This window comes from Centroberyx gerrardi, chromosome 13 (genome assembly GCF_048128805.1).
Source record: "Centroberyx gerrardi isolate f3 chromosome 13, fCenGer3.hap1.cur.20231027, whole genome shotgun sequence".
Classification (NCBI taxonomy): Eukaryota; Metazoa; Chordata; class Actinopteri; order Beryciformes; family Berycidae; genus Centroberyx; species Centroberyx gerrardi.
The window spans coordinates 11,106,250-11,246,851 of NC_136009.1; the positions used below are offsets into that span (position 1 = coordinate 11,106,250).

A 140,602-nucleotide genomic window follows, 5' to 3' on the forward strand; every position below is an offset into this window, starting at 1 on the left:
ATTAGCCATAAATGAGTTTGCACTTCCATGAAAGTGGGCATGGCCAGACTGCTTAATGCAGCTCTCCTATCAGTCAGGGTGTTTTTGTGTCCTGTAAAGCTGTCGGATACAAAGTTTCTGTGATGGAAGGCTCATTCTTCCATGAACATTTGGCTCTACGTGTTAAAGCGTTGCACCATAAGATCACCATCTATGACTAAGCATGGATGACAAACACAATGGAAAAAGGGACGTTTTATCAAATCTGCTACTGTTTCCATATGAACGTGGGGAAATAAAACTGAAAAATGAATACTGACTTTTTTTTCCCTCCAATGTCTATTACTGTTTAAAGTCACTCTAGGATCTAAACTCAAGTGTTTTTAAGGGTTGTACATATATATATATATATATATATATGTGTGTGTAGTTATTGAAGTCAGCATCTATAAAGGAAATCATCTAGTGGTTGCCTTCCCAGCCTTAGTGTTAACTTTATTTTAAACACGTTAAACAGTTGGCAGTTGTGAACTGCTCCTATTGTATAATTATTTCCTACTATACAAGATTTTTTAGTGTAGAGCAGTAGCTTCCACCTACAATACAAATGCAGTATAGCTGTTCCCTACTATACAACAATTTACGAATCCATAAAACTCCTGAACACTGCTTGGTTGCTTTCAACCTAAACAGCCAGCAGGGGGCAGCCTGACACGCTATTTGAGAAATGGGAAAGTCCTGTTCAGATGGTTCATGGCCTTGTCCATCCATCCAACCCCCCACCCCTCCCCATAGCTTTTTGCTATGTTCCCTACAGAGCCATAGGTTGATCTACTGGCTCTTACAGACAGTTAACCATCCATGGGTCATGCTGCTAATCTCCACCACCTCCGCCCAGCCAGTTTAATTATATCTGTGAAGGAAAAGGAATGAGGGTCTGTGAATAACTTGGGATAAGAGAGCAACCTGAATCCTTACTTTGGAACACTGCCATATAGCCCATATACCTTACCTACACCTGCAGTGCTGCACTGCTCCACTGCACAGGACGTCCTGTTAATGCACTCTGCATGAGCTGCATGAGCAGTGATTCAGCCAAGGTTTAGTTAAGTCATCGCTTAACCCATCATTGTATTTTATCAAAGAAAAGGAAGAAAGAAAAATAATGAACACTTCTGTCTCAATATATAATTCATTCTTTATTTCTGTATCTTTTATTTTCATTTTCATATACTCTGCAGTTACAAAGACATGTTGCTAACATATTGCTAACATTCCTGAGCATGTTTTAGCTTGAGGCCTGGTGTATTTACAGTCTTAGAGCTATAACAATAGACAATGAGCTTACAAAAAACAGTACCTGACATGCATACACATGACAAAATGGCAATGAACTGAATGGGGAAAAAGTACTATGCATCGTAAGAGCAATTTCATGCTGTCAAACTTATATGCGTTAACACTTAGTCTGGGAAGGAAGCCACTGGAAAAATCTCAGTGTAAGGCACGGTGAATACACTGCGTATGTACAAGTGCACTATAATACATAAGATTAGATAAGGTAAGATCAAATAAGATGAAACTCTAATGATCCCTGTGGGGAAATTGGGTCGTTGCAGCAGCAAAATGGTAATAGGACAAAGCAAAGAAAAAATAGAATATAAATAGGAATATAGCGAGTGGGGGTTACTAAACATAACCAACAATTCCAATGTGTCAAGAACATATTAAGTAGAAATGTATCAATGAAAAGTATGAAAATATATGAGTTACAGCATAATGTGTGTGCAAAATAACAGCAGTAGAACGTACTGAGACAAAGAAAAAAATGAAAATATGTACATAACATAAAATAATGAATGAAAATATGTACATACAACAATACGTACCAAAACTATGCAATGACAAAATAACAAGCCCTTGCTTATTGACAGTCAGTGAAGCCCACTGCACTAAAGATAAAGAAACTTTACATTTGTGTAAATACAATCATACTCTGCCAGCAGATGGCAATCTGTAAATATATATTATCTTATTCACAAAAACAACCTAACTGAAAATGTTACCGCATTACTAGGCAAGTCCATACCGATATCTCAAACAGGATCGTAACAGTGTCTCTCAATCTGAATGAGAAAGACCGTCCTTCAATGCTGACATTCTGTTAAGTAAATGCAAAATACAGCTCAAATTCACATTCAAAATGTACATTCTATTGTTAGACATTCACAAGGAAAGCATAAACTTCTACAATCTTTGAAATACCAAAGAGCTTATATAAAATATTGTGCATCATTTACAAATGCATAAATGACAAATATATATGATATTTATATGTTTCTGTGTTTGTATTTAGAAAAAATAAAAATCTTTTGACAACATGGTGGCAGATGCAAAAGGAAAAAACAAACAAACAAATGATAAACAACTGGATAGTACCGGGCTCAGCAGGACTTGGCCAGGCCAACGATCAGGTTGGTGGCAGTCCTGCGATACTGAGCCTTGGTGTTGGTGACGGCGCCGTGCTTCTGTCGCAGGTGAAGCCTCAGCTGACTCTTGTGTCTGAAGTGGAGGTCACATTTTTCACACTGAGGAGAAAGAGAAAAACATATTTCCATTAGAATCACTTTTTAAATAGTCAGTTTTCAAAGTAGCTGAGCAGGATTTCAGTTTCCTGGGGCTTTGACCATAGCTGTACAATCGGTGCCAAACTGGGTCATGGTGTTCCTGTTCAGCTCTAAGGGCAGAGTGCAACTCTCAGGGTTAGGGGGTCTGATTCCTACCCATGCTAAAAATGCATTTACACTCATGTTACTGACACAGACATAGCTTATAGCTTTCCAGGATTACCGCTCTTGGCCACAGGGCTTATAACTATTGATAGCCAGTTGAATCACAGGGAGGACGGGATTACTCTCCATTTGACCAGCAGGCACACTGGGTCAGGAGAGGAGACTGAGTAGGGAGCTTACATGATACGGCTTCTCTCCGGTATGAATACGCATGTGGCTCTTGAGTGTCTGAAGATGGCGGAAGTGTGTTCCACAGATCTCACAGGGGTATGGCTTTTCCCCGGTGTGAATTAGCACATGGGCACGAAGATGGGCCACCTGGGAGAAAATCAGAAACAAGAGGCACTTGAGCTACTTAATGTCCCGCCATAATCACCATGACGCATTAACCAGAACCAGCTATGCTAATGAGGTCATTAATTAAGCTAATTAATGCATTGATTAGCAAATATGTCTCTGCCAACACACTTGTCTTCACATAACATGGGTGGTATCAATATGAACTCTATTAAAGAGTTATGGAAGTTTCAAGAAAATCACTTTTTCCTCAATGATATGCAAATGTATGCAGCAAGATACTCCAGAAATGAATGAGATCATCTACTCTATAGGGGGAACCTGTGGTGTAAGTATGAAGTTTGGCTGTTTTGTTCTGACTGTATCAGTGTCTAAACTTCTACGCCTCTCACCTGGACAAATCGGGAACCGCAGGTCTCACACTTGTACGGCTTCTCTCCTGAGTGGATGCGGGTGTGGGTCTTAAGGTTGGCTGGTCGGTTGAACTGAGCACCGCAAATGTTGCAGTGGTACGGCTTCGCTCCTGCAATTTTACATGAACAGGGTCAGGGTGTGCAATGAGACACTGACGTCCATAAAGCCTAATGTGAAGATACAATGGACAGTCTATCAGATGTTGTTAATCTCACCGGTGTGAACTGTCTTGTGGCTGGCCAGGTTGCCTTTGTAGCGGAAGGCGGCCTGGCAGCAGTCACACTTGTATGGCTTGTCGCTGTGGACCTGGAGCATATGGTCTTTCAGGGAATCTTCCTCTGTGAATTTGGAGTCGCACCCATTGCAGAAGTAGGTGTTGTTTTCTGTAGAAGGAAGCGAAAGAGTTTCAATCAATGTGCGCATACAATTGTGCATCCAGTATGCCTCTGTGGGATTTTTTCCTGCTAAAATAAACCTGCTGAATTACTGGCAGTGTAGTACATATAGACTAATACTATAACTTTGTTGATTATCGTCTCCAGGAGGACGCTCACCACAGCTGGAGGTGGAGTACTCTGAGTGTAGTTTGGTAGTCTCCTCTCCGCTGTATGAACCAGGAGAGAGGGAACTCATCTCCAGGCACTGAGGGCTGTCACAGCCACAGGAGGAGCATCTGAGGTGGCTACATAAAGGAAGAAGACCACAGAGTTAATGTGAAGTTATGGACATTTTAATAAGAAAGATCTCTTTCATTAAAGCAGAACAGATATCCAAGCTGTATTTTACTGTTAATTCTGTCAGTGTCATGGAGTTTCACCTGCTGCTGGTGTGGTGAGCGATCTGAGACATGGGCATTTCTTCTCTATGCTCGTCCGGCTCACTGTGTCCACCTGACCCGTCGGCCTTGCAGGGGCTTGATGTAGGGGACGGGGCTCCAGCTTCGGCACTGCCTCCCTGAGCCTCCTTGTCACTCTCATCAGAAGTCTGGTTCATAACAATGAACTTGTACTTCTTCCAGTTGCGGGCCTTGGCTTCCTCGGAGCAGCCAGAGGGCTGTTTGAGGCTCAGGCTGGCGTTTCTGCTGCTGCTGGACTCGGTGGGGGAGTTGGGCTGGCAGTCAGACCTGAGCGGGCTCTGGGGGCTACAGATGACGCCTTTACCGAAGCCTGGGGACGAACCCAGGCAGCTGGTTTGCGGGTGCTGAACGGTCTCCTCCTCCATGGGGGAGCCAGGCCCTTGAAGGCTCCCGTGGGCCCCTGTTTGGCAGGCGGAGCTAGGCAGAGGTCGGATGATCGTGGTGGGGAAGTTGGGGTGGGATGGCACGGGGTGGTGGATGATGGCGGTGGACTCGGTGCGAGCCAGGTTGGTGCCGGGTACCTGAGTGCAGAGTTTCTGAGATAAAGCACCTCCTCGGGGAAGGGCGCCGACCTTATGGGCGTCATCCAGCTTCCCAACAGGGATGTGGAGGTGTCCGTAGACGTGATAGGAGCCTGAGGTGTTGATGCCGCTGAAAACACTGGGGAGATAAGCCCTGCACTCCTGGAGAGGGGATGAGGTCGACGTGTGGTTAGGTCTAAAGTTTGTCTCTTTTTCATCAACGGGCCTCACAGCAGAAATGTCCTCAGACAGATGCACCGAGTTGTTCTGTACCTCTTCAATCTGCATATTCAGAGACTGATGCCTGGAGAAACACATCCAAGGAAAAATTATAAATTCCAATTCAGATCGCGTTCATATTTATGTAGATAGCAGTGAATTCATTATCACGTTTTCTTTGCTCCCCTACCTGGACTTGATGAACCTGTGGCAGGTGTCGACCACATGTTCCATCTGGAGGTAGAGGGCTGCGTTCATGGTGGCCAGGACCAGACTATCCTTAAGGTTCAGACGGGAGGTGTACATGAAGTCCAGCAGGATGGACAAACCCTTGGCGTCCACTTTGGGGTCCAAGCTGATGGCACTAAGGTTTGCATTCTCAGGGTCCATGAAAATGGAGTAAAAGAAGCCACTATAAGCAAGAAAGAGAGGGGAGTGTTGTGTTACACATCTATACAGATGAAAAGCATCCCAATTTATTTGGGAGAGGCATGAAATTAGGTTATACAATCCCTTTAGTTAATCCAATTTAGTTCGAACCAACTCTTCACAGGAAGGTGTGTCAGGTGCGTCAATTCACTAAACCCTAAGATAAGGCAATGTCCCTTTATTTAATAACACTTGTCACCAAAACTTCCAAACCGGCTTCTATCAACTAAATTTCTAGGGACAATTCCTGATGAGTGGTGCCATTATTTTGTCAATTTGTGATGAATTCAATGCAACAAACACTGCAGGTTTTGGAGCGTACCTGCAGGCCACCAGGATTGTCTTGTGAGCGCGGAAACGCTGTCCGTCCACCTGGATGGTGACATCGGTCAGGATGTCCCTGCTGCGGAGGCGGTTGAAGTTGAGCAGGACGTCGCCTGCGTGGCGTGTGAACTGTATGCAGCCATCTGCAGTTGTGGCCATGCTGTCACAATCTGAGCGAGAGCAAACATATGAAAGAGTTTGTTCACACCATATCCACGGCTCAAAAACAGACCCATCCCTACATGAAGGGCCACACAGAGGCACTCATACATAAGGCTACAGTGATGGAGTGGTAAATAAATAGGTGGGTACACCATGACCTCCAGCTGGCCACCATCATGAGGCAAAAAAAACAACAACTAAATAAACAACCAAAAACAACTAAATAAATAATTTATATATCTGTTTGATATTACTTAATATGATGTATACTATGAATTTACATCATGAAGACATATGTCAGCCTGAAAAGATGGGTAAATTGTGTTTTACAGTTTAGGTGAGTTCACCCTCCACTACATCCTGACTACAAATGATTACTGGAACACTGGAGAAATCACATTGCACAAGCCACAAAACTAAAAAAAGACACTGCTGCGTTACTTTTTGATTTTGTCACTTTCGGATCATTCCAGTTTCTCATATAGCTACACATGCCTTCAGGGCTTACAATCAAAATTGGCTTTTAACCTGGCAAGTGTGTGTGTGAGTGTGTTTCATCAACAGGCGGCGCCATTAAACCACTGAACCAATTCAGTCAAGTTTGACTTATTATGAGGCCTTAACGACGAGATAATTACATATAATTAATATTATTAACATAACAAGTTATTATTAAAAACACTGATATGCTCTCTGAGTGAAAACAGGAGACAGCATAGGCTATATTATGTAGTCTTATAACGTTTAGTCTACATCTGTAGGCGGCAACAACTCAGACAGGAGACATTAAATTACAAATTATACACAAGCACATGGAAAACCCACATTGCTGACATCTGAAATTCGGTGCCAGGTGTGAACTAACATTTTATTATCATTCCGCTTGGTTATGGTTTACACTGACTACACTCGACCAAACTAACACTGTTGAGTCCTGTCGGTTGTAAACGTGTTTGGCAAAGCACATTCCGTCCTGGCTGCACAGATTAGGTTGCCAGCACACTAAGAGGTTTCCTGTTCCCCGATATAAGTAGAACACATCTTATTTACCCCGTTCACATTTACTAGCCCGTCAAGTTATTTATAAACCTGAAATATTAAACTACGAGGTGGCTTTCGTAAGATGTGATTTCAAAGGGTTTTTTGATGCTGCTTAACTTTCTATGCCATTTAACAGGCCGACACAAGTCCGTCCAAGTTTAGAATTAGCATTAGCTACCACGGCTGGGTGCAACGCCGTGGGTTTTACTTTTTAAAATAAAGTATTAGGGGATTAAATCGTTTAAAATATATCGGCTATGCGTTGGTAAAGGTTAGTGAGGTGAAATGATTATTACAGCCAGGCGAGAAAACGAAATGCGCAGGGCGAAAAGAAAAGCAAGATGTGACTAGACAGGCTGGTCCTGTTGCGCGGCTTTGCACGGCACTGATAGCAGGCAGAACTTGACCAATAGTTCAGTAAATATTATTCAGTACATAGATTAAACACTGAGCTAGCAAACCCGTAGCATAGGTCAGGTTCACGTCACTAAAATCGTGGTAAATATCCACTCAGTTATTAGTCTAACAGCAGCAGGAATATTCTACTTAAAAAAAAATACTAAACACGAGTAAGAAAATTAAATCCGACTATTCAAACAGAGTAAACCGCTCTTCCAAGCCACAGACAGTCAAACACAGTGCAGCTGTCAAAACCAACACCTAGGCTAGACAACAGTGAAATCTAAGAATTCACATGTAACGTTACTATATAAAAGGAATCACAAAATAGTATTATAAAATAGTATTTAATAATCCAGCCTCGGAGCAGCCGAGGTGGCCACATGCGCGTCCGTACAACTTCGCAAGACTTCTGACATAATGCTTACTGAGAAATAGCAGAAAGAAAAAAAAAAGTCACCTTGTAAAAGTTTCCTCGAAACTCTGTGCATCACCAGTTCTGAGAATCCAGTTCTAAGAAACACAGCAGCTTAATTCTCGGAATTTCAGCAGCGGGCCGTACCATTTCACCCACGGCGGGGGGGAGCAGCCCCTGTCTGCCCCGGTTCATGTCTGTGTCGTAAATATGGAATATGGCTTAACATGTCGGCACTTAAGAAGCACTAGCATCTAAACAACATTTTAGGTTTGATATAAACTCTGTGAGGGATTTTAACTATTCATTTGATGTCTCTGGCGGGGCCTGATCCCCCTGTTTGGGTAGATGCGTCCAAATACAAGGTCACCTGACCGAGTTATATATACCATGGAGAATTTCAGCGTGTTTTCGGGGTAAACCTGTCTACTTCCATGGGTGCTGCGGAGAAACGAGAAATAAGTCATGTTAATCCTGCAGTCATACCGGAATTTCTCCGACGGAAATTCACTAATTTCAGATCTGTTCCTTCTGCATCGTTTTGCGGCGGCTGCATGCGTTGGACTATACTTTTGATTAGGCGTGTGTACACTAGAGTGAATTTTGTTTTGCTCGTGTTTTTATGTTGCTCGGTCTCTCAGATGACACTTCATCAGATGCAGATATATATTGTTTATGCTCTAGTCAGCAACCACGCTTCATCAGCCTTTCTCATTATGTAGGGTCCATCCGAAGAAACGCATAGTTAGGAGCAAAATACATGTATATAGAGATAACTCGCCGGCGTCTCCTTTGGTATCAATATTGCTGTTTTCTAGACTATTCTTTAATATCTGTTTAGTTCATTGCATTGTCTTTGTTGGCTATATTGCATTATCTTGAGTATAGGATGCTTTGTATAAGCGTGCCATGGCAGTTTTATATTTAATAGGCGTTTTAGGGAAACTTAATTTCTGCTAATTGCCACCACGTCATGTGTTAATTTAATAGAGCAGGCCTATACACACTTGATTGTAAATTGGATGCAGCTGGTCTGTTACTGGAAATGAGAGCTGTGCATGGCACGAGGTCTGACGTGACTGCTATCAAGAAATCAACCTTTTTCTACTTTTTTGAAATAAGTTTTATTAAAGAAAACATTACAGTTTGTGTGGCTGTGTCAGACATCACTAAGACCATCCTAAACTCTAAGGCTAGTTGCTCTCTCTCCTCACTGGTCAATGATAGCACATCCTGATCCTCAGTTCCTCACCTCAGGCTTTCTACCTCTCAACCACTTCCGGTCCTCACATCACAGTGCTGTAGTCATGACAAGTCTACAATAACATGTGGTGGCCTGTTCACATCATATAGGCCTGTGTGTAACCTGTCTAGCTCCCCAGTTAGTTAGAAAAGCATCTGGGAATATGCTGATCAGGGTTTTCAACATGGTGTTGCATTACATAACATTACTATTATGCTCTCATAACTTTATGCAATTCCTTCTTGGAAAGAAAACCTCAATTTATTACCTCCAAGGGCAAGCAAAGAGGTGAATACTCCCAGTGAAATCATCTGTTTTGGGATGTGGTTCAGTAGTGGTGAGTGAGCAGTTCTACACAGTAACTCACTCTATCCCAGTAAAAACAGAAAGATGCAACACTTCAGTACTGTGGTAAAACAAATCAGCTCTATTTTGGATAGAATTACCTCCCAGCAGCATCACTTTTCACTTTCTCCAGTGAGCTACATTGAGCCATAGACGCATGAGGCCTTCTGTCCAGTTGAACAGGTACGACTCCTCACTGGGGAGAAATAGTATGAAACACTGGACTATTTGTGATTTTATCGAGGGCCACAGCAGCCTGTACAGCAGCTGCTATGAACCTTATGTTAGTGGCAGAAATGAGACTTTTTCACTGATGTGTTTGTTGTTTCCACTTGTGTATAAACTCTCTTATCCACAGTATCTAATCCACATTCTCCACAGTACTCCTGTGTACACTTGGCCGTATTTTGCAGGCTGCTCATATCAGCACTGCACACACATTAGTTTTTTACCATTAAGCCTGATGATTTCCCTTCCAGTAAATCTGAATGAAAATTTGAATCTTGCAAGTGACGTCATCTGGGTGGGGACATGGCTATAAAATAGCACATTATACTACGTAGGCCACATTGTAATGTACTTTAGCAACATTATACACATCCATTACAGTGAAAAATTACATTCATATTATCATTAATTATTAAATGGATAATTTGATTGTGATAATGTTGTAGGGTGCCAATATTATGTTATTAATAATTCACCACTCCCTGTCTCATCCACATCCAAAATAGTGCAGAATAAGTATTTGGAAAAACTGCAATAAACAGCAAAGAAGTTTCCCATCATTATCTCTGTATGCGGAGAAGATAAACTCATTAGATCTTTACACATGAAAACATCAACAGCTGCAGTCCAGCTCGACAGGTTTAAACTACAGCCGTTCAGGTGGCTATGGCAACCAAGAGGTCTATTTCTAGTTCATTATGTTTTCACTCTAGATGTTTTTCCCCCGTGGTTATCTTTAGTGGCTCAAGTTTCTGTGGTTTGTTCATCTTCACATCCTTTTGAAACAAGAGGTGCTTTCTGGTCCAAATGATGAGAAGAGGCATGAACTCATTCAGTCGGTTAATAATAGAGACTTGCCAGAAATTAAAGTTGTGATGTACCAGTTTAGTTATTTATTTACCTCATTCATCACAGACACAGGCTGATTTGATGGAGATTTGATCAGTCTGCCTTTTCCTCTCTGATATCAGCGTAGCATCTTAAACCTCACATACTGACAACAGGTTTGCTGCAGTGCATTAGCAGAAAAGCTACAGCAGATCTGAAACAAGCCAACTGCTGTGGCAGACTTCTGCACCTTCAACTGTCTAAAGAAACTATTTGCAGAAACATGCTGCTTCTTGCTCATTTTGCAGAAATTATTATGATTGTACATGTCTGTTCGGTGTGTCGACTTGCAAGGAAAGGTCTGATGATGCCACACCACAAACAGAGACAAATACAAACGCTCCACCTTCTAAAAGCTGCAAATTTATTTTTTCCTGCTGTTGGTCACAGAGACAAACCCAAGTTTTAAACTGGGTTTAGTCTAGTGTTTTGAACTTCAAAATTTAGTTTACTTCAAAGTGTCTGAAAGCACGAGGACACTCAATAAGAAAACTAAATTTCTTTGTTCGTGATTGTGTATGCCTTTTTTGTTTTGTTCCACCGTAAATCAAACAGACCCCCTGGCTCGTTTTCGGCGCAGCCTATTTCCAGATTGCATGTCATGGAAACAACGCTCCATGTGATTTCACCAGTAAACCATGAAACGAATTTGCTGCCGTTCCTCTTGTGCTCGGTTGTTTAAAGAGCGTGTGCTATGTGTTAACAAGCAATATTCCCCACCCCCACTCATGAACTCCCCTGACCCAGGCCCAGACACAGACGGATATCAACGTGCCTGTCCCAAAACATGACCCAGGCACATGGTTGCCTGACAGGGATCAAAGGTCATGTTAGTAAAATACGACTCTGGAAAAACGCTAGCTCAGTCTTCACGGACAGCATGAGAAAGAAAAGCGTTCATTTCAGTCGAGCCAGTAGCATGCACTTGAAGTTGAGGGATAAAAATCTTGCAAGATCTTGCAAGAATATATTGTTCCTGTATTCTTCACAGCAGCTCTAGAACAGAAAGGCCAAAAACATGAACCATGCTTTTTTTTAATGAACAAAAGGTGTAAAAATATTCTGGTGTGCTTGAAAATAACGGACTTATTAATCATCTATAGCACAAAGGTCAGTGTCATTTTTCAACAGCTGTTGTTGAGTTAGACATTGAACTCACGCCATGAAACGCTCAATATAGTAAGTAGATAGATGCTGTGAGCTATACATAGTGAACTTCAAGCTGCTTTCATGCTGCCTAAAGGGACATAAGTATACAATTAAACTGCAAGTGGTATGAAAACCATGTGTACTTAATTTTGAAACCCATCGATCCTGTCCTCAGATGACCTTCATACACACTGTAGCCTATACTGTGGTGTCTGACTGCCTATCACCGCTGTCAGGAGAAAACCCTGTGTGTCCAGAATGTCAACTTTTCAGAAATGAAGAAAAACAACCTAGTTTTGGCTTGATCACAATGCATTTTTGACTTTATCCTGTGGATTTTCCTTTGGTTTCATAAGCCCAAGAGGTCAGAGAAGTTTCTCAACCCTCTGAAGAGCATATAATCCTTCAGCTGAAGTGAAAACATGAAAATCACCAAAATTGGAGGTTTTCACAGGACAACAGTGCTATGCTGCCCTAGGTTCAGGCATAGAATAGGGGTCTCTGTTCGTAACCAAAACGGAGGTTATTTTGCATTAAACGTGAGTGTTTCAACATGAAATACAACATAAGACAACTTAAAATGAAAGCAATTTGTTTTTACAAAACAAACACACAATAAGTAACAGGAGATGGCACCGACTCAAAGGCCGCAATCCATCTTCTTTTTATCAATTTGCACTCACCAACTTGGATTTCAAACCACCGTGTTGCTGCTTGTCACCAGGCACAATGTTGGACAGCAAACCTTAAAACTAAAGACAACCAGGTTCAAAAGGGATCTTTTGGTAAATAACCAGACAGCATCAGTTCAGGGCAGGCAGCGTTCTTGCATGCATATTTTAGGATATTGAAACGTCTGGAAATTTTATTTCCATGTCCCATGATGTGGTATGTAGTTCAGGTTAAGTTTCATATCAGCCCATCAAGTTTCCCCTCACAGAGGACTTGTGATATTAATCTATGTAGTTCTGTTACAGGCTGTTAAGAGGAAGTGTTTTGTATTCCTCCTTTTTTTATTGACATTGTATTGGTTATATTTTCATACTTTTAAATCGGCACACCTCTCCTTTTCCTCCTTGTTGTTGATACAGGTGCACAGAGAATTTGAGCTTTGTAAGGAATTCACAGTGTGTTGCTGTTCCCTCCTGGATCGTCCAAAAACAAAAAGAATCACAGGTATGAATTCACGAGAGCAAATGTGAATTCATACCTGTGAAGCAAGTCCATCAACAATTTCTTCTGTACAGATCCAATGAATGGCCTCTGTACATTGAGTGCCTGAGAGTACGAGTGCTGAAGCAGAGAGGCCAGTCAACAGCAAGCTTCAATATCAACCAAAATCTGAATCAATATATTTGAATGATGCATCTAATCACAGAGGATCTGTGTACAACTGGCCTTTTGGTCTTCAACGAATTAAAACAATTTCTGTCTTCAGGTCATTCAAGTGCAGCAACTGGCCTCATGTCCTCATGGAATGGCCTTGAATAAAATGCTTAAAGGGGAAACATGAATGGTTGCTTTGTTGTCTATTCAGCCTCTGCCTTAAGGCCTTTGGGATCATGTGTTCGCATGAAATGCAGCTTCTTAGAAGCTGTGTGTGTGTTTGTGTCATTTGTGTGCGGGCATGCGTGCTTGAGTGTGTTACTTATGCCATGTAAGAATCAAAGTAATGCCTGGTGACGTTTTAAAGGCTACAGATAAGAAGAATAGTGTCATAGGGACCGTGACGTGGCCAAGTGCATGCGACCTGGTGTGATGTCACTGCTTTTTTCATACGTGTTCCACAGTGCACAGCCTCCAAAATTCAACCTCCACTCGAGCCTGTTAGGAAAAAGAAGAAGAAGTGGCACAAACCCTGGGTGCACCATGAGATGAGCTGGAAATACAAAATGAGGTCAAACAAAGGCACAAATGTTGAGAACCAAAATGCTCCTGTGCTATCTCTTGCAGGTGATATGATGCAAACTCCCTCAGCAGAGGTCATGTTCCAAATTCTGGCTCCCTGTGCAAACTGTGTCTGTGCTAAGTATCTGATGAATGCAGCGTATTGATAAAGGATATTATTGCCAATCTAAAGCACGTGACGTCAGCTGCAGATGTTTGTTTGCTCTGTGGAAAATGTGATTAAGAGAGATTAAACCTTGGTAAGACCATATAAGGCCAAATCAGGGCACATCGGCGCTGTCAAGTGAAACAAAGCCATAAACATGCGATGAGCCCACACTGAAACCTCCCATGAGACTCTGTGTTTCTCAGTTAACATAGGTGTCCTGAAATGACACCAGCGGAGAGGAGGAAAATATCCATCCTTGATCTGTTCTCCATCTGTCATGTTAAGTAATACTACAGCAATAGTACATTACACTGTACAACTACTTACTTTTAAGATTTACTCTGTTTCAACTCTTCATAGTACTCTTAATAGAGTGGGGAATGTCTTGCTGTTCTTGCTTTTCACAGCTGATGCAGAAAAATCCTCTGTGTTAGTTCCAGATCTACAGTGAGTGCAGCTTTGGACACGGTTCATTCTCTCCTACTCACGCATGTCAAACACTGGGTCCGCATCTCTGCTGCTGCTCTGGACTCGCTTTCATCCTGTCTGAGGGATTGAAGTTTGTCTGTTACTACTGAAAAAGTTAGCTATGGTGTCCCCCAGGGCTCCATTCTGGGTGCAATCCTATTTTCCATGTATATGCTATATAATCCGCAAATGCCGATGACACCCAGCTGCGCCTGTCTGTAAAGCCAGGGCCATCTTACAAGACTGTTTTCTGGATATTCAAAGCTGAATGTCTCTTACTATATTACAGTCTAATACAGCGAAGTCTGAAGATGTTATTATTGGGCCCACTGCAGTTAGTGCTCAAATACAAAACCACCTTGGCCCGCTGTCTACTTATATATCTTCATACTGTAGGAATGTTGGAGTCATTTTCGATGAGCCTGGACAAGGTTAATACAGTTGTGCTGTCCCGTTTCCGGCCTCACTGATCCGTCAGAATACTGACTGAATTTTTGACAGATAGTCTTCTGTCTTCTGTAACATTAGCCAGGTCCCTGACTTGCTAATCTGTTAAAAGTAATACAGTAGAAGTAAAATTTCTGTCTGTCAAAATCTGACGGAGACGGATGCGTCATCAGCCCTGACAACGGACAGTGTGGCCGTCCCCTGAGGGTGACGGAGCGTTCTCCATCAGGGCGTCTCTGGACCGACCTGCCTGACCGGATCAGGCTGGCCAACAGTGTCCTCCTTAAATACACTTTCAAAAACATTCGTTTCTAGGCTTGCTTTTACTTGATTGATGGTCTGTATTGTGTTTTTATTCTTTTTTCAACTATTCTGTACATTTGTCCTATTTTTTGTCTTTATTGTTTACAATTTTATTCATTGCTTACATGTTTTATTATTTCATCTTGTAAAGCACTTTGTAACTCTGTTTTGTTGTGTGCTGTATGAATAAAGCTTATTGTATTGACCGCTGAAAAGCTCAGACATTCATCAGCACTCTATTCATAGTTTTGAAAGGAATTAAATTACTTGAAAGCACAAAGTGAGTTTGTTGTGAGAATTGAGCATACCTTGACAAAATGGAATGTGAGGCAATAAACAGGGGAAATCAATGAGAAGACATGTTGCAGCCGTCTACCTCTCAGTACACGTTATCTGTGGAAAACTACCAGGGAACATCAGGGACATTTTAATGCCATGATGGTTTCTCCTGTTGTTTTACACTTGTTACCTTGGCAAAACGACCAGGGAAGCCTCAGGGGGAGGTGCGAAGGAGGAAGGGCAGGAGAGGGGGGGCGAGGCCGGGTGAGGGCGAGGAATGTAGCCGATGCGATCCGGAGAGCCTCTCCGATGATTTAGTTCATGCAATTTACGATCGAGTCCACACAGACCAGCTGCGAAAGTCTGGGTGGGGAAAATGAATGAGTAATGCTCTCTCTCCTACCTTAACAACTACCAGCAAAGTGTCCTTGAGCAAGGGCAGCAGGAGAAGGCTGTGGTCGCACTGGGCAGCTCCCAGGAGCCGGTGTGGAACAGCATGTGAAGCAGTGTTGAAGTTGAGTGTAGAAAAGGAGCATGTGTGCTGTGCAAATCCTCTGTAAATAAAGGACTAGGTCATCCTGGATTCATGGAATACTGTATATTTATTTGTAGTTATTATATTTCCAATTTCTTGCACAAATCATCTTCAAATATGTGTGTGTGTGTGTGTGTGTGTGTGTGTGTGTGTGCACGCGCTCCATACACACCCCTGCACCATCCTTTATTGCTGCATAGCAACAGGGAACTAACTTCACTTAATGATTTTTTCTTCTTTTTTTTTCTTTTTCTTTTTTTTCAATTTTCAGTTTGGAAATGAGTTTCTCTCCTCACTGTCGTCACTCTCCCATTCTTCTGTTTCCTGCTGTTGTCCTCCTGGGCATGGAGAGAACCTTTATTGTTGTCTTCTTCCCAGAGATAAAAAAAAAACTCCATACAAAGTAAACTGGGCGGTTGTGTGAATGTCACTGAAATATAAACAGTGGGTTGGGATGATGGGGGAAGGTAGCCTGCTGTTCTTTGTGCATGCTTACTCAACATTTTGTGAACAATGAAGAAGGAGCGCTGATGTGGGACTACAGAAGGACATGATTGAAAGAAAAAGATTTTTCGCGGTTTGAAATGTCGCTGAACCGGATGAAAATACAACTGATCAGATCATAGGGAGACTCCATGAAACATCCCCCTTGAATTATTTCAGTGTTGTAAAATAACGCTATCGAACCTTTTCTAACCCCTTTGTGTTCCTCTGTTGTACGGCATCACCTCCTCACACTGAGTGCTAAAGCTGCGTACCATGTGACAGAGCTGATCCCATGAACCCAATGCATGGCCTTGTGTGTAGTTTATCCAGATTTTCAAGGAAGTATCAGTTCACGTAAACGAATCCACGTCATGTAAACATCGTTTGTCTGAGGGTCCTGGGTTGCCACATAGGGGTTCAGGCAGCCAGATAAACAAGTTGTGGCTCCTACTTGGACTTATCTCTGTCACTTGTTCTGCATAATGTATATACGTTTATTAGATCAATGCTCTCATTATGGATGTGCATGTTTGGTGTGATGAAGTTTAGGGTAAAATTGCATTAGTGTTTGTAACATGTATTACAGGGACATCTAATTTAGCCCTACTGCAATTCAATTTTTTTTTCTAATCGCGTTCTGTTTTCTATTCGTTTTAAGCGAATGGAAAGAGTAGTTAACACAGAGCAAAACATTAGCGTAATAAGGGTTAAAAGGATAACAAACATCAAATTGATAACTTGTGCATTTCACCAGGTGAACAGCCATTATGACTTTTGACAACAATTAATGTGAATGAGCGCACCTTGCCTGTGTCCCTATGCCTCTTTAAAAGGCCCCATCTGTGACTGTAGTAAAGCGCCCTCTGTTGAAACATGTTGCTGCGCTGCTTGCTTTGTTTATGTAGTGATTTATTGGATATAAGACATTTCTTCACCCTTTTCATTGTTGGAGATTTTGATACAAGGGCTGTCTGTACGTGACCGCTGAACATGATTTTTCCATGTCGAGTTTGAGGCTGCCAAAGGTTTGTTTGTATTTGTAACATTTGTAGACACTGCAGAAACACCTGTATTTTGAGTTACAATGGGTTCAGATGTCTCCAGAAAAAAAAAAAAAAAGAAAAAAAAATCTTTCCATCTACAAGTCAAATTCCTCAATAACAAAAGTGAATATGCCCAACTGGCCAGACACACTGGTGATTGTCCCTTTAAGTTTAGGAGATTAGTCTCATAGAAAGTAGGCAGCTAATACTATAAGTCATTGTCTAGATGCCAGCCTGCAGTTACTGATGGAGTTGTCACATGACCGACACACTAATTAGCAGCTAATCTGGATGCGATGTGAGAATCAGATAAGTCACTGACCTATAAAGTAGGCAGAGGATCATCTAGTCCCGTTCTGGTGAGGTAGTGAAATATGGCCTCTCCGATCAGCAGATCTGAGCAGAGTTGGCTACAGGAGGATGCTACTAAAGATGCCAGAGGGCCGCATACCAAAGATGAGGGAGAGTGGGGATACAGAGCTGTGTAGACAAGTACATTTTTCACATGGAGGTTACACAACAAATACTTCAACAGCTATTTATAGCTTTTATCGTCAGTCAAAGTTCAGACCAGCATTAGGTAACTAGGTAAACTAACTTGCTGTTTTAGCTATCGGTAACTTTTCTCTTTTCGTCCAATAAAGCACATTCATATCACAAGTCAATGTGATGCATTTTTTCAGTTGTACAAAATCAAGGTGTTGCACAGTTCAAGTATATGAGACCATAGTGTGTGCAGTTCTAGAAGAAATAGTAAAGATGAGTTTACATCATTTGAGCTACATATTAAGCATAGCAATCGTTTCCCCCAGTGCCTCCTCTGCTTGATTTCTGACATTTCCACCTCTACTCTTTAGTCTGGCTGACAACGTCCCCCTGTAAGCACGATCGCTGACAGAGTGCCTCGTCTTCCACAGCAAACACTGTCAGGTTCAACAGCCTCCTGGCAACCAGAGGAAAGCATTCCATGCATGTTCATGCCAGAGATCCTCTCTTGACCTTAACCGAGGCTTTGTGTTTGGAGCAGCACCGAGTCCACAGAGTAAATCATATAACTCGCTGCATAGTAGCAATGTTCAGGCCATGCAGAGAGGAGGTGTGATTGGATGTAGCCAGGAGATCAGCCTTACGTCAGCCTGGCAGTATGTTCACGCTTCACAGGCATATTGTTAGGATTGTCTCTTAGTTACCCCAGTTGGTAGCTATCACTGTCTTAAGCGTGGGTTCAGATGTGATTCATTGTGCCCAGCTGTTGCTATTGTGACAAGATGAAATGACTTCTTTTCTAAAGGATGAATCCCTTAAAAAAAAAAAAACATTCACATGAGGCTTTAGTGCAGGCGAAGAAGCCCAGAGAAGTCCCCAGGGTTCGGTTGTGGGTTTCCAGATTCCATACATAGTGTTTATTCCTCTCAGCTTTCAGGGCAAACGTCGGAGGGAAGAGCTGGGGAGTCAACAGATGAGGTGGTGCATTATCCTCTCACTAAAGCACGCGAGGAATACGAGCGCTGTTTGGGTTTCAACCTTTTTGGTCTCTCCAACAACTTGTGATTTATAGCTCTGTGAATTACATGTTCTCAAAGGGGAAAAAATCTGCCCTTGAAAACAGGTGAGGGAACAAATAGAATGCAAGGCGTGCTCTACGCTGGAACGGTTTGAAAACTAGGTTAATGTGTAACCTGTGTTAACGTCAGGCAGATGGGCATTTTAAAGTTTTAACTGGCGCTGAGAAAATATGCCCCCCCCCCCCCCCCCCCCTTCCCCTCGTCTGAGTTGGAGCGCTGGATGTCTGCCTCCTCTGCAGCGCTCTGTGAGACTCACGTGGCTTGGTTTTGTCTGACACTTAATATATGTGTGCTGTTAGTTCGGGGAATGCTGGTGTGAAGTGGAAAAAAGGGAGTGTCACTCACGGAGCAGATGTTATGCTTTTAATCGTCCGTATTACACTGAAGCCGTGTTTTGGTACTGAGACTCTGAAGACCATTGTGCTCTCGTTTCTCTGCTTTTTTTGTGGAAACTGATTGTGTTAGAACAAATTGAGTAATGTTAATTAGAGACATACTGTAGATATTGATAAGAAATCAGATCACTATTACCACATGGGGGATGCAATTGAGTTTGCTATCTTTTGAATAACACTGAACTCCTTACCTACATTTTTGTCTTCCTTGTTTACACAAGCACCTTGATTTAATATTTGAACTTGGAGCAAATAAAATTGTATCTACTTACAGTTTGTTGAATATTTGTTTATTTGTTGTACATGTGTCTATTTACATTTTGTTAAACCTATATGAAGGCACATTAGATTTTACATTAGGTTTTTTGCTTTGTTTTGGTAATAAGACTCAATATTTTACACAATGTTAACAATGTGTATCACAAAAATACACTCTTTGCCATTCATTTCAGCTGGCTAACAGAGATCAATGATAAATAAAGGGAGTTTGTAACAATAAGGATAAAGTGATTTATAAAAAAAGATTATGATAATATGAAAAACTATCTAAATGCAGACCATTCGAACTGAATTTTGACTATCAATCAGACAATCTTGAAAACGGAGCAGTCTTTTAGTCAGTTAGTTTGTTGCCGTGTGAGTTTGTTGAGCTGATTGTTTCTGAGAGGATAAATAAAATATTTTCATGCTAAACATGACTTGTTTTCAGAGGAAAACAAAGCTGGATCCATGAATTCCCTAGAAATTTGAAAAAAAAGTGAAGCCAGCCTAATGACATAGCAGTTTGGGGAACTGGATCCAGGCAACCAGAAACCTCAATTAAGTGAAAACAAACCACAAAAATGTAAATTGCGCAGCATGCAGGCTTCGGTCCAATGATGCAGTAGAGGAGGCATGGCCCATTAAGTTATTGTGTAGTCTAACATTAAATTAACTGCATATACGTTCTAAAAGTAATATCTTTAAGGAATGGAATTAGAAACCAATTAAAAACCAAATTTATTCCATGTCAAATGAACTATTATTTTAAGGGCGAGTTAAAAATATATTAAGTTGAACTGACTTTTTAGATTAATGTAATTTCTGGAAGATGGAATAACTTAAAACATGAGGATGAGTTGTGAGGTCAAAGCCTCTGAGGTCTTGGCTGACTTTGAGTTCAACACAACTCTTTCAGTTGGAGGTTTACAGGCCAGAGGTTTGAGAGGTGAAAGAAAATTGATGTTTCCTTGTGGAAAATCTATTTGAAAAATCACTAGTGCGTGACCACTCAATACAATGAACAGACAGTAAATCTAATTTGACTTTAGTAAGTTCTTTATTACATTTCTCTATTCTTTATTCTGTGGCCACTGAGGATATTGATTTGGACATTTCACATAGTGTACCAGAAAAATCAATTAAAAAACACAAAACTCTTTTGCACTGAACTCTTTTTAAAGATGTCATCCCTGCGTAAAACACTTAGTCTAATTGGTGGAGCCGTCCGCAGCATGATTTGAGTTATAAGTTTGAAATTATGCCAGAGTGTGCTGTACCTGAGTGGTGACTCCGGGATTAACTGGTAGTTTTAATCCACCATTTGAAAAGTTTGACTCCTACTCATACAAAATGATTAGCAGTAAAAAAAAAAAAAATGTCATGCAAATGACTTGAACTTGTACTTTTAAAAGGATAGCAGGTAAATGAAGTTCTTGATTGACAAAATGATACCACTTTTATAGACTGGATCATATTTTCATAGATATTATTGAGATATTGAATAATAAACTCCTGTTCTTTTGTTTCCAAAATGGAAATATGCAGCATTTTGGAATAGAACTCTTTATATCTGCATAACATTGATCTTGCTGTTACTCATGCACTGAAAAACAAAATTGATCAAGTTTGCTACACAGAGCTTTGTGAACGTAAGCCCCACTAAATCAGCTAAACGGCAATTAGTGAAAGTGGCATTTGACAACTTACTGTAGCATTATTTACATGAAGAGTTGGAATAAATCTCTCACACATGCTGAACAGACAGCTAGGATCCAAAATCAAGTTCCGAATATCAGTTTAACTGAACTCTACACAAACGAGTAATGGATGTTGCCAAGTAAATAATGATGATTTGAGAATGCGCCAACAGAGGTTTGATTTTTATATGGTTGCATCAATGCAGCTGTTGTCTGGCAGTCAGTTAGCTTGACCTTGGGGTCTTTATCTTTTAACCTTTTGTTCTGTTCACTCTGTCCAGAGTGGCTCCTGCTTTGCCAAGCACACAGACACATAAACCAAACATTGTGTCTTTTTTAAGGCTCATCAAAACATTGCTTTGTCTGTCAAGGGACTGGTAGGAGCCATAGCTGCCAGTTCCACTTTTTTGTGGTCATCAGGATCCAAAAGTGTTCAGGCTGTTTATTTCACTGTAGCCAAGCTTCTTGTGTATCCACTGAGAGGCGCACAGGCAGCCATGTTTCTATAAGATTTGCTCTCTGTTTGCCCCTGTCAACTATGGCTCACATTCCCACCACTCAAGGTCAGGCTATACACTGAAGTGGTAGAGCCAGTTTGAAATGTGACTTGAAATATGAAGCCATGTGTGCCGTGCACCACAGTTTGTTTCTGAGTTTAGGAATTGGTTGGTGGATTTTCTGTCTTATTAGTCTGTTTCAGTTGCAGGGATGCCCACAATATTAAATATTTATGTCATGTTTCCAATTTTGCGCAGCCTTGGAGAAAATGATTTATGTTGATGTACATAAATGATTTCAAAAACAACTGACATATTATTTTGTAATCATAGCTTTACTTTGCTGAATGTGAAAGAAAGAAAGAAAGAAAGAAAGAAAGAAAGAAAGAAAGAAAGAAAGAAAGAAAGAAAGAAAGAGGCTCTTTGTGCAAACCAATCATGTGAGTGCAGACTCGTCACTAGAGTACCTTTCACAAAAAGGTCAAAGGATAGAATTCCAGGTCATCTCTTTGGTTTCACAAGACCCACGGAGGCAGAACTACAAGGGAAACCCGAGCTAGAGGTAAACAACAGTTTCACAAGGCGGCGCTGGGGAGGTGTGAAAGGGGCGGCGCTGTGCGTGAGACAAATCACCAGGGCTTGTTTGGCTAGCGGCCAGGTGGCAAGAGGGCTTCTGCCTCGGCCTTGTATTTGACACCTGCAGGTGACGGGTTTCCAGGACTACTGTGTGACCGCTGTCTGGATCGGTTTGCTGCGAGGTGCTGCGGCACGGACGAGGGACAGAAGGGAGGAAACATAATAACATTGCATGTCTGCTACAGAGAGGGAGAGGCCGCTGGCTGTAATCCACACTGTTCACTACTGTATCCTGCCGGTTATCAAAGAACCAAAGAAACGAGTGGAAAGCCGATGCTCTTACACTTACTAAACGCATTCCTGTCATCCTTTGTGTCCTAACTGTAGAAACTCCTGTGAACTTTAGTGACGCACATCCAGGACACATCCAAGCTTTATGCTGTGACGGCAAGGCTGATTTGTCCAATCTATTGTAAGGATAAAGTGACCTATCCTTACAATAGACAGACCTGAATCCAACCATCCAAACTTCTGTGTACATGTATACATGAACACAACAATGTTCATCATTCTTAAAGACTTTACTTCCTTGATTTGATGCATTTCCTATTGAAACAGGATGTTGGGGCGGGACATAATGCAGTGAGGGATCATTCAAAAGTCTAAACCAATGGAATATGAGTCAGGGAGAGAAAAGCTGTTTTATTGGATGGGAGGGGTGCGGAGGGGCAGGATTGTTAAAAAATCTGATGGTTTTATTGGTTAGAAATTAATATTTTTACACCTACTAGTGCAGCATGAGGTCACCATGAAAGATACTCTATTTTCTAGGACGTAAAAGTAATGGGTGTTCATGTCATGGGGACTTGGGAATGTGCTCACGCACATTTCCACAAACATTTCGGTATTCATCATCGGATGCACCTGAGGATACGCACAGATCAAGGGCCTGCGCATGTTTCATGAACCTCATGTTGTTTGTTCATCGCCACTTTTCTCAAGAACAAATGTAAATGTACGAAAAAATGTATGAATGAGGCCCGATGGCTTGTTTTCCTTGGAGGGTCCAGTCGTGCTCCATGTCTGACTTATGAGGGTTGATGATCCTCATCCAGGGCACAGGGTTCACACACGGTTCACAGTCTGCCACAGGAGATCTGGGTGGATTGAGAGATCACATTCCTCCGCCAGTAAGAAAACCATAACGTACAGCTCTGCTCAGACCTGCTTTGTTTGGCCAGTGTCCAATGGGATGGGAATATACTTTAATTAAATTTGTAGATGTATACATTGTGAAGCTCCTCTCTGGGCTATGTTTCGGTGAGAATATATTATACAACACAATTATGCAATATTGTTAGTTATTATGTACGATGCACTACTATGGACAGAAGAGAGAGAGAGAGACAGAGAGAGAGAGAGAGAAAGAGAGAGAGACGCTCAGAAAAGTAAACTTTTACTAGACCTCCATGAAGAGTCTGCAACAGGCCAACACTCAACACAAACTGCTCCTGTTGTCCTGTTATTATATGTATTGGAGCATATATATAGATAGTTTTATGAGATGTCACAAAAGCTACTGCTATTATATTTCAATGGGAAATTATTGATAGCATCTAATGTTTTTATGAAACAAAAAAACACCTTTTTTCTATATAGAAACATGAAGAGACTGGTGTGAATGTAATAAACATTCGGATCCAGTCATGAGAGAAAATATCAGGCAACAAAATAATTTTTCTCACAAGAGAGATAGGCTCACTTATTTACTATCACTGATTCAGGTGTGAGATTGAGAAGCAACAACAAGCCCTGACCATGTCTCATTATATTGACTGGCACATTTCAGTACACATGTCCACCATGAAAGTAAATATGAAGCAGACGATTGAAGATTCACCTGTGACATTACAGTTGAATATTCATTATCTGGACTATAGAGACAACATCTGCCTGTCCAGTTGTGTTGATGTGCCTCGATTTATTCAGTGGTTATCCTCGAATGTAAACTGTCCAATGTAATTCGGTAAATGTAAGGAAATGTGATACTTAGCAGATTATGTGAAGGGATCACAGCACAGCAGCATTGTGCTGCTGGCAACGATTCCCTTGGGAACACACGGCTCATTGTGCAACTGGGTATAGCCTGTTGTGCAACACTTACACACCCTTAATCCTGACAATTTCCAGTCACTTTTCATTACCAACCACCAGGGACACAGCCCCTTCAGCTGCACCCCGAGATCACAAGAACCACAGAAGATGCTATTTGCTATGAGATCACATTAAATGAATTAGTGCTGCCTACATTCCAAATCCTGTTCATTGCTGCAGAGCCAGTTATGATGTTTTCTTATAACAGCATGGACAGATTGGATTAAGATACTGTATATGGATGCTTACTTAAGATGCATGTAAAACACAAGTCAGGAGGTTGGACACTGGAGTTTACACATGAGCATGAAGAAGTAAGCGTTAAGGTTGAGCTGAAGTGAGTGCATATCGACTGAGGGAATGTAGCTGAATAAACATGAATACTTTTGACCAAATATAATGAGGCGATTCCCCAGCCTTTTATCAGTTACATTATGCTGTAAGTGTGTAATAACAATGGCAAATGTAACCGTGTGGCACCACAGTCCAATTCAAACTGTATCATTTGCACACACTTAACTGCCTTTATTTCTCAAAACAAACCACTTAACCGACTTGCTGCTGCCCTGCCAGTGGAAAAACTGAATGTATTCTCAGGGCTTTCTGCAAAACTGCTATTTCAAAATAAAAAGGAAACTCACTGTTTTGCTGCTCCAAACATGTATTTTATTAATGTAGCTGATGACAAAATAACATTTCAACCAAACATGATCTTTTTCAGCTCAGTCCCATGTGCCTTCATGCAAAAAATAATTATTACTTTGAGTTTGCTTTTGTCCTGTGAGGAGATTTTGGATGTTGGACCTCTCCTTTCCAAGCCCCACTACTTCTGTAAAAGGGTTTTGGGGTTTTTAGGGTTCTTCAGATCGTAACCAGAGGAGATCTCCAGAGTATTCCTTGAAGAAAGAGTTCATGAACTCTGACACTACCTCTAACAATGAATCTTTTAGAGATGTTTTTCCAGTAAGGAGCCTTAAGCTGCTTATTGACTCCCTTTTGATCAACCCATGATGGACTCCTAGTCTAAGTCTCACTCACACCATCACCTCCCAACAGGCTCACAGACAGTATTTTCTCAATCACCCCTCAAAGTGAACCACTGGCTTTGTGCCCCAAGATGCTCGCGGGTATCGAAAAGTACCATCCCTGATTAGTTTTTCATGCTGTGCGTCTGGTCCGATGAAAGTAAACTGGACAATTCAGCCTTAATGTGATATCTCCACTGGCTCTGCGAAGCCAGCGTGACAGGCCGCCAGCACAGCAGCAGCCACTTTGATTTTTCCGTAGAAGGATGAATCACTCTCGAACGAACACTTAGTGACCCATGGCTTATTGGCCAAGATTAGCCCTGGCAACAGGAGCTCTCTGGGGTACGCGATCGATGCTGAGGGCCCAGCCTAAATACCCTCCTGCTGTTCACCTGAGCTTTCTCCCCTGGCCCTCCTATCCATGTCTCAGCAGGGAGGAGGCAACCAGAAACCAACACAACTTGGGAGGGTCAGGCCGGCTCACAAAGGCTACAGAAGACAAAACATGCTCATAATCCAGAAATGGGAGCTGGACATTTTATTCCTTACAGACAGACAGCGTGTACATCAACTCCCTCCAGGCGTATTGTATTAATTTCGAAGCAATTGGCTACAGACGCATGAACGCATCCGTATAGGAAATTTCAGAGAGCATACTGTGAAAGAGCAGGGAGACGTGTGCGTGTGTTGGAGTGGGTCAAATCAAACGGCCAAACGGCGAAGTATTACCGATGGCTTCCTGTTGTCGTGTTCCTATTCTTTACTGTTTGTCCTCTGAGCGCTGTTCTGCACACGTTGCCTGTAAATTGAATCAGTTGGGAACACTGTGTACACACTGTGCCCAACATGAACCTAGCTGCCTTGAGCTTCCTGTGACTGCTCCACAACTAATTGCAATTGATGTTTTTTCGTCCCTAGCTGTTTTCAGTACCCGCAGCCTTGAGGGTCCGTGACTGGATCCTCCATTCAGCCTTAGTTGCATGGCCATGGAGAATGATTGACTTCAACACTTTATTATGGCACATAATGTATTCACATAAGCATTACTGCAAACTTTGTTCCATTTTCTCATCAACCTGTGCATCAAGTGTCCTTTATTTGAACACCAGTCACATAGTGAGTATGGCAGTGCCCCAGTTTTGTGTTTTTTTACTGGATTTTTTTTTACCTTTCCCATAACAATCTGTGCACAGTTCTGCGTGTCCTGAAGGGAACCAGAGGGCAGGAACAGCCATCAGCTGGCACAGGTTTAATGTCTTTCTCAATGGCCCTTTGATACAATGGACAAATCTTATCACAGGAGCAAACCTGCAGCGTTCCGGTCAAGGGCCAGTTAAGTAATCGTATCACCGATAATAACTGTCACCCCCAACTTGTTGTCTACAGAGTCTCTTCAATAATGGTATCATTTTGGACCAGTTTTCTTTTGCAGAGTCGTATACATGCATACACACTGTTACAAGAAATAATTTTAAAATTCTACAAGTGGTGGCAACCAAACAGCTGAGAAGCGTATCCCAGAAATCTCAGAGTGGATGTTAACGCCACTGAACCAACTGAATTCTGCATAGCATTATTAAAAAATCTGTGTATCTTTTCTGTATTGGTGCCTTGCTGCTGGCCAAATAGTAGCAGTAGCATTAGGGGAGTGGGCAGTCCCTCCTTCATAGTTGTATAAATTAAACTGAGTTGTTTTAGTTGCCTAACCTCAGCCCTAAACTTAATGTAAGTTGTTTTACTTGCTTATCCTTAACAGAAGTTGTTTTAGTTGCCTGATTTTATTTGATTTTGGCCCAACTGAATTAGGCTATGATTTGGTGCATAACTTTTTGTCGGATATGTGTGACGGTTGTTGTGGGAACAAGTTACACCTCACTGTCCATTGGACCCACATGACCCTCAGCTGGCAAGTGCACTGCTCATGCACATCACACACCTACAGTGGGTGTCAACAAAAACAGTTTGTTCATGGCACACAGCCATCGTGGAAGTATTTCATATCGTGCCTATTGGGCCACTAAACTGCAGTTTGGCTCCACTCCACTACACTAATCTGAGCCACATTCAAACATACAGATGTTCTACTTTGCTTGTTTGCTAGACCAAGGCAGAGGCCAAACAGACAGTAGGGAAAACTAGCAACAACATTCTTTTTTTCCAGATCCCATTATCAACAAGGAATGAACACAGTGACACAGTTTCAGATACTCTCTTCTGGAAGAGCAACACCAGTTCTTTACATGAGCACAAGTACAAACTCCCTGATAGAATACTACTTTGGTATTTGACATCAAATCTATCAAAAGTAAAATTGCATACTTAACATAATGTCCACATATTTATCATATTTATCATATGTCCAATGCTTATAATCTCACTAGAGTGCTGACTTTGATTGCTTTTGCTTAATGGCAGCTGGCTCAAAATGCAGAATTATTTATGAACTGATCAAATGTTTGGTATGCAAATCTATATTGATTAAAATAACTAGTTTCTGCAGTGGTTCCATAAATGTGCTTAAGGGAAAATAATATATAGATTTTTTTAAATATAGAGGAGAATACAATTTTAACCGCCAAATCTAAGCCTACAGTACTAAAGTAAAACACTGAGCTACTTTCCATCCTTTGCCATGATGCCACACATGTCCAGCAGAAGACCAGAGAGATTAATGAAATTCAGATGACTGCACTGAAACACCAGAGATCTGATTGTGGGACTGTTTTGGAGGACTGCAACAGATCTTGAATGCTTTTTCTAAACTCCCAATTGCAAACACTAACATTTGTATCAGTCCTTTTGGATATTTCAGAAAGTTTCATGCATCCTGAGGAGTGAACCCCTTTGCAGACACCGGCTCTCGACATGGGTGCACAACCTTCGAGAAGCTTTTTCATGTCACTTTATTATGCCAGTGCACAACAAGCAGTGATAATCAAAATATATCAGAAATAAATTTTTATCCATGACTGTGAAGAGCAACCATGAGAGTAGTGAAGTCAGTGTACATTTGTAACGGAGGACTTCAATTATTTCTGGCTTTCCATGTCTCATGATCAGAACCATGTGTCTGCCACGTGGAGAGTTTGCTGTATTTGATTAAGGCTGAAGGGGAAACATTTCCATGGCTCTTTGAGGACGAAAGGTGGTGAGATTTGGAGATTAGATGCGTTAAATGGCAGAAAGTAATGCTCTTTATTATGGTGCTCATGAAATAAGTTGCCTTTGAATGCAAAGTTGTCTGTGTCTGTTATGCTATTTTGTGACAATGATAATAATAACGAGAAAATGACAATTAAAAGTAAGTAGAACAGAAAAATAGAATAGAATAGATAGATAGATAGATAGATAGATAGATAGATAAACAATTAATTTATTAACTAGAATACTTAACTAATTTCAATCAATCTGTTTAAGTAAACAATCCTCTGGCAGGATTGATTCATCTAATTGATTTATCTGATTCATTAATTCATCTAACAAACAAATTAATTGATTGATTAATTATATAAAAATAAAATAAATGCAAAGGGGGTAAAATCAGTGGTATGGTGTTTAGCAGTTCAGAGAAAACGTTTTTCTGCAGTGAAAGGTTTGTAAGGCCTGTTTTTACCTTGGAAGTATTATATTATTATTATGAGTATTACCTTGTTGTCAGTGAGCGGCTCGGTGTCAGCGGTGCCCTCAGGTGGTCAGGTGGTGCAGCCACACATGAAGCCTGCTCCCACATGGTGTGGAGCTCAGGGCGGTCCTGGCTGCAGGTTTGTGGGGTAAGGGTTAGTCCAACATATCAGGTTGCCAAAACACTGGGTTGATATTGGCCTTTTATTAAGAGTTAGATAACGGCCTGGTCAGTGTCGTCTGATAGGATGGAGGTTCCTCCCTGATCCCAGTTACATAAGAACAGCCTGTAAAACCTGCAATGAAAGTTTTTTTATTTTTTATTTATTCATTTAATTGTTCCGTAATGATTTTTTTTTTTTGTTTGTTTGTTTTGTTTAAAGGCCTAATGTATCCCAGAATTCCCTCTAACATTGAATGTGTGGTGGGTCTCCCTTACTTTCCCCAATGGGATCAAAAAAGTACTATCTTATCTTATCTTAAGGAGCTGCTGACCAACCTAAAACTATTTCATGAATATGGTTTTCAGTGGATGATTTTACAGTCAAATGATGGTCTAAATGCTGTTTCAGAGGATTTTCCTCTCTGCCAAGACTAAAATTCTGGGAGAAAAACACTGAATATTTGTGATTTCTTTGTCATTTTTTGAGCATGAAAATGGTATCTTCACAAAATATTAGCTATCAGCAGCTTTAATAAAAAAAAAAAGTATTGTTATGAGCCTTCAAAAACCTGTATTGATCAAACTCCAATACGTTTCTTGAGGCAGGGTGGGGCCCGACTGTGGCGCACTAGACAGTCGGGAAAAGGGTTTTGAATTCAACCCTGGAGGAGACAGGGAGCCGGACACACTCTCATCCGGATCCTGGCAGCGCTGTGCTGGACATTTTGGATCTTCTGGAGACTCCTGCAAGGGATCAGGGATCCTTATGAAAAGCAAATTACAGACCAGTATTGAGGAGATAAAAGCACGGATCATCTTCTCTGTCACAGTTAGAGCGAGACGGAGCTTTGAAATGTTCTTGAGGTAGAAGGAGAAGGAAGCTGTGCAGAGTGTTTTATGTGCTGATTAAAAGTCAGGTGAGGGTCGATTCTGATGCCCATGATGGTGACTGAGTAGGAGAGGGGGGTGGTTTGAGCGGCAAAGGGAAGGTTATGGGCAAGTGTTGGATCCTGATGTGGGGTGCCAACCAGGATGGCCTCGGTTTTGTTGCTGTTGAGCTGAAGAAACTTGTGTGAAGATTATAGAGAATGCACACTCACTCTAGTTGCATAGAAATGTATTCATTGCCCTGTCAGTCCTGCTTTTCAAGCGGTGCAGCGGATGGAGACATTACCCACCCTGCTGGGTTCATTCCTGACAGGTATGGAGCTGGTAAAGCGCCAGACTCACATGTTCCCATGGAGACCCTCGTCTAGTTTGCTCTTGCGTACAGAAGCGATCCAGGTGTTGGAGGAGGTCAGTGAAGTCTGAATAACTGCTAATGATCTTTAAGATGCAGTGAAGATACTTTGGGAATTGATTACGCCTTCACCCACATGACACACACACACACATACACATGAATATACAAAAGCACACACAGCCACAAGTGCATATACACACACACACACACACACACACACACACATCATGGATTCAGACCTACTATCAATCAAGCTGCGTGAAAAATCACTAAATGAGGTCGATGTCATTAGTTAAGCTTCAAGGTCCTGAGGATCACCCAGAGTTCACTTTCAGAGACCTAATTTAAAACCAATGACTGTGTGTATGTGTGTATCTAAGTGTGCATGTGAACATGTGCCTAGATGTGAGTCTTTTCTTACCGTTTGTGTGCATGTATGCGTGTGAAGTGCCCAGTGCAAGGAGAAAGATGGGCCGATCGGGACATTAAATGCATAGGAAAATCATTCCTAGTATTGAAGTCTAAAGAGCTCTGTGGGTTTTTTTTTTGTTGTTTTTTTGTCATTGTTTTTCACCAGTTTCACCAGAAAGTTCATCACTCATGCTTCTCTCAACAAGCCCCCACAGAGGAGCTCATATGAAGCAGACAATATCCCTCCTCGACAATTAATAATCCAATCGAGCATCCCGTTTTTTATCAATCCACTAGTGTGACCCCTGAGGTGTAGACTGATTGATTACATGAATATAGAAGCACAGGATCAGTGTGATATCATATTCTGTACACACAGCATTCCTAAACTTAGGGGGAAGTCCAAAAGTCCAAAAGAACTGCTGAAAGATTGCAGGTTTGATCTCCATTGTTGGTGAGAGGGTTAGGGTTAGGTAACTATAATGATATATACAGTATGTTGCTCAAGCATTCACACTGCAATGATATCTGTGAGCAAACGATGTGTATTTGACTCAGAGAAAAAGGAAGAGCAGTCCTTGTGGTGTATTTATAGGTCAGAGAGGCAGGACCAGGTCCCAAGATAACAGGTGAAGACAGAATGGTCCTTCTGTCTTCACCTGTTAAGTTTGAAGGTCTAAGTTCACATCCCCTAATTGGCTAACCAGTTTTTCAGCAGGGATTCTCAGCGTCTTTGTTGGCCTGGCTTGACCTCTGCTCATCATGGCCGCAACCTCAGTCACCTTTAAAAGTGATGGGCACCGGGGGAACTTGTTCCGCCCTACTTGTTCCATTATTTTACTTCTTCCTCGTTTGAGTTCCTCAGCTATTACCATAGATAGGAAACAGTGTGAGTGGCTCCGTATGTCGCTGAGTGTGATCTACCGAATGCTGGATCAAATTTGTGTTGTAGAGGTCCCAGACTGGCACTGCAGCCCTCTAAACTATGGGGGTTATTCCTTCTGTCACCTCCTGGAGCCCAGAGTGGATTAACAGATCAAGTTAATCTGATCTGGGAGCCGCAGCTTCCTCAGGAGGATCGCTGCCCAGACTGAGCCTAGGCCTGGACGCTGACGGTGTTTAAAGACAGGTGGGAGGGCAGCTCAGAGGGTACAGCAAAGCCTTTGCTCCATATCAATATCTATAGCAATATTTTAACATTAGAGCCAACATTCAAACGAGATTACACCCATCAAGGCCCTCTGAAAGTGGATGAAAGGAGCTGGATTGTGGTAATGTTCAATAAAAGCTTTTTTCAACTAAATCTTTGTTCAGTCCGTCAATCTACAGTGACTGTGCATGAGAAATTAAAGGTACATTTGCCATGTTACAAATGATCATGTCTATAAAAATGAATCTTACATTATAAAGTGTATAGAAATGATAGTGTTACATTGTATTATTTGGTACCTAATAAAGTAGCTGCATAACTGTCTTCTAGAGGAATACTTGCAGTGATATACGTGACAAAGCAATCTATGATCCATATCAGTCAGCTATACAGAAGTCAATTCAGGCCTGGAGATAAAATAATGATGGAAAACGATTATGAAAATGCAGTGCAATTAAAGCAATTAAAACAACTACTTAAAATAACTGGGTAAGCTGAGTAGGCAGAATTCATTCTCTCTGTCTCTTCAAACCTGGTAATGCAAATCACATTAAACAACTGATGCCAATAGATATCAGATGTCAGACAACAAATTATACTGAAGTGCTTCGCCTCATTGTTTCAGTGCAGGACTGTATAATGCAGGGGGCGACAGACAATACTGGAGAACGGAGACTATTTTGACATCAATATAGCGCTCAGGTTGACACCGCTCCGTCTGTACAGGCAGCTGCACTGTACTGATTACATCAGTTAGAGCCTGGATCAGCTCCAGATCCAATACTTGGGCTAAAGTGGGGGGAAGCCCTTGAGTTAAGTGCTGCTCTGTCGATGTATTTCATCAGTCTAAATGCCTGAGGCTGTCTAGCCTTTAAATAAAGATCATTAAAAAATGTCATACTGTTAAAGCATTGGGAAAGTGGTTTTATTGCCACATATCTCATACTTTTTATGTATTATTCAGTGAAATGCAAACACAATACAAAAAGAGAAGTCGTGTTTATTGTAGTGTGGTGCTGAAGATAAACTTCCAATCAGGCCTGTGCTGCATACAGTAACCATTCAAACAGTGACTTATGAGTAGGGAGATTTTGACACTTTGCACAGTCAGATGATAGTCCTTATCGACTGAGACAGTTCTTACAGCCTTCCAAGGATGATGTGTTGAAAAGGCCAAAGGTCAGATGGATTGTTGTACGTGCTGCAGGTCACAGCTGTTTATTGTTGATGGATTTTAATTCATTTTAGCTCATTAGCCTATTCCCCCTGGAGTCCTTATGACATTTACATTGTATTTACATTTTAGATGCTCTGACGCTCTGATGCTCTCATCCAGAGTGACTTGCAATGAGTGCATTTCCAATGAGTTCATTTCCTAGATCATCAGCATTTCAAGAAACCACTGGTAACTTCTTACCACTGGTTTCTTGAAATGCTGATGATCTAGAAAAGATCATCAGCAAGATCAGCTGATGATCTAGAAAAGATCATCAGCAAGGTTCAGAGCCGTAATACTGTGACAATAGATGTAAAAAAAAAAAATCCTATAATGACGATGTAAAAGAGAAGTGGGAAGAAAAGACATACGAGAAATATGAGCTAAAAACAGACGCAGAAAGGAAATGATGTTACACTTCAATGTTAGAGGATATTTTATTACATTAGAACGGATAGAGGAAGAGGATAAGGGTGGATGGGGGGGGGATTCGGGTGGAGAGGCAGTAACAGTAGGTAATATTTCTTTACTGGTATTACAATTTATCCAATTCATGAGAAAGTTTTAAACATTACATTTCTATAGGCAGGCGTTCCATTAAATATATATCTTACTGGTGTTCTTGTCAAAATCCTACAGTTGCAGTTGAGGAGTGTTAGATGTGGTGCAGGAGAGTGTGATCCAAGACAAACCTTGATGTCTGTTGTCCTCTAGTGGCTGTACATCTAACACTTCCCTTGACTTTTCATGCATTTTCTTGTGCTACAAAACCTTTTCAAAATACATTTATTTTGGATTTTGGACTGAAATCTATGCCAAATACTTTACTCTGTCAACATGTAAGGGAAATTCCAGAAATGTATGTTAAGGTATAAAAATCAAAGAATACAAAGATCTAGTTTGTTAAAGTATTTATCTCCTGGCCTCACTTGGATTAATTTGCCTCACTAGCAAAAAGTTTGCACTTCATCTTTAGGTTGGAGTTGGGCATTTTAAATTGATTTTCTTTTCCAAATTGTCCTAATTTTACTCTTTTTGATTGCAGATCTTACGTAAGTACCTCAGTACATCTTGTTGGTATTTTTGGTATGTGGTATTCTCTGTTTCAGCAGTATGGAATACATGTGTCACTTCCATGTCATATGAGTCCAGTTCCTGGAGTGAAGAAAAAAATAAACGATCATCCCCCCCTTTACCCTATGACATCACACAGCCTGCACTCTCATTGCACTTTCTCTTCTCTAATTTTGCTGTAGAAGTCAATCAAGAACGTGGACTTGAAGAACCCCACTGGAAAGGGCACGCTCTGTACTTTTATTTACAGAAGTACAGGATCTTGATTAACTTACTTATTTTGCACATCATATATTTATGCAGTCTTTTTTAAGATGTTTTTCTTCATCTACTCATATTGATCGTTTTCTCATACTGCACATATTTCTTTCATACTGCAAATATTCAGTTTTTGTCTCAGTAACTTCTATTTCTATTACTGTTTCTATTTTATACAATATGCTGAAAGGTTATGAATTTTAATATAACAATTTGCTCTATTCTTCTTTATATTCCATTTTCTTTGCTGTATCTTATTATTATTATTTTCTGTTGCAACAGTCCAGTTTCTCCACAAGGATCATTAAAGTTCCATCTTATCTCATCTTACATAAGAATATCACAAGACCATTTTGTTACAGCTGTTGACCTCTACACTCCTTACTATTGGTTGCTTGTAATGTTGGAATTCAGGAGTTTAATCTTATTGTACTGTTACACTAATTGTAAGTCAGTCTGGATGAGAGAATCAGACAATAAAATGTAAATGTTAGAATGCTTTGTAGTAAAATTTAAGAAAGAACTGGATAAATGCATTTTGAAATCTTTTACTACCACAAAAAATCTCAAAAATGCCAGAGGGGTGGATACTTTCTAACATTAAAAAAAAAAAAAAGTAGCTTCTGCTGCTCTGTCTCCACCATGTGGTATGAAAGGTTTCTATGGGATGTCTGCAATAGAGCCAATGCAATAGACTGAATAAATACAATTCTGGAGTAAGTACATATTTTCCACATTATTTTACTGTGTATCAAATTACATCTCATCTCATGGAATTATCATTTAGCATTAATCAATAGCATTTTTACTTACTGTAAGACATTCAACAGTAGGCTACATATAATCCTAGCATACTAGCACTATAACATGGTAGCTGATCTGTGTCTTTTTCAGAGCCCTTCTTGTTTGAGCAGCAGACTCAACGTTCACCACAGGATGGCGCTCTCTGCTACAGAATCCTGCACAGTGTGTATTGAACTGGCACATGGAAACAACTGTTTACTTCTCACTACAATAGATGCAAAACATCCTGTCTTTAGGCTGGAGACTGTTTGAACAGCAAAGGACACAGTTATGGAAGCATTGGAGCAATCTTTCATTTAGTTATTGATGTCTCTTTTTTTTTATTTTGTACGGCATTCTGATCACACAAAACTCCCTATTGTGTAGTGAACAAAGCAGTTCTTTGGGATGATAGGAGGTACAGTAGGCGCTGGTTTTGGCTGAGACTGATGACTACACTCCTCTACTCCTGCCTGTTGTAAGCAGGCGTGCTGGGACAGGCATGGTGGTCTGAGGTATGCCTATCTGGCTCGAGCCACTCCCCAAACTCTTCTCTCTCTTTGGATCAGTTTTCCTTCCCTGTGGCTACACATTCTCCTCCTCCTGCCTGTTTACTGGAGAATGCTCTCAACTAGTTAGGAACAGTTACAGCTAGATTCTGAACGGTGAAAGATGTCTTTGGTTTATGTCTTTGCATCATTATTTTAAGTTACACCTTTCATGTTTTCCAACAATCAGGCATGAGGTCAATCAGGTTTTATTAACTGAAAATTTGATTTTTCTCACTGTATTTTTGAGAAATCATCATTTTCTAAAGTCTAAAAATGCTCATACTCAGTTTTAAGTTTCTAAAGCCCTGAGTTGTCTTCACTGGGCAAAGTCAAAGTGGTTTCCTTTTCAAGAAATTTTTAATGGAGATGGTATGGAGCTTTATTCCTTCATATAGCAAGCTAGACAATCAAATCCTGTTTGTTGTAACTTTGTCTGCTATTGAAAAAAGTAGCATGATCTGTACTCCTTTGTGTCGGTCAGTGCTGCCAATCTCATACAATCTGTACTGATACATCATACAGTATCTTATCCAGAGAAAAACTATATTTTACCACTTGTTTGTATCAGCAGAGACTATTAGATGAGTCAATCCCCCTTCGATGTCTTCTATCCTTATCTAACCCTCTGAATCCTGATTTAAAAGTGTCAGGCTGATCGAGCTCCACAGCTTACAGCCTAACCTGCTTCTACACTATTTCACTATGTATTACACATCTAACAGAGTCAAGCAGCTCCAAACCTGTGTCACAATACCATCACATGAACATAATGAGAATTTTATTTATACATGGTGAGATGAAACAATGGTGGCAACACTTCAAACAAAGCAAAGTAACAAAAAGGAAATGGTATCGACTGTAGTAGATTCACACGTCTAAACTTTTTGAAGCTGCTATCCAATGATCGTGCAGTAAAATGTCTCCTGAAATGTCCTGAACATGTCCTGGACAAAGACACTTTTTGAATTTATGTTAAATTGATGAATAAAACTGCAAGAATTTGTATAGAAATGTACCTGAAAATGACTTTTAGATCACACAGGTACAAAGGACCCTTAGTAGCCAAAATGTGAGCGGTGGCTGAAATGATTACATGAAATATGAATTATATGGAACTGACAGCCTACCCAGCTAGTGCATTTTCTCAAGACAGTCCCGACCATCTGGACAGCATCATGTCTCGTGCAATGCATTGATTACCAAAGAAGGGAGTGTATTTCCCAACAAATACAAATGTACAACAAATACAACCCCTGTACATATACATGCTGCAAAACATCAAACACATCTCAGTGATATGAAACACAATGCCCGCTTATGGCCCTTGTAAAGATAACGCTATCCCACAGACAGAGGCGGGATGGAGCTGGATGGAGCTGGAGGTCCCCAGTCCTACACATAGTCTTTGCCTGGCTGGCCTGCGGAGCGGGACGGCGGGTAGTGCGGAGCTTTCCCTGACTCTTTGCTGGAGCAGTTGCAGCAGAGGAAGGCTCCCCCGATAATGGTGAGGCAGGCTGCTCCCCATCCCACAAACAGGGCCTTTCCAAACTCATACCTGTAAATACACAGATAACACCGGGCTTTATGGTTACGGGCATTAGTAAACAAACAGGGTTTTTGCGCATTTACAAGCATTACAAGTCCTCAAGTCTCAAAAGGCAAACTGATCACATTACATCCAATCAAGGCTCGATCTCAGCAACAATTTACAATAATTATAGAGTTTGGATTCAAGTGAATTACAAGAAGATGGAAAAGTGTACTTGAAAATAATGCATACACAAATATATGATAACTTGGACGGACAGATGAACAGCAGCATGATAACAGAGTGTGTCGGGCGAGTGTCGTTTTCCTGCGTCATCACACACAACTACACTGATACCTGCTGATTAGTGCATGTGGTTTACAGGATTAAAGGGCAGAGAGGGGGATGACCTCACCTGGCGTTAGTAGGAGTGAAGGGGTCGTAGAATTCCTGTGCTATCCTGTTGCCATACCAGGACGTTCCCACCAGAGCGCACAGACCTGGGAAACCATGTGCAGAAAAACATATTTTTACATTGTCCTGGATGCAACATACAGGAGCACAGTGGATTTATATTATGGCAGCGGTACAAATTTCATATTAAGGCAAATAATGCATGGTCAAGTTGTGTGTATGAGTCTGTCTTTGTGTATGGAAAAAAACATTGTGATGTTGCTGGACTGAAGTTGAGTGAACCCTGACCGGAGACGATGAAGACAACCCCTCCGGCGAGAGCCACTTTGTCCTTCTGCTCGGTGTTGTCTGCCAGACAGGTGGTGCACCTCATGCCCACCACCGCCACCAGGATGGAGATGGCACATAGCAGGATGGAGGCCACCATCAGGCCTCTGGTGCCCTGTACAATCCCTGGACACACAGGCAAGGCACAGGAATCAGTCGATTTGATTTGATTATGTCTCATTTAGTAAAAACTGGCTTAAGTTTGTGCCCAGAGATAGTTAAGTAGTTGAGTCCACTGTCTCCAGAGCCGTGTCTTCCTCTCTGCTTTCCAACTGTGTAAAGAAATATAAATTGCTGAAGGTGAGTGGACTGCCTGCTCTCCTTCATCTTCTCCTTCTAAATTCAGAGACTTATTTCCATCATGGTCATCATGATGTGCAGATGGCAAAGCAGGATCACTGGGTTGCATGTAAGTTCATTGTGTGGCAACTGCATTGTACATGGTTCAATATAGTGGCACAATAAAAGATGGAAAAAAGGAATATCACAGTTTAATGACAATAGAGGGTCTGTTTCAGTCTCATTGCTCTTCTTCTTGGTTACCGCTTGTGTACAACATTCACAGAACTGGCGGGAATACAGATGCCATGAGTCATATTCAGTAGAATTTTACAGGAGACATTCATTCAAGGATACTTTTATCTGGTGAAGTTTGCATTAATATTAGATTTCCAGTTAGCCAGAGGAATATATCACATCTGACATAAAACACAATCAAGCACAGTGTGAAGGTGGTTATAGCTTCTATTACTTTTGAATGGATTTCAGGCATTTTCTCCTTGATGCCACTGGTATTTGACTGACGTGTCTCTACATGTATGAGGTCGTCTTACAGGCAGGGAAGAGGACACATTCTTAAACCTCTTAAAAGTGTTGAATAACTTAAGAACTATATAACACATTGGATACACATTCCTGTTTTACAACATATCATTTAGGGCAAGGATTTTTCAACTTTTCAACATTGGACACAAATTTCATACATTTATATTCACCCCAGGCTAATGGAAAGATTCTAGTATTTTGTTAGGGACCCATCAGGCATGGGCCAGTGACCCATTTTGTTCCCTGACCCATACATTTAGAATGAGAAATTGTTTATAGACAGAACAATAACTTGGAGGTTCAGTTTGCTCCCTCTGAGATGGCACAATATAATCAGTTGGTGGCAGTTCTAAAGTCATTTAACTCATACAAACTGTTATGAAGAACATTACGTGAAAGTAGAAGATTACCTGGTAGCTGGAGGAGTGAATCGTATACTTTACACTGAACTTGACCGGTACTCTGTGATACACAGGTCTTCCATAGTCCCTCATACATGGCCTGAGCTGTTATGATGTTGTCTCCTGCGTAGGACGAAGCTTTCCATTCTGGCATGATAGTGGATGCTATCAAGCCAATGAAACCTAGGAAGGCCAGCACAAAGCCAAGAAGCTGAATCCCTGCATTGGCCATGGTTCACCCCCACAAAGTAAAAATGTGAAAAAAGTAAAGAGTGAAAAAGAGTAAAAGTCCTTTTAGTCGAGTGGATACTTTGACAAATTGCAAAAAAGAATCCTTGATGTGGTTCCTGAGGGTTTTGGGTGGAGGATCTGTTGCTCCTACACAGTTTTGTCTAGCTGTGCATCTTCAGGGAATTACCTGGAGGAAAGGAGGATCCTGGAATACCGGCACTTCAGTCAGAGGTGAGGGGGAGCAGTGCGACACCTAGTGGAGGCAGACAGAGATGACTGGAAACCTGGAACATCTAGTTCTGTGTGTGGTTTTATGAATGAAAACCCAGACTCTTTTTGGAAATGTTCAGCAGTAGCAGTGCTTATAGGGAAAAATGTAAAACTGTAAATGGAAAGCTTAGGTAGTATAGTCAGTCAGAGTTCATGAAGAATATATATCTTTGTGAGTTTGGGCTCTGTGGACAAAAACTCAGTGACAACACAATGTGTTTGTATAAAATACTTTTAGGTTTGTGAAATGTTCCCTTTTACTTAATTTATTATGATTGTTTTTAGTTATTTCTGCCTTAGCTGCAAATAAGATTCCCATTTTAATAGTATTAACATAGCTAGGTCAATCATTTGAAACAGTGATATACTTTGACACATGAAAGCACATCTGCTTTCAGATCTATTTGTTTTGCTTTGATAAACAATGAGTCAACTCTGACAGGCTTTTGCGGAAATTGATGAAGAGATGAAAACAACTTCCTCTAACTCAGCTTTCTTTCTTCTATATATCATGGATCTTACAGTGTCAAATAAAAGATAACCAAATGCTTCTTATTGCATGCTGGTTTCTGAATTACAGAGATGTCAGCTAATTTTGGGGAAAATCTTTTTTGTTGTGAGCTGACGATACCCTGGCAGGACCTGGCCAGTGACCAAAGGTTTTGTCTTGCCCAATTCAGACTTGTTGTCATTTGCACTTTGTGTCAGCTGGCTCTTAAATCCACAAGGGAATTTGTTTCAGTGCGACACGATCCCTGTGGCACGGAGGTATGTTGAGCTTTGTTTATTTTATTTACACGGAAATATACAATTGTCAATTTTAATGAATGTTACCCATTAACTCTCCTCCTGTGAATTATGAATGTCGGTAAAACATCATAAATATACAGTGTGAATGTTCTTTTGCATGTCAAAACTATATCAGTCGGGTTTTCCTGTATTAATTCACATGAGCTTGTTTCATTTTTCCACAGTGAAGAATGGACAAGGCAACAGGCGTCACACTGGGCCTGATGCTGCTCCTCTGTTACAATGGAAACACAGTCTCACAGACTCCTTGCCCAGCCCGGTGCCAGTGCTTCACTCCGACCCAAGTACTGTGCTCTGATGAACGAATGACGTCTTTACCCCTGAACATCTCCAGGCAGGTCAAGGGCTTCATCGTCATGACAACGTCCCTGTCCTACCTGTTCACCAACACCTTGCGGGAGAGCCCCCAGCTCACCAAGCTCGTCTTCTTCAACAACGTGCTGCGAGATATTCACGCTCAGGCTTTTGAGGACCTCACTGAGCTGCAGGAGCTGGAGATCAGCGGGAACCCCTGGCTGGAGAAGCTGTTTCTGGGAACCTTTTCAAAGCAGGGCAACCTCACTAAGCTGCTTCTCAACTTCAACAGGTTCAAGACTGTGCTTCTAGGCATGTTTGACTCCCTTAAAGAGCTGGAGACTCTGCAGATGAGGGGCAACATCATATCACATCTGCCCACTCTTCTCTTCCTGAACCTCCACAGTCTCCGTGTCCTGGACTTGTCCCAAAATATGCTTGCAGAAGTGGAAAGGGAGAGTTTCTCTGGCTTGGCTAAGCTGGAGATCCTCAAAATGAACTACAACTTCATCAGCAGTCTTTCTTCTGACACCTTCCACAATGTTTCTCAGTTGAAAGAGCTTAGCTTGGAGGGGAACAAGATATCCAAGCTCCCTCACGGCATCTTCTCTGCGCTGACCAAACTGGAGGTACTGAACCTCCGCGGGAACTTGTTGTCAAGCTTCAGCGCTGAAGTATTTGGACTTGTTCCCTCAGGTTTGAAGGAGCTGGTCTTGAAAGGCAACCAGCTGACAGCGCTGTCCTCTCGCGCTCTTGGCAGCCTGAAGTCTCTCACCCACCTCTCCTTGTCCTCTAACTGGCTCTCCAAGCTCCCTGTGGACATTTTCAAGAACCTCACCGCCCTGGAGAGTCTGGACCTCTCCGACAACCAGCTCACCTTGCTGCCGGACAAGATCTTCTATGACCTTGGCAACGTCAAGGTGGTCCACCTCCACAGGAACAACCTAAGCGAGGTGGACGCCTTGCTGTTTGAGGACCAGCGCTTCCTTCAGCAGCTCTACCTGTCAGACAACCAGCTGCAGACTCTCCCGCCGGGCTTCTTTGACCCCTTCCTCTTTCAGCACATAGTGAGGCTGCACGGAAACCCCTGGAAATGCGACTGCCAAATGTGGTACCTACATGACTGGGTGATGAAGAACAGCGCAGACATAGAGGAGCTTGACAAGGTGTTCTGCAAGGGCCCCGGGTTTTTAAGAGGACAGACAGTAGCCTCCATTGACAAGGACCAGCTGGTGTGTCATATATCTAAAGACGGGATGCCAGATCTCAGCAGTTGTACTACAGAAACTATCAATAATACCATGATCATCAAGTGCAAAGTGAATAAATGTTCTCCTCTGACAGTGAAGCTGCAGTTCCAGGAGGAGGATGGCAGTATATATGAGCATACTGTGAAAAAGGAGTGGGCAGAACATTTACAATGTAGCAATGGGACAAAGACCATGAGTCCCACTCAGTAGATTTCTCCCTGTTATTCTTTATGCGGATTTCCCAATTTATCAAACTTTATTCTGTGTGCGAATATCTCACACTTCCCCTTTGTTTATGAATTTGGTCTTTAATCATACTAAATTTGGTTTATATGTTCTGACTGTAGTCACAGTCAATAATGCAAACAAACCTGTAACTCAACAGCTGATAACCAGTACACTGAACAGATAAGAAAGAAAGAAAGATAAGAGGGGTGGATGAACCTTTTCTTGTAAGGCTCAAAGTTCAGCCCAATAGTTCATCCCAATAAAGACCCTGCCATAAGGGAACTAAGTGCAAACTGTTAATCATCTGCTAACATATGTTTTGACTGTAGTGTGTTAGTAATTTCCAGTAGATGACTCTAGCTCTCTTCTGTATGCAAATACACCAGCAATGCCTCTTAATATGCTCTTAATATGCTAAACGCTTCTTGATAAGAGGAGAAATTTGTTTTGTTCCCCAGGATACTGAAAGTATCCTCAGGACAGCAACGGCTAAATACAGAATGCTTCTGAATGGTTTAATGTGTCTTCTTAAAAGCTGTGTGTTTTTCGTAGTTGTTTTCTTCAATTAATCAGTTCAATTTTCAAACATATATAACACACTGAAAAGGAGGAAAACATATCAAATACATGACATTGAAGCTCAAATCAAGTTCTTAATTCAAACACAGTTCGGTCGCAGGAGCGTACAAAGGAACCTTCCACTCTTTCATCCAGGGGTTTTAAAGTTGATCGAGACAAACAAGTCATCCAGTGAGACTCCTCTTAACACCCCACTGCTCCTGAATGCTGAGAAGGATGATAAAGAGTGAGAGAGAGTGGAGCGGGGAGGAGGGAAAACCCGACAGAGCGAGGCACACAGATGGCAACACCTTGAATACAGAACCCTAACCCCATAGTTTATAAGGGTCAAAGGCCAGCGGGTCGATTGGGTGCTCGGTCTGAGTTGAATGACATCACAATTCACATGACAAAAAGTAGAGGCTGTCTTACTTCCAAAGTTTGGAGGGATGGCCTTAAGTGGAGGTAATCCTCACTTGACCAAAACTAAGGGGTAAACAGAACATGTGAAGTGGGGAAATACTGCGATGGTACAGAGTTGTTAGCTAATGAGCACATTAACATATGGAAGTTGTTAAATGCATAGCTTTATTCAGGGACACTGAGACTCAAACTGAACAACCCATAAATAATTTAGAGCGGCTAAAGCAAGAAACTACTGGGACATCCCACCATCAAAATAAACCATGCCACAAGCAAAATATTGATGAATTTGTTTAGAAAAGCATATGAGGTTACCCATTTCTGTAAAATAGTGATTTCATATTACTTTGATGAATGGTATGTAGTAAGTATATTCTGTCAAGTAATTTTTGTATTGCAGAGGAAATATAACTTGTACTGAATTATTTAGTTACACTCAATAGCCTATAGTATATGTATAAAAGTGGTCATTACTTATTTGCATAATTAATGTAATTGTTTATAGCAATTTTGAATATATCTAAATATAAAAGAGGTTAAAAAATTTTTTTTAAAAAGTGAATGTACATGGGTATGTGCCAAGTGTGACTTCTGTCTTAATTTTCTTAAAATTAGCACTTTCTGATTTTTTAAGTATTAAAATATTCAATAGAACTTATTATTTATCCACCTATCTACCTTAGAAATTAAATATAATTTTATGGATCAGATCCTAAATAATCACCAGATAAAAAGACTAATGATCAATTGCAGAATTATTGATGTGTAGTGGACAGCTCTCTCTCTCTCTCTCTCTCTCTCTCTCTCTCTGTCTCTACCTCTATAGTTTTTCTTCCTCAGGATAAATAGAGTTATCCTCAGCACCAGATCGCCTGTCAATATCCATCACTGTCAGTCACTATTGTCGACTGGCAAATTTACAGCAGCAGGGTGTGAGCGCTGTCCTGTGAGGCCGGATGAAAAGCAGCTCTTAACCCCCCGGCCAGACCCCATCTTTCTGTCCCATTTAGTGTGCGGTTAGCGCGGGACACCACACTCCACACAGCCCTTCTTCAGATGGGCCAGGGAAGCGACGGAGGGGAGGAGACATTATCTGGGGAGACACACAATGTCCAAACAACACAAAGCACTGGGGGGTTTCCCACAGAGTTTAGGACAGGCAGCGAGGAGGGAGGTTGTGAGGGCAGGGCAGGGTCCGAGGGACAAAGGGCAGAGGTCATCTGAGACTCACTGCGCCGGGGTAGGAATACTGGGAAAGATTTTTTTGATCTGAAAATGTGAACTAATCTCAGAGTTGTGATTACATGCCTGTTATCATGAACTGTATCATTCATAATGTCATACTGGATTAAAAATCAGGGGTTTATAGCTCAGTCTTTTTAGGGAAAAATGTAGAAACCAAATATATTTAGATCTCTACTATAGTATATGCTCATTGTTTTTCTTTCAGCTATCCTTAAATGAGTTCAGTCAGTCATGAGATACTAACCAACACCGATTTCTATTATGCAGATAGGTGTCTATTAGGTCCCTCTCAGCAAATGAGAGGGTGAAGCACATCCTCCGTGATACGATGACCTGTGTCTCAACAACACAAATAGGCCATTTTGCACTCCTGACAAAACTCGAGCCATGCTGACAAACAAGGGTCAATATTTATCCCTGGATGCACTCAGTCCCCCGGGTGGAGGCTAAATTGGTGTTGCTGACCAAATTAACAACAGTTGACCTGATGTGGGTGTTAAGTGGATGGAGAGACGTCACTAGAATGGTAATCTTTTAGCATACTGGTATGCCCTTTTGTCTTGTCTTCCCTATTGGAGGATAACAAGGGCCTATAAGCTCCTTATCATCAAATTACAATTATTGAGGATGAATCAGCATCTATGGCCCTGGGGACCCTGCTCTTATACGGCCATCCTTGTTTTGTTTCCAGCTCCCCAGATGGAGAGGTCTTATTATGCACGCAGGCAGCACTTCATTGTATATCACAAGTCCTTCTAGTGAGAGAGCGAAATTTAGCACTTAGTTGTTCCAAAATAATAAAAAAAAAACAATTGACTAACCTCCCACACTCCAACATCCAGCAGCACAGCTAATTTCTGGAGAGGCCCTTGTTTCACAATGGAAGGAGCCCTGCATTGATGACAGTTTATGGTTCGTTAAAGCATTGCTAAGAACCAAACAAGTGACAATATTTACATGTATAACATTTTATGTATACAATAACATCCAGTTATTGTATGCCTAAGAGAATATCATTCAAGAATAAAGAGCAAACTAAACACGTGACAATATTTACATGTGTAACATTTTCTGTATACAATGACATCCAGTTAAAAACTTGCCTTGTCAAGCCTAAATTCTAAAGTTAAAGTTAAGCTTCAAAACTGACGGAGCATCTTCTACCAGCCACAAAAAAACCTGCTGTCTCACAAGTTCACCTCCCTCTAATCCCTCTAAACCCTGTCAGGTTTTCTCACTTGCTGACCTTGATGCCTCACACATGGTTTTCCAGTCCTGCTTGCCTGGCCAGACCCAAAAACCCAAGGCTGTAACTGGACCATCCGCATTATGGGACGCCTCACTTTGAAGGGACACCTGCAGTGAAAGTGTATCTTTATGGTCCTCCTCATAAGCCCTCATGGGCATATGGCCAAGAATTGCAGGAGCTGGGGAAGACGAGACCCCCCACCCCACCCCCACCCCAACACTCAACAGAGCATCCCCTTTGAAGTTGTGATGACTTGTGATGTAGCACCGGAGTTATTTGGTTTTAAGGGTCGCACCATCATCACACTGTGTGGGTCCACGGTAATAAATTTAGCACTTCCAATGTTATCGTGTCATGCTGATACTAAATTCACCCTGGAAACTACACTAGAGCGTGCTGTTCGGTTTTTCAAAAACAACCAGCTAAATCAAAACGGAGTGAATTGAAGCAGAGCGACAAAGAGCATTGTTCATTCACCATTGATATCGAGTGCATAATCTATTCATTACCCTTGATGTGAACCATCGCTGACTAGTTCGACCCCCATCAAACACCATAACAACCCTAAGAACAATACCACACCAATGCGCTCCAGAGGCGGCGGCAGTGGAGGTTTCCGGTGTGTGTCAGAAGGAGACGGTCTCCATAGCAGGGATCCTGTCAGTGGTGTCACTGTCTTTGTGAGGAGAGACCATCAATCATGGAGCACAGTGAGGGGGCACGCCTTACCCAGCTTCATGTTTGCCATTCTCCCCTTTACAAGGTATAGGAAAATACTGCATCAAACTGGGGTTTTGATGGGGGAGGAATGAAAGGCCAGGCATAGAAGAGAAGGGGGCAGGAGGAAGGGATGAGAAACAATCGGACAAAAGCGGGAGGGAGGCGACCAACACTAGTAAACAGAACGTATTTCCTCAAGAATAGCCATCGTCTGTTGAAGTCGCTCCATCTAAAACCACTCCAAATTCCCCATTGTACTTCGTCCCCATAGAGCAGCCTATAGCAATGGATAGGAGCAACCTGTTCAGCACTTCAGAGCTCCTCTTATCTGAAGGCCATGGCCTGGCCTGAAGAGTTCTCCAAAAGCCTTTAGACTGGGACCTTTGGGAGCACTCAACAATAAGCCTTCTTTAGCGTGGTGAAAGTGACAGCGTGGTCCTCCCCCCTCCGAACCATTAAACCTCTTCCTGGATAAACAAGGGGAAGGCCCTTTATGAAGATGGAGAGGGTCACAAAGAGAGGAGCCATTGAGCCGCTGAGGGGCCAGTCTTTGTTTTTGTGTTTCAGAGGCCCTTCTCAAAGGCCGCCCTGATAGGGGAGGCTCTATTTTGTCTTTTAGTCCTCCTTGCTGCCAGTATTCCCTCTGTTGAGCCAAAACAGAGATGTAAACTTAATTGACTGTATCATTTGCACAAGGAGAGGAGTTTTCATAACTATTGGGGCGACAGAGATGTGTGAAAGATGATTTGTTCACATTTCACATTGTTTTTGCTGAATTTAAAATATACTGTATATATATATATATATTTCTGAAATATGTGTTCCTTGATAGGTTGATAAACAATATATACTCCTGACAAAATATACTCCTGTTACTCAAGTCTTTGAGAAGCAAGGACTACTTAACGTAGTTACTACTATTCCTACTCCAATCTAATCCCTAAGATTCTATGAATATGAAATCAGGAACAACCAAGTGGTCATGGATTGTGTGATTTTGTTTGCCTCTTGAGGCGCCAGTGTTTGAAGCTGTCAAAAGGAGGCCCTGCCTGTCTGGTGATGGGCTGCCAGGTCTGTTGATGGGTTGCCAGATTTAGGGCAACATGCTGTTGGAGCTGCGTTGTCCTGTGAGTCTGAATGAGGGGCACCTGTGACCTCTGGTCCCGCTCCCCTTGTGCCCTGCTGTGTGAGCACCATGTTCTGGACACACGCTGGGACAGTGGGCTCTTTAACTGTCCGCTAAATGGACAACGCTGCGACTGCACTCCCAGGCTGCTGCTGCTGCTAAGCCTGTGGGATCCCATGCGCAAACACACACTTCCTGTGTGTAAATCAAAAAAGAGGATGCAAATCCCTTTAAATTAGATTTCCAGTCTGCTTTGTCATGCTTGGTCAAAGGGTTGGATCATCCCAAATGTAAATTAGTCACTTAACACTGGAAAATCTCTTCTAGGAACAGATAGATAAAATGTTGAGAAGGGTGCCCCGAAAATTAGCTGCATGTTTCTTCAAACTGCACCTAATCCCAGGGAAAAGCAGACCATAGCAGTATCACATTAAGTCTAGTCTACATTTAGCCCTGTCAGGTTCACAAACATGCCCTATCTATATATCAGCACAATTTCCCATGTGACGGGAAGGCAGGCAGGCCTGCGCGTGTCGCAGAGACCCTGCCCCGCCCTCCTCCCTGGGCTGGCAGCACGCCTTCAGGGCTCAACACTCGCAGACGACCTCTCAGGTTCCTTACCTCATTTGAGAGGTATTAATTCCCAGCCGGAAAGCAGGTTTCCCTGTTACTGTTACCAATTGACACTTGATAAGAACGGTGAAAGGGATCAGGTGTGGATGAGGCACACAGGAGGAAGACTTAAATGGCTGCTATACAAGAAATGTTACGGTTAATTCAGAAGATTGTACACAAGTCTGAGATGAAGACAAAGTGTAACACCCAGAGCAGTTGATTGCATTTTTAAAAAGGAGCACAGGTCCCCCTGCCTCCAGATCAACACATTCCAGCATGATTACAAACTAAAAAGCATTTTTGGGGTTAGGTTGGGGTTAGAGAAATGACAAAGGTGCCTTTGGGGCCAATTTAGTATCAAACAACTCAAAAACATTTTATTAATCTCAAAAAGAAGACACCGAAGAGCTTTTCAAGGAGTTTGTTAACCTCGTGAGGCAAACAAAATGTGCCATAACAACAACAGAGAACGACACAGTAAACAAGAAGGCCAGGAATATCACCTGATATCCATATAACAAAAAAAAGCAAATGTGTGTAAACATCACTCTCAAGTATGATCTGAAAAACATTTACAAAATATACAAAAATATGTCTCATTGTGTTATTGTCCTTTTTTTCCCCAAATCCGAGGGAGGGGACCCTACCATGGTCTCCACACAGAGTCTGAGGTGACTGGAGGAGGTGCCACAGGTGACATGTGATGGCTGTTTTGTGCACCCAGGGGTGCGAGGGCCGCGCTGGGGATGAGGAAGGCGAACTGTCCGTCTGGGGCCGGCACAACCTGGAACCCGCTGTACAGCTTCACCGCTTCTGGGGGGACGCTCATCGCCGAGACGCTTTTGCAAGGCACCCCGTGCATCTGCGGGGAGGCGGCGCCCGGTATCTGTGTGACGGTCTGTCCCAGGTGAGGAGCGTAGAAGTTCACAACGTTGATCTGGGTCACGCAGGCGGCCAGGTGGCTGAGGAGACGAGTCCTCACCTCAGTGTTCACCCCTTCACAGGTGGACAGGAAACGGGTGACCTCTCCAACACACTCACTGAACCCGGCTCTGTATTTACCCATGATGGACGGGTCCGTGTTCACAGCAGCTGTCAAAGGAAAATAGATACATAAATACATAGATAGATAGATAGATAGATAGATAGACATAAATACATACATAGATAGATAGATAGATAGATAGATAGATATACATAAATACACAGATAGATAGATAGATAGATAGATAGATAGATATACATAAATACATAGATAGATAGATAGATAGATAGATAGATAGATAGATAGATAGATAGATATTTGTGCAGCACTTTTCTAAAACAAACAACATGCTTCACAATCAAGGCAATGAAAAGACAGAAAAGATAGAAATATAATTTTAAATATATAATTATATCATATTAAATATAATCAAATATATTTGAAGTGAAGCCAGGAGTTGTGGACTTTTGGATCACGATGACTAAGTTTATTAGTGAGGTCTGTAAAATCAATAATATTTTCTAAATATAATAAATCTAAATATATTGCAGCAATACAGATCTTGTAGGCAATATATTTTGGAGTCTGTGGGAACAAGTTGGACCTTAAGCATCTAAACATCCGAGAATGACTGTGCGCAGATCAGGATGCTATATCCAGAAATCGTATAGTTACATACCAGTCATCTGAAGTCGCTGCAGGTTCCTGAGGTGCTTCACGGTCATCTCCAGGATGTCCGCCTTCTCCAGTTTGGAGTGTCTGGAGCTCTGAATGCACGAGGGAGAAATTTGTTGTAGTTTCGAACTTACTGAAATTTCGTTTTATTTCCTAAACAACCTACACTGGACCTAACGAGGATTAAAACGTGAATGCTTTGGAGGCAGAAAAACTATAAATGTGTGTGTCTCCTTACGTCTTTCTTGAGTGCGTTCAGGATGAGCGTCTTCAGCTGGCCGAGGCTCTCATTGATGCGCGCGCGTCTCCTCTTTTCCATGATTGGTTTGGAGGACTTAAAGACAGGAAAAAACAATACTCTTGAGTACAACAGCGTTGAAATTTCAGTAACAGTTGACAGGTAAACGAATATGAACAAAACGAGGTCTATGTCGCTATCAAATACCTTTCTATTCTCAGACGGAGTCCTCGGTTTCTCCGGTGTTGTGTTGCCACTTGCCGGAGTGGCAGCCACGGAGGATGGGGATGTCCTCTCTAAAGTACCGGCTGGCATCTTCAGGTTTAGAGCTCACACCAGTGGAACAGCCGAGAGAAATAACTGTTGTAAAAAAAAGTTTGCACAGGCAGCGTGTCCCGCGTTCTCCTTGGAAACCAAAAGAGGAGTTTACAAATGTCAGAAGTGAATTAGTCTCTGTCCCGACACCAAGGAGATATCAAATTCACTCCCGTTACTTGCACCTCGGGTCTTATTTATAGAGCCAGTGCCTGCACGCGAACGGCTCGTGCGCAAGTTCTCTAGGTTCCATTCCCACTGTAACGTCCTATCCAATGGGCGCGCGGGACATGTTGCCGGGGAGGCGGTAGGCTCGTGCGAGGAGGCCCTCCCATTGGCTACCTGTCAGGAAGAGATGCGCTGACTGATGCGGGAAAACAAAGATAGTCTATATTTCAGACGATAAATCACTCAGCAGTTCAAAGAATGAAAAACTGGCTGCAAAAGTGGGTGTTTCTCCTTACTCGTGGCTTCTCCTGCAGTTTGGCCTCAGGTACAAATCAAGTGTGCAACTCTCCGATGGAAGTTCCCCATCTAAAACGAGAGAACCTGTTGCTGCATTAGTGTGTTGCGGGAAACACTGGATTCATCCTATAGGCTATGTGTTGATTATGCATGCTTACACTAAAGCAATTTTAATGCGTTTAATGCATGCGTATAATCAGTCAACCAGAGCTGCAATAAAACTTTATATTTTAATACAGCAATCAATAACTACATCTAATAAGTTTCATCTCACTGCATTTCAGACACAAGATCTTTGCATTCACAAATGCATCGCAGATTAATTGTGATTTGGGATCAAGTAGAAATGACATAAGATGTTTCCATTGCGCTTGATAGGGACAAAAACTTCTCACTACAAAAATATTAATTTTAGTTTTGGATGTTATCATTAGGCTATATATTTTCAGTTTGTGTGGAATTTGTTCCAAATAAACGTCAGATGTTTTTAACATAAGATACACAGCAAACACTGCAAACTTTATTTTAAAGTATTGATTTTTCAGTGACGATTATTCGGAGTTGACTGTTGAAGTGTTGAGTAAAAAATTGTTTGTTCACTTATAGAGCTGAAATGGTTCTGAGAAGAGTTAAATGAACTCTGATGGGTGTGGACTTCACTGGCATAGTTGATTTTTACACTCTCAGAGTTAATTTAACACTGACATTTTTCTGCATATCTCCAACTGAAGGCCATATCTTACTTGTATTCCATTAACCTACATTGACTGGTCCACTGCACTTTGTGTGACATTTGTAGGCTACTTGGAAACAGGGGCAGAGTGAGACCGCTCTGCTTCTTCTGACAAATACATGCAATTGGAGATAAACTCTCTCTCTCTCTCTCTCTCTCTCTCTCTCACACACATACACACACACACACACACACACACACTGTCCTGGATGCAGCATGTGTGTATGAGGGTTTTTTTGGGGGTCAGTGAGTGCTTGAAGGTTGCGGAGCAGACCTGACCCCCTGCTCCTCCTCCAGCCTGACACACTCCAGGCCTCATGTCTGCTGCAGTTAGGAGGAAATCCCTGGCTTTCCATCCTGACACACTGACACACACTCAGCTCTCCTCCCTCGCCCATTAACTCTGTCTCCCTGTCTGCCTTATCAGGTAGAAAGCAATCAGAGCAGAAGACTGATTTCCACTGTAAACCCATTTAAAGATGGATCAATAAAAGGGTTTTTGTCAATGAATATTTGAAGAGCTAATTTCAAAAACGCTATACTGTAAATCCAATTTAGGAAAAATCATTACCTGAAGTTCATCATTCAGTATTGGTAAAATATGGAGCAAAAAAAGTTATACAAGTGTTATTCTTCTGTCAACCAAGGACTAAATTTACCCATCATATTTTTTAATTTTTTGCTAACAATCTATTAATGAGATTAGGAATCACTTTTTTCAAATGGTGGAGAACTCTTCATTTTCAGGCCATATGGGATTATGAGACACAATTATAAATAGAAATCTACAGATCCTGTGTTCAGCATATGGGTGTGGGATATCCTGTTTATGCAAGTAAATGACAATGTTGTGTTTCATCATCCGGTTTCTCTCTTTTAACTATTTCATCTCTTTTTTTTTTTTACACTTTTATAACCTTTAAGGACGTGTCAATAACAGACATTGCAAAAGCAGACTTGAGATTCATTGTGCTCATTTTTACTGTATATCTCAACATAAGTACATATAAAAAATATTGTGGCGCTATGTGCATTGATGCAGGTTGCAGCTATAGGTGTGAGTGCAGCAGTGCAATAGAACAACATGCCATAAGACAGTGGTGCTGAGTAGGATGGAAATATAACATATAAAAATATATAAAAACGTATGTGTCTTGTAGAGCATGGACGTTGTTCCTGAGATTAAAGGAGCTGTGTATAAAAACCTGTGCAGACATTATAAAGAGTACAAGATTTAACAAATAAATAGAGGGACTAGGCAGTAACAGTAGTGGGATTAGTCAGTTTCATGCAGATTCTCCTCATCCTACCCAGTTGTGTTTTCTATTGCACTTTCTTCACAGCTACGCCCATTTTGTGCTGGTTGAGAAATGTGGTTGTTACATACCAACTGATTTTTGTTTATCATCACCACTTACCCTAAAATACAGAGACAAAATTTCCAAGGGGAGGCAATGTGTCAGAGATAGCAGAGATAGAGATAAATTAATAGAACGTCTGGTTACTGCATGTGTCAGTGTTTGGTTACTGTTTGGTTATATGTGATAGTTTTGAGAAAAAACGAACATACAGTAAAACCTTTTCATCTTTCTCGCAAAATGTCTGAACTATTTATCTATTTACCATCTCCATGCATCATTTATTACAAATTAGACAGTATGTACAGTATCAATGTGATCAATCATCAAAGTTGCAGTATCAGGCCAGATGAGTAGCTGTTTCCTGTGACATGTTTACTGACTGACATCTCTTTCTCTCCTTCCATCTGGTACAGGTTTATCATCAGACGGCTCTATCCTCCTTGATACACTTCAGAAGTCTTCTCTAAAGCTGCTAAATCCTCAGAGGTGAAATGACCCCAAAAGCCAGGTCAGTGTCAGTTAGCATCCATGGCTTCCTCTTGTTGTTTGAGCAAGAGAACTTCAAGCGCAACTGGCTTTCTGACTGGGCAACTGAGCAAATATTCAACTGATTTAAACCAAATACAATCAAGTCTTCTGCCAAAATGGGATTGACCAATTATAATAACACTAGTCAAAGTAAGGGAAAAACCTATGTAGATATTTTCTTTTCTCTTATGAAGTCTGAAAAAGTAGCTCTGCACCATAAACCTTGCCAGCACCATCGGTTGCGACAATGACTGTTATAGCGAGGTGTAGTCCTCAGTGAGAAAAAGGAGTGAAGATAGCACTGCACTTGTCATTATTGAGGTTTGGAGGGTAGACATACAAGACAGAAAATAGCCTCACACATTTCCCCAAGACAAGATTTGAGGAGGATAAGTCTTTCTTTCTTCCAAAGAAGACGACTCACACAAGTAATGCTGTTGTATCTACATGTATGGCCTACCAGAGATATTTTAATATTACAGCATCTAGTAAGTGTTCATGTTGGGTATTTTCACTATTACCAATTTTGTGTAGGACATGCAGCTCTGAACCAAAAGCCTCCTCTGTAGTCCAGAAATACACTTAATTCACATAAGTGTGCTATTTCTTCTGTTCTTTAGGAATCACATAAAATGGTTAGTTCATCTTCTAACAGGATGTTTTAACCAGATGCTCCTTTAAAATAGGCCGAGGTTCCTTCGTACAACAGATGAGAGGATACTGGAGAGGAGGACAGCCAACAATAAATTATGTCCTATCGGTTCTGCTCTCAATAAGCCTGCTGCTCTGGCACAAACAACCCTGCATTGTGGATGGTGATGTAGACCTGTGGTTTATAGCACAATCCTGATCTGTATCAGTGTGGGAACCCAGGGACGGGAGACACCACAGAGGAAGGGTTAGAAAGCTATCAGGGGCCAACATGTGTCTGATAACCACCAACTGAGGGATGGAACGGGGGCAGGAAGACTTATAAATTGTTGTGGAGTAGAAGGGCCTTTACCCCCAGGGATATGCTGGCTAAAATATATTGCTCTCTTCAGCACAGGAATTCCCCTTTGAGGACAGAAATGTGACTTATTAGGGAAGGCAACACTGATGAATTGTTGGCTCTGTGAAGCTCAGATAAAACTCTGCACAGTGGGAGCAGCAGGTTGTTCCTCCATGGAATGGCCACTTGTCAGCGACCACACTTCTCTCCATCTTCACCTGGTCCGGCAGCGCTGACCCTCCACCCAGCCGCCACCGTGTCAAAGCGAGCGGGCAGCGAAATGGCCATCCTCATCATCAAATAGTGGGAAAGTTCCCTTTCAACTGCCGGTATGAAAACATCTCAGGCCAGGAGGGGAGGGGACAGACAGAGCGGATCACTTAAACATCTCATCCAGCGCTCCGCTCGCTCTCCGCACCTCCCTCTCCCTTTGAATTCCCCCTCGCAGAGAGAAGGGGGGCCCTCCCATAGCAACTCCCAGCCCCGGGCCTGCCCGCCTTTTGTCCCCCTCCCCAACAGCAGTTTCTGCTCCAGAAGCCTTAGACAAGGCCTCCATTAATTGCGGGCCTGTGTGGAATACACGTGGGACAATGGGCCCAACAGAGTGTCCGGCCCCCAGACAAGGCTGGAAACAAGTGGTACAGGAATCCGGCAGAATAGAATCGTCCTGGCTGATGTCACTGAATACATTTACCTACCTCAGAGCGCATTCACTCCGCGCTTTGTTTTATTTGGACAAAAAAAGAAGGGGTGGGGTGGGGGGGCAGTGGTATCAATGGAGAAGAGGAGTAGGGGAGGGGGGCTCAAGGATGGGAAATAACTGGTCGTCATGACAACCCACTGAATCAAAAATATGGTCGAATTTACTGGAGGCAGAGATGTAAAAAGGGTAGAGGGCATTAGATTAAACCCTGCGTGAGATAAGAGGAGGCTGAAAACAGAGGTTTAGTTTTCTAGTTTATTCAACCCTGTTTATACGCCAATACAGAACGGATAAAGAGCTGGGAGATTAGGAGACTCATCTGGGCTCATGTTTGTCAACAACAACCTGAGCAGTTTCAAGTCAGCTTATTCCAAATCAGTGGAAGGGATGCTTAGCTATGGCAAGTGAAGCTGCAGAGGAAAAAGGGACCATAGCAACTGGTATTCCTCAGTTCCAAGGAGCATAACAACCTGCCATCTGTCACCTAACGTGGGCTCTTTCTTAAAAAGCCAGCATTTAGACCTTCAACTTGGAGGCAAAGGCAATGAGACTGAAGTCTTATTGAACTCTGGGTCTCCCCTTTGAAAGGGGATCCAGTCATCGCCTTATCCCTCATCAAATTGAAAAACGCTTTTAGAGATTCTAAGAGAGGCCTCACATTTAATTTTTAAAACCCAGACATGAAAGTGTTTCTAAACCACATTCAGCAGTGAAAACTCTTTAAAGGACTAGTTAGCATGTAGATTATATGCATTTCAGTGCATTGTCAAAGTATCTAAGTGTATTTACATGTTAATATGTTCAGGGATACTATCGTCTTGAAAAGGTGTTGGGGGAGGTTGGTTAACTGTGTATTTTCCTCTTGTGGACCATGGGAATGTGATTTCTTTGTGCCATCAAGGTTCAAACACATTCCTGTAAGGCCATGGATATTATGAGGATTGACTCACAACAGAAAAACAACCTCTGAACCTGTTGATTTTGGCTGGTTAAGTTGGGCTTCCTGGACGCTGCTGTCCATGAAGATATATATGTTTAACCTTCCTGAAATTGGATCTTTTTCTTTATCATGGATAGGATTGCAGAATCTGTTGTTGGTTCTTTTATATCAACATCAAGCCAAAAAGCTCCCCTTCAACAAAAGACCTGCTGATGCACTAGCATGTGGTGCTTATCCAAGTCCATATCCGTGAGTGTGTTTGTGTTGGGATTTATGAATGTGAAGATGGCCCATTCTTGCCGCTCAAGATGACTCACAAGACCGGCGTTTTGGCCACTTACGCTGTGAAAGCAGCCTGGGGGATGGCCTTTCAGCACTCGAGGACCTCTGGCTGAGTCCCCTTCACATGGGAGATCAGCCTCACTTGGGAAAAAGTCCCTGCTCTTTTCGAGGAGCTGTCCTGAGGGATGGCGCGCTCCTTGTCCCAGGGCCTCCCTTCTTCACCTGCCGGCTTAGTGCTCATCACTTATGCACATAATCCCTGGTTAGTGCATGTGATCCACCAGCCCAGGCCCAGGCCCCTGGCCCCCGAGCCTCGCCTGCTCACATGCTTGCTGGGTGGCTCCTGGGTGGCCATGGCAACTCTCATCTTCTCATGACAGTTAGGCCTCAGTCATGGCTCTAAGTCCCCCTTCAGTCTCTGTGCGTCTTTTTCTGTCCGCTGCTTTCTGTCTCCTAAAGCCCTCCTCTGTTTGTGTCTGATGCTATATCTATGTCTCTCTCTCTCTCTCTCTCTCTCTCTCTCTCTCTCTCCTCGTCTTCTTTTCTCCCGGTTTGGCTGTTCCCATGCTTCGCCCGAGCCGAGCCTGAGAAGCTGGCTAACTCTGCCAGCCACAGTACAGCACCTTGCTCGGAGGGCACAAAAGTACATCACTGCTATTCTTAGTTCAGATTTAAAGATTGGATATACCATCACTGCAGTGTGTAGTATAAACGCTAGGCCAAATGAAGACCTGACCTCATTTTATTGTGAGTCTGATGTGTAAAATGAGATAGTAAGATACACTGGCAAACTTCTTTTCAGTGTGGTCACTCCGGGCCTCTAAGTGCAGATCATCTTACCCCAATGCAACCCCGCAGCCTTAACCATTAGTTTGTTTAAAGTGCTGAATATCGCGCGGGCCCTCGGGGAGAGAGGGAGGCAACCCGACAGCGTTGTGTGGCCCCACACTAACAAGTGTCACAGTGATATGAGCCGGTCCTCCCCCTATGTGAACGCCATGTGAGAGGCGGCTCCATCCCTGCCCCTGCCACCTCAGCACAAGGCCCTCCATTGACTTCTAACCTGTCGAGGGACCAGGGGAGACAAAGAGCCGCGGGGCGGGGCCCGTCCCTCCGACAAGCCTGTGAACAAACGCTAACACGGCTGCAACTGTCCACCCCCTGAATCACTGAATTTATTGACCAACCACAGAGCCCATTCAGAGCTGCAGGGACTGATAAAGGAAGGGGACAGGGACGCCATAAAGGCCCAAGGAAGGAGCCCATGCTAAGGGGACAGGAGGGAGGAGGAAGGCTTTGTGACCGTCTGCTGGGTCACAGACCTCAGCAGGGCTTTTACCAGACATGGCCGCCTTTGTGTCATCTGTAAAATGAGGCCAACCGTAAGTGAGCATCAGGTTGGCCTTGTGTCCAGACTATTAATCAAGGCGATGGCCGTATGAGTGTCCAACAGTGGGACGGACTTCTGCTCGCAAACTTTGTGAAGAATAAGTTACGTAGCGTGTGTGTGTGTGTGTTTTGATGAGCACTCACAGTCTGTCTATGTATGCCAGACATATTGAGATAGCGACAAAATCTTTTTAACAATCTCTGGTGCAAAACTGCAAGTGTTACAACCGCAAAACTCCCCAATCCGCCGGTTATTCTACTAACTAGGCGGTCTGAGCGGGGCCTGAAGGCTTTGTGGGAACCGTTGTAAGTAAAGAAAGAGTAAACAAAGAATGTGTGTATAGGCACAAATCTTGAAAGTACAAGACTTGGACAAAAAACGTATGGGTAAAAGAGAAAGGAGATGGAGTCCAAAATGTTTGAAATAGCACAAGTCTGAGCACAAGCTTGAGAAAGTCTTTCTCACTGAGTAGCTAGCTGTGAGAAAGAAAGGCTGTGTGTTTTGGGTTCTTTATGTCTTTCCACCAGTCTCCATCTGTTGCTCTACCGATACAAAAGGAATACAGCAGAGAGTACACAAAAACCCATATTGCTTTGTGGAGAGGCAACACTATCCAGAAAACTACATCGCAAACACGGATCGAAAGTAAGACATCCCGGCTCTGTACACAACACTGTTTACCGAAAAGATGAGCCGTGCAAGTGGAAGACACACATGAATTCATGATGCCTCCTCATCCTCATCATGAATATTCCCAAACAGACTCTTCCCTGATCTGTGGGAGATTCTTTTCTTTGGTACAGCCAAGGACCCCCTTCCCTTATTCACAGTCCCCCCTAAATCCACCCATTCACTGCCTATAGGCCCTGATCTCCACATGAAATGATACCCCTCTTTCTCCTCCACTCTCGCGCCTTTAAGCGCCCATATGCCAGGCAGCGAGGAGGCTGGGAAAGCCCATAATTGATCAGTAAGTCTTGGCTGAAAAAGTGTGACCAAGGTCAGCCCCCCACGAAGCACGCAAGAGTGGCTTAATATACAGATTTATTGGGAAATGTAATGGGAGTTCTACAGAGCAAACACCAGGATATTTGTTGACATTTACCCAAACTGGAGCATTTTTGATGAATGACAGAACGGTAGTAGAAAGTGAGGAAAATAAGAACAAATACTGTATAACAATTTCCAAAAACACATTCCCTTGAAGATAATGTTTGTTTTTTGTAGTAATAAAGGGGAATTCAACTTCCTGCTGAGAGAATTGGACACATTTTGGACACATTTTTGACAAATTTTCATGTTTATTTCATTGCGTAAGGTTGGACAGAAAACAAAATGTAAATACAACAGCTGTAAACAAAGTTATGTAAAAACTGGATATAAAAATCGTAAGTTAAAATCAACTGTTATAAAATGCAGACAGCAGCTGGTATATCTTGATTCCTTTCAATTAAAGCATTATAGGTCATGTGCAGTAGCTTAATTGTGTTAAATGGTGTAATTTAGTTTAGCAATCAATACAAACATTTCCTTCAAAGAGAAATTTATATTTTGAGAAAAAGAGAACAAACTTTCCATTATGCATCAATCAAGTTCTGATATTTTTACAAAGGGAAAGTGAAATGCTTTAATTTTTATTGTCTCTTGTTCATCTACTCTCTCACACACACATGCTCGCACCCACGCACACACAAACACACACACACACTGGCACCGGTGTTGAAATGACAAAAGGATCACAGAAATTTGTGCTTTTCTCTTCCACAGGAAGAAGTTCAATCAGAAAGCTACGCAAATTCTAAGAAAGAAATACGCAACAAAATGGAATGTTTTCCTGTCTTAAAAACACACTAGTGCCAGTCATGTTAAAAAAGCAACAAAATTTGCAAACTGGCATAATTGTCACATGTTGATAGATAACACCCATTTCTTTCAATCCGTACGACTAAAACTTTGCGAATGCTCTTTTACAACTTTATTTTTAGCAGCAGCAACTGTTAGTGGAAGACTGTGTTCTCACTCTTAGTGAAGTTGAGTCATCCAGAACTGTTAGGCCTTTAATTGTCCTTAAATGGCTTTCAAACCCGGGCAAAACAGCCGAATACATTCTGCATACGTGAAAAAACATGAGGAGCCCTTGATCTATCTTATCTCGGATGGGATGTGTTCACTTTTGAGGCTGACAGTGAAAATAAAATTCACCTCAAGTAGTTCCAGGTCTGATAATGCCAGGCATGATAAGGTTATAATGTACTCCAACATTGGCTCAGATAGCAAAAACTGTAAGCTGTTCTTATACATTTGAATGGTCAAAGAGTGAAACAGACTCCTGGACACTATGCATCTATGACAGTGACATACTTGATGAAAGTATGGAGTAGCTGCGTTTTCTTGAATACAACTGGCAGCAGAGGCCAGTGTTGTTAAGACATCCAGTCTGAACAGAGCCTCCAATTCACGTTTCAGTAGTGTATTGTGTTGTAACATGACAAAACCATTAAGATCCAAGTGCTGGGTGTTTGTCCATTTGGAGCAGGTGAATCAAGCCCAACTGTTCATAAAACGCATGAACAACTGAATACAGTAATATGATGGAAGGCTATGTGCAGTTCCCAATGTCGATCAACTCTTGCATGTGGAGGTCCTGCCTGGGTGAAGGTCCTGGCATCTGGCATCAGGCTCTAGATCCTAAAACAGTCAATTGCTTAGTCGAGTCTCTGGGCTCGACTCAAGCGAATTCAAGGTCTGTTGGGTTAAAAACGCTGTGCAGGGTTTAGTGGTTCTGTGCGGTGCTAGAATGGCCTCGTCTGGACTGGTGTCACATGGGGCCGGGGAGGTGGGGCGGAGGCGCGCTGGCGTAGGTGACAGTGGAGGGTCTGGGGGGCCAGGCGGGGTCCTCCTGCAGCTCCAGGGCCAGGTGCCTGTAGCGCACCCTTGGGACCTTGTTTTTTCGACAGAACAGCCAGGACAGGAAGGCTGAGCCCCAGCGGTCATTGGCCATCTGGGAACACATGCAGTATAAATATTACAGAGAGTAAGGTTAGTGAGCCAGCACTGTAATAATGTAATAATGTTTATTCATGGGAAATACTGTAAACTTGCAGTATGTTTATATTATTTCTGCTCAATGCATGAATCAGTCTCTCCAGGAATTTAAGTCTTTCTGTAATAGCTGTGACCAAAAACACCAGATTTTTAGATGGCTTTTTTTTTAATTGCAAGCCACTTTGCAGAATTTATGAGAAAGAGGACAAAGTTCTGATGATGTGGTCGTTTTTTTTTTAAATTGTGATGATTGGTTAATTGCAAGCAATTTGCAATATCTGTGAGGATCTGTTCATTTAAAAAAACAATCCTGCAATCAAAATGTCACAAATTCCTGGCGAGATTGCTGATGGATTCATCAGTTAGGATCCATTCTCATCACAGATGACCCTGAATTGTTGGAATACATTTTCAACCCAGGTAATCCATTGAAATGTAGTACAATGAAAGTCTGTTGAACAATATGTATTTGAACATTTTGTTGCTTATAGATGACATTTGAGGTTCCCTCTTTTTAACATTCGATATTACTGACAGACAATGGAGAAATATGAGAAATGTGAGAAATAATAAAACCAAAACATTATTTACAGACACGACATGAAACAAATCATCAGAGAAAAATATCCAGCAAGGAAGCAAGAGAAGTAGAAAGCCTATTCTGCATTCTTAGTGGAATGAGATTAGAGCTAAGAAATATGCATCACTCGATCTAGAAAGTGGCAACAGACGAAAACAAACACAGACTGTAGTGAAAGGCTTCCCAACCTGAGGTGTGTCAGCAGAGGGGGACACCGCGGCCTGATTTACCCCCTGATTGTCTCTGAACACTAGTCTCCACAAGATGATGTCAAGGACCAACGTCTACGGGAGATTTCGGTGGGAAATTGAGAAACAAGATGGCAGCGGATCATAAATAACGGGGAGGATGAGGATTGGGTTACAGCCACAGACACCGACTCAGGAAAACAAAAACAACACCGGCAATCAAATGGAAGTTTGGACAGTGATTAATTGATTTGATTCATTAGGCGGTGATTTATCACTGTATACTGATTCGGTTGGAAGAATCAAATTATGCAAATCACAGTTTCGGTTCAATTGTGTGAAAGGACTGAGTAGTCAGAGAGAACTTGTATAGTGTAATGTGCCTAAAGCGTACCTCCAGCATGAAAGACACAGCCGCATTCACTATGACAATGATGACCAGTGTAATGCGCCAGTCATGGGGAACACACACAATCTGAGGGGAGGTAGAGCAGCGGGATGAGGATTGATTACACTGCTTCATGGCAACAGCAACAACACACACATGGCTTTCATCACTTCATGCAACGACTTTCTGATAGATCAACCCAAACATCTACACTCGCAGCATCTTTTTATCCAAGTAACCTGTGCAACAACAATATCATCATCCGCTCTGCAAGTCGGGGTCGGTTTACCTCCAGGAAGCTGTCAATGGCAGGGACAGGATGCAGCATGATGAGGAGGAGGAAGGTATACAGGCTGATGCAGGACAGCATGAACGGCCCTGGGGAAATAAAAGAAAGAAAGAAATTCAGTGGAATTTGGTTATGATGTATTCAACCTGCCAAATGCCAAGCACATCATACATACGGAAAGAGTTTAGTGCCAGTAAATGTGAATTCACCACTGAAATTAAAACAATGGATTTGGAGGAGGCGAAAAACCCTTCCAGTCGTCACTCGGGGAATTAAAGTCCCTTGTGTGCGGATGTGTGCCTCAGGAAATTGAATTTTAATTGGGAAATCCGAATTTGAAATTATAGATAAAAGTTCAATTCAATAATAATCACATTCAATTTCAAGCCATTAGATTCAATTTTTAAATTGTGCCTTACAAATTAAAATTTTGAATTTATTTTTTCAGCATTAGATTGAACGGTTCAATATGCATCTATGTGTTCAAATTCCTAAAATTCAAATAGCAGTCTCTGCTGGCGCTAATCTCTCTCCACACACATCACTCAGACAATCAGCAGCATGCAGTCCGTGTTTCGACAGCCAAAGTGAGGCTTACAGTTCTTGTAGCTCGGCTGTCTGAAGGGCTTCCCCTTGGAGAAGATGATGGCCACAGCCAGGTACTGGAAGGAGGAGACGTAGAAGAGGCTGGTGTTCTCATAGTTCCTGATGTTTTTGTGGTCGTGGGGGGACGTCACGTTGAGGCTGTGGGACAGACTGGTGCTGGAGACGTTGCAGGCGCTGCCGGAGAGAGGAGAGGGATGAATGGAGAGAGACTTACCACAATCTTTGAAAAGTTTTCCTTTCATATAGCAGGACTCCAGAAAAAATACACCAAGAGCAATAGAAAAGGAGAAAGAGTAGAAATCACTTGTCACTGTTCCCAGTCCCATGAACCTAGCTGTACAAAAACACTCTACTTCAATTGTAACTCTTTTCCATCTCTCCCTTGCTTCTCAGTGCAGCTGAAAAGTCACAAAGTATTGAATGGTATGGTCAGTGTCCAAAATGAACTTTTGGGCTGGTAAACTAAAAAAAAAAATTACCTGCTAAGAATACATTATACTGGCCAAAATAATTAATATAGCTACATTTTTCATTTTTTCATAGAATTTTGCTATTTTGTGTATAGAATCAGGTAACGTGTGGTACATTCAATAAAGACACAAGATTTTGAGTTTTAATTTAAAACTTGCTCATTCACTTATACAGATCTTTTTTTTATCTTTGCATTCATTTCTCTTTGTGGCGGCCTCACACCTGCTATGTGTTGCCACATGGGAATAATGTGAATTTTCAGCTAACATTAGTCTAATTAACCCATTGGGGAAATAGAGGAGGAAAAGTTTGCAGTAGTTTAGACAATACCACTTTGCGTAGAGCCGGCGTAACAGGCAGCCAATCAGAAAACAGCCTGTTTAATAAAGAGCTTTGATTTGCTCGCGGTCAGAGGGAGTGTACGGTGGTCAGCAGGGACAAAGTTTGAGACCAGGCAAAAACCAAAGACTGTAACCGAGGCGTTCAAATGTTATTGTGCCAAAAAGTTGCCGGTCATTGTGGCAGGTGTTGCTTATTGATTTATCCGCCAAAGACAAATTTTACCAGGATTTGTCACTTGGTGGGTGGTAATTCCAGACTGTGAGTAGTGACACAAATGCTACTCACTTTGAGAGAGGCGTCCATGTCTCATACCAGCTCTGCTGTTTTACTAAGAGGAAAGTCAGGACCTGGAAGACCAAGCAGGTGAGGATCTGGGTCAGAACTGAGAAGAGCAGCGGGCCGGAGATCAGACTGGACGGGGGGCGGCGCCACACCAGCTCCTTCCACGCCGGGTTCAGACTCACTACAGACACAAACAAACAGTCCATCAATTGCTTTGCAGAGGTATATTAGTACCACCGATGTGTTATAATACTGAATTGCTTTTTACATATAGGAAGTCCATCAGAAAGTTGAAAGAAACCCTGAACTCAAACATCAGTTAAAGCCATTCTTGGGGCAGATCTCCATGCTACTCACTTGTAAAGGCGATGATGAGAATAATGGCGATGTCAATGAAGAGGAACTGGAAATCTCCCAAGTTGCTGAGGATCTACGGCAGCAACAGAGATGAAGATAAATCCACATTGAATTCACATTAATACAGTGGCAAAACATCCCTCTCTAACTCTGTGATACACAGATCAGGCACCTTCACTCTAGCTGTAGGAGCCAGGCAGAGTTGTGTTATCACATTTATTTATATTCAATGAATTTTACAGTGATAGCCTTCACTGCCACTTGTGTGCCACATGTCTCCGCAGCAGTTACTCCCTTTGTTTCAGAGCCGGTGGACGGACAACCCCCACTGTTTTTCCACATCTCCTCAATCCCCCTAACTTGCTTCTACTTGCTTCTCACGTCGTCCATCCTGCCCATTAACCCTCTGTATCCTACGTGGGAACTATATCAATGTTTGTAACTCTCCTGGCTCTAACTACACAAGCCAACTCCATCAAGGAGACTCCTGAAGAGGAGCTGGACCTGCAACAACATGGGTATGTTCAATATATGGCTTTGTTTGTTTGTGTAATGTAAAATGTAAAATCCCATGCAAACATCTAACACATCCCTACAGGGGTCAATCATTTTATTCACACTTACTCAAATAATACTATATGAAACCAGACATTTTTCCTTGTCCCATGCTAAAGAAAAAGTGAAACTTGACATGGGGAGAAGTTTAAGCATGAGAAACTGAACTTACAGAGTAGAGCAAGGTGACGCTGAGGTACTGGATGATGCTGTAGAGAGCCATGAACTTGAACACACAGAACGAAGTGATGAGAGCAGCTCGACCCTCCCTGCGGACCAACAGTTGTTATTCAGACTAGAAAGTCAGAAACAATCAGACTTACAAAGCTTTCTATGAAAACATCTGGTATTGCCATTTAAGTCCAGGGCTCCCACTGTAACCCTGCTGTAAAAATCCCATGACTTTTTCATGACTTTCTAAATAACCTTCTTAAGGGTTGACTCTGATTATTACCACTAGAGTTGGGCTTGCTGAGGAGAAGTAGTCATGCAATGTATAAAAACAACTGAGAACCTAAATTTAATTTAGTGTGAAACAAGTTGTAAAACACATTCTGGTATATTCCTGTAAAGTGACCCATTTGTAATAATTTATCGAATACCCTGACCTTCCCTGACATGAGTACACTTCTCAAAATTTGCATAATATTCCAGAAATTCCATGACTCTCCTGAGACTCTCTGGCTGTTACGATGTGTTGTGCTGCACTGACACACCTGATGAGGTTGGGGACGCAGGAGATGTTTGAGGTTGTGGAGGTGAAGGGCGAGGCGACAGAGGCCTCCAGCTCAGACAGAGAGATCCCACTGTGAGCTCGCTTTAGTGCCTGAGAGAGAGAAACAACTTCATTACTATACATCTCTGTGCTGTATCACTCTATATACCCATAAACCCATTGCCAGACAAAACTGAATTGCATTAAGAAGCACACAAGTATTCTTAAGTGTTACAGCTGTTTTTCTGGGATACAGTCAGATATTGCCCTGTAAGTTGGATTACAAAAGTGGGTTTAGAAAAAAATGGTTTAGTCTTTTTGGCCTCAAGTACAGCAAACTTACATTGCTACAATCAGGAACTGTTTGACTAGCATTAGTGAATATCATATTTTTATGAAAGTTGACCAGTTTATGACCCTAAGTCTGAAAAAGTCTGCTGTGTTGGATAAAGAGAACTGCACCCGAGAGAGAGAGAGAGAGAGAGAGAGAGAGAGAGAGAGAGAGAGAGTGAGAGAGAGACAGATAGAGCATTACTAACTAGGACAAAACGCTTGCAAGAAATGTGTTATGAAATGTGCTGTACATGCATATTAAAAAAGCTAATGCATACTTACTCCACAGTCATTAGCACCATCACCACACATCCCAACAGTGTAGCTGAAAAGTAAAAACATGGGGAAAATGGTCACAGATTGTGCTGCTATAAAATGATATAATGTCCACAGCATGGAAATGAACTGGTGCTCATTAACAGATTTATACTGAAGCAATAAAATAAACGAGAGACTCACTCAACGCTCTGCAGGACCTCCACCAGCTGAGTCTTCTGGTCCGGAGCCATGCGGGCGAACACAGTGGCTCTCAGCGCGAGCTGCAGCGCCCCCATGTGGAGAGACACAGAATCACAACAACATCCGGCCATCATGAAGTCAGGAGAAACCTACCTAAACTCAACCTGCTAATCTGTAAAATAGACTTTACCCACCTTACCCACAATATCAAGTCATAGTATACATTAAAGTACATAGTATCGGACTGATGTATGTTTCATGAAAATAGGGTTTTTCAAGAAAATAAACCATGAGTAAATAATAATCTGAATATATACTATATTTTGTTTGTGTTGTTGTTTTACAGCCTAAATGGTTACTATCAAGTAAACTTACCACTATAACTGTAACAATGTAAGCTACTGATGACAGGTGGGAAATCGACAAGGGTCTACTTGTATGAAAGCCTTGAACACCAGACTATATATTGTACATAATGAGTGTGGATGTCATTTGAGATAAGAAGAGGTATGGCGGAGTATAGTGGCCACTCAATGTGATTATTCTATTCCCAAAAAGAAACCAAAAACCCAGATGTTTGTGTGTCTGAAGATAACCCGTCACCTTTGGGACCAGCTGGGGGAAGTGCTCAGTGACGACAGCGAAGGCCCTGCCACTCAGGGCAAAGTGGTAGCTCTGGTCCTGCTGAGTGAGTCGCTCATCATACACCCCCTCCTCCAGCTTGATCTCCACCGCCTGGAGGAGAGTGGAGGTATGAGGGAGAAAGGATGGATCAGTTGCTGCTATCACAACAAAAAACTGCAGTACTGCGCTCTATGGGAGCAACGACAAAGGAGCAGCAAACCAGGTGAACTGCATGACTTCTGAAATACTGCTTCAGGGTTGAACTGACAAAAGTTAAAGTTCACATTTCCCTTTTACTCTTTGTATACACCTTTCCATGCTCTAATTGACTGGTTCATACAGTAATTGGGTTATTGATAAATGGGTGGATACATGTAGTGGAGCTCTGGAATAATACCTTAGGGTACATTCACACCAAGCATGTTTGGAGCAGTTTATTCAAACTCTGGAGCTCTTTCTCCTTTAGGTTGTTTGGCCAGGTGAGAAAAATGCCATTAGAACTCAAGTGGCACCAAATAACCGCAGTGAGACGCCTGAAAACACAGGTCTCAGTCTTCATGTGAGTCCATGTAACTTTTCTTTACAAGCCCTGATCCGCTTCTAATTGGGCAGTGTGAACTTAAACTGCTTCGGACAAAAATAACAAACTGTAGGTGTGATCGCGCCCTTAGAGCCTCTGAGGGTTAGCTTAACAAAAAAAAAAGTTTATGTTTCCCATTTGCTTGTTACTTAAGTTCGCCCATTTATGCACTGAGTGACTGATGGATTGATTAACGGAAATGGCTGATTACCTGATTGTCCTTGCTGGTGTTCTGAACAGGGTTTTCAGTATAATGCCACGTGATACTGGCGGGCTGGAAGTCTTTGGGAGGCAAGGCGTCTGCTATAATGACCTTCTCATGTGAGCGGATCATGCCACAGTCTCTAGCCACTGATATAGCCGTCAACATGTTGTCACCTAACACATGAGAAAGGAGGATTTACTGTCTCTATATACAAATTCATATCAATCCACAGCAGTGACAATGTAGCATACTGAATACACATGAAAGAAGTGAAAACAGTTACTAAACTGTGTTACCTGTAACCATCAAAGTGCGGATGTTAGCTTGTCGTAAATCATGTAAAACTCCAGCAGTCTCCTCTTTCAGTTTGTTCTGCATGATGATGAGGCCGAGGAACTCCATGTTGGTCTCCAGCAGGTCCCTGGGAGGAAGAGACAACATAAATATAAACATATCGTGTTGTGGCTGCATTGCATTCTGGTCTATTGAGGGTACTGTCAGTGGGGAAATTAGTATCTCTGCCTCTTCTATGATGGATTTCCTGCTGTATGATTATTAGTCGGTGCGAAATGGCGAGTCTAGAAAGAAGCCCTTGGTCTATGATTCTGAGGGACTGACACCAAAAACGTTTTCTGTTGATATTTTAGAGAGTTGAAATGTTTTCTGCTATCAAGCTCCATTGTAGCTGCGCTGAAAATACCATCACGTCATCGACGTTTGGCCAGTTATCTGTGGGACTAAGAAAAATACACCACCAATCAACAAAGTGGTCTCAAAAATGCAAGGTACAGAGGCAGTAGCTGTTGAACAGTGTTTTAGGGCTGATTATCCCTTTTATTTCATCATCAAAACTTCACCCCATGTACTGTGTGCAGTGCTATCTGTGGTGGGCGGCGTACCTGCTGAGGCTCTGGACTTTGTGCCAGGAGAGTTTGGACTCTAGCTGTCGGTGTGCCAGGGCAATAACCCTAAAGCCCTGCCTGGTGTAGGCTTCCAGAGTCTCAGTGAAACTCTCTGGCACTGGAGAGAGTTAGAGACAGAAGTAAAGAGCAATGTCAACCCTAAGGTCAGTGATCAGTCTCATCTCTCTTTATGTATTCTTTATGCAGGGAGGAGATAGAGACGCTGTACCAAAAGACAGCTGTTGTTTAGAATGAATGCAAATGGTCATTATCTTGCTAATTTAATCTGTGTTTAATTTGTGGTAATTCGTAGAGGAAATATCCATCCAAAGCTTCACAGTATTTATGAAAACTTTAATATACAGGATGAGCGCCTGACCTGTGTCCTCTTTGCAGAGGCTGGCCACGACCTCTGGCGCCCCCTTGAGGTAGGCGTCCATGTGTTTCTCCCCCAACCTCCTGACCACCACACTCATCCTCTGCAGGTCCGAGGAGAAGGGGAACTGACGCACGATACCGATCTCATAGGACTGAGGACAAAGAGTCACACGAGGCATACATGGTCAACTACAGCAGGAAAGCAAAGCAACAACACATTCATATCATTTTCCCTTCACATTGTGAATTTAGGAATTATGAAGTCCTCATGAAAAGCAAAAGTTTAGTTTAAAAAGAGTACTTACTGACAGCTCAGACAGCTCCTGGAAAAAATGTTTGAATGATATTTTAATTCCAAAGCTTTTTAGGAGGCAGGAGCATGTCTAAAGTACTTCTAGGAATAATGTAGTCATATAGGCATTAAGAAATTTGTTGATCACACAGTAATGACATGGAGAGCTATAGCGAGCCACTGTACCATGTTGTGGGTTAGTGTGATGTTCTGGTTGGCCTCAGGTTGGACCTGCTTGGGTGGTCGCACCACTGTGGGCATGATGGGATTGTGGAGTGCAGTCTCTTCCTCTGTGGGCTCCTCTAGGATCTACACAAAAATGACAGCAGTACATATATATGTTTATATATATATATATTTGATAATGTCAAGCATATATACTCGGTGTATTTGCTAGGTATGGTGTAACAGACTTTTCTACCTCCCTGCTTCCTGTTAAAAAGCGCAGGCATTATCTGACAGCCTTGAAGCGTATCCATGGTACCAGACTGTAACCATTTCAGTCATGGAGCACTTGCTTTGCCAAGGCAGCAAGTTTGGCACTGCATAATTCACGTACAGATTGGTATCCAGGCTGGCAAAGGAGGAATGCAAGCATGTTGGGTGCTAACGCTTTAAACTGTTCCTTACCCAGCCTGTAGCGTTGAACATCTTGAGGTCCAGAGGGTCTCCAGAGAGCTCCCCCTCTATCTTGGTCAGGGAGTGGCAGGTGGCCATGCAGGCTACAAACGCAGTGTTAACCAGACTCTCTTTAGCTGCCTCAGCCTCTGGGGGAGAAAAGCTGTAATGGAGAGGGAGGATCTGACACGGCAATTCTGCTATTAACTGTATCCATGCAAAGAGCAATTGCCCTAAAAACAATAGTGAAAAGTGAAATGTCATAAAAGCATAAAACCGATACAGGAGAGTGGTAGCAAGGAAAAACAAACCGAAGTCCAAGCTGCTCTGAGTCACAAAGGATTCTCCTACCTGCCATGTTCAACTCTCTGAACGCCCCACAGGTCCAAGCCATCCTCAGTAAGAGTGCCAGTCTGTGGGAGAAACCAGACAGTAATAACGGTCACTAAGCTACCAACCTGATGCTTTAACATTAAATAATGAGAATTTTTCATTATCTGTGCATTTCACTTCCGTTGTTACACAGTTAAAGAGAGCCGCCATGGGTTGGACTACCTTGTCGAAGCAGACCAGGTTGAGCTGACCGCACATGTTGATCCTCTGGGGGCTGATGCAGAAGATGCCAACGCGCTTCAGACGCCGCTGGGCATAGACGATACCAGCTGTCATGGCTGCCGGTAAGGCCGGGGGGACAGTGATGGTGATGATGTCCAGAGACTCAACGATGATGGTTTTAGTTGGAACCTGGAAGGTAAAGAGAAGGAACTGTCAACATCTGACATGTGAGTAGAAGTAGAAGATAAGCTTTATAGGCTTTCAGTAGGATGAAGTAGAATAAAGCTCTGTTAGAAATAGTCACAAAATCATAAATCCTATTCTAGCAAATGCTTACTCTCTGAGAAATCTGACCACAAATTTCTCCTTTCAGTTCCCATAATCCATGGTTATATCCATTCTATAGGAGCAGTGATACCTGGTACATGATACTGAGGACAATGGTGTAGATGAAGCCAATCCCTGCCACGCCCACCAGGCACAGGAGGAACAGGTAGGCATCATGGTACAGCTTGAAGTCGGTGGGTTTGGGGTAGAGGATGGAGCGCACCAGCTGGCCTTTCTCCGTATTGAAGCCTGAGGGAACAGGTCAGTAATGATGACGTCTGCTTTTGAGATTTAAATCTTCTATGCCAGCCAACAGAAGATCAGTACAGTACTTGAATAAATCCCTGCTCTCTGGTTTTGACTCTGTCTCACCTGTCCTGACCACCACAGCCTTGACCAGCTCCCCAGTGTAGAAGCGGGTCTGGATGACGTGGGTCCCACAGAACAGGGTGTGTCTCTTGTGCTCCTCTGTGCTGTAGCTCCTGGCCCCCTCCTCGCCTGAGCTGGGCAGACTGGTCTTGGTAACAGGCACACTCTCTCCTGAAGATGAAGGGAGAACAAATATTGTAAGACTGGGTCTCAAATAGTCACCTAATATCTATCAATAGCTAGGGAGTGTTGTGTGCATATGTCAATAAAGGCAATTAAAAAAAAAATGGCAGTGTTCCCAGAAAGGAGTCTGAATTCATACAGTATTTAGAGCTTAAAATATCATTAAAATTACCAAAATATAACACATATTGCATGACTATTTCAGACAGATATTCATTAGTCATTTGTCATCATTTGTAGAATAGTAACAGTAGTAGCAGTATTAGTTGCTAATACCAGTAATATTTTTAGGCTGTAAAAAGGCAAATGTATAAATCTCAGCAGCACAATTCTTGACAGAATGACAGTAAATTCTACCACTTTTTGGCATACTGGATACTGGGAACCTGCCAAAAGAAATAATGGCCTGCCTCTGATACAGGCTGGTGCTCTCTTTTGTTGTCAGTCTCAAAGCAGAAATAAAACCATTTGTCAGCTATAAGGAGGAGGAGGCGGCGTGGAGACACAGTACCCGTCAGCATGCTCTCATTTACTATGCAGGTTCCCTGGACGAGCGCAGCGTCGCAGGGCATGATCGTCCCGTTCGCTGGAATAATGATTACATCACCGGGGACGAGCTCTGTTGACATGGCTTGCTCAACATCTGTGATCGAGAGACAGATGAAGAAATAGGACACTGAAAATGATATCAGATGCAGTGCGGGCAATCATGAGGATGTTATCAGCGGTCAATAATCTGATCTACGGTGACAGTACTTTTATCAAAGTTGTTCAGTCATGTCTTGCTGTATAATGAGGAAAAAAGGGGGGATTCTGATGGATTAACACATAATCTTATTTAGTTTTTACATACAATGGTACTTAATATAGTAACTATAACAACAGCAAGACAATATAAATCACATGCAGTCTATCATTATGACCAGGAAGTAAAACGCACCTTTATTTCCTCTGCACACTGAAACGCGGACTACACTGTGGGCTGCCACCATGTCATGCAGCATCACGTATTGCTGGAATGAGATCGATAATGGATCAAATAATGAAAAAATATTAATGGAAACACACACACAACTGGACGCACCTAAGGCTAGATGCCCAATACAAATTTTCCTGGCAAAAAAAGATGCACCAAAAAAAAAATTATAATATATTCAGAGACATTTCCTTGTTATGGGATTTCACCCCAAGCTGCTAAATTATATAAGATGGCCTGACTGGTGCTGAATCAGGTCAAAATGTTGTAGCGTATCTCCACCATGAGTTTAAATGATAGTTCAGTTCCGTTTTGGAATTGTCTGGGATCAGATGTGACTCACCTTTTTAATGGTATACAGCGAGGTGGCTATTGATATGACGGACATGAAAACTATGGCTGTAGCATAGTAGTAGTAATCCTCAGCACTCCACAGAATAACACTGAAGAGCTGGAAGATGTAGAAAGGATTCAAAACCTGATGGGGGAGAGAGGGAGAGAGAGAGAGAGAGAGGTGGAGATAATTAATGATTTGTACTCTTATTGGTCATGTTTTGCTGTCAATTTAATACTGCTAAAAAGGAGTGAAATCAAACTCGAGAGTATATTCAGAAATCTAAACTCACCTCTTTTATAAGGAGTATGAATAAAGAAGGCACTCTCACAGCAATCTCATTCTCCTCAAAAAACAACCTCCTGTTGAAAAGCAATTTGGAGCAATTGGTAATGACCTGATATGATGGATGTATCACACAAAGCTAAGCATATCGTCGCTGTTGGGTGAAAACCTTGTATCTGGGTTTCGTAAGCCAAAGAGTTCGGAGGACTACATGTTGAGAAACATGTAACCCAATATAGTTTTGACAAGCCCTGTGTATGAGTGTGTATATATGCAAGTGAATGAGAGAATACACAAAACAAAATATGGGGGAAACCTGGCATGTGCGTACCTGTAGTCCTGCAGCAGTTTGCTGAGTCCAGAGCCGTGGTCAGAGTGGACACCAGCACAGCTCACCTTTACATCCTCCAAGCCTCTAGAGAAGCAGCACACATTCATCTCTATTGCAGACGCATGTAGGACTAATATTACTTTTGCTCATCACAGTGATAGAAATCCATGAACAACAATGAAACAGTAAATAACTGTCACAACAATGGAAATAATTTCTGATTACAAGAGTGTTAACAGCACAGTGTTTTTCAGTGGGGCTCTTACTTAAACAGTTCAAAGTTGTGTATCACATCATTCCAGTAGTATTTAGTGCTGTGGTGAGTGAAGTAGAGGATCTAAAAGAGAGAGATAGGGTGGTGGTGGTGGGGGGGGGGGGGGGGGGGGGGGGTTGTGTTAGTGAATAAGAGCTTTATAGACATAGATTGATAGCAGCCTATCGCACTTTCTTTTCCAATCCCTGATCTACACTATTAACCTAAATACAATTAAATGCATATATCTAAAACCCGCCCCATCAATTACTCTAACAGATCAGTCATTTACTATCTAGAACATTTAGATTCAGCCGCTGATGAGCAGCAAATGATGGGAAAGAAGAGACACTTTCCCCCTGAGGTACCTGAACAGGCTGGATATCAGCAAATATCCCATGATGCTCCTCCTGTGTGGCAGCGTGGGCGTGTTCCCCGTCTCCATTTGGCAGCTGAGCTGCAGTTCGCAGATCCAAACTATCAAAGGGCCTCTTCCCCGGAGCCAGCATCACATGCACCTTGGCCCGAAACCACTGTCTGAACTCATCCTGCCACAACAATAAAACAACTAGTGAGATTACATTTTTCTTAGGCTGTAGCTGAACTTGTCATTCATGTTGTAATGTGCCAAAGAACATAACAAGTGGCAGGATGATCTGTTTGTGTACAGCTGCATAGTTTGCTTCAAAATACTTGAACTTGTCTTTAAACTTCTGTAATAGAAGTGATACATTCATGGACAGGAGGATCTTTTTTTTTTTTTTTTTTTATGGTTTAACACACAAAGTGCCTCATTTACGAGTGTGTCCGGTATCCAAGGGCAAATTTATTTTTAAAAATCCCTAGCATGAAAACAACAAAATATATATATAAAACGCCTTTGATTAGAAACAAAGTAAAACAAGCCAAACAAGGAGAAACATGAGGGAGGTTTGTTACAGTCAGAGCCAGTGAGCGGCGAGCCTTTGACCTACTGTGGACCTGAGCAGCAGTGTGTGTGCGTCTCTGAGCGAGGTGTGTGTGCAGGTCCCCTTGACGCCCCACTCAGGCAGCCAGTACAGCAGCAGCAGCAGCAGACCGCCGGAGCAAACCGCACCAACGCCCACCAAGATCATCTTCCACACACAGGGCCGGTACCCCCACACCTCCTGCAGGACAGAACACAGACAGAGTGTGTGGTGTGGTTTGGTTTGGTGCAGGAACACCTGGCAATATAGCAATATATGAAAATCAAGGGTGCAGTAAAACAACTCCAGTCTTTGGATGCTGTCGTGCTGCATCCTGAACTGTGTGTAGAGATACTGGACCTTTCTTCAAGAAGGAAAGCCTCCAGTTCTTTGAGGGATGAAGGAGGAGGAAATCTACTTCCAATAAAGGATCAAGGATCACAAAATAAAGACTCAATGATGTTTAGATCTGGTGAAGATGCTATGGAAGGTGTTTGACTTCATCTTGAAACTATGCTTGAATTTGTTTAGCAGTGTGTATGGAGGCAGTATCATATTCAAATTAATAAGTTCAGCCTGCAGTAACTGATAAAGCCAACAGTACATATCACTGATCAAAAACCTCACATCTTACTCTTATTACTCTTGTATCCAGCTGACCTACTGAGAATCAATTGTAAAACACACACAAACACACACCAACGTTTTTTTTTCCTCAATTTCTGAAAAGTTCACTTTTTTGGAGATGGTTTTAAGAAGTTTTACGTTTTAAGAAGATGCAAAGGACACTGATAATATATACTCACCTATACAAAAGCCCTTTGGGAGAAGTGAATGCTAGATAAATGAGGTAAGTAATAGAATTGAAATGAGATTTACCATCTCATCCTCCAGGCCCTGGTTGATGATCTTCACCTCTCTCGTCTTCATCCTGTCAGAAGTGCAGCGCCTACAAAGAGGAAGAGAAAAACCACTTGATTTACCAGATTTCCAAAGCGTTTTATTTGCTGAAGTTTCCTTATCACACAAGGAAGTCTCCAGCCTGTTCTGGTCAATAAAGATGTTGCAACTTTGAACTCAGTCAAGAACAAAGAAGTCGGGCATCTAGAGCAATAACAGTCCAAATAAGAAAGGCAATCAGTGATGCATTTACTTCTCTCTCAATTATACTAGGTAAGATTCACTCACTGGAGAAAGACTTCTAATGCCTACGCTGCATTGCATGAGAAACCAGGGACCTTCATCTCAACACCCGATCATTCTTGCCTAGTTGACCCACATTTCTCCTGTCACTACAGCAGAGGTGGAGATTGAAATGCTGAAATACTGTTATAACACTTGATTACTGTTGATTACTGTGCTGTTACTTCAGATGAATTTAACTCAAGCAGAGTTAGAGAACTCATCTGGAAAATTACTAGTTTGGTGCATGTTCCAAAATTGTCCCCACAAAAGCTGAATCCTTATGTTGACATGATTGCTGTAAATAACTGGACGGGTTATAATCAGCAAATGTATGATAGTTTCTTTTCCATCATATCAACAAAGCTAGTACCAATTATGGGAAGTTAAGCCCAGAGAGACTGTGTTTCTCTGTAAATTACAAATCTCATTCACTGCTCTCACTTCTACAAATATATGTAAAAATAAACCTCAAGCACAGTAAGTGTAGTAGTTGTACCTACTTTCTACCTCTGCACTTTGGTTTGGTATTTGTAAATGTGTTGCAAACACACATTAACACACCTGTCTCATCATCTTTACCATCTGAGCCAAAACAAAAAGCCTCACAAATAGGTTACTGACATACTAACCTAAACCTAACCTGTCATATTCCTGTGTTACCCAGCAGCATGTTTGCAGGAGTCATGTTATATTTGTACTAACATAACTTATATGGCCATCAAGTTGTGCAATACATTGCAATAAATGTCACCCTGTGGTAATTAGTGTGATAATAGTGAATTAATGTTATGTTTATTGGCTACAACCCGTGGGAACCTTTGGCCCATGTAGACAACATGCTTGCCTACAGCAATACTCAATACATTTCATATTTGTCTGGGTGTAGTCGAGCTGAAACTAGTCTATGGGAAACCAGAAAAATAAACTGGTTAATGTGACAGTTTGAGAGATATTTGGATATAGTTCTGTTAGTATTTCAATCTATTATCAATGTTATAGCAGCTTATACTATTGCTCCAGTACCAACACGCTGTGTGGGCGAAATTTGAGAAACTGTTCAATTCTTACCAGAGAGGGCAACATATTTACTCGTACACTTTAAAGCCTCTGGAAATGTGGCTTGAAATAGTAAAAATGCATACATGATATCAAAGTTGAGTGTCTCATTAAGCATCCACAAAAATCTGAGTGAAAATAAACGTTCATAACTATTAGAAAATCTAGTTAAAAAAACAGCTCATTTTGCTGTTTAGACCATTTCTCAAGACTGTGTGGGCGTGGCAGATCACGTTTTGATTGACATCTCCCTGGCTTCTTCTTCTTCTGGCTCTGGACTCTGGACTCTGGCTCAGGACTCAGGACTCTTAAGAGGACTATGAAATCAACTTAATGCTCCAATTCACAAACTTCTGTTGTACAACATAGGCAGTTCACTTCAGTTTCACAATCACAATTCCATTCATAACCAACCAAAATAATTAGTTCAGAGAGCTAATACTTTTAGTAAAAACTCGATTGCAGCTAGCGGACTTTTAGATCGCTAACGCTTTTAGCATAACTCAATGGAGTTGAACATAGCGAAAATTAGCATCACAGCTAGCGGACATCTTCTCTAGTTAGCTACATGCTAGTGTAGCAGACGGATTTCTGCTCTCGTTGTTCTGCGTTGTGTTGTGTAGTTAGTGAGTGAGACACACACCGGAGTTGAGGATCTGTGGGATTTATTCTTCACAAGAAAAAAAGAAAACACGGGCGTCACACACGCGCACGAGTCATCTGCATCTCTCCACCATACAGCTCCCAGCGGCTACACTAGTTTGACTCGACTCACCAGGGCAGAGAGGTTTTGTTGCATCTGTTTCTTTTTCTGACGTGGATTTTTTTATGATTGGTTCGCGGAATTAATTGCGTAATAAATGTCCGAGCATAACCACGCAAATGACAATATTTGGAATTTGGATTGAAACTAATTTCTAATACTTTTTAGATGCTTACTATTATGTACATAAGACCCTAAATTACATACTTAGAAGGTTATTGTGGATTTGGGTTTCCCGAGGCTTTAATAATGCTGGCCATTGTAATTTAGCTACATAAGCCCTAATGCCGAGACATTTCCAATCGTCCAGTTTCCCCAGTGATCAAACACGAAAAACAACACAAATTGTTCGTTTAGTCAGTTCTGTTGAATTATGAAGCGGCGCCTTTACCTGCCCGCCGGACACCCAGAAATGTCAAATTACTGTGTAAATAATTATAAATGTAGCCTATGCATATTACAAATGAAATAATCAACTTACCAATGCCCCGTTCTACCAACAAGTAACCCGATGCATAATTAGGTGTGTAAACAGTTGCTAAAAGGCTTTCCCCGGGTGTCCTGTGCAGCCTGGTCCCACAGCAGACCTCACATGTCTCTGGAAAACGCGCGTATACAATATTGACTATGTGTGTGAGCAAAATCCACGCTGCGCTCCGACCGACCCAAACTGGTCCATTCACCACCATGAGAAGGAAGTGGGAAAACAGGATGTGAGGTCATTAGAGGACACTTTCTTGGGTGAATTTCTGCAAGTTGGCCGGAGTCTAATCGGAGCGCTGAAAGTAGATGAGCAGGGACTAGAAACCCTGCTACAGCCGAGCACCGTCCTCTGGTTTTCAACCCGTTAACTTTTAGTATTCTGCGACTATGTGTCCATGCAAAATATCTACAACATACAGGTTTAAAAATTAGCGGCCCGGCATGTTTCGCCGTTATTCCAGTTCAACGGCCAAGAAGAAACGCCATCTGTCACACATGTCTGAGACTGCAGTGAAGTCCTGGGATAACCTCACAGATGTCAACACAAAAAACAAAACAACCTGTATGATGTTAAAATAAATTTAATTAGTCAGCTCTTCACATTGGAACATTATTACATTGTCTTATTGAATCATATTCAACGTTTCACCTGACAATATTGTATAATTCTTAATGAAAACAAATGAGGTCTCTTTTCAATAATTATTGAAAATTGATTAAAAACAAAAACAAAAGTACAAAAGTAATATGGCAGCTAAAATTAGATGTCTGATGTACAATCTGTGCAGAGGTAATTTAGTAGTAGGCTCCTAACAATACTGTACATGTTTTTTCACACCCAAAAGCAAACAGACAAGCACTGTACATTTCACCTAGTGAACTCAAAGAGGCTGGAGAGCCATTCAAAGGCTTTCAGGTACTGCTACAAAAAGTCTGTAGCTCATTCAAGACAAATTAAGTTATCCTTTATTTTCCCCTCCTTTCGCACCATCCTGGGATGTTTTGTCAGGTCCAGGTCCTCTTCCTGAAAGGGAAAAGAGTGATAAGAGTAGTAAAAACCAGACCCTGATGCCAAGATTTGTCCCCAGAATAGAGTTATAGGCCTATCTAGAAAGTTATCAGCTCTCTCAACTTTGACACAGCCCAAGACTGCGAGGCGAGTACGAATTAAAAGCTGATTTCTCCCTGTATCAAACATGGATGGATTTGGGGAAGTAGTAAAAAGTAGTCTTTGACACCCCAGTAAAGCTCAGTATTACCTCCTCTGCTGCCTCTTCCACCCCTGGAGCCTCCACCTCTGCCTCCGCGCCCCCGACCTCCGGGCCGTCCCCTGAAACCTCCCGCCGAGTCTCCGCTGCTGCCGCGGCGGCCTCCTTCCCCTTTGGGTTTTGCATAAGCCACAGTCACTTTGCTGCCGTCGATCTCGCAGTCTTCCATGGCTTCTTTGGCAGCTTTGCAGTTTTCTTCGCTCTCAAAGTCCACAAAACCAAACCTGAGAAAAAAGAAAAGTTAGTATAGAGCAGATTGTACTGCCAGAATAAAATTAAATCATTTCAACATTGTAAAAAGGAACAGTTAAAAAAGGACCTACCCCCTCGAAACTCCTGTATCCTTATCAACAGTGACTCTGGCACTTAGAGACCCTTCAAAGGCACTTTTCAGAGTCTCCTGACTCGTCTTCTCAGTAAGGCCCATCACAATCAGCGTTTTGGAGAGAACTACAACAGAGCAAACAAGTGACCAATTAGTATTATAACAGTCTGCATCCTTCATCACTCGAGACTTGTACACTTTCCTGCCACTTTGATTTGACTCATGCTCTCTTGCCATTAATCAATTCAGGTAGTTCAGCTCATCAGATGATTGGGTAACAACTACATGGGTACAAGGCCAAGAACAATCATATACTTGCCTTTTACATTCGCTGGTTTTGCTCTCACTTCACTGAATTGTACTCTGATCGCCCTTTTGTAGATCTCAACGTTCTGTGACGATTCCAAGGCTTTCGTGGCTTCGTCCACATTTCTAAACTCAACGAATGCAAATCTGGAAAGAATAAAACTGGAGTGAATGTTTGTTGAGGGAATATCAGGATACTTTCTACTAAACCCTTTAAAAACCGAATAGGCCTGTGTGCGCGAACCAACACATTTACTCACCCTCTTGACTTGCCATTTTTCTGAGGTAAGTTGATGCCAACAGCTGTCTGAAAGACCTTCTTTAGGTTTTTTTCTTTCACCGTGTAAGACAGGTTGTTCACAAATAAGGTGGTACTTGGAGCCTCAGCTGTGACTGAGAAGAAAAATATATATATTCTCAATTAATATCTTCCAAGCATTAAACCTGTAAGTGGCTGACTTTACTCATATAATCACAGCTATGAAAGTCAAATGATTTACCTGGAGCTTCGCTGGCTTTAGAGTCACTTTTTTCTCCTACACACTCCACAATCACAACCCGGTCTTGGATCTTGGCTCCCTGCCTCTTCTTCCGGGCGTGTTCAGCGATGGCCTGAGTCTTAAACTCCACAAAGGCAATGCTGTTGAAAAATGACATTTTCTCAGAACTTCATGAAATCCATCTGCATCTCTTAATAATTAATCTTTAATAACCAGGACATCACTAAAGATACTCACTAATGCTTGGATTGCACATCTGACACCAGTGCATAGTTAGTTAGGATGTGAGCTGTAATTCAGAGGATTTAAAACTCACCCTTTGCTTGGGCCTTCAGTTCCTCCAGGAAACCTGACAGCCACGGCCTTGCTGAAGATTTTTAGAAGGTCTTCCTTCTTTGCGGTGTAGGGGACGTTCTTCACAAACAAACACCTGGCGTCTTTAGCTGTTAAAACAAGACAGCTTTTTAAAAATAGATCAATAGAATGTTTTGCATTCCTAGATCACCACATTATGCACCCACACCATAAGCTGTTAATGAACGAATACAGTAATACTTCCATATAGTGTAAAAACTGGACAATGAGCGGCCTCTTTTGGTCTCAACACACATTAATACATAAAGACTAATGTTACACCTGCAACTTGAATGACAAGGAACAAATGTTGAAACGTTACAAAACAAAGTGAGCCACACTTTTTACCTTTTTTGTCCTCGGGCGGAGCTTTCACCTTGTCCTCGTTTTTGACTTTTGCTTTGGAAATCTTCATTGGTTTTTCAAGGATCATCTCTCCATTTAACGTCAAAGCTTTAGTCAAGTCCATCTCTGAGGCCAAGTCTACATATGCATATTTTCTAGGAAACAAGAATTAGTACTTTTTGAAAGATATCAATTTTACAAGACAGAAGATGTTCCTCTTTAATTATTACATAATACACCAACTCAGTGGAGGATGTTAAAAAGTTTGCCTGCCACTGAAAATCAAACTTGAAATTGAGTAACGTACTCACCTGGAATGGTCCAATCTAATATCCTGAACCAAGAGACTTTGTGTCATGAAGTAACTTGCTAATGAATTTTTGACTTCTTCATACTTCTTAGAGTTGTTCAAATTTCCAACAAAAAGACAAAAACCTGCAACAAAACAAGACATTGACGAGTCTGTGGCAGCTCCTGTTCAGAAGAAAGTAAGTACTTCTTAGCAGGAAGAATTTAGCAGCCAATCTCATGTTGAATTCATACCGTCATTGATGGTCTTTGCTTTCTTTGATGGGGAGGACTCGGCAGATTCTGCCTTCCTTTTCCCATTCACTGCAACAGATGGTTAGAAAACACAACCAAGTTAGAACATCTATTTGAGACAAAGTTGTTCTGTTGCTGACTAGCAATTTTCAATTCTTGTAAACTTCCTAAACGCTATCAATCGTCTCTTTGACAATCATCTGATCTCTTCCATCGGTTTCCTCTTTGAAACCATCACCTTCTCCTTCCTCGTTCTTCTCAGTCTTCCAGGTCACAGATACTGTCGGTGTGCATTCCTTTTCTTCAGCAGCAGGGGCAGAAGTGTCCATCTGAGAAGCTAAAGGGGAAACTTCATTACTGGCACAGCTGACAACAGCCAACAGTCAACCATGATGTGCGTCTTATGTGCAGTACCTTGTTCATCTTTTGCCTCTTCCTTGATCCCTCCCATCTCCTGTTTCACTGCTGTCTCAGCACTCTCAGTGGGAGCGTCCTCCTCTGTCCCTCCTGGAAGAATCATTCATTATGAGATTTAGAGACATTGTTGTCATTCGGCCTTCAAACACAGTCTGATATGGCCTGCAGGTGTTGCTGTCATCCCGTTTTCTACAACCTCCTTGCATATACTGCTTAATACTATGTGATGTGTGGCCTCTTTTGGTTTGAACACACACACATAAAACAAAGACAAACATTACACCTGCAGCTTGAATGACAAGAACACTCAATTTAACATGAAACATTACAAAACAAGTGAGACACACTTTTTACCTTTTTTGATGTTTGCTTTGGCAATCCTCACTGATCTGTCAAGGATCATCTCTCCATTTAATGTCAAAGCTTTAGTCAAGTCCATCTCTGAGGCAAAGTCTACATAGGCATGTTTTCTAAAAAAAGGACACAAGAACATTGTTTTGGATTTAATTTTATATTTCACACAGCTGCAGCAGTCAGCAGAAGTGGATGGACACCTTCAGTGCCAATGCCCCAAATAAAAAGACACTGCCTGTGTGTGTCAGGTGATTGACAGTAAGCAGAGTGCAACGTAATGTGCACCGATATGAAAACACTCAACATGGGCATGATGAAATAACAAAACAGAAATATTTGACAAACCAAATTAAGGCTTCACGTTTACTGTGATTGATTATCTATCTCAGACAACTTTCAAGTCTGTGGAAGTTGTTTTTCGTACTGTACAAGAATAAATGGCAGCAAAAGGATTCTTCTGAAGGGAGGAAAACAAGCCCTGAAATCACCAATTACACTGACTGTGTGCAGAAACCAGCAGGAAGAATGTAAAGGAGAGGGGCAACCAAAACAATTGGCACAAATTAAGACACCAGTATTGTCCTTTAAATGCCTCAACAGCATTCAAATTTTAGAGTCTGTCTATAATAAATATATACTACTTTTAGAAAGTTACATTTTGCAAAGATGGACAATGTTCCTCAAATTATTACACAACACGCCAACTCAATGAGATGAGATTAAACACCAACTCATTCAAAATCTTTCCACGTCTCTTAACTTTATGTAGGAAGTTCATAGTATTCATTATGCTCGATTCATTTCTTAGCAACACTGCTTTGTGCTTAATCATGAACACCTTCCACAGGTTTGCCTGCCAAAACAGAAAACTGAAAATCACACTTAAAACTGAGTAACGTACTCACCTGGAATGGTCCAATCTAATATCCTGAACCAAGAGACTTTGTGTCATGAAGTAACTTGCTAATGAATCTTTGACTTCTTCATACTTCTTTGAGTTGTTCAAATTTCCAACAAAAAGACAAAAACCTGAAACAAAACAAGACATTGTTAGACAGTTGGAAAAAACAAACAAACTTAGAACCTCTATTTGAGACACTCATTTTATCTTTGACTAGTAATTTTCAACTCTTGTAAACTTCCTAAACGCTATCCATCGTCTCTTTGACAATCATCTGATCGCTTCCATCGGTTTTCTCTTTGAAACCATCACCTTCTCCTCCCTCGTTCTTCTCCGTCTTCCAGGTCACAGATACTGTCGGTGTGCATTCCTTTTCTTCAGCAGCAGGGGCAGAAGTGTCCATCTGAGAAGCTAAAGGGGAAATTTCATTACTGGCACAGCTGACAACAGCCAACAGTCAACCATGATGTGCATCTTATGTGCAGTACCTTGTTCATCTTTTGCCTCTTCCTTGATCTCGTCCCTCTCCTGTTTTTCTGCCGTCTCAGCACTCATGGTGGGAGCGTCCTCCTCTGTCCCTCCTGGAAGAATCATTCATTATGAGATTTAGAGACATTGTTGTCATTCAGCCTTCAAACAGTCATGTTTATAGTACTTAAATCTCAATTTGTCAGTAGGATATGACTTGCCAGTATTACTGTCATCCTCTTTGTCTTCTACAACCTCATTGGCAGCAACCTTGCCAGCACTTTTTCTGCGTCTTGCAGCCTAGAAGAATCACACACATTCAAATTGTGAGTCCATAATACAGCGTTTCAACTTGACAGGTTATGCAAATGTAACCACTTTTGAACAGTGACTGTGGGTGAGAGGACTGTTAGATACTTTGTAGCATTCAGATAGCTTAACAAGATGAATTAGCCATCTAGCAAAATAGCTAGCGAGCTAGTTTGCAAATGTTTTCAAGTAAAACGAAGCTTAAAACAGACTACATAGCACCCATCTACGACTGGTATATTTAATGCAATGCTTACGTCTGATTTAGCCATATTTTGTGTTCCAACAACACAACCACAGCTAGGTACAGCTAAGTTCACTGGTAGCGGTACTGAGGCGACAGTAACAACACGTGTGCTCAAACACTAACATGCGACAGCTTTAAACTACGCAGCGCGCTTGCGTACTACTACGGCCTATCACATTACTACGGATGCCGAGAGGGTAGGAAATCAAACCAAAAGGAAGAGGAACCAGGGCGGCGAGCGGGTCGGATGCGCGAGTGAACCCAGACCTCCCCCTCCACAGCAATTCCTCTGAAGCAGGTAACTACTGGCTCGACGGAAGTGATGAGTGATATGATGTTCAGGATTTGGCAGGTTTGTAGACGTATTTCGACGCGGCAAAGCACTTAAAATACATTTTCTTGTGAGAGCTAGCTTAACTCTTGAGTTGGTCAGTAGCTGAGACTCAAGAAGGGGAGAGTACTGAGAAAGTTTAACTGGCAGTTGGCAATAATACAGACTCGTCGTGTGGATTTGGTTTGTCGCTTGAGGACTAACCTACAGCAACTTATTGACTCAAACAGGTTGGACTGGAAGTGGATTTCCAAGTGTCTAAGGTCCGAAGGCCACGGGGGATTTTCCACACTACAAGAGTTCAGATTGGTTGTTATCGGGTCTGACCAACCATGCATTCAGGCTGTAAACAAGACCAGTCGTAACTGACCATGGAGCACGCGGGGACGATTTGACTGTGGCGGGAGGAGAGGACAGATATTTTTGTACAATGGGGAGTCAGAGGAACGGATTCAAAAAAGAAAGTTTCATTTTGGCGGTGGACGTGGGGACAACCTCAATCAGATGTCACGTCTATGACAAGGACGCAAAGGTCCGAGGATCATGCAGCACCAAGGTAGTCTCTCTCTCTCTCTCTCTCTCTCTCTCTCTCTCTCTCTCTCTCTCTCTCTCTCTCTCTCTCTCTCTCTACCCACTTACATACTTTCTTACACACACAGAAACATGCAAAATCCCCCCTTGTTGATACTAGTTTGCCTATTGTTGTATGTTAACCCCTTTGCCAGGTTGTGCTCTTGTATCCAGAGCCTGGCCTGGTGGAGATGGACCCAGACGCGCTGTGGAAAGGCTTCGTCACTGTTGTCAAGGGGGCTGTGCAAGGTACAATAGGGCCAGCTACTGTTTGTGCATCTCTGGTGTGTGTGTGTGTGTGTGTGTGTGTGTGTGTGTGTGTCCTTGCTTACACTTCTGTCCCCATGATACAGACGCAGGATTACAGATGCGTCAGATAGAGGCCCTTGGTATCTCCACTCAGCGAGGCACCTTCACAACATGGGACAGGTAGCCAAATAATTTTTCCTGGTTTTGATTTGGTTTTGGTACACCTGTTTGCATCTATCTTGCTATATTTACTTTCCATCCCTACTTTCCATCCCTACTTTCCATCCCCTCACCCCTTCTCTCTATCTTAATCTCTTATCTCTTTCTATCTGTTTCCTTGCTCTTCCTCTCCTCTCACTCTGACAGGACCACAGGGGTTCCTTTCCATAACTTCATCAGCTGGCAGGACCTGAGGGCCGGGGAGTTGGTGAGGTCCTGGAACAGATCCTGCACCATGAAAGTGAGTCTCTGGCTGCCTAATATCTCTCCCTCCCATGTACCATTTGCTTGCTCTGGATAGTAATGGGTTCGGAGAATAGGGAGAAAACAGTAGCGTGATTGGCCGTATGTCAGACGAGCACCCAAGGATGTTCACAGTGTCGTTTTCTGCTGAGCAAGCTCAAGATCAATGCTGGATGTGGTGTCACTTCAATCAGTGTGACTTTCATTGTTTCCATGGCAACATCAGGCAATCCACGGCATGATGAAGGTGCTCCACTTCCTGTCTAGGCAGAAGCGTTTTCTGGCTGCTAGCCTCGTGGTCTTCTCCACACAACACGTCACATTCCGCCTGGTCTGGGCCCTTACACACTGCAAACAGGTGTGTGTGTGTGTGTGTGTGTAAGCATAAGCTGACATTTAACCCAGTTAACCGAGTCTGAACTTAAACCTAGAGCAGCTGTTCTGCACACTGACCTGCTTGGACTGTGGAGTCCATTCCACCCTGACTTTTATCATAAGGTTACAGGTACTCCACTTATTTGCTGGTTTGAACATCAGTTTAAATGGTTCAGAGTTAGACAGTGATTTTTGGGGAAAAAGGCTTATCATTTGCTCATTTCAACCCTCCTGCCAAAATACATGTTCTTTAAAGTGAAATAGAATTATTGTTGTCCAATTGTAGTTTTTACTGCAACGTTAAGAGGCTCTCATCTCAATCAAGAGTCCAGACTAAGATCAGATGTAATCATTGACTGAGTGCGAGAGTGCTTTTTGGTGAGGGAAAACATCAAGCCCTACTCTTTGCCATAATAAGCGTATCACGCTGGATAAAGCAATGGATAGGGAGGACAGTGAAAACGCATACTAAACATTTATCAGGGTTAGGGGAGGGTTTGAATAGGAGTGCACAATTAATTGTAAAAAAAAAAAAAGGAAAATGAATGAATAAATGTTTTTGAGGCGACTTCCTAAAACAGTTATTCTGGTGTTCTGCGGGATCTTACAAATCCTGACCATTACACCTCCCCCACCCCAATCCCCTGCTTTTTAAAGAGCTGAAAATAAATTATGCATAAGTAGCTGTCTCAATTTATGTCACAATTCATAATTCAACAGCAGTATCTACAATAAAATTGCAGCAGGTTTTTGTTCAGTAGTGAGCAGCCCTAGGTGTGAGTGACATATCTCACTCATCCACTTCTCTTTTCAACCTCATCAAGTCTCTTTCGTCTTTCAGCTTAGTCAAGCTGTGGCCGAAGGCAACTGCTGCTTTGGAACAATAGACACTTGGCTCCTGTACAAGCTCACCAAAGGTGGGTGTGGCACTTTTAATGTTCAGCTTATTTGAATGCCATCTCCCTTCATGGGTATGCGATTCTTTTGAAAAGGTACAACATGGGTATTACACTAACAATTGTACTTTGCATTGTATTTCTCGCAAAGTCTAACAGGAATTTCAGGCCTACACAGGCTGTTCTTTGTATTTCAAATCCCATTGCGTTACTGATTGGCTGAAATTCCTCAAATGTTTCTCAACTAACTCCTAAGAGAGAGGGGGGGGTTGGGAAGATGGACATGAGCTCATGCAAGGGATTCACAGAGAAGGGAATTCATGATCCATCTGATTGTGCTGCCTAATCTGTTTCAGGACTGGTCCATGCCACAGACTACTCTAATGCCAGCGCTACTGGGATTTTCGACTCCTATCAGGTCTGGTGACATTCATACTCTGTGTGAACTATGTCAGTGCCTGTGCATTCATACATATTTTTACTATATATCATTTGTTATGTCATGTTGATTTATTGTTTCTTTATGTGTGTGTGTGTGGGTGTGTCCCTGTAATGTGAATATTTTACCAGATGTGTTGGAGTGGGTTTCTCTGCGCTGTTGTTTCACTGCCTCTCTCCATCTTCCCCAAAGTACAAAACACAGGGTGAGTCAGCCACTTGTTTCTAATTATAACTTATACTTTACAGCTCATTAGCTGTGTTTGTCATTTCATTGTAATCACCTGTTAATTTATTACAATCACCTGTTATTTTCCTACCAAGATGGCCGTGTGGTGATGTAACCTAAGCCAGTGAAGGTCTCTTCATATCAAAGCATTGATTTCGCAGTATTCACAGTAAGGCCATACAAATTTAATTAGGTGTTTAACAGATTCCTGTTACAAAAAAGGAACTTGTCACCAAGCTCTATGGCAGATTTTAAAGCACCAGGCTGGTTTTTGCTATTTGAATATTATCAGAATGCAAATGGTGATGAAAACTCAAAAGGGAAACACGTAGAGAAGTACTTCTTCCTTTTGACATTCTTTATTCTAATTTTTGTCATGCAAAATATCAATGCCTACTTGTTTCAAACACATTGTATTTCACTGATAAAACTGAAACATTGTTAAGTTCTTAAAACAGATGCAAAAAAAAATCACATATGTACAATTACATCTACCGCCAAATGACAAGTGTTTAGTGAGACTGCACAAAAACTTGCAGAAAGACTTTTTTTTGTTGTTGTTGTGATGAGATAAAAGTGACACGGGACATCCATTAAACACCTTTTTAAAATGTAAAATTTGTATGGCCGAAGTGTATCACTCACAGTTTTCTACCCGTTCCCCAGACGTCAGAAGTCATCTAGCACTCTAAATGGATATAAAACTTATGGTGGAGTCACAGTATATGAAAACGATTAGCATTGTTCCTAACCGCACCTTTTAGCTGTTCTAAAATCACTGTAAAGCACGGCTTCTTATATAGCGGTGGTTCCCAATCCATGGCCCAGCAGTTGGCCTTTAGAGTACTGAAGGAGAATGACTGTGAAATAATGTGGGGAAAGGGTGAAGTGGACAGCAGGGACAAGCTCTCCTCATGTGAGATGATGCATTCTGTCTTGTTTCTCCCTCATGATACACCAGCCATCACTTTGGTTCCACGGACCCTTCCATCTTCGGAGTATCCATTCCCATCATGTCAGTGGTGAGTTTTGAAAGTAGTCACACACTCGTAACTCAGATACAGAGTGAAGCTTTATACATACCGACGTTTCAATGGGTGACTTGACATTCCTGTCTGTCAAAATGCTGATATTCATTCTTAGCCTTTGGGTGTTTGGGTGTGTCACTTTTGGGGAAAAGGTGGAATGAGTCTGTTATCTGTGTGATCATGATTAGAAACATCCGCTGCAATCCTCTGGCTCCGTTTAGGCCAACGTGTCAAAGTTGATGTCACAACCATTATATCGTAAGACTGTAAAGACTAAATCTAGCCGAGTGATTACTTAATCAGGAGCAGGAAGGAGTGTTACAACATCAGTGATTCAAGTTTTGGTCCGTCAATGACAACGGACATGACACAGACAGGACACAATGAATACATTATCAAACACCACAAGACATAGGGACAGCATAACAGAGCTTCCAGGACATATTCATGTTCATATTTACAAAATATGTGCAAGAAGTGGAATTCCTGGTGGAGAATTGCACTTCTAGCACTAAAAAGACTCTTGAATACATCAAGGTCCAGAAGCTCCAAGTGACACAGGACAGACATTGATTAAAATAGCTAACAGTAGACTTATATTGAGACAGTACGTACATGTCAAACTTGCATTGTCCCATATTGCATGTATTCCACGCTATGGGTATTCCAGACGCTTCTATTGCTGCCCAACTGTTACCGGAGCTGTAATTTGACGACGTCTGAATGACTTCCTCTGTCTGTCTGCGGTAGATGGCTGACCAGCAGGCAGCCATGTTTGGAGAGTGCTGCTTTGACGTTGGCGATGTCAAGATCACCATGGGAACGGGCACCTTCATGAACATCAACACTGGGAACAAACCACACACGTCTGTAGCAGGTGAAATGACGGTGAACACACACACACACACACAAGGATGGTTATATCCAAACTCGTCCTAGTAACCAGTGTTTTCTGTCTGTAGGTCTGTACCCTGTGGTGGGGTGGAAGATCGGCACAGAGGTGGTGTATCTGGCAGAGGGCAACGCAGCAGACACAGGCACTGCCATCAAATGGGCGCAGGAGCTGGGTGAGTGGTGACTGGTTTGGTTCTGGTGATGCCTTCAGTTACTGTTTTTTTGTAGGAGTTACGACTAGTAATGACATGAAAGGTTTTACAGTAAAGTGGAAAAGCGCAATGCTGGAAGACATTTAAAGCTATCAACGTATTAATGATCTTAACACTGAATAAGTTACTAAAATCAGCTGACAAATTCAGAGGTGTTGGGTGACGCCCGTGTGCGTTTTTGTTGTTGCAGAGCTGTTCTCTGATGTCCAGCAGACTAGTGCCATGGCCTACAGTGTCGCTGACTCAGACGGAGTGTGTTTCGTCCCCTCGTTCAGTGGCCTGCAGGTAGATGTGTGTGTGTGTGTGTGTGTGTGCAACATGCATGTTTATGTGTCTGTGTCAGAGAAAGATCAGTTAACTTTCATCTGCTATTTGTGTTTGACATTTATGTGTAGGCCAATATATTAACACAAGGCAAGAGGGTGTGTGTATGTAGTACATATGGGTACATATTGATATTTTGCTAATGCAGGCATTTGCTTCCATTTATGTGTTTTTTGTCTTTCCGTAACTTGGTTATGTTGTCTCTTTTTTTTTTCTCTCTGCCTTCCGTTGTGAACTGGCCTTTGTAAGTGTGTGTCCTGAATGTTCATGTATAAGTATGCAAAGGATATGTGACATAAGTATTAAAAGATATGCGATTACAAAATCTATTTATTTGTTTATCACAGCATTCTCATGCCTTGGGAAATCATGAACTACTGTGCATACCGCATACAGTATACAGTACCTATACTCTTTGCCGATCAGTGGTTGTTGGATATCATTTTACTTGCAAAAGATATGAGAAGCATTTAAATTACCTAGAAAGTGTTACATACATTATTGTTCTGCTGTTACCTGGTAGGTAAAATTAAGTGCCTCTCAATAAGTTGTGATATTTAAAGGCATTTTTTACCAGGTCTGTTTTTGACCTCTAGACATTTGATGTGTGTGTGTGTGTTTTCACAGGCTCCTCTGAACGACCCCAAAGCTTGTGCTTCCTTCATGGGCCTCAAGCCCTCCAGCACCAAATGCCACCTGGTCCGTGCCATTCTGGAGTCTGTCGCATTTAGGTGAGTCGTTTAGGAGAGATAGTTTTGTTTTCTGTTCTTTGATTGCATGTGTTCTCGTCCATGCTCACTGATGTTCTTGTCTTGTGTGTCTACTGTTCTCATTCGTTCTAGAAACAAGCAGCTATATGAGACGATGCTGAGGGAAACACACATTCCCATCACCAAGATCAGGTACGGTTCTCTTCATCCACCCCAGCAGTTTTTGTTTAGCCTTAGGGTTATGAACTGTTCAACTGTCATAAGAACAGGATATTCACAAGTGCTAGTCAAACAGTGCCTGATTGAGGCAATGCAGGTTTGCTGTACTTGGGGCCAAGAAGACTAAAGCCCACACACCGTGATATCCTAGCTTACAGGGCAATATCCGTTTGTAGGATCTGGATCTAGCCGGGAAGATGGCTGTAACAGTTAAAAAAAAACGTGCATGCCTCTGTTTAGCCTGCCTCTACTGATGTAATTCGGTTTTGATTGGCAATGCATTATGGGTTTATATTTCTCTGACCAGAGTGATACTGTTACAGCAAAGTGATTTACAGTATAATCAAGTTCTCTCTCTACCTCTCTGTCTTCTCTCTCTTCTCTCTCTCTCTCTGTCTTTCTCTGTCTCAGGGTGGATGGCGGTGTTTGCTCCAATGACTTCGTCATGCAGCTGACAGCAGATCTGTTTGGTAGAAAGGTAGCCAGACCCCACTGCTGTGAAATGTCCTGTCTAGGGGCTGCTTATGTCGCTGGACTTGGAGCAGGTATACAGCAACACACACACACACACACACATGTCCATCCGATGTATTGAGATGGCAATGTTAATATTGGCAAAATGAATTAAGATCAAGAGGTTGTAGATGTGCACCGATAGTATCTGTATTCTGTCTTGGATTTGCAAGTGAAATTGTCCCACAACCGATACTTTATTGGCCTGTGCTTTTAATATACAGTACTTACATAAAATACTTTCCAGACAGGAGGGAAAATGTCTGCAGTGTGGTAATTCTTTGAGGTCAGTGAAGCAAACTGTCAAGCTAAGGTGTCTCAGGCAGTGCTGACAGAGAGAGACACTTCAGCACAAACCTTTGTAATGTGGCGGAGAGGAGACGCAGCCTGTCAAGCAGTCAGAGACAGATTCCCCCTCAAATACATTCTTTATTTTCACTTTGGTGCTTCGCTTTTCTCAATGTTGCAACACTTGGAAGAAAAAAATCCTATATTGATTGGCCTCTCATACACACACACACACACACACACACATCATTTTTAAAAGGTTTTATTCCTGATCCACTGTCTTCCTCTGTCACTGCAGGCTTCTGGAGGAGCCGGGAGGAACTGAAGAAGCTGCAAAGTACCGACCGGGTGTTCCTGCCCCAAGGAGCACCCCAGGGTGCTGGGAGCCCAAGTGGGGCCTACGTCCCTGTCCTCCAGAGCTGGGAGAGGGCTCTCAGACGCTCCATGAACTGGTACAACAAGCCTTGACACTGGATGCACACACAGAAAGACGGATCTAGGGGTGGACAGAATGGACAGATAGAGACACCGATCGAGAGTAAATTAATTAACAGACGGTCCATTTTATACAAAATCATCGACATCGAGGTGAAACCCGACAGCTGTTTCTCTGGAATAATGTGGGGACCCGTGTGAATGTTTACTGTGACTCAAAATTGAATCCTGGTCCAGTTTCTACTATACACGTGGAAACATGCGTAGATGAACAGACAGATACACAACCACATGCGGTCAAGAACTGCAGCCGATACCGTGCTGCATGAGCCCGTAACAGCAGTCACTTACTCTTTCTCGGGGAAATTGTTTTTTTTTCATACTGCTAAACAAAACACGACTGAGGGTAACAAGTAGTGATGTGAACAATGTGAACAGCACTAAATAACTATGGATAATAGGAAAAGGAAGGTTATAAGAGCACTCCTATATATTGGTATGCAGATCTGAGGTCTGATCCAGCCTGTAGCACCATCAGCCGCATCATCAAAGCCTGATGAGCTGTGAACTGTCGACCACACACACAACTTATTCTTTTACTTGACTTCTTGACACCCTGTCAGCCTTATCAGAAGCTTTAAGTCATTCCAGATCTCAGGTCACTGGTGCCTCTTAATATACAGTATTTTTTATTCAGCTGGAATAATGTATACATATTGCCCACATGGGGGCGCTAGTAGTATATGCCATCGCAACCACACACCATACGCTGTTAACAAAGGGCAAGGTTTTAGGATCATGTATTTCAGATTGAAATGATCCTCTCTGAGAAATCCCATTCCTCTTTTCATCTGAAAGTGACTCACTGCCAGTAGGTAATATGGATTTGATCCTGCTATCCATGATGCCTCGTGTGGCATCGTGGAGCCTTGGCTGTGATGATTTCACTTTTGGGAATCTGGGGCAGCCTCATTTTTACGCTTACATTAATGCAATTATCAAAATGATACATGTTGATGGTATTGTTTAAACGTAACTGGAACAAAAATAATTGTATATTTTTTTAATCCCACTGAATTTCAGTATTCAGATATGTTTTCCTTATGATCGAGGACAGTTTAGTTTGTATCAGTGAACATTTACTACTGTTCCTCATTGTCAGAAATGCCCCCTAATCTTTGGTGTTACACTGATGTATAACTCCATTGACAATGATTTGTAAAAGAAGGAAAAGTTGACTGTGAGAGCACCATGTGGCATTTTTATGGGGATTTGGGTACATTCTTCAGTTTAGAGCTTTTAGCAGTGCGGTAACAGAAACTTAATTTAGGTATAAGCCCACACAAAGTCCATAATTATTCTATGGAACATTTCCAGACTTCTTGATATCACACATTAGCATATTGGTTCTTTGGTATTTTGCTTTGGGAAGGTGTTGATCAGGTGCACAAATATTGATTGAATTGTCCTATAACACAGAAATAGTGGTGTTCCTCATTAATTGTTTATTAATCCATAAAATAAATTGTTGTGTAACTGTTATGGTAACATTTCAGTTTTTAAGTTCAATTTGTCTAGTTGTCCTAGCCTTGAAAGGAGTTTACACTGCTGAATTTTGCTCCAGAGGGTCCACCATTTTGATAACATGTGGTATTGTTTTGGACCAGGGGTTTTCCCAATCCTTTATTTAGCCTGAGAAACTCTGGTCACAAGTGGCTACAGCGTAATCATGTTATGAAGAAAATGTGTGTCTCTACATGTGTGACATAATCACAAATTACTAGAGAAATGTAAACTGTGAATTTCATTCTAGTTCTACATTGTACTTATTCAGTGTTGACCACCTTTTTGCCTTTCTCCATACTGCACTGAAATGTAATATAGCTTTGTTTGCAGATAGTAAAGGTTATGCAGAATAACACTATGCATAATGCTGAGATTGTCACCTCAGACTGAAAGGACATTCCAGGTGGTCACATCTGAGATTTTTAACAGTTGTACTTCATTCAGTTTTTGAATGGCAAATGTAGACATCCCAAGCTGTTGGGAAATAACAAATGACAGAGATGCACTCATAATCTGTGCTTAAGCGCTTGGATCGTAAATGTTGTCACCAGATTGCATGCAATTACAAAGTACGTGTACGAGTATGTATGTATGTATGTTGCGAAAAGGCTTGACATTAAACACTTTTAATTATCAATGGTTGCTTGTGGTGATGCGAGAGTCTCTCCTAGGTGTTACTCAAGTTGTGAACAGATGAACAGATGCCACCTCTTAAAATGTTTTGTGTGAACCAAACAACCAAAAGGGGGGTTTTGCTTCCTCGAGGACTCTTGGGAAATGCAGTTGTGCCTGGGGAATTACAGGAAGCCATCAGATGGGTTCAGGGACCGGCTCCCATTGATGTGAACGATCTTACTGTGAGGGTTGCTATGGCAGCTTGTGGATGGATTGACTGAGAACAAATGGGGTATGTATTCCTGCTCATGGTGCTGGTATGGTGGAAGGGAGGAGGGGGGGGGGGGGGGGGTCACTAATTGAGTGCACAGAAAATGGGGTTTCCTAAACAATGGGAGGATTGTGTGTTTGTTCAGTCAAAGGAAGTAGAGAGGTGAGTTTCCGTGCGTTACAAGGTTGCATACAGTATAGCTTTTCTGCATCAAATCATCTCTCCCCCTCCCCCTCTTCATACCCAAACGCTTCCTCCAGTGGAGTTGTCGATCTCACCCTCAGCTCTCCAGATCTCTCTCTCTCCCTCTCTCACTCATGTACATGGGCAGTTTTTTCTTTTGCCATCGGGCTTGGCAGCGGGTCGCCTTCACTGGGGAAATGTGTTAGAGTGAGATAGACTGGACTAGCCCATGAATCAGTGCGGCTGGCTCTCACACTAATCAGAGAAAGGGGGCTGTGTGTGTGTGTGTGTGTGTGTGTGCGTGCGCATGTGTGTGTGTGTGTGTATTGTGCTTGGTACTGCATTGTATGAGTTGTGGTGGGCCCTGCCTTGCAACAAATTCATTGTGACAGCAGGAACTGGAAGCAGTGCGACCACTACTCCAGTCCCCCTCCCCCTGCTGCTGCTGAACTCCCCATCAAGGGTCATTATATAACTCCCTCTTTCTTCTTCCTCTCTGACACACTGTCATTGTTCGCTGGAGTGTCAGGGGGTTGGAAGTTAAGCTTTTGTCATTCCCTCTTTTTCCATCCGTGCCTCAGTCTCTTCCCCCCGCTGCCCGAAAGCCCTTCATATTATTCTCTCTCTCTCTCTCTCTCTCTCTCTCTCTCTCTCTCTCTCTCTCTCTCTCTCTCTCTCTCTCTCTCTGACTCACTTCCACTGACGGCGGCTCACACATTCTGGTTTCAGTAATGCTGTATTGCCATGGCAACAAGGGTTAGTAAATGCCCCAAATATCTAGCGTTCGTGGAGATGCTCAGTGCAAACCAGTCAGTCACAAACAGCATCCTCACCGGCTGCACCTCTACTGATGACTGACATTTACGTAAGTGTGCGTGTGTGTGTGTGTGTGTGTGTGTGTGTGTGTGTATGTGTGTGGCTTTTGTGGGATTAATTAGCGCTGCACCACCATCCACCATCGAAATCTTAGTGCATATTCTCAAAAGATATATATAGCCTACTCGACACACACACACACACACACACACACACATACACACACAACGAAAACCAAATACTGTAATCCTATAGTGGATTGTAGGACGATACTATACAAATATCACAGCAAAACTATAAAGCCTAGCCTGTATAATATCCTATAGAATATTATTATGATAGCCTAGCATAAGAGACAAAAATACCGTTAGTGCGATAAGGTGACATATTTAATACCTCAGACACACAAGTTCCTACAGGAATATTATAGAAATATTATAGCCTACTGATTTTGCGTCACAAGCACATAGCCTACACACTGGAGAACAGCCTAGATTTCTGCGTCTTTTTGCTTATGTGGAATATTTGGCTGAGGCCATGCTATGCAAGGATCCCATAGACCATTGGCATTTGCTATAAAATGTAGACCCACAATTTGAGCTAGGCAGCGTCTTGCAAATAATCGGGATGATATTAAAGATAGTCTGCTCTATTTATAATCTTTGCGCGTAACGGTGCGTCTCCGTGCGTCTCTCCGTCACCGGCCAATGTACATATTTCATCTGGTCGCACTGCATCAGCTGCCACGACGGGCTCGCACGTCACAGATTTTTCTCCCCCTCCTTCCCCTTCTCTTTTTTTTTGTTACACCAGAGCATCTCTCCTTCTCCTCTCCCTCTCTCTTTCTACCGCCCACTCCTCTCCAACCATTGATCCGACTGCTCACCGCCGCCTCGCCGGCTTCGCCTCATCACATCGCCCGCTGCGCTTTTCTCCATTTTTATTTTAGGGAGACGGAGAAGAAGAAACTAGAAGCCCATCCGCAAACATTTCACCATGGCTAGCACCGAGGATAAACCAGCCGACAAGGAGAATGTGTCCAACTGGAAGGACTCCATCTACAACCCGAGGACCGGGGAGCTGCTGGGTCGCACGGCCAGCAGCTGGGGTAAGGAATCCTGGATCAATTATCTCCAACTCTTATCAGTTTGATGTGCGATTCACGGGGCTTATACCTGGTTTATTATATACCCCGCCCCCTCCCTCCCTCCCCCCCTCCGTCCCCCCTCTATTTTCAAGGCATTTATGGATGTATGCTTCTTGAATATTTTTTTTCCATATGTGTGTGTGTGTGTGTGTGCGTGCGTGCGTGGATGAAAATGACTGACATGGCAATACATTTCGGATAATGTAGGCCATCATAGGCCTACAAGAAGGTGTAAAACAGAAGCCTATACCAAGAGGCCTATACCATAATGAATGATGTTATCAAAGGTGTGCCTCTGTCTCTATGGCAAAGGCAAAAATAGCCAGCCAGGTAATAATCAGTCAACAGCAAGGCGTTCTAGACATCTGCATAAATAATATTAAGAAATGATATCCACAGTGTAGACCTTAGCTGGTCAAGCTGCTCATTATCGAATGTCAAGTCTTAAGTGAAGACTGGAAATCCCTGTATTATTGCATTAATGTACCACAGCGGAAATGTACTGACTATAGCTGATCAATCCATACATTTATGTAATGATTCCCCTGTTACTTGCACAGTGAGGTAGTAACACACCACCCTCCTTCCTACAGCAGGCAGCTCCTATAGGCTAGCGCGAGCTGTCAGGCTGCCTGGGCCCCTGTGCTGCTGTGCAATGGGATGCTCCATTGCAGTTGCATGGCCGCCCACATTAGCATGCCTGTCAAGGTCAAATGGGATTCCCTCTCTCCTCTTTCTCTCTTTCACACACTAGGCAGGTGCATTGTGGGATACTGTTGGAGAGGAATGAGAGAGAGGGGGGTATGCAGCAGGAAGCTCAGGGGTCCATCCTTTCATTGTCAACTTAGAGGGCATCTGTGCTGCACAGGCTGCCATACTGGATGGTGGTGAACCATTTTGAATCAGATGTTTCCATCACCGGGGCTTTTCTGTTGGACAAGTGAGGCAGGAGATGCTCTGAACATTCCGGCATCACCCATAAATCCTCTGTTATTTGAAAACTGTAGGTCTCTATAGTGTGAATGACCTCGCATATGTAAGCATTCAGTAGCTTTTCCCCTTGAATGGTTTATCTCAAAGGAATAGTTCACTCAAATGACAATTTCATCTGGATGGTTTGGCAGGACAGATGGGCCTGTTGTTGAGAAGAGATGTGGAAAATCAGATGGTTTTGCCAACTTGCTTTTGGTTAAAGCTTATGGTTAATTGTACATGAAGCCTCTCTCTTTCTCCCTCCCTCCCTCCTTATATTTTCTGTCTCTTTCTATTCTATTTCTCCAACGTCCTCCAGGCCTCATTCTGTTGTTCTACCTGATTTTCTACTGTTTCTTGGCTGGCATGTTTGCCCTGACCATGTGGGTGATGCTGCTCACACTGGATGACTATGTGCCAAAGTACAGAGACCGTGTACCTCATCCAGGTGAGTGTCCATCAACACACAGGGGGGATGAACTCTTTGGGGCATCCATTATTCATATTCACGCCAATGAGGCTCTGCCATCATATGCGCTGAATCATAGCTTCTTTTTGTATTGATCTGTTTTGACATCTCTTCCTGTGTAAGGTCAGGAGTGAGGCTCATTTGCTGGAACAGGAATGTTTTTTTTTTGTTTTTTTTGTCCAGCTGTAATTCAAGACAAACCCGGATGCTTTAGATTACTTTTTACGTTTAGGATCACTTGTGCTATCATAACCATAACACTATGACACTGATTATTTAATGTTACTTATATGTCTCCGTTACAGGGTTGATGATTCGTCCAAATTCATTGGATATCTGGGTCAACAAATCTAATCCGCTCGCGTATGACCAGTATGTCAAACATCTGGAGACCTTCCTGCAAAGTAAATCCACATCCACATCTCCCTGCTGAATTGACGAAATGATATTAAAATGGACTGAATGACATTTGTAATAAAAAGAAATTCCATTCTCTACTTCCAGATCTGTGCTTTTTCCAACCTCTTAACACCGTCCAGTGATTCACACTATACTGTCCACATGAATACTCTCTCTCTCTCTCTCTCTTTCTCTCTCTCTCTGCTTCCTTCTCCCTCTGCTCATCCGTCTCTGTCTCAGGCTATAACGATACAGAGCAGGAGAAGAACGAGCTGTGCCCTGCGGGGGATTATTATGAGCAGGACGAGGCAGAATTGCCCAAGAAAGCTTGTCAGTTCAAGAGGAGCTCCCTGAGCCGCTGCTCCGGCCTGTCTGACACCACCTTCGGATACGGCGAGGGGAAACCCTGCGTGCTGCTGAAAATGAACAGGGTGACGCCCCCCTTTCACTGGCTCCTTTCCTCTCCCATGCTCTACCTGCGCAATTTCAGACGCTTGAAATGGATCTTTCCTTTCTCTCAATCCCTCTGCTCCTTTGCAGCTTCCTTCCTTCCATTCTCCTCTCCGTTGCATTTATCGCTTCCCGACATTCCCAAAAATAAATGATAAATCGCTGACTTTGTTTTACCCGCACACAGAGGCCTTTCTGCCTCTCCTAATGACTTCAACCTTTTCCACTTTCCTTCACATCATAGATCATTGGCCTGAAACCCCGTGGAGATCCTTACATCAACTGCACAGCGAAGGTGAACATTTTCTTAACACCATATACATGTGTTACGTGTTTGTCTGTGTATTTTTTCGTTGGTTTCGTTTTTCGTTTTTGTCATAAAACTGATGGCCATAACAGTCTCAATATATTTCTGTTGATCTTGCTTTCATTGTTTCCTTCTTTTGTTTGTTTTGTTTCTGATTTCTTTCTGCATGCTGTCACTGACGGCTTTAGGGTAAGATTATATGTAAATTCTCAGGATTAGGCCAGTAGGCGTAACGCTTCTCATTATGTAATAGGTCATTACGCAGGAGCTGCTAATGCCTTAGACCCATCCTAGTGCCACAGAACACTCTGCCATTTTCAAGCCATTTTCACCTGCTAGACATTATCAAAAAATAATTTCAGACCAAAATATGCTTGTGCAGATTAAACCAAAGCACATTACGCTTGCCAATTATTTGAAATCGCTGTACTAACAAGCAAGGGCTATTGCGTTTCCTTTTTTTTCATGTTTGATCTTGAAAAATGTCTAGTCCCATTTGATCTAGTATAAGTTTCATTTACTTTCAAGTGAATGTATTGACTCGCACCTCTATTCCACTTTTAGAGAGACATCCCAGTTCAGATGCACTATTACCCCAGTGAGGGACGTTTTGATAAGATGTATTTCCCCTACTATGGGAAGAAAGCTCATGTAAGTATTTTGCTCTGTCCATTAATATCCTAATATTCATGTATTTGCAGGAATCTACACGATTCTGACTTTCTCGTTTCATCAACCTTTTACCATTCTGTTTCTCTGCATGATGTTTTTTAACCCTCTCTCTCTCTCTCTCTCTCTCTCTCTCTCGCTCTCTCTCTCTCTCTCTCTCCCTCCCTCCCTCCTTCCCTAATGCAGGAGCGCTATGTGCAGCCCGTGGTGGCTGTGAAGCTGCTGCTGACCAAGGAGGACTACAACACGGAGCTGACGGTGGAGTGCAGGGTAGAGGGCTCCGATCTCCGCAACAACGACGAACGGGACAAGTTCCTGGGCCGCATCACCTTCCGGGTCAAGGTGTTCGAGTAAGGAGGGGAAAAGGGGCGGTGAAGGAACCAAGCCGGAGGCTGCCCACGTTGCGAAGGATTTATATAAAAACGAGAAGGAAGCGTCAAAATGCGTCACAAAGAGGGCATTTGGGGTGTAGTGCTGTGGCCAAACGGTTGTATGCAGATTAGTAAATCGTGATGTCGAATGTTGCTTTGTTGACACTTCTGACCCTTCTCTTCTTCCAACATTTCTCGCTGTTATCATTCTGACCTCCTCAAAGATCCCATCAGAATAAGACATGGGCTCTGTTCCTGACCCGATGACTCCATCCATACATACATACATACATACACTTGTTGCACTGTTCCTCGTCGACTCACTTCTTTTTTTCGTAGTATCGATAAGATTAGCTGAGTTATATAGCCATCGCAAGAAAGCCATGTGGAGCTGTTGTGCTATTGCTGATACAACTCTTTTATTTTTAGATTTTTTGGTTTTGTAGATCTGCTCACTGTCAGGAAGAGAATACTGTTTTCATCACGCAGAACAATATGAACTACTGTGTCACCGCTGGTCTTGGAAGGGTTGTATCTTGCTGTAAAGTATATAATTGATGAAGTAGAACATTTCCAACACATTTCCACAGTATTCACATATAGTACCACATCACAAAGTCTGTCTCACATATTTTAAGACTCGGTCTTCATAGGAACTTGTCTTGATGATCAAGTATAGCCACTGTACCCCTATGTATGAAATGCCAATTACGAAGCCCCCTTTCCACATAAGAATACATTGTGATCTTTACCATATTTAGGGAATTGTAGATAGATCTTTGCGTTGTGGTCTACTTAACCGCAACCCAGTCTCGTGCCGTCTGTCTGTCTGCATGTCTGTCTGTCTGTCTCCCCGTCTTCCTGTTTACTCTACTCTCTCACCTCTCCACTGCAATAGCCAATGTGTGGGTGAGCGATGCAGGACTAGATTGTTGTCTCGCTCCACCCAAGTGGGTGCTACGTATTGTTGTGTGGTTGAGGTGACACACACACACACACAGAAACACACACACACATACATACATGCACACACACACACACACAAAAGGTACAGTGTAAAGTGCTTTTAGGCCAAGAAGTGCTGGAAAGCGTCGCAAAAATGAAGTTCACTGTAACTATGTACTGTATATCTTTACGTGTTCTGTATATCTATCTGGGTCTGACAGATTGTTTGTTAGTTTTTCTCTCTTCTTCAGCCTGTTGATCTGATTGTCTGCCAATCTGTCTATTACTCCTCAATGTATATATACACTATTTACCATATTTACTTAATTCACACTGTATTTTTTGTCACAAAACACAATGTCTGTGCACTGTAAAGAAATAATTTAAACAAAGATTTACAGGAAATTATCTTATTCAAAGCTATGTTTACACAGTCTTAAAAGGAACCCAAATTTGAAAGAACTTGTAACATCTCTTCAGGGTGCCTTAAGACCTGATGAAATAAATTGTGGAATAAAGGTGATTTTGAAGAAAAAAAAATTGTTTCCTACTGTCTATTTTTGGAATCCTGTCTGAATATGCCCAGAGGAAAGTAGGTGCTAAACAACTTAGCTTTGTTATTCACACAAAGGAGGTAAAGAATAACAAATTGGACCATGTTGGCTTGGACTTCAATTTGAGTGTGAGGACTTGGAGTTGATTTATCCACTATCACACAGCAAGGAATCTTTAAATGAATGTGTGAACTGTGAGCGCGATATGAGAGTACAGTAGGCTATATCATACATGGGATTCTTATTTTTTTTTTTAGATTATTTTTATGACATTTGTGCTTTATTAGTTGACAGTAGAGAGTCAGGGAAGATGGGATGAGATCATATAAGTAGGCTATATTATGGGAGAGATCAGTCGTGTCTCAATAATCTCTCAATCAGTAGTCACTCAATCTGTCTCACTGTCTGTTTGTGGCACAAAGCCTTTGCCACATGAGGGAGCCAGAAACAAGACAGGCAGAGCAAGCAGTCTGGCAAAATGCATGGCACAAACATACAAGACCATTTCTACATCCTGTAATTTTCTTTTCATAAAGATCTATGTCAAGAAATCCTCTAAATATATCACTGGTTTTCACAATATCAGTTGATTGCCACTGGGAAATGAGTTTACAAGTAAAATGCTCCACCAGTAAACTTATTTTATCCAGTTTATTTGTAACAATAATGTTTATACCAAAGGGAAAATTATTCAGATTATTTTGATGTTTGCAGAATCAGAGATTGTAACTGTACTGGAGTATTTGGCCTTTGACCCACGTGGTGGCCTTTGAAGCCACCACATCTACTCTATGGTCTCAGTTGAAGGGTGAGAGACGAAAAGACAGTCAACATGAAAGCACGTGCGGAGCGGACACCTTTGGCAAAATAAGTCTTTCCCCGTCGTGCTGTACTTTTCTGATGCAAGTCTAATAGTAATAGCGCCTTCTAGCGGCAATGAACAACCTGTCACTGCACATGCTCAACTTCATGTGTTAAGAGGTAATGTTCAGCAAGTCTCTAATAAAGAAATGTAAGTTGACTTACTGCATTTCATGTTTTAAAATAGATTAGCCTTTTCCACAGTCACCTAGCTAGCCTGGCTAGCTAAATCAAGTGTGTAGGAGACACAGTTGACCATTTCAGAGGGGGACAAACTTGGATCAAAACTAATTCTACAGTCACACTTTGTTTGGCACTTACTTTTTTTCTGTACTGCCAACAGAAAGAGCAGGAAGTAGAGCAGAGGGCACAAATTCTGCCTGATATTAGCTATTATTAGCTAGCTACAGTTAGCCTGGCTTCATACGGTTAGCGGACAGTCATGGTATTTACTTGGTAGATACCTTTATCAATTTCTTTTCTCTAAATTTTACCATTGCTTTGCACTTTTTTCCTGCACTGTTAATAGGAGGAGCAGCAGCTGATTCTGCACAGGTGAGGAGCAACTAGCTGAACAAATAGCTAGGGTATAGGATAAAATTACATTGAATTTTATATTGTGCTAGATGTTAAGCTTATTACAGATAGAATCTATACAATTAGCTGGTTGACAATCATGGCACCTATAACAAATATTTTATGGATGCTCTTCAATGTCATTAAATTTCACAATTGCTTTTTCATTTATCCCCACTCCTCCAGGTAAGGAGTAACCTCCTGGGATGGTTGAATTAAAAGAAAAGGCAATTGAGGCTACTGCACATTTTCTAGCATAATAACAGCCATGTCTACCTTGTGTAGGCTATCTGTTTTAGGTTTGCTCTGATTGGCATCAAGAGATCTGGCTTAATGCTCTGGACGCGTACAGTGACCTGCAGAGTGTCCAGCGGAGAGTCGGAGCTGTGCCTCAATCACCTGTAAGCAGCTATTTCGATATATTTCGATTTTTCGATACTCTACGCATCAATGTTTTGCTAGCTAGCAAACCTTTGACCAGTAGGAATTGCAAAAGCATGGGCAGGTCTCTCACAGCCACCACTGTTTTCATCCCTCCCATCACCTTGAGGTACTGTGGCCTGAATTTGACATAAACAATAAAGCCACATTTTCTCAATTGAGACAGGTACACTAGCTAATAATTAGAGCAGAGATTCAATAGAAACTATTTCCCCTTTAAATTCAACCAATACAACTCTCGCTGATTAGTGAGACGTGTTTACATCCCCACAGCCACATCATCCCTCCACCCATCCAACACCGAATACTTGATTTTGCAAGAATTTTAAGGCTGGTATCTCTTCAGTTGAGGGTGTAAATTAATTCTAACATTTGGACAATTCATAATGGGCCCTGCACCAAACAATAGCCTAAGGAAAAAATTCTGTCTTTAAGTACTAATTATTTTATTGGGCATTATGCAGTAGTTGGAACCATTTGAAGCAGCAGTCAATATTGGAAGGAGTCTGAGCATGCCTGTCCGCTCCACTCACACAGCATTACCGTCCCTCCAGACTCCAGCTTTCAGAGTGCTTGAAGGAGGACTGTCCTTCACTATCAATAGCTTGTCTATACCCAAGTCCTGCTTGCGAGGTAATCTCTTGGGTTTTAGCTGGAGTAAGAATCCACCTCCGTCACTCACTCAGTGTCTCCCAAGCTCTAACTGTTCTTGGACCGGTTGGACCAGTGTCTCTGTAAACAAGAAATTACAGGACAGGTCAGGATTGGTCAATGTTTTGGCTTCCACTTAGAGTCCAATATAAAAGATAATTAAAAAAAATACATTTGAAAATGTTTCACCTGTGTACCACTTCGATGTGCAACGGATTTTGCTTACTAGGCACTAGAGCAACCACAAAACTGGAAATCACTTGTGAAATAAGTTCCCTGTGTTTTATCTAAATGTCTCAAATGTTTTCCACTATTATCTTGTAAAGGTATGCTTAAAAAGGTTTTCAATAGGTGCTGTCATTTTTCAATACCAAAACATTGACAATAGACTGATTTTTACATCCATCTTTCAATTTAATTCATACAGCATTCTTTCTCAAAAATAATTCAATCAGGAGAGACTAGGATGAATGCTTGAATGAAAAGTTTATTCATGACATAAAACAAGATGTAAACTTTGGCGTAAGCTCCATGGAGGAACTCCTCCCATTCGTGAAGTTAGGAGTACATCTGGGATAGACGTAGGACTTAGGATGTCCCCGGGGAGTTCCTCTGGAGCCAGCTCAGCGTATTATATCATTTGGCGTTCATGCTGAGATGCTTCAGGACCTGGGGGATTTGACGTTGACTTAAGTATGCAAGGTGCAAGGATAACGCTGGTTATCGCCTTATCAGCTAAGAGTTGAACTCTGCAATTTGCGCTGGCCTGGAGCACAGCCTGGCTGTAGTCAGCATCCCAGAAGAGATTAACGCAGTTGATATTTTTATGCCTCTGCGCCGGCGACAGCCGTGGCCGGTTGTCCGTCCGTACGTCCGTACGTACATCCGTCCGTCCGTACATCCGTCCGTCCGTCCCATTCTCGTGAACGTGATATCTCAGGAATGCCTTGAGGGAATTTCTTCAAATTTGGCACAAACGTCCACTTGGACTCAAGGATGAACTGATTAGATTTTGGTGGTCAAAGGTCAAAGGTCAAGGTCAAGGTCACTGTGACCTCACGTCCGTCCCATTCTCATGAACGCGATATCTCGGGAACGCCTGGAGGGAATTTCATTACATCTGGTACAAACGTCCACTTTGACTCAAGGATGAACTGATTAGAAGTTGGTGGTCAAAGGTCAAGGTCACTGTGACCTCACAAAAGACGTTTTTGGCCATAACTCAAGAATTCATATGCTAATTATGACAAAATTTCACACAAATGTCTAATAGGATAAAATGGTGAAGTGATGACATTTTATATCCAAAAGTTCAAAGGTCAACTTCACTGTGACATCATAATGTTTTGCTTACCACTGTAGCTGAGAAAACGATCTTGGGTCATTCTACAAAAATGGTGGAAGTGCTATCACTTACTTTTGCAGACACCAAAATCCTTTAAGTTGACCTAATAATCACATTAATTATATATGTTCAATAAATAAAGACTGTCCTTGCAATGATAAAACAAAGTTTATTGGCGGAGGCATACAACCGAGAGGCGGTTATTTCTAGTTAGTTTTACTCCAGAGTCCTCAGCAGTACTTTCTCCTGTGCTTATATATAGGCTGGAGAACATGCGCAACATGGTACAGTTGAAGACTTCTCTGACGTTGGTGGTGGAGTGAGATTTAAGAGTGTCTTTTAAGTCTAAAGAATAGACACTGTACACTTTTGTGTGAATGCACATACATACTGCATACATACAGACACAGACAGACACATGCACACACATACATAAACACACATACAACAATTCAAGACAAATGCCGCTAATGGTAGCAAAGACCCAAGTTTTAAAAGACATATTTTATTTATTCAAATGATTCAAGGAAATCCCCAGTTTACATCTGATATTTCTATAGTAGCACATATAATTATTCCTCTCATATTATATTTACAAGTATATTTATCATATATATTTATAACATATGTAACATTAACTGTAAAAACTCAACTCTGCCCAAGATCTGGAAAGTTTACATCTTTTAGCAAATAATTAACCCTGAGACAAGAAAATAAGAATAATAGAGGATTTTCTTTTGAACTAACCCAATTCTCTACTTAACTCAAACACCACAGCAGTGGAAGCTTTATCGAGATCTGGCTAGTTTGAGTTTTTCACACTCATCTCAAAGTAAGAAAAGAGCCCTCAAGTATCACAGTGTTTGAGGGATGTGGAAGGGGCAAACTACAGATTCCTGGTACAGGAATTTATTGCCCAACTCCTCTGAATTTTCCACCTCCAGCTACAGCAATTAACTGCCATTCTTCAACTCATCTCTCTCCCAGCTTCCCAGGGCTTTAGAGCCTCCATAACCTCACTAAGTTGAGCCTTATAGCACCAACAGTAGAGGGACTCAGTGGGGAGGTTTTCAACATTTTTCATCTTTTTAGAACTAACATCTAAATTTTGAAGTACTCACCTCTTTCCCTCTCTCTGTGCATAGATATACATACTTATATACATATACATATACAATAGCAATACTTGCTTTTTATAGTTTTTATAAAACTAAAATGTTGGGTGGAGGAAAAACCACCTGGTGATCGGCCTCACTGATTGGAGGTTCAGGATCACAGCATGTAATAGTAAATTCTAGAACTGCTATCTCTGCCACATGTGGTTAAAAGCACTTCCCATTGTAGAAACAGTGTCAGCTTATGATGGCATCCATATTTGATAAATAGTAGGAGATGACAGGATGCAGGAGTGCTGTGAAACGCAATAACTTTTAAACCACTGTAAGATGTTGAAACAGAAAAATTACAAGATCTGGGAGACGCTACATTTTAAGGATGGAATACATTCCAATTTGTTTAAAGTTTAATTCTGAATGCAATTGTACTATTTCAGCATAAGCTCCTGTAGGAAAACTATTTTGTCAGATAGCTTAGATTTAGATAGTGTCTATTGTAAACTAATATTTCTGGCACAAGGTGTAACCAGAGGCCTTCCACTTACTCATCTAACACTAGTATCTTTAATAAGAAGGTTTTGTAAATTACTCTTAGCAACCCTTTCTGGTCAACATGGATGCTAGTCTACATCATAAAATCTATCTGCAAGAGTAGCTGCAAGCCAGAGAGATGATGCTACACCACCTCCCTCTTTGATTCAAAGCTCAGTGAACCTTCCGTAAAGAGCCGTGGATCTCTAAAGAGCAGCCGATTCATACTAGAGAAGGATGGATCTTTTTCACTCTGTCTCCAACAAAGATGCTCTTTCTCCCCTCTTTCATAAAAAATATCCATCTTTTAAAATGATCTTAGTGTGCATTTAACTGAGAAACAAACAAATCATTTTTGAATGTTATTACTGGTGTATGATATCAGCTACCTAACTTTTGGCTGCTCACAGCACCGTGCACGTTCCAGATTTCTTGTCGTCATCCGAACCTCCTGCAGTTTCTTTCCTGTTGGGGTCGTTGAGCTCTTCAAACAGTCCAGTGTCAATCATCTCCTGCTGCCAGGGGATAGGCACGGCACCTGTGCTGAACTGCTTGAAGAATTTGTCGTCCTTGGCGTCAAACTCGATGCCCTTGATCTCAGAGAATTCAGCAATGTCGCCTGTGTCCTTGGCGTAGACGACGTTGGGCTTAGGCACCCATGGAGGATCCACCAGCCCAGCCTCCAGACGTGGGAAGTTGATACTTTTGAACCACGCATGCTTCCTGGGGTCCTCCAAGTTGTTCCTAATGAGAAGGCAAATAATCATCATCAGAATTAAGTCAGATGATAATAAAATGATAACAAGACTACCTACAGAGGTTTGATTTCATGCAACATTTAGGTTAGGGTTAAGGTTAGGGTTCCCGCTCTGTGTTGCCTCATTTAACCAGTTTACCCTTAACAAGCTTGTTATTCATGTCTCAACTACCTAACCTCCATAGCACCAGTGTTACTGGGGATTTAAGATTGAGGGTAAAAAGGTCTGATGCCTGCAAACTTTTCTCCAGTAATAAATCACATTCTCAAAGAAATCTTAAGCGACAGATTTCAAATAAAACGGACATTGATGACAAAAAGTCATAATAAGCCACTGTGTGCAGCGAACTAACAGGATCTAGCTTGTTCACAGGCCTGAAGAGTGGAGGAACCTCTTACTTCATGCCCAGGCGCTCATCTATCTTCTTCTTGAGGAACTGCTGGATGATGTCCTTGGTGACAGCATCAAAGCACTTGTGCTCCCACTTGGGTTCCTCATTTTGAATGCGGCGCTGAACCTCTTCCTTCTCCACTTTCTGGTTCTTGCTTTCGGGGCCTTTGAAAGGCGTGTAGCCAGCCACCATCTCATAGATACTGCAGCCCAAGGCCCACCAGTCCACTGATGTCCTATATGGAGTCTTGTTCAGGATCTCAGGTGCCATGTATGCTCCAGTACCAGCCTGAAGAAAGGGAAAGAGTGAATACAGAGAGAAAGAGAAGGGGAAGGAACAGATGGAAAATGGAGAGATCGAGAGCAGCAGCGAGACAGGTAGAGGTAGAGACAGGGAAATTGTGTCATTATATTGGACAGATGATTGCAAATGAAGCTTATGAACACACTTATCTGATAGCAACGATAATGTTAAATGAGAAGAGGGGACCTTCAAAGAAAAACAACAATCTGTGTCGTTGATCAGTGTCATGCACCTACTTCCAAATTGTAATGCTTTAACTGAGCTATAGCATGTTTATGTTCAGGGATAAATTCAAATTTCAGAAGCCACTTTGTTATGGCAGCACTAAGTCCATAATCATACACTTTTACCTCTTAGCTAGCATGGCATATGTGATATCATTAGAAACTTTGGAATCTCCAGCCTTTCAAAATTGAGTGCTGTAGATGTAAGCAATACTCGTACAGTTTAAGGGGATTTACACAGTAGGCACAGTGATGTGGAAGTAGTATGACCTGAACACAGTGATGAATATATAACCTTGACATTCAAAAGTGGCAGAGGGCAGCCAGAGGGTCTTAGAGACAGAGGAGACTTGTACAGTACAACTGTCTAATAGGAGATATCACCACTATACCTCCCCACTGTGTGTACTAAAGTGTACCAAAGGATACTTGTCTGGGCTGTTCTTAGCCTTAAGTTAGTCTCCCCCACCTTCTCTTTCTCTCTCTCCTCTGCTTTTCTCTCTCTCTCTTCTCTCTCTGTCTCTGCCTCACTCTCTTGCTCTTCTGAATGACCTCACCTGCAGCCTAAGACAAGGAGCTTAAGCCTAATACTAATCCTGCTACCTGTCAAGAGTCATGTGTGTCCACATACTGACAGAATTCTCTTACACAAAGGTTGCCCATCTCTGGATTCCATAGCCACCAGCAGAAATACAGAAGTTGCTATACATGTCCAAACCACACATAACCATGCTTCTAATGCACAATTAATGGACATGTGGAAAGATAACAATAAATAGGCCCACATTAAAAGGACCACAGGAAGCTTAACTTGCATTATGATGCCATTAAACACTCTCCTCTTACAGCCACTCGAGTAGTAGTAACAGCTAAAAGACATTTGGCATGAGCTCAAATCCTCAAATCCTATTTCTGTTTTGCAATGAAAAAGGTTCCTGCCACTGCATCATTTAACAAGCTCTTTACATTTTTCTCTTGCTGCTGTTTTAATAATAAGTTCAGGTTTAGTATGACAAATTCTGATTATTGGATGCTTCTGGTACCTCCAGATCTGTATTTTAATAAGTGTGACTGTGACATGATTCGGTCAAGGATTTGCCTGGATGGACCTCATCTGACTGATTGGTCTAGGCTTGATACTGTGAGTCCACTGACCAAACAGCTGGAGGTCTGTGTGCTACTAATTCACCATAATACTTGTGCATTAGACAAGTATTACTGTCAAGTCACCCATACTCCTGCCTTTTTCTGCTTTACCTGAGTGGCTTTTTGTAACTATGTTCTGTTCTTTTGAAATTTGTGTCTGTTAGCAATCAGTTCAGCCAAACAGGCACACTCTAGTCTATGGAAAGGCCAAAATGGACATTTTCCAGCCGAGTTAAAGTCATCTTCCACGCAAACTGCACACAGCAAAGTCCTGTATCTAAACATATTCAACATAAGTTTTACCTGGTTCTGTCAATCTAATCAGGGACAGACTTGTGTAATGCCTGCTAAGAGGATTAGGGGACCAAAGCCAGCCTTACCCGTAGGGGGTTAGCCTAGTCACTCTGGCTGGCCGAGGAGCATCAGAGTACTGGATAATGAGCTTACTGGACTTTCATAGAGCCGGCAGCTTACTCTTTGCTACTGCAAGTGAGTTCTGGAGAAACCCTGCTACAAAATTCTTCATCTTTTTGAGCACTCATGTAGTCTAAAAGTAAGTACAGGTGAGGTTTAATAAAGTATGATGAGACTTAACTAAGTTGGATTGAAAATCACGTTTGTGTTCATTTGTGTGAGGAAAATGAACTGGATTGATCTTTGATGTTTTTCTGTCAGTATTTTTAGGGATGTGCTCCTCTCTCATCTGTATCATGCATGTTTTTGTCAGCACCTGATTATTCTTGATAGTCAAGCTTATTGATTGATCTGACGTGATGGAATATTAAACTCAATGGTCACATGATTGTGTGACGTGTTGCTGCGCAGAATCAAGGAAGGAGGAAGGAGCTTCAGGCCTTGGCAAGTAATATGGAAAGCAACTGCAGCACAACTGAAGCAACTGTCACAAGGTCACTCCTCTACAGAAATAGCGAAATCTCTGCAACCAAGTCGCTGAGGGAGATGTTCTTACACTCATTTGCGACCCTCATCTCAATTAGCACTGGACCTCCATAGTCTCTAAAATAGCCCCTACACAAAATGGTGGTCTATAATTGGCCAGGCTATAATCTGACTGCTAAAGGATCAAATGACTTATATAATGGATTCAGAGACTCTCATTGGACAGATCTTTAAGCAATCCAGTAATCCCCGTCCGGATTTAAAGTGAAAGCTCCACAGAGATTGAGAGGGAGTCCAACAACCCCAGTCTAATTTTTAGCTTTAGCTCTATCTTCAAATAACTAAAAGCAGACAGGATGGGGATAAAAGTAGATGCAGTATCACCCAGTGATTGGTGGTCTCTACTTCTTTACCCTCTTTTTCCTGTATGTAGCAGTTTGTGTCTGAGTATGTGCGTTCATAAACTAATTCAAACCCTGAAGGAGATGACTTTTGATTAAAGGCACATTGCCTTTATGCTCAGTTGCACATGGCCAATGCAGGACAGGCTTCCTTGCCTGGCCTTGGCCATCTGAGGCTTCAAAGGCGATACAATGGGCATCATGATTGCTTACATTGTCCAGCTGCAGACCCTCATGTTAACTACATCCTCATGGCTATCATTGGGCGACTTGGTGTGCTTGGTGCGCTTTTTTAAATGTGTACCAAAAGTGAGCAGGCCAACATCTCCAATTTTGCAAATATTCAACCTGAATACCCCTGCTGTGTGTAGATCTACTCACCATCTGAGTGGTGGTCTTCCCTACAACCACCTCCACAGCCAGACCCAAATCTGAAAGTCGGCACTGGCCTTGGCTGTCCAGCAACACGTTCTCTGGCTTCATATCACGGTATACGATATCCATCTCATGCAGATGAAGAATGCCAGTGGTGATCTGCGCTGTGTAGTGGATGACGCGCTTCATCTCAATGCCCTTATCCACGCCTTTGCCATCATAGCCCATGTTGTAAATGTGATACTTTAGGTCTCCTCCATTCATCAGGGTCATGACCAGGCACAGGTGGGTCTTGTTGTCATAGGCGTAGGCCAAGTTGACCAGAAACAGGCTGTTAACCTTCTCCAGGATCTGTTTCTCCAACAGGGCCATCTTTTCACCATTCTTCTTCTTCAGTCGCTTCTTACACAACTTCTTGCAGGCATACATCTGGCCTGTGTTCTTCACCTGAACAGCACACACCTGGAGAGAGAGAGCAGGAAAGTTGTCGCTTTAAAACCCATCAGTGTTCAGAGGAAAAGCAAGGTTGTCCATCAAAAAAACACTGTGTGTCGTACATCTTATTCTCATCTTCCAATTCTGAATTTTGCATTTAGGTATCTTCAGTAGGGCCAAATTAAAATGTGTCATTACTTATATTAGAAGGATCTTAGCACTTTGCCGGTTCAATCAAAGGTAGTTCATATTGCTTGCTATATTTTGGCTTTGCATTTGTAACTATGAGGAATACTAAAATCAAACAGATATGTCTGTATGCCACAGGACTTTGTCCTCTTTGGAGAAGCTTTGGCATGGTCACCTTGAGACAGGGTAAATCCTGATTGTGTCAGCCAAGATTACTTGTCCCAGAACATCCTTTCTTTTGCTTCAGACCCAATACACCTCTATTCCTACTAAAGGCAAAGTTAATCATCTCCTAACCTCTGCTAGGAGATGAGACTTAGGTTTTATGCTCTCATAGTGTAATTAGTGCTCAAGAAGTGACAACAAACCAAATTTTTAAATTTCAGGTACATAGATGCAATTTCTAGAAAGAATTTTCAACAGGATGTATTTCAGCAAACTTTTAGAATATTATATGTAGAGTATTTGCATGCTTACCTCTCCGAAGCCTCCCTTGCCCAGAGTTCTGAACTCATAGAAGTATTTGTCACTGATGGGTTGTTTCTCATACTCTTTCCACTGGAGGAATTTGTCAAAGAATGGGCTGGCCTGGTAATCCGTGAAAGGTTTGCCTTTCAGAAACTCTCTTGTGCCTTCCTGGACTTTGCCTTTCATCACATCCTCAAAGTCCTTGTCTGTCACAGCCTTGCATTTGTCAGCAGCCTCACCAGTTAGGAAGGCCAGGAAGGTCTTGGAGTCGGCCTTGCAGTACTTGTTCTTGATGTTCTGGCGTGCCTTGTCTTTTGCTGCGCCTTCAGCCAGATCCCAGTCATACAGCTCATCCAAGAACTCAGCAGCATTCTTATACTGAGGGTTGCTTGACAGGTACTCGCGGAAAAACTTTTTGCCGATGGGCTGCCTCTCACAGATCATCACAAAGTCCTTCTCGACAGCAGCCCGGACTGCAGCGCATTGATCACTCTTGGGCAGAGACAAGCTGCGGCGGCGCTTTTTCATCTCCTTGTCATCACCACCCTGGGCTTTTAGGTAGGCCGTGTTGGCCACCAGGTTATCCAATCCCCCCATGTCACACATCTTTGCGGCTGTATCTGGTCTGTCCCCCCTAAGTGACTGGGTTCTTCAGTGGCTCCCTAGGGATACCCTTCTACAGCCAGTGCAGTGTCTTTCAGAGTTTGCGTGTCTGCGTGAGAGTGCAACTCGTTCCGAAGCCAGCGCGCAAATGAGCTGCTTCACGAAACCTACCTGCAAACCTAAGACACACTGACACACCCAGTAATTACTCATTTAGAATTAAATACCAGGGAGGGATTTTGGCTTAAGGATCTTTGTGTGGTCTATTCAAGGATGCTGTGCACGGAAAGGGAATCGTAAGAGGGCTCTGTCCTAAGAGGCTTTGTGGCCGTCTATATTTGGTGATGGTGTTCAGCAGCAGCTAACAGTGGTCCAGTGGGTTCTGTTGACTAAACATTTAATGGTGAGATGACAGAGATGGCAAAAGAGAAGATACACACACACTCACACACACACACATACACACACACACACACACACACACACACACACTCAGGAAATGCTCTGCAGACATACTTTAATGTTTTGGTGGGTATTTAGGTACTGCAATACGGTGTAGCATTTAAATGGAGAATAAGATTGTGTGTGGAGGTTGGAGCAGAATGCAGTTGATGAACTTGTTTCTGATGGATGATCCTTTCTTTCCTCCTCCCAGTCTCAACAGAGCAGGTAACTTCAAATAGCTTACTCCTAATCTGTCTGCCACTTTGTCTTGCCTTGATTTATATTATCCTCTCTTTTTATTAAAATTCACCCTCATCTAAGATACAGTGCCATGTATGCTCAACAAGCACCGGGGCCATGACCTGTATACACACTGGAAGTGTACAAGAACAGACTCTGCTAAATGATCAGACCTTTTGATAAATTTTACTAATGACTAAAGTGCTTTTGAGTAATAAATTAGTCAAAAGCACTTTACATATTGAGGTTGAGTGACAGTTGAGATGCGTTGTGTCTGTCTAAAAGGTTTTTAACATGGTGTGTCATACATCTAGATGAGATGAACACTATTGCTTACCTAAACATGCTGTATGTTACGGACTGATGGTAATTCCACCTAACATTACGTTCTCATGTAATGACAATGATATGTACTTGCAATCTAAGGATCTTCAGTACAGAGTAAAGTGTGAATCAACACTAATATGGATGCAGACAGATGTCTACTTCAAAATGGCTTTGGTTCACTTGATGAACCAACAAAATGTTTTGATAAATCAGATCATGTTACTGATGTAGTCCAGAATACCATATTACACACATATGACTAAATAACTTTCTGATTAGAAGTCATCAAATGACTACTGAACCTGTGACTCTAATGTAGCTTGAGTGCTAGGGCACAACTGCAGCTTTCCCCACCATCAACTTGCACTTTCTTTGGAAGAATGAGTGCAAGAATGAGATAATATAACAACAAAATGTGCAATGACCCAACATAACAAAACAAAAAACAAACACCACCCATCACTCATTTTCCCTTTTCCTTCACATCTCCCAAACTTCTCCAGTTTGTTAAAAGCAAGAGTCGGCACATGAGACCCAGAGGATCAGATCAATACGGCGTCAGAGCTTCTTTCTGCTGCTCAGTTTATAAAAAGCCTGAAGTCTGTGACCTCTGTCTTATGACAAGACTGAGGCTTAACAGAGGACATCACATATATGTAGAAATGGCATAGAATGTGTGAAGAATTCTAAAAAGTCATACTGAAATACTAACAGAATTCAAAATTAAATATATTTTACCTGCAATAAAACCAATAAGCTAAATATGTTTCTGCAGTAGCCTAGAAATGATGGCCTACTGTTTGAGCTATCCCATATTTCTCAATATTGAAAACTGAGGGAACATTTTCTTCATCATCATTCCCTTTTCTTGTTAGGGAACAAATCAGACCTAACACATATCACATTTAATCACATCTAACCACATTCACTTGCTTTTGTGGCATTTTTTTTCTTATTTCAAGGTATATACTAATTGTATGATGTTTTCAAAAAGGTTGAATATGTTTCCGTCATCAATGGAGTTTTACCACAATGGCACTTTGCCATCTTTGTGTTTGGCTCCCAGCCAAGGCTTCCCTTAAATCCCTACCTGATGCCCTCAGCCTGCCTCTCTGCTCAGCCCTGCCAACTAGCTCACATTCCTGCTCTGATTCTCCATCCTCCTCAGTTTTTGAAACCTGATCTACCTGATACTTAATACTGATACCACACAGAATAAAAAGGGATGCCAAGAGATTTTATGCACACATGATTATTTTGTTAGGTTGATTGATAGTTTTCTGTAGTATGTTCTGGCCACCTTATTGTAATTCTGGCCACACAGAATTTGAATTGTAGCATCCTATCACACATTAGGTCTGCAGCACTTAATCCAAACCAATAATTTTTACCCATGTAACCTGGTGCATGGGCATTTTTCTGTTACCATGTCAATTGCTGGTTGTTTCTGTTGGCAGCAACCCAAGGCTGGGGCGATGGAGTTGTAGGCTAATTCAGTACGATAAACCTTGGATAATATCAGCTAATCCTTGCTCAAACGGTCTCAAGCTGCCAGAGTCCTGCACAAGATCAAGGGGCTTGCTTGACCATGTACGCTGCAGTCAGAGAGATGCAGAGCCAGACCGTTTCAATTATGACAAGCCAGTCAGACACCCACGCGGAGCACCCAATGTGGGAGCAGGTGAACTGTCGAAGGGCCAGAGGTCACCAAAAGGCTTTTGTATTTCCTTTTATGTTCATTGAAATTATAAAAAAAAAATCTTCAGCAAGTAATGAAAATTTCATATCAGTTCCATCGTTTTTCTCAAAAGGAGAAAAATATTGTCATTGTCAGTTGAAGTTTACATTCATCTTTTGCTGAATTACAATTCCAAACTGTTACAGTGAAAGCAGAGACATCACCGCCCATTAGAAAAGCCTGCTATAAATGCCAAATATGTAAAATGTCATTCACATCGTAAATGGACTGTAGTGTCTGGAGAGCACTGAAGCCTCCTAAGTGGTTGAAAGGAGAGTGTAGCTTCCATCTTTTACAGGGTCAATTAAGGCAGAGAGGTAAGCTGAGAGCTCACACTGAACATCCATGACAAATTGAAGCATTCACTGAAAAAAATACATAAACTATACAGTCTCACTCAAGCAGTTGTAGAAAAAATTTGGGTTTGATTTGTACATATACAGAGAGAACATGAGAGACCAAGATATAATGAGGGAAAGAGAGCAGATGTACATACAGACACACAAAAAGGGACATTTCTACTCTTCTTCTTCTGTTTTAGATGTTTGATCTTTGAGCAGCCTGCTGACTTGTCATCTGTGCTCCTTTCACCTTAGCAGGATTAGCCTGGCCTGAGATGGGAGCAGAAGTTAAGATGAGTAGAGCATCCCATCTCCCAGCTGGTGTGCTGCATGGCCTGTACGTGGTCCGACTCCATCCTCTTATTGGCTCTGCAAGCACTGCCGTGGGCGTCCACCCCGACCTAGATAGAGCAAGCTCCATCCTCCACATGCATATAAATATACAAATGCACACACACACAAAACACAGAAAAGCCTATTTGAGTCACTTGTTGTTGCTGTTGTATGCATGTGGTTTATTTTATTATTTGAAATCATAATACAACATTCTGGGGTACCACATGCTAAAGAAAATGAAGAAGATGGTGCTAAAGCGGAGTGAAAGTGATCATGAATCAATCTAGGCCATCTTTAAGGAGACACAGTGTGGGCCACTAGCGCAGGTGGCTTCTACTCACTCCCTGCTAATCCCTGCTCAAACTGTCTCAAGCTCTCAGAGTCCTGCTAAGACCATCTATGTTTCAGTCACAGACACAGATCCATTTAATTCCAGGATATTTCTGGGTAAACTGTCAGAGTCAAAAATGACGTCAAAGCTTTTATGATTTATGTACTTTATTTATTCAATGTTCTTTTAGCATTTGGAGAAAAAGAAACAATCCCCAGTAACTTCAGTATGAAATATGAATGGATTTTGTTTCAACCAATTCAGTAGAAGACAAAAGACAGCAATTCAAATCTCATCAACGACAGAAAAAATACACCCTTACCTAAGGTACTTAGCGGTGCTTAGGGTGCCACATGCTGCAGAGCAAGAAGATGAAGGGAGAGACGAGTGACAGAGATGATGTCAGTATATGAGCTATCTTTAAAGCACTGACGGCTTCTGCCCCCTAGGGGACTGTTTCACCTGGGTGCACAGCAGTCATAATCCTGTCAAACCTCAGACATTATCTAGGACTTCTAGGAATGCAGAGCATGATGTAACTGACATGCTTGTCAAATAGATGTTAGAGCCCACAATTAGAAAGGATAGCTCTATTCTTTTCCACAAAGCAAATCCATCCACGCATGTCCTTTGATGCACAAATGCAGATTCAGCACTTTGCAGGCCAACTTTAGATTTGAGAATGTGTATTGCAAAAAATTACAGGAAACATATATTTGTAAAAGTTGTTGCATTCATCTACAAACTGTGAGGTATTTCTGCAAAAGTGAAAATATTTATTGACAAAAGTTTATGCATGTGTGAATATCATTTTGCATTCATTCAAATTACCATTTAAAACACAAATTGAGAGGTGTTTTCTTTGTGGAAAGTAAAACCTATTGGTGTTTTTTTTTTTTTTTACTTACGGCTCATGGTAGACACGTTTGTGGATTATACTTTTAAATATTTAGATTTATTTTTGATGGAATTCTACCCCCATAGATATCAAGCAGATTTCTGTGATTTGCAGATGATGTCATCCTTTTGGCCTGTGATCTCCAATGTGAGTTGGAGTGGTTTGCTGCTGAGCATGATGCGCTTGGGATGAGGGTCAGCACCTCCAAATCTGCGTCAATGGTTCTCTCCCTGAAACAGGGTGCCTGTGCTGTTCTGGTATCTCAGGGTCTTATTCATGAGTGAGAGGAGAAGGGATTGTGAGATTGACCGCAGTATCAGACTGTGGTGGTGAGGAGAGAGCTGAGGCACAAAGCAAAGCTCTCAGTTTACTGGTCAGTCGTCGTTCCAACCCTCACCTATGCTCACAAGCTTTGGGTAGTGACCCAAAACAATGAGATTGCAGACACAGATGGCCAAATTAAGGTTTCTTGCAGGGTGACTGGGATTACTCTGTCTGACAGGGTGAGGGGCTCGATGATCCGAGAAGACCTCAGAGTCGAGCTGATGCTTCTCCACATTGAAAAGAGAGATTCCTGATAAGGAATCCCAAAAGGATGTCTGGGCTGCTCTGCCTGCCCTGCTGCCATCACAACACTAACTGATAAGACAAGGCATTTAAATGGATGGATGGACAAAAGAAACAAATCAAAAGAAAATAAAGTATATTGAGTAAATACAGTATCAAAGCAGATGGAAAGAAATGGGTTATTTTCTTCTTTTTTTTTATTATGCATCTTTGAGACTTTTTAAGGGCTGTAACATTTTTAACTGATGATTTAATAATAGAATTGACTAATTCTGTGATAACTCAAGTTACATTACAACATGACATTGTTAGTCAATATTATTACATCATCAGTTAAAAAATATGTTACACCCTTTATGAAGTAATAATTATGTTGTTACATTACATTTACATTTTATTACATTTTGACAAGATATTTAATTAGGATTTTATTACATTACCAGTTGCTACAAAGCTCTTTGTTTACTTGTTACTTTGGTGACTTGTAATATCATGGCACAATGAAGTCACTCCAGTAGGTAGGTTTAGTTAGTTTAAATGCAAATATCCTCATATATTGATAATTGATGATTAAATAATCATACAAACAAAAATAGAGCAAATGACATTTGACAAATATAGGAAAGCATTCATCAGATACAGAATATATAGCCCACTTTAGGATGTGGATGGCATATAGAATGGCAGGATATAACAGTAAACCTGAAATACAGGACTTTGGAGAGGAATTACATTTAAATCACACTCACATTCTGTACAATCAGAGCTATTGATTAGCAAGTTATCCCACTCTCACAGAAACATTAGTAGCACTTTAACATATCAAAATCTGACAAAAGCCTCATCTCAGTGTCTTTCCTGGATCTGCACTGCGGCCTCCTCTGCTGTCGCTCCACCGTTCATCCCGCCCCGGGCCGGGGTGCGCTTTACGTCTCCACACAACTGGTCAGACACAGGGACACGGTTAACGCTTGAATCACAGCCAACCTCCGGTTCAGCGTTGAGGACAGGGTCAATATCACAGTAGGAACTGGTGTCAAAGCCAACGCTAGTGCCAAGACTTGGATTAGGGATAATGCCAGGGTGAGGTTCAGCTCCAGCACCGGGGATCTGCGTGTCTGCATCTGGGCTTTCACCAGGAGACTCTGTGTAGGAGTGCAGGCTCATTACCTCCGCCTCTGTATCTGGGTCACAGACCTTTTCTTCCCGCTGCTGCTGCTTGGTCCTCAGCCTCCGGCGGCTGATCTGCTTCTGCAGCTGGAGTTTGCTGGTGAAGAAGATGCTCCGCCAGCCCACCTCGAGGGCCAGGGACGACGCCTCAGCTGAAACCGTGTCACAGCATCTCCGCACCGCCTGCTCCCAGAACTCCTCCGACCCACACAGCTGAGCAGCAGAAGCCATAGGATAGTATCAAGAATAGCATAGTCTTTGTCATAATAGACAAGGTGTTTTGTTGCCAGGATACAGTTTCTAATTTATTAAAACAAAGTGATGGATAATGATGTGTGGTGATGTGTTCTCTTGAGATACCAACTGAAAGCAAAGTATCTCTGTGTGAAGCCTAAATAACAAACACAATATTTTTCGGGTTTAAGGATACAGTCTATTTTTGGCATGATCTCCTTTCGTGCGTCTCCTGAACTCACCTGCCTGAACCTGTGCGAGGTTCGTCCGAGCTGCCCCACATCCTCCAGCTCCAGATAGGTTAATATGTGGAGCAGCAAGGGGTCGGGCAGGCGCTCCAGGTAGTCATAATGGCCTTGGCACAAAGCCTGGGTGTACCGCAAGATTCGACGACCGAAGACCGTGCGGACCTGACCTGGGAAGAAGCCCATTGTTTTTATTGTCATACCTATCTAAGAATTTCAGTTTGTCTTCATATGGACTAAAAAAACAATGTCATACACAAGACATAATCTGAGGATATAATGATATACTGTACATATAACGATAAAACATTGTACAAAAAACCACACACCATCTATATAGGCCTAATGTAGATTATATTATATATATATAATATAATATATATATTATATATTGTATATATATTATATTATATATATACTCAAAAGTATGCTATACATAGGCAGTCCTATAAAGTGCAAACAGTTGTTTGAGGGAGAGCCTTCTCTCCAGATAGGTGCTGTTTTTTTCATCTTTATGTATTCAGTGAAACAACACCTTGCAGCACACACACACACCTGGGAACTGCCCAGTACAACCAGTCTTCTACAGATAGGCACTGAGCAGCTACACTGGAGCACCAGCAGTGGTAGTTGTCAGTGGAGTGTGTGGTTCTGGTTTGAATTAACCCCCTCTTCTGCTTACCATATGCACTGTATGTGGTTCTTGTTTGAATAACCCTCTCTACCACATACCACTGGGGAGCCGCACAAACACACAATTTGACGGATTCTCACTGTTGCCCTTGCTGTGCCATCTGTGGAGCCACACATGATGAGAGCGGCAGATGGCCCTCGAGGCCTCGCTGATCAGCCTCTCCACTGGACTCCTGTCATGAGGCTGCATAGCGTATCTAGGGACCAACACTTCAACTGCTTATAACTATGAGTTGGAAGATATGAATTCCTTACTCTGTAGCCGGCTGTCATCCAAGTAGTCCTGGTGAGACTGCCTCTGCTCTCCAGGCTTCGCATACCTGCCTTCATTTCTCAGAGAGATCTTCCACCATCTCCAGATCACCTGGAAATGACCATTATAGGGGTGTAACAAATCTGACCCAGCATTTATTTATCATTTTGGATTGTGCAACAGGGGGTGCAACTCAACATTGTCCTTAGTGTAGAATTACACAGATATGGATTGAGCCCTAGTCCTAAATTAGGACATTTCTAGATCCTTATCAAAATGATATTTTTAGTCCAGGATTATCTTAATCAATGTCATCTTTTAAAATTAATTAAAACAAAATTTTACACACAAGCGTTTATATTAGGCCTTGTTTTTTGCCCTCCCCCCTCCCCCAGTTTAATTATTCTGTAACCCTGCTTTCTGACATTTTTATTGTTTATCTTGTTGGCCTTTAATGATTATAGTTTTATTCTCCATAAAACTGCTACACAAATAAACTATTATTTCTAATGTGTATTTCATTTATTTAATTGATATTAAAGCAATAATACTGTTAAGAAGAAGAACAAAAATAATAATAATAGTTAGGATGCTAGTTAATATTCATTTAAAAATAAAAAGTTAGGATGCTAGTAACGTTAGTAGGAAGTAAGTTAGCCAGCAGTGCTAAGTTAGCAGGCTATAGATATTATTAGCAAGTAAGACTTGGCAATTATCATTAATGTTTTCCAGAAATGCATTATTATTATTTTTAAGCAACGTGCAAACACTTACATCTGATTTGGTGATAACTAAATTATAAAAATCCTTATTAGGTGAAGGGCCTTGTCCACAGATTTCAAATAAATGTTCTGTTAAAAGCGACGCCATGTTGAAAACTTTGTATACGTTGCCATGACAACAGCAAGGGAGGCGTTTTCTCAAGGGAAGCTTTTCAGGAGAAAATACATGTGAAAAATAGTGTTTTGCTTCTATTTGAAAGGTCAAAGTTATTTTAAACATTTGTGTAAAACAATGTTAGTTGCATGTTAACATTTGAAAAAAAAAGAAGGTACATGGGGTTTCAATGTTGAATAGTAGAGCAGCTTGTTAATGTCGAATATCAAATTTCGGTTTTATAGTTGGAGCAATCAATCAGCTCAAAATGACTTCAAGGCCCACTGACTCCCATCCATGTTTAGCCAAACAAAAAGAAGTTATACAGGCCTGATGAGGATAATATTTTGATAATTAAATATGATTGTAAGGGATTGCTTTTGTGAACAAAAGGTAAAAGTTGTGTTTTTTAAGCAAAAATACTATGAAGTGTTCTTGCTGAAACAAGCACACACCAATTACAAATCCCTGGTTGAAGTACTTTGTTTTACCATTGAAACGGAAAAGGGAATTGAAAACTCATGCAATTTTGTCTAAAGTTGAACATATTTTTCAGTAATAGTACAAACTGTCATACAAGTTGTAGTTAAAAATCTTTAATTTATTTATACATATATTTATATATGTACACATTGACTTACCTATTCTTGTAAAGACAAGTAACACATTGTCAAATTCATTGTTAGTCACTGATGGCACAAGCGAGACCCTCATTCTCCAGAGTCAAGCACTGGTCCAGTAATGAGACAATCCCAAATTGAACCTCTGTCCTCTGCCTCATTTTTAAAGCAAACTGGAGGGAGATGATCAATGGTTATTTTTGCCGTGTCCTTTTTTCCAAAGGCTTTTTAATCAGGAGGCAAGCAGAGGAGCAGAGGAATCAAAGGAGTAATGTGAATAAGACATAGCCACCATTATGAAGATCATTTCTATTCAAATTGTGTCCATTTGTAACTCTAGGCAGGGTCTGGTAAACTTATCATTCGCTGTCACTAGGACAATGAGTCACCCACAACCAAAAAAAAATCTCTTTCACCTGGTTTGTGGCAACCCAGTTTCACTTAGAGAATCAGGGTCACGCCCATCACCCTGAGGCTTTCTTAACAGTCTTACACCCTTACCTCACTCTCACAATATACTGGAGGATATCTGAAATTCTGCTCCAGCAGCAGAGAGGTCACAGACAACTCAGGGCAAGTGTACTGAGATTTGACCAATGTTTAAGAGACCAGGCAGAGTTACAGAAGGAAAACGTGTTTATCTTTACCCCTGCCTTGCTTTTCTCTTTATACCTGTGTTTGTGCTGTAGCAGACATACAGTATGCCTGTCCCTTTACGTGCTGGTCTGAAGGAGTCTGAGGTCCTCATATTCAGCGAGCTGCCCAGAGTTTCAAACCAACCTTTAGCCCCTACTCTTTTCACACTTGTGCAGATCTAACAGAATTGGACAGGTATACGTGACATTGTATATTTAACAGGTCTACGTCACTTGCTGATAGGCCGGGCATGATTTACCCATCCTGCTGAGTCCCATCCAATTGTTTAGAATCTACACTTTCAAAGATGTAGGGCTACACAGGTTGTTTTAGGGGCAGCTGTTGACACTTAGGGATAGCACTCTGAATCTGTAAGTTAATCACGGAGATAGTTGCACCTCAGTGCCAGTATAGTAGCAATTATGCTAAAATAACGGAAAAAAGAAATCCCTTTTGCAAATGAAATACCTGTATCATTATGGTTGCTAAAATCCACAGGAGATCATGAACTTGGATGGAAACCCTGTTAATAACCTTAAACTGTATACCCTTACTTAAGTAGATACATTGTAGTGGCTTTTCCACAAGGTGTGTGTATACTCACCCTTGTTAACTCAGTCCTTGTTATACATAACATGTACTTAATCGTGATTACAAATGATGATATGCACAAAGAGCTTACAGTCATAAGCATAAACAAAAAATAAAAAGTATATAATGTATTGTATATAGTCCAAAGGGTATAATTGTTTCTTTTTTCCCCAGAACAGTCCCTTAGTCTTCAGTATAGTCCTTTGTACTCCTTCATAGTGTTGTAAACTTTTTTTCTTAAGAAAAAAAAAAAATCTTGGTTTAAGAGTCTTTTTTAAGAAATGTACTGTCACTAGCTGCGTGACGGAACAGGTGCGTTGAATATGTGCTGCATGCTGCCCTCCAGTGGCGAGGACTGGGTGGTGTGCTACAGGAAGGGGTTGGTGGAAGAGCCTCCGGCAGGGAACGACCCGGCTGGGGCTCCCGCCTGGAACAGGACAGGTGAAGGGAGAGAAAGGTAAGAGTGGACAGGCAGACAAGACCGCAACAGTAAACATCACTGCTGTTACAAAACTCCTCACTGATTCAATGCAAATTTTATATTATAATGAGCAATGCTTTTAGTCAAATCAGTCATCTCAATTGCAAACTAAGCAGCTTTGATTTTGGCCTTCTTCCAACCACAGTGCATCGTTTAATCCCTTCTTTGACAGTCTCTAAAAAGGGAGGAAAACAAACAATACATGCTCACCATAAATGGGTTATTGGACATGCCAGGGCCAGCCATGGGCTGCCCAAAGGGAGTCATGGAGGGCTTGTTCTGGCCGTAGACTGGGAATGCAGGGCCTAGGGCAGATAGGCAGAGGGAGTGGGATTCACAACAGGTTGAATGTGCTGTCTCCGGTTGTGCAGTGTGTAATAACAGTTTGTACTTTCCTATTTTTTGGTTGCGTACGTCAGAATAGTTGTAACAAGCAGTAGGTCATAGCGGGTCAAATGTAAACATTCATTTTACAGTGAGTTTTTTTTAGAAATCCATACAGGACTAAGACTGTAAAACGAAAAAGTGATCGAAGATCCAGGGTGTCAGGTTGCATTCAGGAGTGAACAGAGCCTAATGAATGATTCCAGATTTGTTCATTATGTTTTTTGGGTCCAGAAAACAAAGCTTTGTACACTAAATGCAACCATTAATCATTGTGCAGTAGCTGCCACTGAAAAGTCACTCTTTCCATTTGCTGCTGCGAGACTGGAACTCAATTCCCAGCGCAGAGTGCCATCATGTGGATGAAAACCCCCTCTGAGTCATGCAGGGGCAAATGCAGCAGTTGACCCAAATGGTTCAAGTATCTGATCTTTCATTTGCTGACTATCACTGACAGGTACTGCACATGTGGAAGATGCTAAGGATGAAGGGATGTGGGGGCCACTAACCATTAGGCTGAGGGTGATAGGCCCCAGGTTGAGGGTAGGGGATGGGGGCCTGGCCAGGGAAGGGCTGCTGGAAGTTTCCGCTGAAACTGGTCGGGAGGCAGTAGGAAGACGCATTCCCAAAGCCGGCAGGCATGCTCATAGAGCCAGTACCGAATGAGGCTACGAGACACACGCACAACACACACAGCGTGTGTGTACAGTGTATGCACACACACACGCACCATATATGCACACACACACACACACACACACAGACAAAAGGGAGGAGTACGTTTTAGACAGACAGGACTTACCTTAGCAAAAAACTAGCTTACTTACTTGCCAATGCAACTGGGTTACATCAAATTAACACAAATGTCTGAAAGAAATGTATAATAAATATACACTAAGCTTTAAACACACACACACACACACACACCTGCAGCTGGAGCTCTACCATTGGTCTGGAAAGGGTTGGTGGCCATCTCCGGGGCAACAGCTGCAGCAACAAAGGGGTTTGTGGACGGGACAGCTAGAGGAAGCACATGGGCAAGTTACAAAAAACAGTCTTAAAACTGCAAAACATATTTTTATTTTGTATGTATAACTGTGAAAGTAATTACAACTGCCACCTCCAAAGCCTGGCTGTATGCTGGGTAAGACAGGTTGAGTCTGGGCAGGTGAGGATCCCAGCACTGGTCCAAACATATTCCTGCAAACAACATGTCCATATGAAATGGTTTTACATCAGTTTTAAACATGTAGTACCTTGGTAGTTTACTTCTTAACTGGATCTGAATATTTTGGTTGGGATCTAACTTGATGTATACCGATAGTGTCTGGGTAATATGACTATCAGATAGACCATTACACTGCGTAGAGGAACATTATTCTTCACAACATCACCACCAAGATTAAAACCTTGAATTATATTCCATATTTTCCCAGACTTTCCAGGTATGTATAGGAACACTGTGTAGGATACTTTCCAGTCAACGTTTATTAGCAACATTGCTACAATACAGTGTGTGTGTGTGTGTGTGTGTGTGTGTGTGTGTGTGTGTGTGTGTGTGTGTGTGTGTGTGTGTGTCTCTGCCAGTCTTTCTCACCCCTGCACATTGCTGCCTGTAGGGGCGGAGGAGCTGAGCTCGTTGTCTAGCTCAGCCAGAGCAGCGTAGCGGTCCTCTGCAGAAGTCCCCAGCTGGGACTGGGCGGGGACGGCACTGGACATCGACGGGATTGGCACCCCTCCCCCTAACGACACAAGGAAGAAGATACTCAACGGTCAAGTGCCATAAGCATACACATGCAAGTACAAATATAAAATAAATACAAAGAAATTATAGCATGATGTAGTACATTATGACTGTGAGAAGCTCAATACTTTGCAAAGCGTATGTGTCCACCGGGAATCTCTCTTCACAGCGCTTCTGAGGCTTCTTTCTCTCATTATTTTGAATGAAAAGGACGCACAGGTGTTTGTTCCCGACAACACTGAGACCTTAGCATGTTTTAGTGCTCACAGCACCGGGCAATAGAGGTTAAAATCTTTCAAATTTTAGCACTGTGCTTCAAAATGGTTTCAACAGTTGCTTAGCAACAACAAAAGTGATGACCAGCACTTCCCCAAAGCATCTGTTTAGCACTACTAGATAAAAAAAAGAGGTTCCCAGTGGACACAGTGGCTAAGACATGAATGAGAGGATATTGGGGTGAAGGTGAGTGTGTATGTCGAGGGGGTGGGGGGATGGGGGCAGGGTGGTGGTGGGGAGGGGGGTACCTGATGAAAAGGACTTTGAGGGGGGTGACGTGCCCAGATGGGATGGGATTGCAGAGTTGCCAAACGCCTCAAAGTTGGCAAAGTTGGCGTTTGAATTACCCTGAGTTGCTGCGGCCATAGACAAGGAAACAATGACACTGACAATGAATGTGGAAATCAAAATGGTACAGCAGTGCATGGGATGATGACAGTCTGAAGAGTATGTACTGCTAAGCATCTGAATCCATATGTTTAGTCTCTGTTACATGTTCATTAGATACACATGTATCAGCCTTAGTGAATATCTGTCACTGACTCTACCTTTTGGTACCTTTGGTACAAAGTAAAGCACTTACCTGATTGGCTTTGGAAATGTGCAAAGTTGGCAAAGTTGGCAGAGCTGGCGGCTTGAGAGGGTGGAGCAGCAAAGATGTCTCCTCCCAGGTCTGACAGCAAGTCAAACTTCTTCTCATGAGCAATGCTGTGAGCCTGGGAACGACCTAGCCCCGGAGACTGGGCGGGGGCAGAAAACAAGAAAGATCTGAACAGGTGGCAGGCTGGGGGTTGACAGATGTACCTTAGTTCAATCTAAAATTTTCTCATACCCAATCTCAAACCAAAAGACACTGAAGGTGGATATCGAGTAGGCAAACGGAGGCTTGTGTGTGTATTTGCGTTACCTGGCGCGGTGGGGTCTTGTTGAGCTGCAGAGTCTTGAGGGGTTGGACCTCTGGTGTGCTGCCGGTGCTGCTGGCCGACGAGCCGGACACCGAGGCCTGGACACTCGCTACTGCCCTCGCCTGGTCTGGAGGAACATACCTAAGCATACAGGAAGGAGCATGGACACACACAAACACACACACACACGCACACACACACAACAGAGTTAACACGTGTGAGCAGATTTAGCTTTCGTAATAATGAATGTAGGAAAACTTTTTTCTTTCTATGGGTTTAAAGTAAGGGTGGCGTTTTTCAATATTTTTCCACAGACAGCAAAATGATTTATTTGACTGAACCCAATCAAAGAGCATTTCAATCTGATAAAATGGGAACCTCTTCCATACAGCAGTGTTTAAAAGTTGTGCTCTTATCCACCAACCCTGCAGTTACAGAGGGAAGGACACGTCGACCCAGACAGACCTAGATAACAGATAGCCTGCTATCAAACTGCAGCATGTGGTTAACCAATTCCGTAAAGCAAAATGGCCTTTGGCAGCACCAACACTTGAATGAATCTCTCAACACTTTTTTCTGTTGCATCATACCCAACAGTAACAAGTCTGTGTTACTGACCTGCAGCACTTTTTAAATAGTATTTCTGGCACTCTTCAAAGACTCAATCCACGTTTCCAACAAGAACATTTATCATGCCCCCAATAATCACTTAACTGTTGATCATGCAATACAATGAGCAGACAAACAGAGGATGGTTGCGAAATGTAGAGAAATTACTAAGCCACCTTGCCGAATAGGAAAATGATTAACAGAGGTCAATCAATATCCCAATACATTATTGTACAAGAGATTAAAATCGCAAACCAAACACCCTGAATACTTGATCCATTGATTTATCACACCCATCCCCATGGTGAAGAATTTAAATAAGGATGGTGATAAGCCTTTGTGTGGTCCAACTCCTTTTCTTAGTATATTATTTACTTTTAACAGATTTCACTCTTGATAGATCTTATCAAGCAAAAAAAAGAAACAAAGAATATTACATTACCATCTTTTCTTCTCGTATTTTTCCTGAAGGAATTCTTTTACTTTCTGTGGTTCTCGGAAATCTGGAACAACTGATGTCCTGTCGTCATAGAGGCCCAACCAGATGTGTTTACAGACCTACAGGGGGGCAGGGGAATGAGGAGGGTGGGGGGAAAGGGAGGGGATGGGGGGTAAAGGAGGGAGAGAAAATAAAGGGAGCAGGGGAGGGGGAGGGGATGATGAGAAATGGGGAAGAAGTAGGGAGAGAGGAATGCCAATAAAGTTGACTAAGCCCAGACAAATACCTACATGCCACTAGAGAGTTAAAGACAAGTAACCAAGATCTAAACCTGTTTTATTGTGTCACATGTGGATCTGAGTCCTTTGTTGCCAAGTGTGCATCATACCTCATTGCTGTGTTTCTGTAGGAACTCAATTTCCTGCTGTGTGAATGTGGTCATAGAGATGGACTTCACTCTGTGTGGGGGATTCAGTCCTCGCCTGTGGATGGAGGGGGGCAGACGTTAGCCGAAGAACAAGAGAAGCGGGATGCCACCCAATGCAATTTGACACAAAACAAACAAAAAGCAGATGCCCAACTAGAGATGCTCCATTACCATTTTTCAGTCTCCATGAGCACTATTGCATTCAAAAAACTTTGTTAATTGGATCAACATGGATCATCCCCACTGTTTTGTAGTGAAATTAATCTATAAATATTATCTTAGCATTGTTAAATAACATTGTGTCAGATCTATGTTCTCAGTATGTGCTCTTCACAAGGATTTCACTGTCTTGCCCTGATACCAGTATTGGTACTGATGCACCACCAAAATCCATAGTTTAAAGCTGGATATAGACATAGACTCATAGGACTGAAAAATTAAACATGTAGTACATGATTTCAACATGGCATCATCTTTTACTAGAAAGGGTGATAGGCATAAATAGGCCTCATTTTACATAGGCCCTTGGGCCCACGGTTTCTTTTGGCGCAGCACTGAGAGGTGTGCATGTATTGATTACACTTGGCATTGCATGTGTGTCACAAGTGCTGACAGGGACTAAGGGATACAATACAATGCAAGGTGTCTATATCCTGGTGCTGTATCCAGACATGGTAAGCCTACAGTCAGTGGGGAAATATTGTACATAATATGGGCAATGGCTGCATACATGCTTGTCATCCCTACCACCACGACAGGTAAAGTCACTGCGATATAATGACAGTAAGAAAAGTAGAAGCATTTGTCTCACTGGGCACAATCAAGGCGGCAGACAGTGGAAGTACTCGATCATTGCATAAATCATGGTTATGATTTCGTAATCGTTGAATTTTCGGAAGCATGAGTAGAGGTTTGATCAGCCCACAGCTTAGTCCGACCCACTGCCCCATATAAGTATTTCCCAACTTGTGAGACCCACCCTGCGTCTACTTATCTTAGAGGTGTGTATGTTTTCAACATGCGTTGTAGGACGTCCAGCTAAAGTTCAACAGGAGGAGTTTCCCCGCCTGTGACGTGGTGTTTTTAAACAGGCTGGTCAAATATTTGACTATTAGGTATCTGAACTATGCAGTGCTAACCTTGACCAGAGGCAAGAAGCCACTGAGCCAAACTCTTAAGACTTCGTGTAAATGTAACTCACTCATTTCATTGAGTGTTGAAAAAATGAACCATGGTTGTCAACAAAGCAAGCGACCGAGCCCTGCCCAGCCCAGCCCAACGGCCTCGAGCTAACCGTAGATGGCGTTCACGTTACCTGTCCTGACTTAGCTAACGAGCTAACGGTACCGCTAAGTGGACCGCACAAATATATGACAAGCCACGTTGCCTTGTCCTTGCCAGGCTGACGCCCTAAGCAACAAGACGGTACTACCAATCAAACATTAACTCACAAGATCCCAGAACAGGTGGTACAGACGAAAGAGCCCACTGTCATGTTGGCATAGGTCGGGCCGCGCTGGTCGCAGTCGAAGCATTTCCTATTCGGGGGCAAGCTAGTCATTTCCCGGAGCATCTTCAGATGAGTCTCCTCCTGCTTTCGCTTCGCGCTCGTCGCCATGGCCGAAAAACAGCGGGCTACTGTCGGCGGGCAGAAGTTTTATCCGGGACTTGGGAGTGGGTGTCTTCGGGGAGACTTGCCGCGACGACGGCGGTGGCCAGACACCTTGCTGAGATGTCTAGCGGGGAGACTGGGCGACTGACAAATTTCTTCTTCTACACTGAAAAGGGCAAAGCAACCAACTTCAGGAGCACATGCGCCATCTATTGGATTGGAATGACGCCTCGTATTTAGATATGAAAAGTACCGCTTCTCATTTCTTACAAATATGATTAAGGATTAAAGTGCAGTTGGTGTGGAAAAAAAATCAGTACACATATCATGTAGATACAGTTTTTAGTGTTTTACCAATATCCAATCACACTCAAATATGTATGGCAAACAACCAAATAAACTTAAACATTCTTTTAATTAAAAAAAAAAGGCCAACAGCATTACATATAAATCAAAATATATACGCTATACATAATTGGCTAGTCTGTACATAATAAAAGCATTTTTTTCATCTACATGAACTTAAAATATCTCAACATCTCTTTAGACATGATACCGCTTCAATACACAATGTTTTAAAATTCAAGTCTTTGGTCTCTGACTTGGCACCATTTACACAACAGGTGCCCATTGAATATCTTGTAATGAGACATTCCCTGTATCCCGTTTTGGCTTGGGGGAAGGCCTCACTGACAGTGATCACACTGTTCTCTTTCATAGCATGGACTACCTCCTCTGGGTTTCTTGGTGGCTTTGCAGGAAACTGAGAACAGTTTTTTTTGCTGGATTCTCAGTCACATGAACTGAGGATTTGCTCAGTTAATTACATTGTTATGGAAACTGCTGTAAAGAGTTCAAATTATTGTATTGTCAGTGGGGTAGTGCTGCCAAGTGGAGACAGGTACTAAAATTCAAAATGCAGTAGGAACTAGAAGGCACTCAGGAGAGTGGAATCCTCCAACAACACTGAACAATTCTCCAACTTGCAAAGCTGTAGCCTCCATAACGGTTTATGTTTGTTGATCATTTGTCTACAATGATTCATTGTATTCAAATACAATGTGAATACAACGCCATTTAGCAGCCAACTTGGAAGTCCCGAATGTCAGACTATCTCTCCAGCTCATGAACGCAGCATAATATGCTGGGAATAATGGCTGGGAAATTCCAGATCACCATCCACAGTCAACTGATCCTTTGGCCAAGGGCTGTCTCCCAAATTTCAGCCAAATCTGTTCATAACTTTTTGAGATATCTTGCTAACAGATAGGGCTGAAAACATAACCTCCTTCCAACTTGGTTGGAGGAGGTAACAAGCGGCAGGTGGTGGCAGCCTTATTTTGGCTTTGGTCTCTTTCCTTTGCTGCTCACAGAATCCCCAGCTTCCACCAGCTAGAGGAGGAGAGAGAACAGACATTCAACAGACATTCAACAGACAGTGAGGAGTGATTTTTCTGCTGTTTATCTAGCAGGTCGTAAACAATGATAGAGGTTTCCCTGCTTTGTAAACGGATGACTGGAGTAGAAATCATAATTAATCCAAATATTTCAAGAGTATTTTTAAAGACATTTCAGCTTAAATCAATCATTGTAGCTTTTCAGTCCTGAATCAAGTTCTGGATCAATTTAAAAAGCTCTGAGATCTCACTGAATGTTGTAAGTAAGAAATACTGTAGATGACTGTGAGGTTTATGTTCACCTGCTGCCTCTTCCTGGTAACTCGAAAGAAGTCTTCCATGCGAGTCTGTCTGCAACATCCCGCTGCCCTCTCCTCTTCCCTCTCCTTCTGCTTCTTTTCCCGCGTCTGACGAAACTTCTCCATCCGTCCACGGACCCTGTGCTCCCTAAAAATCCCAACATACATACACACACTGACATCAAGATTGTTTTTTTAAACAGACACACAGAAATACTCAAAGTGAAGCTGGACTCCACTAGCAAAAATACAGCAGCAGAACCTACTTGACATGTTTAGTGCGGCAGAGGAACTCAACCAAGGCCTCTTCATCCGGCTCGATCCAGACCAGTTCAGGGGCTACGGTTTGTGGCGCATCCAAGAATAACTTCCTTGCATCTTGGTACTTCCAGAAATGTGGTACAGGATATGTCTGGAGGGCGACAGACATCAGAAACTTAATATCACTTTCTGTACGTACAGAACAGATTTGAGACAGAAAAACAGCAACCACTGGCAGTCCATGTAGTACCTCTCTGTTGATATGCAAAACCACTTTCTCTATAGTGCGGTGCCGCTGGATCAGGGTCAGAGCTCTCTTAGGGCCCAAACCGGCTATCTTGTCACAGTAGTCACAGCCCAACAAGATACACAGGTCTACAAACTGGTAGAGAGGTGGGGGGAAACACATCAAATGGGGTTGTACGATTGAACAGAGGAAATAATACTTGAGTATCTCTGGGAAGTGGTAGTATGAGTCATGCTAATCTCAAAACTTAATGCCCTCAAATCTCAAAACAGCATGCTTTATAGAAGACCAGAATGAATATTATGGTCTTACCTCCTCATGGGTAATTTTCAGAATGTCTAAAAGCTTGGGTAAAGAATATTCAATGACGTCACTGTGAAGAAGAAAGATATGAGCATGAGAGCTGGTCACAAACCTCTCAATTCTTCCTTCACTAAACTCTACGACATCAGCATCTTCATGAACACATGATGCATGTCTAGAGGGCACGTACTCGCAAGACACGTGCATTACCAGTGCATGAATACGTCCTCAATCAGCAGTACAGCTCTTACCTGTCCCTCTTGGCGTTCAGCTGGCGGATGAGAACGCTCCCTCCGAACGGCAGTGTGTCCATGTCCTCTGAAGCCACGGCGTCCACAGTGCCGTCTCTCACCAGCTGGGCACACAGCGCCTCGCCGTCCCCTGGAGCCTGGAGCAACAGACAAGAGAGGAAAAAGAGGGAGAGGTATAGAAGATGTAAATGCAGGGAGGAGAGAGAGAGAGAAAGTGTATGGACTAATGGGGGAGAAGGGGGACAGGCAGAGTAATTAATGAATGAACAAAGGTTGAATAGCAGTTTGCTGTACTGCTATAAGATGTCAGTGTGTGGCAGACGGCACCTGGACGATAGGCACACCCATAAGCTTCAGGAGGTGGAGACAGTCTTTGGTCTGAGAGGATGCTGCAGGAAGCGGGAAGAGTCAACAATCACTCAAGGATACTGACTAAAAATTTTAATCTTGAAATGGGTTCTACAAATAATGAAACCTCTTTGTGTTTGTTTTGGTCATTTACTCTCTTTGTAGACTTACTTGTGCCTGAGTGGTTGGGGGAGTTCCAACCAGCTGCTTCAGCTCGTTTCTCAAGCTGCAGGAAAAACACAGAAACTACAATCAGTGAGGGTTGCTGTCATCCATATCACACAGAAATTTCATTTTCACAACTCTTTTGAATGCTTTTATATCAACGCATGTGGATGAGACCAGCTCCTCTTGCCATTACAAACACATGGAAGGAGGAACTCAGATTTGTCTCCCTCTGACCCTTGACTGTCTTACATGTTAGGAGGGCATGTTTAGAATCAAGTCAACACAGGAGATCCAGTCTCATGATGCCACTTACAACAGCTCTCTTTTCCCCGGGAGGCTTTCCATCAAACACAAAGACTGGCTTTATGTCATGTTCCAGGAAGGTGAGCGTGCGGAAGAACAGACCTGTCAGGGGGCTAGAGAGAGGAAACAATACAGAGGAGCAAGTACATTTCAATTCAATTCAAATCAATTCAATGAGCTTTATTGGCATTGGTTCAGTATATATTGCCAAAGCTTAGTGATCAATAATGATAGCATTAATAATTTTTATATCTCACAGAAATGGCATACAAGGAAATAAACTCAGTCTGGCACAATGGAATGAGGAACCAATGTGTGATTCACTAGTCTGAAACAAAAAACAAAGGTCACCAAAGTGCTCACCTTAGCAAATGAAGTGAAGGCACTGCTGTACGGAACTGGTTCATAACGATAGAGGCATCCAGTGCAATGACTTTCCCTGTGGGGTGTAACACAGCAGCAGCACTGTCAGCATCTCCACTGAGGGACACCACGGTCCACCAAACTGAAGAACCTGCCATGGTCTACCATAACAGTACTGCTAGCATCAGTTGACCCATGGAAAGCTGGCTCGCTCTAAGTGTAGACAGTAACAGTATGCTAGCCTCATTAGCTACCACCCACCTTTAACCCAACAAAGAATGAACCATGCACGCGAAACAAAAAGCAGAGCAATGTCAGGAATGTTACCTGTGAAGTCGCTGATGTCTTTGTGAGAAATAGCCCCGGGTGCATCTGTGCGAATCAAATCTGCCAGTTTAGTAATCCCCATTGTTTTGGCCAGGTAGCTTTCTTCATGAAGTAGGGAAGTGATGCGACTGTCTGAAGAGACAGGGAGGAGGGATCGGGAAAGAAATCCTTTAAAAATCAACAGTACAGCCAATATTTATTTTAACTGTATTTTCCACTTTTCTTTGATGGTTTACAATCTAGAAAAATGTTATTTTATAAATTTAAGCCAAGAAAAGAAAAATGATTGTTTTCGTTGTCGTAACTTCCTGTTAGCGTTCCCACCGCTAGAGGAGCCGCAAGCAACCTCCTACTACGAAGCAAGTTCAACAAAGGCAGGGTTAGGCGGCTTCACTAAACCTAACATTGGCGATCCTGGATAACCGGTGTCACGTAGCTGGTTATCAACTGGCTCTGTCAACCCAGGATTTACCTATCCAGCTATGAGCGCGTTTACATGAAAGAGGCGGGGTTTGTAACAAATAGCCAATCACTTGCAACATGGACAGATCCAGATCAGACAATTCGGATAAGATAAGATGAAACTACTGATCCCCGTGGGGAAATTAGATTGTTGCGCAGCAAAAGTAATATGATTCAGCAAAAAAAAAGGACATAGAATACAAGCGCAAAACTATAAAAATAAGTAATAGCCTAAAAATAGGGGAAAATAAAATAGTCTAATCAAACAATAAAAGCCATAGACAATAGACCTAATTATAGGATGATATAAGCCCTAAGATTTCCTGCTGACATTTTCAACACATGGGTATCGGAAAGAAATGGATAGCTACTAACATTGGGTTCTTCTCTCAAGAAGAACAAATTCTTATAATGAATAACTGTCAGCATTACAAAACATAACCGCCAAAAGTAAAAGTTGTTTCTGCTTCCAAGGCTAGAGAGGATTACTGGAGGAACTGCCCCGTCATTAGGACACAGTGGGCATATTTTTCATTGATCAAATAGTTTGTGGACACATTGAGGCTGTAAAAAGATTTTCTATTCATAAAGTCGGCCTCATATTCTTCGGGGCTGCGGTAATGGAATATGAAATAGCCTACATTGAACCAAACACTGTCGGGAATCCAATTAAATAAAGTCAGCGCAATTAATATATGCAACAGTTACTTTAATCCATTAATAATATGGTCAATTGAGTAGCCTACCTGCTATGTCTCCGATATAATAAGTTATCATGGAAAACAACGTGATTCTACTGGTCTGTAAACACGTCGCCCTGCGAACAGCACTTCTTACTGTCTGTTAATGCAAAAATAGCCTAACAGTTTTCAGTTTTTTATTGGGATTTTCATTTGTATATTTGTCCATATCGGGATCCTGTAGGAATGGTGACTCCCTGTTTCCAGAGAGCTGATTGGTCAGAAGGCGGGCCTTTCGGTTTTGATCCGACACCCTGAACTGAACCTGCTCCGGAGCAGGTTAGCCGTGCAGCATAAGTTACCATGGTGATCTACCCCGGTTAAAAGTGAACCACCTTGGTGAGACCGAAAAGCCAGGGTTAAACCTGAAGTTAGCTCGCTAACCCCAAATCCTGCTTCGTAGTACAGGCCTCAGGTCAATTATTATCATATACGGGAATTAATATCACACTCCCGTTTCTATTAATGAATATAACATTGTATATAAAGCAGTTTCTAAGGAGGTATTATTTATAATGAAGAATTATAGAACTGAAGGAGTGACAAAATGTAAAGATGTTTGTTCCTCTGTGCTCATCAATAGAAGTAAAATGGCTTCTAATAAGGAATATGTTTAGTAACCGTCCAGATTATTTTGGCTCTCATTGTACCCTGATTATAACTGGAAGAACATATGGAAGAATCATAATTTAGATTGCATAAATAATAAAAAAAAAAAAGAAGTGTCATTTAAAAATTGTATACATAATATACCCATGTAAAAGCACATTAGAGAGACTTTTGCTTATAATTGTGTCTTATGTAAATCTGTCAAGAAGACCATTCCACATCTTTTTTAAGAATGTACCTGCATAAACATCTTTTGGAAGGAAATGGATGTATTTTAAGAGTAACAATGCGGAAAAACATATATATTGTCAATCTCTCTGTTTTATATGGAAAATATCATATACACAAAATGAAATAGTCGGATGCCACTGCCAGCTTTTCTACCTTCCTTATTGATTAAAAAAAATATTGTAAAGTTATCAAAGGACTAAAGAACAAAAAACAAAAAAGACTTATGATTTACTGGTACTGAATTTGACCTATAAAATTGATGTATGTTACTGTTTTGTTGTATCTTTTGTACTTTTGTAGATGTTTGTGTGCTAAATGCTTAAACCACTTTGTAAGGCGATGTCCAATTAAAATGCATCGGGGCATCAGAAAACACATTGTTGTAAAGACAGGGATCTACCAGCACTGATATCAACATCCATAATTTATTACAGCAAAATATTTACAAACAATGAATGTATTTGTATAGTACAAAGAAAATAAAATGTTTTACTTAAAGACTTTGTGATAAGTACAGCGCTTATAAACAAATATGGAACCAATGATCATCAGAACATTTTGTTGATGCCTCCATATTACTTGTGATAAATAAATCTCCATGATATACACATTTATTGCAATATTCACAAATAATGAGACCAAATATTTCATATACACAGGCATCTATTACACATGATCATACAAACAGTAGCGCTAAGACTTCTATCACACAGCATGATTAATAAAAACACTTATAGTTCATGCTTTTATTCTTGTGGGTACTCATTATCCGAGGTGGAAAAAACGTACTTGGTCAAATTATCTGGAAATCCAAGTTCAGATTGTACCAACAAGATAGAAATAAATTATCAGTTATATATATCATATCCATAGTGTTTCTGAAATCACTCCATCAAGCGGATTTTGGGTATCAAAATTTCACACTAACTCAGTGGGCATGTGACTGCCACAGAGTTAAAAAAAAAAAAAAAACACTAAGGACAAAACTAAAACATTTCAACAATACTGAAATACTGTACATAAGAACTGAAATGTTTTGGGTAACATGGAACTCAAAGGACATTCAGGGCAAATGTTATGGCATCTCTAGTCTTAGTCATGTTACTTTGACACTTTAAGAATAAAAGGTAGTTTTTGACAAAACTACTGAACCACAACTTCAAACTAGACAAGACAGGTCTGAGGTTTGGTCCTGTAACTATGATTCCAGCTCTGGGCTGGGTTCCCAAAACATGTGTTGCCTAAGTAAATCCTTGTTCCCCTTCTAAACCTGTTCCTCCACATCTCTCCTCAAACTACAAAACGTCTCATTTACAAATTTTTGTTTGTAAATGAGTTTGTTTGTAGTTTGTTCTCACGAGGAGGACTGATGGTAGGCATCACTGTAAGTAACTTCTATATTGTGGCTGTGCAAAAGATTTATCATGTTAAACAAGGAATTGCTTTGGCTACCAAACATTTTGGGAGACTCAGCCTCGTCCCATCTCAGCGTCGAAACCAGATCCAGGTGTTGACGAGCCAGAATGCCACTGTAGCAGAATACAGGATCACCTCTCGCTTGGAGCGTTCCTTGTTTTCCTCCTCCAGCAGCTGCAGGCGGCGGTTCAGCTTCACAATCTGAACGAACACATTGGCCATACAGGAGTCAGAGATTCACTTTAAAGAAGCTTCTCAATGAAGCAATCAACTCAACAAACCAGGAATCAGTTTTTCAAATATCTTTTGATTGATCCTGTCAACTGACCAGCAGGGAATGGTATTACAATGGCATTACAGTAAGTTATATGTTTTTTCCATGACAGCACAGGTACAGAGCGGCACAGTAAAAGCATTAATCACTTTTCAGCAACATAGGGCATCAGTCTTTGGGCTCATGGCAGAGATTACCTGTCGTCGTAGTGAGGAGGCGTCCACTAAACCAGAGTCATCAGGTGCCATGTCCAGGGCCAAGTCCAGCTGGGTCCTATGGAGGACAACAAATCTTCATGGACAGTAATGATAACACAATGATATACACCAGGGGTAAAACTCAAGGGCTGGACTGGCCTGTAATAAAGGCTCAAGAAAAGGGCAATGATGCCGAGATAATTCAGCCTCGTCTAGGTGCATAAATACAGTAACTACTTGAATTTAACTTAACAACTTGCATATGAGTATTGGGTGGGGTAAAACACACCTCAGTAACAATTAAAATGCACTATATACTGTTCAAGTAAACACATGACATGTGGCTGGCAGTTCAAGGTGTTCAATAGGACAATGAACACCTGGCTCATTAACATTTTCGCAGGTCAGCTTTCACTGTCAAACCCTTTGCCACTTAAAGACAGTTCAGAGGTGAAACATCATGACTGCAGTGTGTCACTGGTTTGAATCAATAATCATAGAGATGACAGGGCTTTCTATATAGCTTTCATATTGCCTTTCTATTAGTCAAACACATGGCAACATTATGTACACTCAGGTTAGGTACATGCAAGGACAGGTCAAGGATGGCCTATGACTCAGACTGCAGATCAAGTGCTTAGCCTCTCAGCTAAAATAGCAGACGACTGACCGGTCTGGAAAACGGACCCATCACA

At 42.0% G+C, this 140,602-nt stretch overlaps 13 protein-coding genes across 14 annotated transcripts in view; 3 read left to right on the plus strand and 10 right to left on the minus strand.

Moving 5' to 3' along the window:
* Positions 1–1,170: 1,170 nt before the first annotated feature.
* On the minus strand, positions 1,171–7,929 carry bcl6ab (BCL6A transcription repressor b). The gene is made up of 9 exons (XM_071908011.2): positions 7,894–7,929; positions 5,830–6,001; positions 5,269–5,490; positions 4,300–5,163; positions 4,037–4,164; positions 3,698–3,865; positions 3,461–3,591; positions 2,952–3,089; positions 1,171–2,567 (listed from the first exon to the last, which is right to left on the minus strand). The coding sequence occupies exons 1-9, from the start codon at positions 7,922–7,924 to the stop codon at positions 2,424–2,426; spliced, it is 1,998 nt and encodes a 665-aa protein (XP_071764112.1). The 5' UTR covers positions 7,925–7,929; the 3' UTR covers positions 1,171–2,423.
* A 28,793-nt stretch (positions 7,930–36,722) lies between these two features.
* On the minus strand, positions 36,723–39,866 carry cldn1 (claudin 1). The gene is made up of 4 exons (XM_071907996.2): positions 39,466–39,866; positions 38,192–38,356; positions 37,905–37,989; positions 36,723–37,516 (listed from the first exon to the last, which is right to left on the minus strand). Exons 1-4 carry the CDS (start codon positions 39,686–39,688, stop codon positions 37,354–37,356), a joined length of 636 nt encoding a protein of 211 aa, XP_071764097.1. The 5' UTR covers positions 39,689–39,866; the 3' UTR covers positions 36,723–37,353.
* Positions 39,867–40,937: 1,071 nt separating this feature from the next.
* LOC139918611 (uncharacterized) lies at positions 40,938–42,521 on the plus strand. The gene has a single exon (XM_071908036.1). It carries the CDS (start codon positions 40,938–40,940, stop codon positions 42,519–42,521), a length of 1,584 nt encoding a protein of 527 aa, XP_071764137.1.
* A 6,476-nt stretch (positions 42,522–48,997) lies between these two features.
* LOC139918604 (transcription factor HES-1-like) lies at positions 48,998–50,691 on the minus strand. The gene is made up of 4 exons (XM_071908030.2): positions 50,581–50,691; positions 50,374–50,469; positions 50,140–50,227; positions 48,998–49,567 (listed from the first exon to the last, which is right to left on the minus strand). The coding sequence occupies exons 1-4, from the start codon at positions 50,686–50,688 to the stop codon at positions 49,119–49,121; spliced, it is 741 nt and encodes a 246-aa protein (XP_071764131.1). The 5' UTR covers positions 50,689–50,691; the 3' UTR covers positions 48,998–49,118.
* An 8,714-nt stretch (positions 50,692–59,405) lies between these two features.
* LOC139918583 (polyamine-transporting ATPase 13A3-like) lies at positions 59,406–75,794 on the minus strand. Its single transcript, XM_078287578.1, has 30 exons — positions 75,730–75,794; positions 74,878–75,051; positions 74,272–74,451; positions 73,917–73,987; positions 73,651–73,734; positions 73,327–73,396; positions 73,044–73,178; positions 72,665–72,737; positions 72,236–72,367; positions 71,545–71,712; positions 71,264–71,421; positions 70,846–71,034; positions 70,642–70,703; positions 70,303–70,453; positions 69,866–69,981; positions 69,382–69,542; positions 69,000–69,120; positions 68,397–68,521; positions 68,107–68,273; positions 67,295–67,426; positions 66,692–66,771; positions 66,515–66,557; positions 65,901–66,010; positions 65,357–65,453; positions 64,630–64,702; positions 64,276–64,453; positions 63,170–63,351; positions 62,572–62,660; positions 62,289–62,369; positions 59,406–61,082 (listed from the first exon to the last, which is right to left on the minus strand). The coding sequence occupies exons 1-30, from the start codon at positions 75,778–75,780 to the stop codon at positions 60,900–60,902; spliced, it is 3,636 nt and encodes a 1,211-aa protein (XP_078143704.1). The 5' UTR covers positions 75,781–75,794; the 3' UTR covers positions 59,406–60,899.
* Positions 75,795–78,900: 3,106 nt separating this feature from the next.
* On the minus strand, positions 78,901–84,799 carry LOC139918596 (nucleolin-like). 2 transcript variants are annotated; one of them, XM_071908019.2, is made up of 18 exons: positions 84,685–84,799; positions 84,340–84,418; positions 84,139–84,231; positions 83,963–84,061; positions 83,655–83,778; positions 82,750–82,865; positions 82,393–82,485; positions 82,217–82,315; positions 81,979–82,047; positions 81,747–81,870; positions 81,439–81,590; positions 81,053–81,179; positions 80,737–80,876; positions 80,497–80,629; positions 80,250–80,383; positions 79,929–80,055; positions 79,597–79,829; positions 78,901–79,361 (listed from the first exon to the last, which is right to left on the minus strand). In XM_071908019.2, the coding sequence occupies exons 1-18, from the start codon at positions 84,697–84,699 to the stop codon at positions 79,297–79,299; spliced, it is 2,022 nt and encodes a 673-aa protein (XP_071764120.2). In that variant the 5' UTR covers positions 84,700–84,799; the 3' UTR covers positions 78,901–79,296. The 2 variants fall into 2 exon arrangements, with proteins under 2 accessions (XP_071764120.2, XP_078143819.1); XM_078287693.1 differs by lacking the exons at positions 82,217–82,315; positions 82,393–82,485; positions 82,750–82,865; positions 83,655–83,778.
* Positions 84,800–84,890: 91 nt separating this feature from the next.
* Positions 84,891–95,020, plus strand: gk5 (glycerol kinase 5). Its single transcript, XM_071908009.2, has 17 exons — positions 84,891–84,972; positions 85,236–85,561; positions 85,731–85,824; positions 85,929–86,004; positions 86,191–86,284; positions 86,513–86,644; positions 87,503–87,578; positions 87,914–87,975; positions 88,128–88,201; positions 89,186–89,246; positions 90,003–90,129; positions 90,215–90,319; positions 90,549–90,643; positions 91,310–91,413; positions 91,525–91,584; positions 92,023–92,156; positions 92,711–95,020. The coding sequence occupies exons 2-17, from the start codon at positions 85,436–85,438 to the stop codon at positions 92,878–92,880; spliced, it is 1,590 nt and encodes a 529-aa protein (XP_071764110.1). The 5' UTR covers positions 84,891–84,972; positions 85,236–85,435; the 3' UTR covers positions 92,881–95,020.
* A 1,285-nt stretch (positions 95,021–96,305) lies between these two features.
* atp1b3a (ATPase Na+/K+ transporting subunit beta 3a) lies at positions 96,306–102,543 on the plus strand. The gene is made up of 8 exons (XM_071908007.2): positions 96,306–96,347; positions 97,248–97,406; positions 98,737–98,865; positions 99,192–99,290; positions 99,526–99,716; positions 99,980–100,030; positions 100,607–100,693; positions 100,898–102,543. The coding sequence occupies exons 2-8, from the start codon at positions 97,295–97,297 to the stop codon at positions 101,063–101,065; spliced, it is 837 nt and encodes a 278-aa protein (XP_071764108.1). The 5' UTR covers positions 96,306–96,347; positions 97,248–97,294; the 3' UTR covers positions 101,066–102,543.
* A 5,962-nt stretch (positions 102,544–108,505) lies between these two features.
* On the minus strand, positions 108,506–114,297 carry grk7a (G protein-coupled receptor kinase 7a). The gene is made up of 4 exons (XM_071908010.2): positions 113,701–114,297; positions 112,606–113,061; positions 109,258–109,538; positions 108,506–108,845 (listed from the first exon to the last, which is right to left on the minus strand). Exons 1-4 carry the CDS (start codon positions 114,295–114,297, stop codon positions 108,506–108,508), a joined length of 1,674 nt encoding a protein of 557 aa, XP_071764111.1.
* A 6,065-nt stretch (positions 114,298–120,362) lies between these two features.
* fbxo36b (F-box protein 36b) lies at positions 120,363–122,981 on the minus strand. The gene is made up of 4 exons (XM_071908037.2): positions 122,886–122,981; positions 122,114–122,222; positions 121,163–121,335; positions 120,363–120,899 (listed from the first exon to the last, which is right to left on the minus strand). The coding sequence occupies exons 1-4, from the start codon at positions 122,979–122,981 to the stop codon at positions 120,363–120,365; spliced, it is 915 nt and encodes a 304-aa protein (XP_071764138.1).
* A 586-nt stretch (positions 122,982–123,567) lies between these two features.
* Positions 123,568–131,828, minus strand: agfg1b (ArfGAP with FG repeats 1b). The gene is made up of 12 exons (XM_071908008.2): positions 131,551–131,828; positions 130,061–130,154; positions 129,676–129,791; positions 128,627–128,765; positions 128,303–128,459; positions 127,968–128,075; positions 127,297–127,441; positions 126,820–126,899; positions 126,627–126,719; positions 126,209–126,367; positions 125,526–125,620; positions 123,568–125,261 (listed from the first exon to the last, which is right to left on the minus strand). Exons 1-12 carry the CDS (start codon positions 131,715–131,717, stop codon positions 125,202–125,204), a joined length of 1,413 nt encoding a protein of 470 aa, XP_071764109.1. The 5' UTR covers positions 131,718–131,828; the 3' UTR covers positions 123,568–125,201.
* Positions 131,829–132,062: 234 nt separating this feature from the next.
* Positions 132,063–136,078, minus strand: LOC139918617 (putative flap endonuclease 1 homolog). Its single transcript, XM_071908040.2, has 11 exons — positions 135,979–136,078; positions 135,652–135,727; positions 135,299–135,401; positions 134,989–135,043; positions 134,797–134,858; positions 134,470–134,606; positions 134,228–134,288; positions 133,919–134,050; positions 133,674–133,819; positions 133,411–133,555; positions 132,063–133,103 (listed from the first exon to the last, which is right to left on the minus strand). Exons 1-11 carry the CDS (start codon positions 136,058–136,060, stop codon positions 133,047–133,049), a joined length of 1,056 nt encoding a protein of 351 aa, XP_071764141.1. The 5' UTR covers positions 136,061–136,078; the 3' UTR covers positions 132,063–133,046.
* A 2,407-nt stretch (positions 136,079–138,485) lies between these two features.
* Positions 138,486–140,602, minus strand: part of LOC139918599 (mitochondrial fission factor homolog A-like) — a 6,585-nt gene continuing 4,468 nt past the window's right edge. The window contains exons 6-7 of the mRNA XM_071908022.2: positions 139,908–139,983; positions 138,486–139,637 (exon numbers count right to left, since the gene is read on the minus strand). Of these exons, the coding sequence (XP_071764123.1) occupies positions 139,506–139,637; positions 139,908–139,983 (208 nt within the window). The 3' untranslated portion in view covers positions 138,486–139,505. The remainder of the gene's footprint in view (positions 139,638–139,907; positions 139,984–140,602) is intronic.

Excerpts from the sequence above, each read along its gene's own strand:
- LOC139918583 (XM_078287578.1), bottom strand. The coding sequence starts at position 75,780 with ATGAAGACGAGAGAGGTGAAGATCATCAACCAGGGCCTGGAGGATGAG. Across the intron at positions 68,522-68,999 it reads AAAGTCCAGAGCCTCAGCAG|GGACCTGCTGGAGACCAACA; the intron begins GTACGCCGCCCA and ends TCTTCCTCCCAG. Across the intron at positions 64,703-65,356 it reads GCGTCACCTTGCTCTACTCT|ATCCTCAGCAACTTGGGAGA; the intron begins GTAAGTTCAGTT and ends TTGCTGCCGTAG.
- grk7a (XM_071908010.2), bottom strand. The coding sequence starts at position 114,297 with ATGTGTGACATGGGGGGATTGGATAACCTGGTGGCCAACACGGCCTAC. Across the intron at positions 109,539-112,605 it reads GGAAGACCACCACTCAGATG|GCTGGTACTGGAGCATACAT; the intron begins GTGAGTAGATCT and ends CCCTTTCTTCAG. Across the intron at positions 108,846-109,257 it reads GATGAGCGCCTGGGCATGAA|GAACAACTTGGAGGACCCCA; the intron begins GTAAGAGGTTCC and ends CCTTCTCATTAG.
- atp1b3a (XM_071908007.2), top strand. The coding sequence starts at position 97,295 with ATGGCTAGCACCGAGGATAAACCAGCCGACAAGGAGAATGTGTCCAAC. Across the intron at positions 99,717-99,979 it reads TGCTGCTGAAAATGAACAGG|ATCATTGGCCTGAAACCCCG; the intron begins GTGACGCCCCCC and ends TTCACATCATAG. Across the intron at positions 100,694-100,897 it reads ACTATGGGAAGAAAGCTCAT|GAGCGCTATGTGCAGCCCGT; the intron begins GTAAGTATTTTG and ends TCCCTAATGCAG.
- cldn1 (XM_071907996.2), bottom strand. The coding sequence starts at position 39,688 with ATGGCCAATGCAGGGATTCAGCTTCTTGGCTTTGTGCTGGCCTTCCTA. Across the intron at positions 38,357-39,465 it reads TTCACTCCTCCAGCTACCAG|GGATTGTACAGGGCACCAGA; the intron begins GTAATCTTCTAC and ends CTGTGTGTCCAG. Across the intron at positions 37,517-37,904 it reads TTCACTCCTACTAACGCCAG|GTATGAGTTTGGAAAGGCCC; the intron begins GTGAGGTCATCC and ends GTGTATTTACAG.
- LOC139918596 (XM_071908019.2), bottom strand. Across the intron at positions 81,180-81,438 it reads TCCGCCCGAGGACAAAAAAG|CTAAAGACGCCAGGTGTTTG; the intron begins GTAAAAAGTGTG and ends TTGTTTTAACAG. Across the intron at positions 80,384-80,496 it reads AAAAATGGCAAGTCAAGAGG|ATTTGCATTCGTTGAGTTTA; the intron begins GTGAGTAAATGT and ends TATTCTTTCCAG.
- bcl6ab (XM_071908011.2), bottom strand. The coding sequence starts at position 7,924 with ATGCACAGAGTTTCGAGGAAACTTTTACAAG. Across the intron at positions 5,164-5,268 it reads CACAGGTTCATCAAGTCCAG|GCATCAGTCTCTGAATATGC; the intron begins GTAGGGGAGCAA and ends GTGTTTCTCCAG. Across the intron at positions 3,866-4,036 it reads GTACTCCACCTCCAGCTGTG|AAAACAACACCTACTTCTGC; the intron begins GTGAGCGTCCTC and ends TTCCTTCTACAG.
- LOC139918611 (XM_071908036.1), top strand. The coding sequence starts at position 40,938 with ATGGACAAGGCAACAGGCGTCACACTGGGCCTGATGCTGCTCCTCTGT.
- gk5 (XM_071908009.2), top strand. The coding sequence starts at position 85,436 with ATGGGGAGTCAGAGGAACGGATTCAAAAAAGAAAGTTTCATTTTGGCG. Across the intron at positions 87,579-87,913 it reads CCTGTACAAGCTCACCAAAG|GACTGGTCCATGCCACAGAC; the intron begins GTGGGTGTGGCA and ends AATCTGTTTCAG. Across the intron at positions 87,976-88,127 it reads GGATTTTCGACTCCTATCAG|ATGTGTTGGAGTGGGTTTCT; the intron begins GTCTGGTGACAT and ends ATATTTTACCAG.
- fbxo36b (XM_071908037.2), bottom strand. The coding sequence starts at position 122,981 with ATGGCGTCGCTTTTAACAGAACATTTATTTGAAATCTGTGGACAAGGC. Across the intron at positions 122,223-122,885 it reads TAGTTATCACCAAATCAGAT|GTGATCTGGAGATGGTGGAA; the intron begins GTAAGTGTTTGC and ends GGTCATTTCCAG. Across the intron at positions 120,900-121,162 it reads CCTCGCACAGGTTCAGGCAG|CTGTGTGGGTCGGAGGAGTT; the intron begins GTGAGTTCAGGA and ends TCTGCTGCTCAG.
- LOC139918617 (XM_071908040.2), bottom strand. The coding sequence starts at position 136,060 with ATGGGGATTACTAAACTGGCAGATTTGATTCGCACAGATGCACCCGGG. Across the intron at positions 134,607-134,796 it reads TGGGTGTGCCTATCGTCCAG|GCTCCAGGGGACGGCGAGGC; the intron begins GTGCCGTCTGCC and ends CTGTTGCTCCAG. Across the intron at positions 134,051-134,227 it reads TGAAAATTACCCATGAGGAG|TTTGTAGACCTGTGTATCTT; the intron begins GTAAGACCATAA and ends CCTCTCTACCAG.
- agfg1b (XM_071908008.2), bottom strand. The coding sequence starts at position 131,717 with ATGGCGACGAGCGCGAAGCGAAAGCAGGAGGAGACTCATCTGAAGATG. Across the intron at positions 128,766-129,675 it reads AAATACGAGAAGAAAAGATG|GTATGTTCCTCCAGACCAGG; the intron begins GTAATGTAATAT and ends CTGTATGCTTAG. Across the intron at positions 126,720-126,819 it reads CATACAGCCAGGCTTTGGAG|CTGTCCCGTCCACAAACCCC; the intron begins GTGGCAGTTGTA and ends TGCTTCCTCTAG.
- LOC139918604 (XM_071908030.2), bottom strand. The coding sequence starts at position 50,688 with ATGCCAGCCGGTACTTTAGAGAGGACATCCCCATCCTCCGTGGCTGCC. Across the intron at positions 50,470-50,580 it reads CTCCGTCTGAGAATAGAAAG|TCCTCCAAACCAATCATGGA; the intron begins GTATTTGATAGC and ends CCTGTCTTTAAG. Across the intron at positions 50,228-50,373 it reads TGAACGCACTCAAGAAAGAC|AGCTCCAGACACTCCAAACT; the intron begins GTAAGGAGACAC and ends TCGTGCATTCAG.